This window comes from Acomys russatus, chromosome 28 (assembly GCF_903995435.1).
Source record: "Acomys russatus chromosome 28, mAcoRus1.1, whole genome shotgun sequence".
Classification (NCBI taxonomy): Eukaryota; Metazoa; Chordata; class Mammalia; order Rodentia; family Muridae; genus Acomys; species Acomys russatus.
The window spans coordinates 13,338,417-13,452,238 of NC_067164.1; the positions used below are offsets into that span (position 1 = coordinate 13,338,417).

A 113,822-nucleotide genomic window follows, 5' to 3' on the forward strand; every position below is an offset into this window, starting at 1 on the left:
TAGTGGCTGTAAGATGATCAGATGGAGAAAGAATCCACTTGAATAAGTGTAAAGAATTAAATTTGTTGGAAGGTTTCTCATCTAGGAAGCTACTTGTACTTAACCGAATTTCATATACCACTATCCAGCTTTTGCTAGGGAAAAAAAAAAAAAAAAAAAAAAAAAGACAATGAAGTCCTAATCAGACACCAGAAAAGGCATTTGTAGTTCTTTCATCCTGAGTAACTTGTGCTACTTTACCTCATATCGTAGATGAAGAATTAGTGTTTGATGATGACTAATATGTCAAAATGCAGAACAGATCAGACAAAGGGTAGGAAACAAAATGTTTACCATTGCCAATGGACAGCGCACCCTCCACAGTGTGGGCGCTGCCTCTGACATGAACTCTGGTGCACTCTATTTCACCACTTCCCCTTGGTCAGGAGGCCAGGTGGCATTCAGAGGAAGGATAAGCAGGCTATGCAGATGAGATCTGATAGACTGTGATCATATGGTGGGGGAGGAGGTCCCCTTCTGTCACAGGCCTGGGGGAGGGGAATAGGTGAAGAAGGGGGCGGGGGAACAGGAAGATACAAGTGAGAGGATAGCAATTGGGATGTAATATGATTATTTAAAATTTTAAAATGCCATATTCAAAAAATATTTACCATGTTCTTACTATGAATTCCCATATCTATAATAATACATAAATCCTGTAACCATGCATTGAGTCTCATGTCTCATATATTTATATAAATTGTTCTTATACGGTTTTTTATTTTTCTTATTGCAAAAAGCAAAGCACTTAATTATTTTTTAATGAAACAGCTTTTTGTATTTATTTTTTAACTCCAAAAGCTATTGTTACATAGAATACAACAATCAGTTGATTAATAGGTGAACATTCTTTGAGAATCTAAAAAGAGAGAGATGGGAGGAATAGCAAGTGAGAAAAATAGTAGAAACAGGTGATATGAAAAGGGGAAAGCAGAATAAAGAGGTAGAGATGAAAGCTGGAATGTTGAAATCATTCCTCATATTTTTGAGTTTCAGTTATATTTATCAACTCAGAATGGCCCTAAGATATATGGCTTCCATTTACTTTGAACATTTCCCTTTTCATGAATCAAATTAGTGCATCACTTAGAACAAACACAATAAACATCTTTAAAACTCAGGAGGAGGTGAGAGGCATTTCCTTCCTCATTCCATCCACTCCCTAAGCTTTCCAGTGTACCCTGGGCTCTCTGTCTTCCCTGCAGAAGTCCATTATTATTTCAATTCTCATATTAAGTTTTCTAATTCATATCCAACACTAAATGTAATTCAGTCTAACATGAAAAATGTCAACTCCTAGGTATAAAGTCTTTACCATGGTTTTCTGAAACAGAGAATAGTAACATGGCTATGTGTTCCCACCAACGAAAATAGAGAGAAATTATTAGATTGCCAACTTAGCAGAATTTCTAACTTGTATTTAGAAACATAAATTTGAAGCAAACTCTTCATATGTGAAATAAAGCCCAACTTACTGATACATCGCCGCCGTAGGGAAGGGCAGCTTCTCCACCTCCACACTGCTCTGGTGTGATCCCTGTCAAATGCGTAGCATCCTGGACAATTCTTGCAGATGTGTAAGCTCACTGAAGTTAAGAATACTTAAAGATTTAAAAGAAACTTGTTTGTCAAGTCTGGACGCGTAAGTGTTAACCAAGAGTGTGGTTTGAGGTACAGAAAAGAGTCACTTGATAAAGTCTCTGATACAGGAAATAAGAATTTCCTGGTTCTGGCTAATTGAGAAACAATGCCAAGTCCCGAACATAAGCAACTTCCTTGACTCTCGGAGAAGCTTTCTGTTTGTCTTTCAAGAGGCGGCCCTTCTCTGTCTGAGTCAGTACCCGTCTGGTCTCTGCCTCAGCCATTCATCTCTCAGCGGCACCTGAAACAAGGTTTTCAGGCAACATTTGATGCTCTTGACAAGCTTTTCTTAGGGCAATGGCATATGTTCATTATACCTTGCCCAGTAGTTTCATGTCTACTTTAAAGAAAGATGGTCTTAAGAAGGAAACAAACAAACAAACAAACAAAAACCCCAAGCCGTGAAATTTACTTTGAACTGACAGCCACTCTAAGTGCCTCAGCACCTGACCATGTGTTTTTTTTTTGTTTGTTTGTTTTGTTTTTTGTTTTTTGTTTTCTGGGTGCACTAATTTCTAGCTGTTTCATCCACTTTCTTTGATACTGCTGGGTTTTCATTTCTCTGACCCCAGGCTTTTCTTCCAGTGACTCCCCTTCCTGCATATGGGAATTGTCTCTTTCTTTTTCTTTGCTACGGTTCACTCAAAGTCCATTTGCTGTCTGCATCATCTGTTGAGAGCCTGTCTACATGAGATCTGAGGACTTTGAAAGCCTGAAACTCTCTTCAGGATACCCTTTCCTCCAGCATCCCCGGCTCCCACCTGATCTGGACAACCTTCCTGTCCTCAAGTAAGTGTCTAGAGTTGGTCTTGTGTGTTTTCATATTTCTAGACTCACTTCTGTTCCAGAAGCTCAGAAGGCTAAAACTGTGATACACTTCACACAGCAGCCGCTATGTGAACACCAAGTCATTCAGTATTCATTGACCCCTTTTCAGCGAATGGCATTCAACATCCCTGTTTATTTTCCATTCCTTCTTTTTTTTTTTTTTATTAATTTATTCTTGTTACATCTCAATGTTTGTCCCATCCCTTGTATCCTCCCATTCCTATCCCCCCCCATTTTCCCATTATTCCCCTCCCCTATGACTGTTCCTGAGGGGATTACCTCCCCCTATATATTCTCATAGGGTATCAAGTCTCTTCTTGGCTACTTGCTGTCCTTCCTCTGAGTGCCACCAGGTCTCGCCCTCCAGGGGACATGGTCAAATGTGAGGCACCACAGTACGTGAGAAAGTCATATCACACTCTCCACTCAACTGTGGAGAATATTCTGACCATTGGCTAGATCTGGGTAGGGGTTTAAAGTTTACCTCCTGTATTGTCCTTGGCTGGTGCCTTAGTTTGAGCGGGACCCCTGGGCCCAAATCTGCCTATCATATTGTTCTACTTGTAGGTTTCTAGGACCCTCTGTATCCTTTTATTTTGCTATTCTCCCATGTGTCTCTCATTTAGAGTCCCAATAGGATGCCTTCCCCTCTGTCCCAGTTTCCTGGTAAGTGAAGGCTTTTGTGGGACATGCCCCTTGGGCTAGTATGCAGATATTTACAGCCACTTTGGAAATCTATCTGGTGCTATCTCAGAAAAATGGGAATAGGGCTTCCTCAAGACCCAGCTATTCCTCTCCTTGGAATATACCCAGAAGATGCTCCAGCACACAACAAGAAACTTTGCTCAACCATGTTCATAGCAGCCTTATTCATAATAGCCAGAACATGGAAACAGCCTAAGTGTCCCTCAGTAGAAGAGCGAATAAAGAAACTGTGGTACATATACACTATGGAATACTACTCAGCTATTAAAAACAAGAAATTCCCGAAATTTGTGGATAAATGGATTGAGCTAGAAATGATCATAATGAGTGAGTTAATCCATTTCTTCTTTTATTTGGATAAATCAACTTTTGGTTGTTGAAATAAGAATATCCTCTACAGGTTCATGTATTTCAATACCTGGTCCCAGTTGGTGAAACTATTTGTGGAGGATTAGGAGGTGTGGCACACTGTGTGTCAGGGCATGAGGTTTCCAAGGCCCACACCATTCCAATTAGTTCTTGTTCTCCTCCCCCTCTCTCTCTGCCTTGTTGCCCCAACATGTAAACATGCTCATCAGATACTGCTCCTGCACCATGCCATCTTCCTTTTGTAAGTTTCCTTGGTCATGGTGTCTCTTCACAACAGTAGAAGAATAACTAAGTCACAGACATAAACTGAAATACAAATTAATTACAATTAATACATGAATGTAGAGGCAAATGCTCAAACTGAAACATAAAAAATTTGGCATAGTGTCAATTTTCTATTGCTGTGTAACAAGTTATATAAACTGAACTATTAAAATAATACCTGTTCATTTATGATTTTTTTTTATTCTATAGGTGAGAGGTTCAGATGAACTCAACTTTCCTGTAGAAGTATAGGTCTAAATATGCTTACTTCTAACATATTACACTGTGTCCAAAGTACAATACTTCTTTGGAATATCTCAAAGTCAACTGATTAGTAACAACCACTGCCTGAACGTTTGTGCTCCTCAAAGATCTCTATTTTGAAAAGCTATCCTCCAAAGTGATGGCACCCAGGGATGGATGAATGGAGTAAAACCAGAAGCAGCCCAGAGAAAAGTTTTGCCCCACTCTACTATGTGAAGGTACAGTCAAAGGAACTTCTCAGGCACTACATCTCTCAATATCTTGTTCTGTACAGCCTCTAGAACTGTGAGGGAAAATGTCTATTGCTGATAAATCATAAAACTATATTTGTACAGCAGTCTACACATACCAAAACATTACCCTTACTAACATCTGAAAAAAAATCTTTTGCAATGTAATATAACACAACTGTGAGTGTATATATTACATACTCAGACTCAGAGTAAGATTAAGATAGACGATCTTGGAGGACTATTTTAGAATTCTATTTATCGAAGTGCCAAAACAACTTTTTTTGTTTTTTGAAACAGGGTTTCTCTGGGTAGCCTTGGGTGTTCTGAACTCACTTTGTAGACCAGGTTTGCCTTGAACTCACAGAGATACACCTGCCTCTGCTTTCCCCCTTCCAAGTGCTAGGATTACAGGCATGTGCCACCATGCCTGACTTTATTTTTATTATTTAAGTGATGTTTTAATAGTGTTATCTAGATTAATTTGGTACATACATATTGCACATGTATATAAATTGCTTCAAAATGCATACTTGTTTAAAGTAATAAGGAAGGAAAAGTGGGGTAAGAGATGTGATCATTTGTTTGGCACTGTGGATGATTTTTAAAGAAACCAGAATGAACAAGTGGCAAGAGTGAAGTAGAGATGAAATTTAAAATAGAAAACAATAAGGAAATGATAATACATTTCTTGTATGTCAAGAAAATAAGTCTCTTTTAAAGTTAAGTGTTTAAAAAGTATACTTTGACCACATCTCCAAATTTTTATTGTTTTAAATATATATATATTAGAAATTATCTTCTCTATTCTGATAAATTCTTCTGTGTATAAGAGGAGAGCCCCTGAGTTCTGGGATTTCTGCTTTGAGGCTAGGAGTTTATTGATGCAGGATATTTTATAATACTGTAACCCCTGAGGTTGTGTACTTGAAAACTTGTTTCTTGTTGTGGTCTGGATCAGTCCTAGAACACACCTTTAATGCAAAAACAAGTAATTGTGGTGTGGTTTAGTCCTTGCACACACACTTTTAATCCAAGAACTTTTTGTAAGGAAGAGCTAAAAAAGTTAACCCTAGGTCAAGAAGCTGAGCAAGCAACCAGTTGACAGGGAGTGAGCACAGGAAAAATAACCAAATAGAGTGAGAGGAAGCTTGGAGGGCAGACAGAAAGGCACACAGGAAATAGAAAGAAGGGACATTTAGTTTGAAAGGTTTCTTAGACAGCTTGGAGAAGGAGAGGGGGTGTTTTCCTTCTGTGACATCAGCTAAGGAAGAAGGTCAGCTGGATGTGTTCTCTGCCTCTCTGAGCTAGCAGGTTTTCACCCCTGCTAGCTAACATTTGGGATTTTGTTTTAAAACAGCAGTTTACTAGATTGATTTAGGCAACAAGACTGATTAATTTCCAATGATAATGATGGAAAAACAATTTTACCATTGACAGTGAACTCCAACAGGTTACATGGCTAGAAGTATAGTGTTTGGGGGAGGGGAGGTAAATATACTGTGATAATGTGACAGCACTGAAAGAAGTAATAAGTTAGAAAATTGGATTCCTAGAGTGAGTTAGAGATTAGAAATTAAGCTTAGTTAGATTTATAAGTCCAAAGAATTGAAGCTGGTTGTAGGTAATCCATGTGGATATTGGAATTAGCCACAGTGAGGCAGTTGAGTGATGGAATCTGTTTTGAGTTTGATGACTAGTTATCTCACAAATGTCAGAACTGATTTTAAAAAGGCCAGAGTAATGAGGCAAGGCGATTGTGAATTAGCAGCATGAACACATTTATATATTAGTATGTAGCAAAAATTGTTATAAAACTATATATGGAAGCTTTTAGTTGAAAGTTTGACAGAATTATATTTAGTAAGAAAGAACAACCACTCAAGGCCAGCATGGTCTACAAAGTGAGTCCAGGACAGCCAAGGCTGCACAGAGAAACCCTATCTTGAAATAAAAAAGAAAGGAAGAAAAGAAGAAAGAGGGAAAGAAAGGAAGAAAGAGGAAAAAAAGAGAAAGAAAGAAAGGAGAAAAAAGAAAGAAGATATCATCCGAGAGGGGTCAAATGATGTGTTGGATTAGAAAACAAGACAAAATTGCACATGTACACGAACACACATATGAACATACACCTACACACATGAAAACACACACACCACACATGTGTATACGTAAAAGGCATAGAGAGACATTGTATGAGCACTGTGAATTTAGCTTACCTTACTCTTATTTTTGCAAGGAGAAGAAGAGATTTGCAGTGGTCACTTAAGGCTGCAGTATCTCCAGCTGTCTAACTTGCAGGACTCAGATTATAACAGTGAGGTAATACTGGGCTAGACTCTATTTGTCCACTGACTAGGGTCCATTCTATAAATTTGTAGATATCTATTTAATCTTGATATTGCAGGTTTTAACAGACAAGTGGATCTCTTATGCTCTCCTTAGCTTCAAAAGTTATGATTCTATCAATTTCAATGATTTGTTATAAGCTTATCTTCATTTTCATGACTGCAGAAAGGACTGTGCATACATCTTCTTGATATCAAATAATTTATAATAACTTTTTAAATTCAGTTTAAAGTGTAGATATAGTTTGTTGCTTTTTTGTTGGTGAATTATGAAGACATCAGAACAATGGTTTAATACTACCAAAATTTTTGGCTCAGTCTTTCTGCACCACAAAAATTAGCCCTTTAGTTAGAACCCAAGGTTTCATTAAAATTCTTTTTTCTGGAGATTATTATATTTTCTATATGCAATATTTATTTGTTCTATCTTTTTTATAGTTAGTGAACCATAAGATATATTTTTAGGAGTTTAAAAATCTCTTTCTACTCTGTCCTGATCTTCCTGAAGTTATTAACAATAACAATTTGTCCATGTATTTCCACAATTTCTTTTATGTATAAACAAGCTAGACATACATATTTAGGAGATTTGTTCTGTCTTTTAAGCACATCTGGCTTTTGATAAAGAAATTCTAAAATTACTATAGTGTCAATATAGAGGAAGCAAGATCATTTTCCTGTGAGTTATTAACCATTTTTATGTTTGGCAAATGTACAAAGCAATAAAACCCAAACACTGTAAAGAGCAAATACAACAGCCTTCATAATCATAACACATTTTCCGTATCATCTATATTGGTATCTGTTAACAATAATATACTCTCCATTTTTGAGATTTAAATGTTCTCCAACTTTTCAACTTTATTATTTATCACCAATCCCTCACAGTAATGCCATGAGGTAGAGAGTTTCGTAACCCATATGCCAGATGGAAAACATAAAGTATAAGATTACTTGACTCTTATGAGATTCAATCAAGAAGTCAAGTACCAACATGAAATAAGACATACAAACACTGTTATTAAAAAAATACACTTTTCTATCCTATTTTTTCTAGATTTCATATGGCTTTTTATATTTATTCCTCTTGTTTGTGTTAAATTATTTAATTAAATCTAACTAAACATGGAAATATTTAAATCAGTTTGTATAGTTTCATGGATACTTATACAAAAAGTTATCACAGTCTGATGAAATATAAATAAAATTACACACAAACATGTATGCATTGTTATGGAATTTACAAAGGAAAGAAGGAGGGGCATTTTTGCTAGACAGATTTGCTTTCATGTATCTACCAAAAATAGTTTATTTAAATTAAAAGAAAAATCCAACATCAATCAAGCCCATCTTTAAGTTTTTAGTCTGCATTGTCTGACGCTGACACTAGCCATCAGCTCATAGGTGACCAGGCATGACCTCTGTGTGCCTGTAGCTCATTGTGATGCCAGTTATAGCAACTCAGACACAGAAAGTTGTCATTATTCTGGTCACATATGTCACATATTAAAGCAATTACATGTAAACTAAACCCAAAACACTCATTTTGCTACTAAAGGATAAATAGCTATGCCACAGTTTCTGTCTGCAAAGTCAGTGTAACGCACACAGCCCTCACATCTGAAGGCTGGAGGTGAGTACAGATGGAGGGATGGAGTTCCAAGCCTGGTGGCCATAATCTTAGGAGTCCTTGTGTGCAGCAGAGACAGTTCGAAAATAAATCCAGGAAAGATGAACGTGATTTTGAAAATCTGATACTTCAGCTGTTCTTCAACGATGTAATTTAAGGTCCTTTGAAAGTATTTGCATTTCCTTGAAGAACTAGGCGCATTTAAAATTGCAGTGTGTTTTTAAAAGCCCAAAGAACATTAAAATCGATAGTAGCATATTTGTCCCGAGAACTTGCTGTGTGCAGATGGTATTGCAAATACTTTGCTTGTATTAATATAAGTAATCCTCAAAATAACCCCAATGAGGTAGTATTTTATTCACACTATACAGATGAAAGAGTTAATCAACAGAGAGATATTGGGTAATTTGCATTAAATCATACACTTTATATATGGTAGGGACAAAGTTTATCATCAATTGGCCTAAGTCAGTCTGTGCTCACTAATACTGTGCCCCTCATAGGCTTTGTACTACAGTTCAGCCCCTTTGCTGGGGTATTCACTTACTATTATTCAGTGCTCAATATACAGCAAACACTGTTCTGAGTGCTTTGCATATGGCACTCCCCATGTGCCATTTTGATAGACACGTGTCTTGGCAATAAAAGCTAATGATTTACAAAAGCATTGGTTACCCTGTGCTTATGTTAATATTTCTAAATAAATATTCGCGCGACACCCTCCATCAAAAGTTTAGAGTTCCCTGCTACTATTCTTTTTAAGTCAACTCTGCTTTCCTCTGCTTCCTCTTATCCTTCTTATACTAGTGAAAAAAAAATATACGTATGTTGATTTTATTTTTCTCTTTTCTGGGCTAAATATGACTGATATGTGGATGGCAAGATACTGCTAAAGAGTAATCCAGAAATGCTTCTTTGCAACGCGATATGCTTCCTGGAGCTAGTGCTTGAGAGCATTACGTGGTGCTGTGGAAAGTTCATATGCATTTAAATAATGACAGCTCCTATGGTTAAGAATCATGCTCTGCTCTGTCGGATGCAAACCCTGGTTAGAGTTCAAGTTTTACTGCAGGTTCTGTGCTCCTTCATTTTAGCACTTGAATGTCCAGTCGTGAGTTCTAGCATGCTGGTGTCTTGAATCCCTCGGGAAGATTATGGTAGCTGATGCTTGCAAGATGAGTCCTGGAGCTCTAGGCATTGTAGGAGGTAAGGTTGTAGCAGCCTGGCAGCTCTTTATATCCTGAGGGGAGCCATTTGAAAGTGTTTGTCACATTAAGGAGTCACCCTTGTGAGTGAGGCGTCGATGCTCCCTGTCATTTGGCATGTTTTCTTACTTCTTGGTAGAGAGTTTATGTACACAAAAGCCACCTCACAATATCAAGTTGGTCTGGGTCTTAGGAGTTCCTTGACACCTGGCAGAAGCACTCATTCGACCCCCGGTGACTCTAAGTAATGGTGTATCATCTGCAGGCATCCTGCTCCATGGGCTGTGGCTGTAACTTCCAACAGTCCACTTTAGAGGCCAGTCTTGGAGGTTATCCAGTCTCGATACTTAGTCACTCTTGTGTAGACTCCAGGCTTGTTTGGAAGAGCACATGACTGTCCCCAACTTACTATACCCACAATGTACCAGATGTCCCGATTGTCATAAACCAGAGGTCCACCAGAATCACCCTGGAATAGAAACAAATACTCTGAATTAATAACATAATAATCTCTTTTCTGCAGACCTTGTCCCCCCTAAAAAGAAGAAGAAGAAGAAGAAGAAGAAGAAGAAGAAGAAGAAGAAGAAGAAGAAGAAGAGGAAGAGGAGGAAGTTGTTACATGAATCACAGAACTAGAATGTGTTTCAATTGAATTAAAATGTGTTCTAAACCTCAAAACACATTTTCATTTTTAGTAAAAAAAAAAAGCCAATAATCATTCATATGTAATGCTTACATTATTTCTGGCTTATTGTCCTTGTATTATGTTAAATATGAGACTATTATTTATAGTAGTAAAGCAAAATTTTCAAAGATTGCTTCTGAATGCCGTTGGCTTGACTCTATTTCTCCTTTACCTCTTTCATGTAATGATGGAGATTAAACAGACAGATACACTTATGCAAGGTGAGAATATGTTCTCAGTTCTGTCACTTTTGACCTAGGGCCAGGAGTTACTTTCAAACACTATAGACCTTGTTTAGAAAGCTTTCTTTTGTATTTCTAATAACAAAAAGCAGTCACCAAAACATTTTAATGATGCATTTGACATAACTGGAATAGTGTCCTATAAATATTGCTGACTTTATCTGACAAATGCACTGATGGAGGACAAAAGTAAAACTGAGATGGTTAATGAGGAGCTAGAGCTATGTGCTGAGAGAAAAGAAGAGAGAGCTGTGGGGAAGCGGGAAACCATAGGGAACTGATCAGTGCATTTACCAGATTCAGTCTGTAGCTTGAAATGGGATATGAAGAGAAAATGGGCTCGAAATTATTAAGAATCAAGAGAAGACAATGTTTTAAGAAAAAGAAGTAAAGTATTGTTAAATGCTGTTACTAGGTTTAAAAAAAAAAAAAAAGAGTGTTAAAGATGACTGTTAGACTTTAACCCTGCTGTCACTGATGAGTCATTAGGAAGAACTCTCTGGAGAAAAGGACAGGGAAACCCCAAAGCTGATGGTTGAAAGCACTAGAAGGAAGCAAGGAATGGAGACAGTAGGCATAGACATTCTTTCCAAAATTTGTATAGAAAAACCACAAAGTAGGGCTCTAACCAGAGGCATCTAGGTCAAAGCTTCCCTCCGAGACATCGGAGCAACAATAATAAAACAAAACCAGTTGCAAGGTGAATGTCAACTCTAAGTAAGACACTCAGTTAGAGCTAATGTGAACTTCCCCCAAAAGGCCAGTGAAAGCAGGAACTGGATAGGAGAAAGAGGGGTGGGCCATAGGAAGACGTGATTTACAGAGCCCTCCCTGGAACCAAAGTGGCTGGAAACCACAAGTCAGGAAAATGGAAAAGGCTGTACAAATTCACAAACATGAACAAAATGTACGTCTAGGCCATTAGTGAGCTACAAGAGAAGGAAAAGGAAACTAAGAAAATACTCTGAGACAAACAAAAATGGAAACAGTATCCACAAAACTTATCTGATACAGGGAAACTTACAGAGTTAAATGTCTAGATCAGAAAAGAATAAAGATCTTAATTAAATATAACATTATTCCTTGAAAAGGGAGAAAATGGAAAAACTAAGGTCAAATATGGCAAACAGAAGGAAATAAAGTACAGAGCAGAAATATATAAATATGTACTCAACAAAATGAAAAAATAGTTGTACTTTTCTATTATAATGGCTAGAAGATAGAAGGAAACTAGATGCCTATGTATGCCTACCGATTAATGAATAATAAAAATGTGGCACAACAAAATTCTACTAAGCAATAAATCAGCACAAAATCATTAAATTTTCAAATAAATGGGTGAAACTGAAAAAATACTGAGTGAATTAACCTGGGACTTAGAAAGGTAAAAGCCAAATTCTCTCTCTCTCTCTCTCTCTCTCTCTCTCTCTCTCTCTCTCTCTCTCTCTCTCTCTCTCTCTCTCTTAGAGTTTTCTAAAACTCTATTTCTAATTGATTCACTTTGCATCCCAATTATAGCCCCCCTTCCGCTGTCTCCTCTTGGTCCTCCCTCCCTCCCTCTCCTAGTCCCAGCCCCACAGTCCTCAGAAGTGGGAGCCCTCTGACCCAGCCTATCAAGTCTCATCTGGGCTGCTTTCATCTTCTTCCTCTGTGGACTGGTAAGAGGGAAGTGATCAATGAGTGGACAAGAGACTCCATGTCAAAGGCAGCCCCTACTCCCCATATTACGGGACCCACAAGGAGACTGTGTTGTCTATTGTCTACATCTGAGCGGGGGATCTAGGTCCTCACCATGTATGGTCCTTGGTTAATGCATCAGTCTCTGCAGCCCCCCCCCCATCGATGAGCACATGCATGGTATGTATTCACTTATAAGCAGACATAAGCCATATAGTACAGGATAACCACATTACAATCCACAGACCTAAAGATGCTAAATAACATGAAGGATTCAAGAGAGGATGCTTAATTCTCACTCAGAAGGGCAAATAGAATAGACACGGAGGCAGTTGAAGAGAGAAAACAGGATGGCAGCCTACCATAGATGTCCCCTGAAAGACTCCACATCCTCTCTCTTATAGCTCTGAGTATGTTCTCTGAATAACCACAGAATCCAGGAAAATGCACAGGGATCATGGGGGCAGAGAGCGGTAGTTAGCTTGGAGAGTTAGATGTTATGAAGGAGGAAATGCAGAAATAAGGTGGAGGGACTTAATTGGAGAGGGGGAAAGAAGAGTAATACAGAGGGAAAGAGAGGAAGGAGGAATGAATAACAGTGAAGATGTTTGAAAAGCCACAGGAACATATATTATTTAATAATATATTGTTTCATAAGCTCGCTTAGCCCTCTACACTCCCACGTGCATGCATGTATACACACACAACGGAGTTCACTACATAGGGTGAAAATGTTTCTCCAAGAGGCATATGGTTCCAAGAAAATGAATCATTCAGAGGAGCAGTTCCCAGTCTTTGGGGCTTGACTTTAAGAAAATAACACTCAGAGGAAGGATAGCAGGCTACCAAGAAGAGACTTGATACCCTATGAGCATATACAGGGGGAGGAGGTCCCCTTCAGTCACAGTCATAGGTGAAGAGAGTAAGGGGAAAATGGGAGGGAGGGAGGAATGGGAGGATACAAGGGATGGGATAATAGTTGAGATGTAATATGAATAAATTAATAAAATATATTTTTAAAAAAGAAAATAACAGGGGAGTCAAGGAGGGTGGTTCACTTTTACAACCACAGCACTTAGCAAGCTTAAGACTGACCTGAACTACGATAGGAGACTCTGTCTCAATCTCCCACTCCCATCCCCCACCTAAAAAGAAAGAAGGAAACAGAATAATGAAGTGTAAAGTAACTGAGTGGACCAAGAGTGCAGCTTCTTTTGAGTATAAAATAGAAATAGTATGATTGATGGAAATTACAGTGCTGCACATATCTTACTACATTGAATAAAACGCTGTACCAAAGATGCTTTACTTTGGGTTTGTGCACATTAAACATTCAATAGAGTTTCCTATTAGCATATGCTAAGCTCAGAAATCGCTAATAGGAACTTCCCTTTGGAGGTGTGACTTCCGACTTACCTTACATGCATCTATTTTCCCTTCCATGAATCCAGCACACAGCATCCCTGGAGTTATGAGGCCATCGTACACTTCCTTCCTGTTACATACATCAGTGCTTATGGTTTCCACCCTGGCTTGCCGGAGTTTATTTTGTGTAGGCCCTATTACATACACACGGATAAACAAATAAATAATGTGCTTTTCAAATCTGATTGTGCTTCAGACGTAGATGAGAAATAAACTGTATATTCTTAGGACCCGAAGAACAATGCATTTTATGAATATTGGGCTTTGCTGAATTGTATTTGACCTATCTTAAGTGTCTACATGAAACAATATCCAACATACAGTCATCAGAATTACATCATGTCAGTTATTCCTCCAAGGCATCATTTAAAACTACATAAAGATATTATATGTATGCAACAATTTTAAGGAATACGCGTTCTTCAATTTTTCACTGGATGCTCAGAGATCAACCACACGAATATAGTCCAAACCTCAAATAGGCTCACTGGGTTTTTTTTTTTTCCAGATAACATAAAGTAGAAAGCAGGACACAACACACAGAAGGTTGCCCCTGCTGTCATTTGTAATGTGTTCTTTAAAGGAGTTTCATAACGTGGAAAGTAAAGCGAATAACCAGTTTGTACCGGCCATCTGACAGCAGAAGAGTGATAAGGGTGAGGAGCGAGGATGCTGCGAGGTTGAACACAGATGGGAAGCAGCTTAGGGTCTGAATGAAGCTGTCTGTACATAAACACTAGCTAGTAGAAAAATGGAATTTACAAAAATCTCTTACTAAGCTGAGTTTATATATGGGATGTGTGAGAAAACTACACATAGCAGAAATCTGCTTTTGAAAAGCTAGGCCGAGTGTTTTAGCAAGTGTAGTGGCTTCTATTTCCTTCAGTGTCTTCTTTTTGTGAGGAGATGGGTTTCAAGACAGGAGTTTTCTCTGTGTAGCCCTGGAAATTTGGAACTTTATTTGCAGACCAGGCTGCCCTCGAACTCATAGATCTGCTTGCTGCTGCCTCTCGAGTGCTGAGATTAAAGGCATGCCCCACAATGCCTGGCTTCTGTAGTAGACTCATTGAATATTGAATGGGTCAGTTTTATGTTAACTATTTGATTAATCTCTCTGCGTGTGGCAAATTACTTAGAATTCTTATGGCTTGATTTCTGATTTATAAAATTCTTACACTTGATATCTTTAAATTTTTCTAAAGAGAGGATAAAGGGGAAAAAGATATAGTCAGAATGAGATTTAAAAATTGAAACAACAAAGGTGTCTAGTAAGCAAATGTGATGAAATAATATGTTTTGACTATGGTGGATATGTGATGGCTTTAGTTCTATGTGCTTGTCCATTTGTTTGAAATATCTCATAACTATAATTTAAAATTTGAAAGGACAAATATCTAAATGTCTTCATCTATTTTAAGTAAAGCTTAGAGCTTAGCTCTTCCAGGTTTTCCTGTCTGCCTACCTACCCTACTATTTTCCTTCTTTGAGAACTACTGAAAAGCAAAGAACAAAATCATTACCTGCAATTATAAAAAAATAAAATAAAATAAGATATATGCTGACTAAAAGGATTTACTCCAAGGAAATATACAATTTGCTTTTAACTGTGTCTATATTTCTCCTTTATTATACTCTCTAGCTTATTCTATTCTTTTCTTCCTTATTAATCTCTGTCCTTTCTTACCACTGTCTCCATTGTGAATTCTGAGACAAGACTTTTTTTTTTTCTTTTACTTCTCAATTTACAGCTCCCTGCTACACACAGAACTTTGCCGCCAACAACATTATCATCATCATCATCATCATCATCATCATCATCTATGTGTGTGTGCGTGTGTGTGTGCGCGCGCGCGCAACATATGTAGATGGTTATGTGTATATGTGCCCAAATGAATATGGGTGCTATTGCTGGTCTATGTACATGCATGTGGAAAATAATAGGGGTTGATGGTCAGTGTTTCTTCAATCACTCTCAGATAATTTTTTTTGAGACAATGCTTGAGTTTTAGGTTCTCTTATTGAACACAGAACTAATTGATTACAGGTGTGAGTCGCCACAATTGACTTTTACGTGGCTTCCGGGGACCCTGAGTAGTATTCTTTTGCTTGTTCAACACTTTGCAAACTGAGTCCCAGCCCCTGCAACATCATTTTTTATAAAAATGTTTTCATGTCACAAAATTTAGGGTGAAACTACTCACCATCATCTACAATAGACCCAAACCCTGTGACAAAAACACTTGTTTTCGGTGGCAGTTTCATAGATGACTCTGGGAGGCAAACTCTCTGAACCACATTTGAAAACTCTACTCGTGTAGTGAGCTGGGCTAGTGCAATGTCATTTTCATTGCCTTCTCTGTGATAATCTTCATGGATGATAATCCTCCCAACATTTCGTTTCACCGCAGGTGGGGTTATAGTTGTACCAAACGTAGCAATCCATTTGCTTGGGTCTCTGTTTCTGCAGGAAATTAAAGGATAAGATTTGTGATGGTTTACATGATCTTCTAAAAAAGAAAGAGAAGAAGAAAGAGAGGAGATGAAAAGCCAGGTGCCACACACTGCACGCCTGTAATCCCAGCGTTCTTTAAGGCAGAAGCAAGTGAATCTCTGTAAGTTTGAGGCCAGCCAGTATGGTCAACAAAGCAAGTCCAGGGCAGCTAAGGTTAGGGGTTGGGTCCTCCCCTATTCTGAGGAGTAGGGGAGGAGGAATAGAGGGAAGAGGGAGGGAGGGTGAGACCAAGGAGAGAGGAAGGAGGGGGCTACAATCTGGATGTAAAACAAATTATTTAATTAATCAGTTTGTCACAAACACAACAACAAATACAAAAAGAAGGAGAAGGAGGAGGAGAGAAAGGCGAATAAAAAGAGGAAGTACAAGAAAAAGAAGTACAAGAAGAGGAAGAGGAGAAAGATTAACTTCTGCTCAATATTTAAATTAAACTCTTAGAAGAATTGACAGTAGGTGGCTCTGTGAGATGGAGCTTTCCTATGACTAACCCAAATCATTGTGCATAATTTATTCATTAATTAGCATTATCAATTTCTAAAATTTAAATTTTTGTCCTGTTAGGAATTCTTTGGGTTATCATTCTTTTACTTCGATGAATGGTTCAAAAATTAATTTGCTTATTTTTTTTCAGATAATCAATGTATTTGTAGACAAGTTCCCTCTGCACCAAAACATTCATCCTGATTTGATGACTTACTTGTTTGCTCTTGTTGGCTGCGATCTTTGAGGCTAAGTGGAATGTGCCTACTGTGCAGTTCCTCATATGCACAAAGTTGTTTCTCCACCTATGCCCACACCCCTTCCTGATATTCAAGGGCTAAGCTGCCCTTACTGGAAGCCAGTCTCCCACAACCCTTTGCTACAGACTGCTCAGTCTTCTTCCCACTTACTAACTCTTCGTTCCCACAACTGCCTTTCTTTCCCAGGGTTATGTCACCAGCCCAAATGTCTCTGCTGTAGTTCTTCTCCAACGCCCCTTTCAATCTCTTTAGAATTATTCATGTCATGAATGATTAGACACGTACAGAAGTCAGAAATTCTCTGGGCAATGGGAAACTGGGTTGCAGGAAATCACAGAGGAGCTCTGAAAAGAGGAATGACCTCATTTATGAGAGGTCACCCCATTGGTGATCAACTTTGTTTTTTCTTTTTAAGAAGATTTTTTTTTTTAATTTGCCTGTGTGAGGCCATGTGTTCATGAATATAGGTGTTGGTGGAGGTAAAAGGCATCTGAACTGCAGGGATTGGGGTTACAGGCAGTTGTTCAACACTGAATATGTGTGCTGGGAATGGAACTCAGGTCCTTTTCAAGAGTGGAACCACAGAGCCATCTCTCTAGCCCCTGAGCATTACTTTCTACTTTGCTTTCTCTGAAGTCAGGGCTCTTTTTTCCTTCCTTCCTTTCTTTCATCTAAAAAAAGTAGTCTTTTAGTTTTGAGATTATAATATAATTATATTATCTCTCCCATCGCTGAATCATCAATTTTTAAGAGTAATTAAAAACTATCAGTTTTCAAAGTATACTGGATTGCCCTGGGAGCAGGAAGAGAGGTCCTTCTCACCTGTCTAATCAATCAATTATATTATTGTTATTTATCTTTTTATTCATGAAAATTTTGTTCAATATAGACATGATAGAACTGGAGCCTTTATTTGATACCTAGACATTCAGTACTAGAATTCTAGGAGACATAACGACTATCATGATTCCAGGAGTTAAGGAGATCACAAACCATTTGAGACAACACAATAGAATGTCCATCCCTTTGCTCACCATCAAGGACACATACCAGACCCAAACACCCTGCTATGTGAATAAGGAGTCTAAGAGGCAAATACCCAGGCCTCACTGCATCTTGTCTGCCTACATCTTATCAAAAGCTTTTCCTGACTTACATCATTTCTTTTTTTTTTTCCCTTCTATTTATTTATTTATTTATTTTATTTAAATTTATTCAGATTACAACTCAATCGTTATCTCATCACTTGTATCCTCCCGTTCCTCCCTCCTTCCCGATTTCACGCTATTCCCCTCCTCTAGGTCTATGACCGAGGGGGACCTCCTCCCCCGCTATATGGTCATAGGCTATCAAGTCTCATCTTGGGAGCCTGCTTATTCTTTCTTTGAGTGACAACAGGTCTCCCTACCAAGAGGAGGTGGTCAAATATGGGACACCAGAGTCCATGTCAGAGTTAGTCCCTACTCTCCACATAACTGTGGAGAATGTCCTGTCCATTGGCTAGATCAGAGTAGGAGTTCGATGTTTACTACTTGTATTGTCCTTGGTTAGATTAGTTCTTAAAGACTGGAGAAAACTTTCACGGGTATAAACTATTAGGATTGGACTTAAACACCATTTTTTTAAAAATATACTGTTTCTATAGAAAAATAATTTGTTAAAATACAAAGACTATTTGGTTTACCTTCAAAATATCCCCTTATTCCTTTTCCAAATAGTATTTCTTTTTTTCTAAATAGTATTTCATGCATGCAATTATATTAAATTATGGCACTCACAAAATATAACCCTTTTCTTCATTACCACCACCTTGCTCACCACCTGGATTACTTTTATCAGTATCAAACATGCTATATTTGCAATATTTCTCTTAAAATCTTTCTTTGAAATTGTAACTGTCATTAACTACCAAATTTCTTTGACATCTCTCATTTATACACTCCTTTTTTAAAAAAAGATTTATTTATTATGTAGACAGTAGGCACCAGATCACATTATAGGTGGTTGTGAGCCACCATGTGGTTGCTGGGAATTGAACTCAGGACCTCTGGAAGAGTAGAGTAGTCAGTGTTCTTAACCGCTGAGCCATCTCTCCAGCCCGATTTATACACTCCTTAAAAGTAGTTTTTAATATTACTGCATTTGTTCATTCTATTACGTTTTGGATATAGTCCTGTCTTTATCTCACTATGAAAAATTAAATTACTAAGGTCAATAGTAATATTTATTTATCAGCTTCAATGTTCCATTTCGGCCCATTCCCAGAAATTGCACTAGACTCACTGAAGCAAGTATTTATATTCATTACTAATATTAAAATGGCACTCTTGCTGCCCTTAGAAGAATGATTTTTAATAAGCCTAGTAGAAGTACCCTGAGGGGTAAAGATGCTTTAAGAGAACACATAGACAGTGTCACTGTGCCTGCAAAGAGCAAGTGTTCTCTGCATGCAGATGGTAACCTCGAAGGGAGAAAAGATTATGTGCTTCCACCTCCAGGTGCCCTAGAAAGTCTATGTATGTCTGAGTTTTGAGAGCAATAACTGTAATATCAAGCTGAGAGCGCAGGCTTTGCTATACATCACCAGAATTTCATGCTGTGAAGGCAGAGTGACTAGGTGGCTCTCTGCTAGTCTATACAAGTTCTGAGCTATGCATACCCATGAGGATTACTAGATAATGCAGTAACAGTGCTTCAAAACAGACTTCTACACCCTTTTTCTTTGTAAGCAAATAATATGGGATAGTGACTGTTGTAGAGATTAATTGGTGGGGAAGAAGCACAGAGGTGGCCAGCTTTTCTCCTTGAGTAGGTAGAATACAAGTGTAGTAATCTTCATGATGAATAACACCGTATTGTAGGAAAGATCACACTAGGATCACAATGATACAAATCAAGCCAGTATGTAGAGGGGACAGGAGGACACATCAGAGGACAAGCTGGTGAAATTGAGATATTTCCTTGCATTAAATCAAGGGCCAGAGAGAGCTAGGAAATAAATGCTCCCCACAGCCCAGTGAACATACTTCCAGAAGCAGTGAGCTGCTGTGAGCAGCCACGTATTGCTGATAAGCGTAGCTCCACACTGATGGCCAGCACCTATGAGCTGTAGGCTAGCCTGCCATGGCCACTCTCCTTCCATAGCTGTTTCTCTTCCTTGGACAATTCGTTCAGTAGTAGAGGATGCTGGTAATGGCATATTTGAAGATGACATTCTTATTCCACACCCTGACAAAGAAACACATAGTACTTTGTTCTTATGACAGTGAAGCTAAGTACCATGGCTTGTGTTTAGAGGAGTCACTTAGAAAATTCTCTGCCTCAGCAACTCTTTAACCCATTCTTAGCACTCAGTCTCTGGTTTGTTTTATATATAACAATGTTCAAAAGCAATGTTTGCTTAGTCATTTAGTTCAAAAGCCAATTTCCGTCTCTCTTCATAAATCATAGAGCCTGGCACATTAAACTGTATTTGTAATCCCAGCATTTGAGATTCCTATATAAGAATTTGGTCAGTCTCAATTCTATACAAACTCAGGACAATCCAACTTCTGTTTAGATGCTGATATAAGTTGTCATCCTGCCATGTCCTTATTCAAATAATGCAGTCTATTTTCTTAGTTCCTATGCCAGAAACCACATAAGCATTTTGAAATGTGTTGGAAACATGCATACTTTTGAACTTTAATTGGTCTGAGCCGTGTGTGTGTGTGTGTGTGTGTGTGTGTGTGTGTGTGTGTGTGTCAATTTTTATCCTCTTTGCTCAAAAATAAATAAAAAAAAAAAAAAGAATTTGGTCAGTCTGAGGCCAACAGCCTAAGTTACACAATAAGTCTCTCACAAATAAGCAATGTTTCTATAATTGATAATAACATAGGTGAACTTAGAATAGAAGCAAAGATGGAAACAGATTTAGTTGAGTGCATTAGGCTTGGAAGATGGAAAGTAGAGTCAGGTAGACTGGCCAAGTGTTCTGCCGAGGGAAGTGACCTTGGGCTTTTGTGTCAAATGTGGATGTGGTAATTTAGCATTCTCTGAAGGCAAGAGATGGCATGGGGAGCACATTCACAGATTAGAATCTAATCCAAATTCTGGTAGTCTTAAATGTTCAAGTCTCTTGGAATGTCTACGTTAGAAAACAAATGGACAGATCTGGTATGCCTCATACCTGTTAAGGTACGGATAGGCTGGGGAAAACATTCTCTGTGGAGGATTGAGTTCCTGATTTGAAATATCTTTGTGGTAATCTGCACATGTCAGCATGTAATTAAAGTACAGAAAAGGATTTTTGTTCTCCTGTTGACCATTCTAGAGTCCTTTTGTCATTTATTTTTTATCAATACATAGGTTATTATTAAACACCAAAAAGTCTAAGTATTCTTTTAAATGTTTTATAGTAGATATAGAGGAGCATAGTTTTTAGATTTAAGAAAACTTAACCTTGGAGAGGGTCACAGACTGCTGTATACCACCAAGCTAGTGAGTGGCAGAGTGGTATATAACATTAGGAAATTCCACATGTAAGCCAATAGTACTTTACTCTTGAAGAGAGAGCCCAACTCTGAATATATGTCATGATTTGTCCTTCAGGAGACAAGAAGAATCAATGTATTATCTTTGACATATTTTTCCAATGTAAATAATAATATTTTCTTTTTTCTAAAATACGAGAGTAGCTTAGAGAAATTTTTATTCCTTGATATCAATCTTCAATTGATCGAATGTTAAACCAACCTTTAAAAAGCCTTGCAAGTGTCCTTACAACATTGATAACAGGTATGCATTTACCTACAAAACCTCAAAATATACTCAGGTGTAAAGCAGGAAGAAAATGTTAAGACAAAAACAAAACAAAACAAAAAATTAAAAAGTAACAAGAAAACTTCAACATAGTCTCTTGAATTATAAAATAATATTAAGAGTATTTTGAATAATATGAATATGACATCTAACATGTTATGTAACATATATGTGCTATAAAGAACAAAATCATATTGCTATATACCTAATATGTTAAGTAATAAAAATGAAAAGATTAAGTATTTGATATATGAAAATATAAAAGAAAAGGAACTTATTGGTGATCTGTACTAACTTATTTATTATTCTTATCCTTTTTCTTTACTATGAAATAAACAATTGAGGATTTTGGAACTTACGACTATTCAGAAGGTTTCTCATCTTTTTGCTGTCGATGGCTGTAATAAAGGAATACAAGTTAGTTGACATGACAACACAGTCCCATTTCTGGGCTGTTCACATGTTCATGAACAGCACTGCTAATTATTTGAAGTACTCCATAATTCAGGAAGATATTGAAGTTTTCATAACCAAGTAATATACGACAATCCTCTGACTTGGTCATTGGTTCAAATAATAGAATCTCATTTGAAAATAAACTCACAGCATTTTATTTTATGCCTTTCTAATATAAACAATTAGGAATGAAGGAGGAAGGGTTAATGTCTCAATACCCAAAGTCCAGCAAGTGGCTTCCAATTTCCATCACAACTGGTGTTGCCACTCCGTGCAGTTTGGTCATATTCCCAATGGTCATTGATAAGAGCGGACTCTCCGGATCTACTTTTAAGGTCCTAGTCTAAGAATTGGGGATTACGTCCAGAGACCTTGCTGACATCCCCCTGAGACTCTCTCTCATACTGAAGTGCTGGGAAGTGTGTAACTCGGCACTAAGGGAAGACAGTGAAGCTCCTTTGCTTAAAACCTATGCAAAGACCCAATCCATTCTCAGCTCTTACGCCACAGTTACATACTGGAGAAAGGTGGCTGGAGACAAGGTAGTAAGCAGACCCTATCATATCAATCTTCTTTATCCCTGTGAGCAGCATTTTTTTCTTCCCCAAGCAGGACTTTCTAGAAGGACTTTCTTGTGATCTACTGTTGAGAAGGGCTAGAACATTCCTCTATGACCCACTTTTACGCAGAAAGATAATGAGAGTCAGACCCACTACTTGCATCGGGAATGAGGAATTCTAGTTGCCATGGCTTGCCTTGGAGCAAAAGAGAGAAAATCAGGGTGAAAGAGGTCCAGAGAGCACTGTTTTGGAGGCTCTTCTGGTTTACTTTAGTTTAAAGTACTCTGCCCGCCAAATATCATACTCTTGAGTATTCTGTTCTGCTGTGGAAGCTCAAATAAGAATGTGTACCCCAATCTCTACTAAAGACCCCCAGGGACATCCTTTTAAATGGATGGTGTGTGTATGTGTGTGTGTGTGTGTGTGTATTTTAGAATATACTCATTTTAGTATCAAAATAGCTTGCATGATAAAAATGTCATTGTGTATAACCAAGGCCCAAAAATTACTTTTCAAGATTGTAAGAAATTGTATAGAGTTAACAATGGAGTGAACTTTGACGGATTCTATTTTTTACTTTTAAGTATGTGATCACGATTTAGGAATAGCTATATTATCAATAATCAAGATTTGCTCTCAGAGTTCTGCTTACAGAATGATGTGTGTGTCCTATTTTCTTTTGAACCATAATGTATCAATACTCAAAATAATATATAGTAAATAATGTGATCAGTAACTACCTATGTAATATATGGAAAATTTCAAATTAAAGATATGCGAGAAGGATCTGGAAGCCCCTTCTCTCTTTTACATAAAATAAAAAAAATAACTAGACTTAAAAATTCATGAGATAAAATAATGGAGCTGGGAGCCCTGCTGTCCTGAGATATGGATAACAGACCAAGATATGGAGATAAAGGAAAAAGAGACAAAGCCTGTCCTCGTATCTTAAAATATTATTTAAGACAGTATTTTATTTGAAGCAGTATTTTGCTTCCTAATTACATTTTTGCAAAGAACAAAGGAATCCCTCTTGGCTTGAATTCTAACCAGTTCTAAGGTGCCTTTCATTTTAATTTCATAAACTGTTTGAACTTTATTTTCTTCGACTTTAGTGAAAAATAAGGACATTCCTGATATATTTTTCTCTTGGAAGTAACAGAAAAATAATGGAAAATATTTTGAAGTTGTAAACAAGAGGGCCTAGCCAGGTGGTGGTAGCATACTCCTGTAATCTCAGCACTTAGGAGGACGAGGCTGGGCCCAAGGTGAAAACAATCTTGAGATACTTGACCCCACTGAGACTTTGTCTCTACAAACTGATAAACATCTTAGCATACACTCAGAGGGAGAAGCATTAGCCCAAGACAAGAGACAGGGGTTGGTGATTCTGGCCAGGGTATTGTATTGCAAAAATGACCATCTGATTTGGAGGAGAGAGAGAGAGAGAGAGAGAGAGAGAGAGAGAGAGAGAGAGAGAGAGAGAGAGAGAGAGAGAGAGAGAGAGAGAGGAAGATTGGGGAACCCAAGAGGGAGATCAGAGGTTCCTGCCCACAGTGCCCAAAGTTTGAAGATTGGCGGCAGTGATCTCGGTGGATACCTCCAAGTTCAGTCCACGGACAGTGTGGCTGCTTCTGTTGGATAGATGTTCTGCTATACTCCTGAAAATATGCCAGGGGAATTGCCCCACAGAACTGATACCCAGAAGGTTTCATTCTTGTTCCCCTTAATCTCTTTTCCCTCCTAATTAGGATAGTCTGGTTGTAAGGGAGGCACATGCCTTTAATGAATCCCTAATAAAGTAGAATTGTTAAGGAATTGGAGCCAACAGATCTCTGCAAGTTTGAAGCCAGCCTGGTCTACAGAGTTAGCTCCAGGACAGCCAAAACTACATATAGAGAAACCCTTTCTTGGAAAAAAACCACAAATAAATAAATAAATAATAAATTTACAGTTTATGTCTCTCTTATTTCAAATTTATTTTTATACACGGTTGTTTCTTTGGGATAGAAGTAATTCTTGGGGCTACAGAGATGGTCTTGTAGTCAAGATCACTTACTGTTCTTGCAGAGGACCTGGGGCTGCCTCTCAGCATCCATACCCACCTGTAATTTCATCTCCAAGGAATCAGGTATCTACTTCACGCCTGCATTAGCATCTGCACACATGTGCACATAAGCTCACACAGACATGCACACACTCACATAAATGGGGAAAATCTTATAAAACAAACAAACAACTAAACACCTCTGCAAAATAAACCCATAAAAGATTCTGAGGTTCAAAACATTTCTGTTTAATTCTGGCTCCTATCTCTGTTGATTCGTGTCTGAGGGCTTTGTTTAATATCAACCTCTCCACCTGTAAAGTGTTAAACAAATAATGCTTACCATTTGATACATTTAAAATAACAAATTTCAAATGATAAAAAAATATTAGAAACATCATCATAAGCTCTCAAAAGTATGCAAGAAAGTGTAATTCTAAATTTTACCTGATAGTGGATTTTTATTCTAGTCTGCTTCAATACTGATAGGTTTCTTTTTACTTACTTACTTACTTACTTACTTACTTAGTGGAGGCTGGAAACTGTGCCTGAGTCCTTCGCAAGAACAGTAAGTGTTGTTAACTGCTGAGCCATCTCTCCTGGCCCACTTATAGGTTTATTGGAAGTGAATTTTATAAAATTGGAATATATACATGAACCAGATTCTCATGACGAATGCAGAAGATTGCAGTCAAAGAGAAGTGGGAAAATGGCAAACATCAGCAAAAGACTTACGTGTGAGGCTAAATGATGGTTTGCTTATAGTCAGAGGCAACTGTTTGATCTTCAGACTTTGATAGAAAGCCCTTTCAATTTTTTTCTTGATTCGCTCAACACTGTCAGTAGACGGGTATCGAAACATGAGCACCACAAGAATGTTCACGCCTTTTTCATCTGGACTGGAGCAAACAGACAAATAATCTCATCTCTATCATCTCCGTGAACTTAAAGAAACATTGTGGGTGACGTCTGTGCACAAAAGACATCATTATACCCAGCTAAAGGGAACAAGATGGGGTGCAGAGTGATAATCAATGTTGCAAGAACTTCAGAAGTGAAAGCAATGTGTTAGCAGCACAAAGATTATTCCATACTTTTCCTCAATTCTGAGAGTTCTATGTATTCTTTGTATTTGTTTAAGAATTCTTTTTTTTTTAAGGGATTTTGAGCAAAAATGGAACTTGAGTTATTCCCTAGTGAAGTGTGGCAGAGACAGTGCCGTGTACCACTCCCTTTGCCCTTTGCCTCCTGAGCGCACGTCTATACTGTATTTCTACCCTTTCTTGAAGTTTACTGAAACTCTTTCATCAATTCTGGCCAGAGGGGGTGGATAGAAATCACGTCCTTTATTGCTGAGGTCTTGTGCTTCTATTCTCTCAGGCGGAAGTCGAAGATGATGTGGGAATGCAATTATACAATGTCCACTACTGGCACCTACTCTTTTTGGCCCCACTGTTGACTCTTTGAGTTAAACTATGGCACTTAAAACACTGATGTTTGGGTACTTTTACTCATGTAATAAATATTTAGGTGAAGTAGTTTATAAAGATAAATAATTTTATCAATGATTCAAATATATAAATTTATATTGTGATTTAGGGGTGGAAAGTCTCTAGTAAATTTTTACAGTGAGTTTAGTTAGAAAGACAAAGAAAAAAAGAAAAGAGGAGACAATAAAGAAAAGGCAGAAAAACAATAATGGTCACTAATCACCATATATATTCTGTCATCCCTATCATCTATCTGTCTGTCTGTCTGTCTATCATCTATTTACCTATCTCTATCATCTATCTATATATTATCTATCTACTATCTATTATCTCTCTACTTATTTATAATCTATCTATTATCTATCCATCTATCTATCCATCTATCTCAATGTGGAATCTAGGCCATTTAAAAATCATATCAAAATAAACATAGGAGCTAGTAAGATGACTTAGCTGGTAAAGGTGCTTGCTACCAAGCCTAATGACCTGAGTTTGATCCCTGAAGTCCACATGGTGGAAGTAGAAAATCTGTCCTACAATTTGTCCTCTAAACTCCACGAAGCATGATGACACACAGGATAAATAAATGTAAAAAAAAAAAAAAGATAAAGCTTAGTCTCTTATAATAATTCTCACCAAAGTATTAAAGCAAAATGGCATTTTAAACAACAAAGATGTGTTGGCGTTGAAGGAAAACATTGCACGGGAAATGGCTGTGATAGTTATAGACGCAGGAAGAGGAAAATGAAAGGCTCTACATTCTGTCCCACTTGGCTCCTTCTTTGGGGGTACAGGGTTGGTTTTAGTAGAACCATTTCATTTCTTCTCCTTCCTGTATATTTTTTCTTACCTAATACTGAGACTTTCTTGTAAAGCACTTTCTATCTTCCCATTGTTACTAGGAAATCATTAAAACAGTTAAATACCATAATTCTTGGTGCTTAAGTTTTATGAAATCTCTTTGCTACAACGATTCTCAGGGTGGCTGAGCATTCGTGCCGATGAAATGTGCCATCTTAACAGTATTGGCTTGAAATTACAGATCGGGTTTACATACCTTATCTTGATAACATGGGACTTGATAAATCGACCCATCCCAGAAGAACGTCGAAATATCCTAGACATCTGATATAAAAAAAATTTAAAAAGCTTTAGTGCTAAGAGACATATTATTCTATACATATCAAGTTTTTGCAAAGAGTTTTAGTTGTTTTTCGCATGATGCATATTGGCTTTCCACAGTGAGAAGACTGTTCCAATCCTCGTAGGACTGAATAACTTTTCCAAAATAGCCAAATGTACCGATCCTTTGTAAAATGGGGTGATTGCGATATCTGCCTCAAAGTTTAGTCTGTGAAATAAAATTGGGAGGTGAAAAGATGGATCAATGACTAAGAGTGCTTTCACTGAAATCATAAGGATAAGGATGTAAATCCTCCTGCTGGTGAGGTAACCCAGACTTTCCTGCAGATTCCAGTAATCCCAGCTCTTGGCGGGGGGAGGGGGGGTAGGGGGGGATGCAGAGGCGGGACATGCAGAGACAAGAAGTATGTTTGAGCTTGCTGCTTTTTGTTGCTATTGTTTGTTTTTAATATTTATTTTTTATTTTATTTTCTTAATTTATTCAGACTACAATTCAATTGTTATCTCATCACTTGTATCCTCCTGTTCCTATCTCCATCCCGCTTTCACCCTATTTTCCTCCCTGTAGGTCTAAGAGTGGGGGGGGGACCTCATGCCCCACTATATGGCCATAGGCTATGAAATCTCATCTTGGTGGCCTGATTATCCTTTCTCTGAGTGCCCTGAGGCCTCCCCACCAAGGGGAGGTGGTCAAATATGGAGCACCAGAGTTCCTGTCAGAGTCAGTCCCCGCTCTCCCCCTCACTGGGAGCTTTGCTACTTTAAGCCTAACCCCCAAATCAAGTACCCTGGGTTGAAGGAGAAATTGTGGCTCAAAGGAACATGTGAAAAGAGATATGAAACGTCACTTTACATGATGCCCTCTTATAGCCCTTAATGTTCACAGAAAAGGAGTGGAGATGCACTCACATAGACCCATAAATATACAAAACAATTGTAATCCTAATTGTCAAATGAATTAAAATATGTGTTAAGACATCATTCTCAACTCTAAAAAATAAAAACCCCAGTAGCCTATTGGGAACACTCCCCAAGGATACAGTCCATGACTGATACCACGTTTTGTTGACTTTGTCAGTGACTACTGTATCTCTTGGACATTTGAATGGCCCTAACAGCATGTCTTGGAATTCTGACACCTCACTGCGAGTCACATCTCACTGAGACATTCAGGGCTAAACATCTAATGCTAGGACTGATAATCAGTTTCACCACACTACATGTCATGGCCATGACATTCCTAGTCTTTCCAGGCTCAACCTGTGAAGGATTGGAGATGTTCAGGGAACTTATTTCCTAAAATGTACTGGCCGCCTAAAAGGAGGCATGCTGAAACATCCCATCAATGATGACTGGGCTGACTGCTGAAAGTCAGAAGACATGGGTCTGTCATAAATGAAATAAAGTCTACTTATGAGCTAAGTCTTACCTGCACCACCACCACCCTTTCCAATTACTATACTCTCTGGGAATAAGGAGCTCTGTGTTCCAGTGCCATATGCTTTCTTCCTCTCCTTGACTCCTCAGAATTAATACAACTATCAGAAAATTCTCCCTTCTAAATATTAAACCCATTTTCCTTGTTTCATTCTAGTCATTTCCTAATTAGTGTATTAGTCATGGACTAATGTCGTCTCCTCAGAACCCTGTGTTCTGCGGTTCTTCTTGTTCCTGCAGTGTTCCTTTACAACGAGAGCAAAACTGACATCTATAATATAGAAAGCTGAGTATAGTATGCTCCTGCTTCTAGCCAGTATCTCCCTCAGAGTAAACATTATTATCTTCCTCCTTCGCTGGTCCCATCTTTCCTCTGCCCTCACTTGAAAGCCTCCTCTGCCCATCTCTTGATTTTATGAAAGAGAATATGAACATGCATACTGATTTCACAAATTGACTACCATGAGTATCTATCAGTAAATGAATGGACAAAGAAAATATACTGTGGTATAAATGCATAATGAATTTTTGATCAGTCATATGGGAGAATGAAGTTATATTATTTTCAGGATAATTGAACTAGAAAGAGTAGACAAAGAAATATAAGCTAGACTCAGAAAGATAAATATCACATTCTTTGTCATATTGCATTCTAGATTTTATGTATAAAATTCCTAATTATATAACCATATATGCATATATATGACATAAAGTAATAATTCAAGTATCTGGGAAATGGACGGGAGCAGAAGACTGTGTGGGTGGCAGGAGATAAAGGCGATGGTATTAGAAGTCAATGTGCTCAAAGTACATGATAAATGTGAGTGCAAATTTATTTCTAAAACTAGTCACTGTGTATGCAAATATACACTAACAAAAATTAAAAAGGGACTGGAGAGATGGTTCATCCATTAAAAGACTCAACATCAAACTGCCAAAACATTTTTAAGAGTCTGTATGAAATTACCCCCAAATATATAAGGAACTCAAGAAATTAAACACCACCAAACCAAATAACCCAATCAAGAAATGGGGCTCAGAACTAAACAGTGAATTCTCCACAGAGGAATATCAAATGGTTAAGAAACACTTAAAGAAATGCTCAACATCTTCAGTCATCTGAGAAATGCAAATCAAAACAACTCCAAGATTTCATCTTACACCCATCAGAATGGCTAAGATAAAAAATTCAAGTGACACCATATGCTGGTGAGGATGTGGGGAGAGAGGAACACTCCTTCATTGCTGGTGGGAATGCAAACTAGTACAACCACCTTGGAAATCTATCTGGTGGTTTCTCAGAAATCTGGGAATATGGCTTCCTCAAGACCCAGCTATTCCACTCCTTGGAATATACCCAGAAGGTACAACAAAGACACATGCTCAACCATGTTGATAGCAGCCTTATTCATAATAGCCAAAACATGGAAACAGCCTAAGTGTCCCTCAGTAGAAGAATGGATAAAGAAACTGTGGTACATTTACACTATGGAATACTACTCAGCTATTAAAAGCAAGGAAATCCTGAAATTTGTGGACAAATGGATGGAACAAGAAATGATCATATTGAGTGAGTTAACCTAGAAGCAGAAAGACTCACATGCTATATACTCAATTATAATTGGGCACTAGCCCAAAAGGCATGTCCCATGAAAGTCTTCACTTACCAGGAGATTGGGATAGATGTGAATACATCCTACTGGGACTCTAGGTAAGAGAAATATAAGAGCATGGGAAAATAGAAGGATCCAGAGGGTCCTAGAAACCTACAAGAAGAACATCATGATGGATGGATCTTGGCCCAGGGGAGTCTGCTCAAGCTACTGCATTAACCAAGGACAATACAAGCAGTAAACATCAAACCCCTACTCTGATCTGGCCAATGGGTAGGACATTCTCCACAGTTATGTGGAGAGCAGGGACTGACTTTGACATGAACTCTGGTGCCCCATATTTGAACACTTCCCTTTGGAAGGGTTGCCTGGTGGTACTCACAGAAAGAATAAGCAGGCTACCAAGATGAGACTTGATAGCCTATGACCATATATAGTGGAGAAGGAGGTCCCTCTCTGTCATAGACATAGGGGAGAGGAAGAGAGTGAAAGTGGGAAGAAGGGAGGAATGGGACGATACAAGTGAAGGGATAACAATTGAGATGTAATTTGAATAAATTAATAAAAAAGAAATTACCCAAGATACAATTAAACAGCCAGTTAGTATAAATTCAATGATGGTTACAAACTTATGAACCGAAAAGTTAAAAGGAAACCAGACTAGCCATTTATTTTATAGAAAAATGAGCCATTGCTGTTTTTTAACTGAAGAAATTGAATTCTAATTGATGCTTGCATTGGGAACTCAATAATATGATATATAGTACAAACTACTATACTCTTAAGTTTATATGTTCCAGCCCTAATAATACCTTTTCTAATGATTATTTCACTTAAAAATTCTGTGTCTAATGACATGATAAAATTATTCATTCACCTTAAAATCAAATCATAATTGTCTTCAGTAGTTGTCCCATTCCTTGTATCCTCCCGTTTCCCCCTCCTTCTCTCTTTCTCCCTACTCCTCTCCCCTATGACTGTGACTGAGGGGGACCTCCTCCCTCTGTATATGCTCATAGGGTATCAAGTATTTTCTTGGTAGCCTGATATCCTTTCTCTGACTGCCACCAGGTCTCCCCGTCAAGGGGACGTGGTCAAATATGGGGCACCAGAGTTCGTATGAAAGTCAATCCCCACTCTCCACTCAACTGTAGAGAATGTCCTGTCCATTGGCTAGATCTGGGTAGGGGTTTAATGTTTACTGCATGTATAGTCCTTGGCTGGTGCTTAGGGCTAGTCTTAATCAGCATTGTAAAGACAAAAATAAAAAGAAAAATAGAAGATCTTATAATGCTCTTTTACTCTCATTATAGCTTCCTTCTTCTTCCCTTTCTATCACTTAACTTATTTATTCAGCACAACCATAAGTACCTCTATTCAAGCCACTGTAGTAGATACTAGATAAACAGGATCAATCAAAAACAGTGCTGACCTTAGACTCAAAATAGAGTTAGACAGTAAATAAGACAAACATTGATTATCAAGTGCTATTGGCAAAATAATATAGGATAATAGCTGAGAAATTATAAGAGAGAAGGGTTCTCTAAGTAGGGAATTTTTAAGTGATATTTAAAGATGATGAGGAATCAGCAAGGTGATGAAATAGTCATCTATACAGAAGGGATAGAACGTGCAAAAAATCCAAAGGAAGGCCAATATGGACAAAGCAATGTGAGCAAGGCAGGGACTGCCGAGATGGGAGTAGTGGGAGCCAAAACATGCGAGCATCTGGGAACTTTAGTGGAGAACTTTGATTTTATTTTAAGCATATTTAGAGGCCATTAAGAAATTGTAAGCAAAGAAATACAATTCTGCATCTTCAGAAGGCCATTCTGATTTCTCTGTGAATATGAGAGGGACACTGGGTGGCAATAGTGATATGTGAGCTATTATTCTAGATGGTCTAGAATGGGCATGATGGATTAGCGGTAGAAATGTGACTCATCACTAGAAGAAACATGTGGATAATGGAAATGTAGGCACTCTAGCAAATGAGGTGAACATAGCTGTTCACTGAAAAGTCAGGGTGAGAGAACACTAGAGGGAGCAGTCTTCAAGAAGAGTCATAGGGGAGGGGAATAATGGGAAAATGGGGGGGGAGGAATGGGAGGATACAAGGGATGGGATAAACATTGAGATGTAACAAGAATAAATTAATAAAAAAAAAAAAAAGAAGAGTATTTAAACTAGATTAATTTGAGATGCCGCCAAGAGACCAAAGTAGAAATGTCAGGCCGGCTTTTAAATGAGGGTGAAGTTTTACCTACGTAATTGAAATGGAGCTCAACTTTCCTCCGTGGCTCACAAGACTGACAGTTTCAACATTTTGGCCAGTCTTTAATTCTAAATTTGACCAACCAAGAGTGCTTCTTCAAACATCCATCTACGAATGGCGTGGGGAAGTACCCTGCCACTTCTGTTAGTAACTTAGGAAAGTGGACTCAGCAGGCATTAGTTGTATCTTCCAAGTAGAGAAGAAATATGGAAGGTTGATGCTTAAGGACATGATTTGATCCCCTGCAGTCAGCCATATCTGAAGCTGAGCGGCTCTCTACTGTTACCCACTAATCTTCACTTTACTTATCTACATTTTAACTTACACTACTTGGCCACAAATGTGTGCTATATATTAACAGAGAAGAACATTGCAAATAAACAGAAGAAGGAGAAGCAAATCCAGGGCATCCATTGGATAATCTAGAAACTTTGGACAGTGAGGATTTATTATTACAGATGCTCAGCTCCTCCCCACCCCAAAAGTCTCCTTTCTTTAGAAAGTTCTTAAGACAGTCTGGAAAGATGGCTCATCTGCTAAAAACTAAATTTCATAACAAAAATGACAGGAAATTCCTTGATTTTTTTTTTTACATGATGGTGGATTGTGATGAAAAATTTCAGCCTGTAAATGTTCATTGAACAATAAATTCGTAGTTTTATTAACTAAATAGCACGTTGTAAGTAGCTATTGCACAGGTAACTCTGTAAGAGTTAGCTGATAACACCTCACATCTGTACTTCCCCAGAGCCTTGTCCTTGACTGACCTAGGAAATTATCTACCTTTGTCATGCATCAACTTTTGATGTATGACAAACAACCCAGCCCAACTATGTCTGAACAGAATCATCTCTGTGATGTAACCAAAGTCTCAAATCCTCCAGACAAATCAAGGTGAGCCTAGACTTTGAAACCACATCTTTGCTAAGATTGTTTTAATCTGTCTTAACTCTACCACAAACAACAGAGCATTATACAAGTGGTCAAAAAGAGTATTCCCTGACAAACCATGTCATTTTTTTGTTCTGAGATTTCAGGTAGTCTTTAGGACTAAGAAAGATGTTAAGGACAGTGACTAGCTTTAATATTTCTACTGAGGATCATGACATAAGGCATTGATATAAATGTTCACAAATTATTATATATTCATAACGCTTTATTTATCACATTTCTTGGCCACTAATGATATATAACATACTATGATTAATTGACAGAATCTCAGAGAATATGATTTTATAAATATTCATTAAACAGATACACAAAAATAATTATAAATTCATTGAATGGTAGAAAGAGAAAAAAAAATGAGTCATACTAAACTTTTCCATTAAAATCTCACATATCTTTGGAGTGTAAAGGATCTTTTAAAAATAAAAATATTCCCCTTCCCAGATCTAGCCAATGGTCAGAATATTCTCCACAGTTGAGTGGAGAGTATGATATGACTTTCTCATGTACTATGGTGCTTCACATTTGACCATGTCCCCTGGAGGGCGAGACCTGGTGGCACTCAGAGGAAGGACAGCAGGTAGCCAAGAAGAGACTTGATACCCTATGAGAATATATAGGGGGAGGTAATCCCCCTCAGGAACAGTCATAGGGGAGGGGAATAATGGGAAAATGGGTGGGGGGGAGGAATGGGAGGATACAAGGGATGGGATAAACATTGAGATGTAACAAGAATAAATTAATAAAAAAAGAAAAAATAAATATGAAAGATAAGGAAAAAAAATAAAAAAATAAAAAAATTTCAGCCTGCATAAAAGAAAAGTAAAGGAGAAATCATTAAACTGAAAGACTATGCAATATTTCCACATTTCTAAAAAGACCAATAATTTTTGGTGTTAACAATAAAGACTAGTGAGTTATTGTCATCATAAAGATTCAGAAATCAACTAGGAAACCTTCTTTTGATTGCTGTGTACAAGGGTCTTCTGTACAAATCTTTTAATTCTATTTTTTTTTTCTTTTGAGACAGTGGATGCAGATGAGAAGTTAGTAAGAAAAGATCAAATAGGACATTCAAAGACATAAAAGCAGTATTTAGGGAAGACTGATTTCTAGTGTCTAGGAATTTTGAAAAGATGAATTTAGACATCTTAATAAATGAACTTGGGTTCAAGGTGACAGAGTTTCCTCTAAAGATCCAGTTAAAACCATGTCAGATATAAGAGTGGAGATAAACCTGAACACTGAAAAAATAGAGGTGAGGTTCAACTCATGCCTTGGACTCAGGCAGCAAAAGAAAAGCATCTTGCTGAAATAATGCTTCTCAAACAAAGAGGTTCACAACCTCTGACAAAGCTTTATCTTCAAATATTATTTACATTGCAATTCATAACAGTAGCAAAATTTCTGTTATGAGGTTGCAAGAAAAATAATTTTATGGTTGGGGGTCACCACAACATGAGAAACTGTATTAAGTAGCATTACAAAAGTTGAGAACCACTGTGTTAGAGAGATGGCTTAGCAGTTTAGTAATGTGCACATATCAACATAGACACAGGCACATATGCATAATTTTAAAAATAAACTAAATCTTTGAAAAAGAGTTAAAAGATTTAAGTTAATGATTATGAAATGCAGCTAGGATTACAATTTTTTAAACAAAACCTAGTAATTATTTTTTATTGTTTCTTTAACATATGGATTCTAGTTAGTGTTGCCCATATTGGGCTGGGTGTGGGGTCCTGGAGAAACTTGGAGGTTGGAAATGAAGGATGGATACAAACAAGATACATTGAATACATGTACAAAATTTTCAAAAAAATGAATAAATTTCTAAAGATTAGTAATATCTTTAAAGAAACAATTTAAAGTTCTATTGAAATACATCAATGAAAGACCTAAATGAATTCATTATTTCTGCGCAGGTTACTACATTTGAAGAAAGTTTAATCAAATAATTTGTGTGTGTGTGTGTGTGTGTGTGCCTGTGTGCATGCCTCTGTGTGTGTGTGTGTGTGTGTGTGTTTGATACATAAAAACAAAATTCAAGATAAACATAAAGATCATAATCCTAGATGTATTGGATGTACTGGAAGTACCTTCTGAAAAAATATATCTGAATCTAGAAACCAGTGAATATGATATAATTAAGCTATTGATCTTAAAATAAGAGAAGAGCTGAAGATAGATTGCCTTAGAAAGTGTTGAATCTTCTATTTCAAAATCTCATCAGAATGAAAAATTATAGAGCCACAGAGAGGAGGATCATGTGAAGATGGAAGCACAGATTAGAGAGTTCACTATTTGCAGCAACAGGTTAAGGATGGTTGGAGTAGACAGAACCTAAAATAGGAATAGATGCAACTTTTGTCTTCCATCTTTTTAGCTTTAAAAACAATCAAAGAAAAATTCTATTGCTTTAAACCACCCAATATTGTGGTAATATTCTATGGCAATCCTAACAAACTAATACAGCAAGGACCAACACTCACTGTTGAGTTATATAATGATACAGCAGATGCTATTGGCAGACTGAAAACTAGCTGAGCAATTAAATAGGTCATACAGCTTGGTAAACATGTGGAAACTAGACTGTGGTGGAGCTGGCCTGACAATAAGCATAGAATGACAGTTGTATCTTTGTGGTACTAAGAGCTCTGCTTTTTATATTAGAGAGTCAGTTCCATACAGCATAAATTTTAAATGAGAAAGACAAGGGCAGAGTTTTAAAATAATAGAGAATCAGAAATTATTTCTCATGTAAACACAAAGGGTATTGATGAGAAAATATCAATAACATTTTAAAGTTTAGATAATCTGTCCATCTAAATATAGTATAACAATAATTAAAAAACAAGAAGCAAACTCAGAAAAATCAGTAGCCTTCCTAGATACAAATGACAATCATGTAGAGGAAGGAATTAGGAAAACTGCACCCTTCACGATAGCCACAAGCAATATAAAATATCTAGGAGTAACTCTAACCAAGCAAATGAAGGATTTGTTTGAAAAAAAAAAAACTTTAAATCTCTGAAGAAAGAGACTGAACATGACATCAGAAGATGGAAGGATCTCCCTTGTTCATGGATCGGGAGAATTAACATAGTAAAAATGGCCATCTTACCAAAAACAATTTACAGATTCAATGCAATTCCTATCAAAATACCTACACAATATTTTAAAGACATTGAAAGATCAATCCTCAACTTCGTATGGTAAAACAAAAACCCAGAATAGCAAAAACAATCCTATACAATGAAAGATCCACCAGAGGAATCTCCATACCCGATCTCAAGCTGTACTATAGAGCAACAGTAATTAAAACAGTATGGTTCTGCCACAGCAATAGGCTGGTTGATCAATGGAATCGAATCGAAGACCCAGAGATGAATCCACACACATATGGTCACTTGATTTTTGACAAAGAAGCCAAATCTATTCAATGGGAAAAAGATAGCATATTCAACAAATGGTGCTGGTCTAACTGGATGTCTACATGTAGAAAAATGCAACTGGACCCATATTTGTCACCATGCACAAAACTCAAGCCCAAGTGGATCAAAGACCTCTACATAAAACCAGAGACACTAAGTCACTTAGGAGAAAAAGTGGGGAAGAGTCTGGAACACATTGGTGCAGGAGTCAACTTCCTGAACAGAACACCAACAGCCCAGACATTAAGGTCAACAATTAATAAATGGGACCTCATGAGGCTGAGAAGCTTCTGTAAGGCAGGAGACACTATCAACAGAACAAAGCAACAGCCTACAGACTGGGAAATGATCTTCACCAACCCTACATCTGACAAAGGTCTAATATCCAAAATTTATAAAGAACTCAAGAAATTAAACACCACCAAACCAAATAATCCACTTGAGAAATGGGGCTCAGAATTAAACAGAGAATTCTCCACAGAGGAATATCGAATTGATGAGAAACACTTAAAGAAATGTTCAACATCTTTTTTTTTAATTTTTAAATTTTATTTTATTAATTTATTCTTATTACATCTCAATGGTTATCCCATCCCTTGTATCCTTCCATTTCTCCCTCCTTCCCATTTTCCCCTTACTCCCTTCCCCTATGACTGTGACTGAAGGGGGCTTCCTCCCCCTTTATATGCTTATAGGGTATCAAGTCTCTTCTTGGTAGCCTGGTATCCTTTCTCTGAGTGCCAGATCTAGCCAATGGACAGGACATTCTCCACAGTTGAGTGGAGAATGGGGTATGACTTTCACACGTACTCTGGTGCCTCATTTTGACCATGTCCCCTGGGTGGGAAGACCTGTTGGCACTCAGAGGAAGGATAGCATGCTATCAAGAAGAGACTTGATGCTCAACATCTTTAGTCATCAGAGAAATGCAAATCAAAACAACTCCAAGATTCCATCTTACACCCATCAGAATGGTTAAGATAAAAAATTCAAGTGACATCACATGCTGGCGAGGATGTAGAGAAAGAGGAACACTCCTTCATCGCTGGTGGGAAAGCAAACTAGTACAACCACCTTGGAAATCTATCTGGCACTATCCTAGAAATCTGGGAATATGGCTTCCTCAAGACCCAGCTATTCCACTCCTTGGAATATACCCAGAAGATTCTCCAGCACACAACCAGGACACATGCTCAACCATGTTGATAGCAGCCTTATTCATAATAGCCAAAACATGGAAACAGCCTAAGTGTCCCTCAGTAGAAGAATGGATAAAGAAACTGTGGTACATTTACACTATGGAATACTACTCAGCTATTAAAAGCAAGGAAATCCTGAAATTTGTGGACAAATGGATTGAACTAGAAATGATCATACTGAGTGAGTTAAGCCAGAAGCAGAAAGACTCACATGCTATATACTCACTTATAATTGGGCACTAGCCCAAAAGGCATGTCCCATGAAAGTCTTCATTTACCAGGAGATTGGGATAGATGTGAATACATCCTACTGGGACTCTAGGTAAGAGAAATATAGGAGCATAGGAAAATAGAAGGATCCAGAGGGTCCTAGAAACCTACAAAAAGAATATCATAATGGGTGGATCTTGGCCCAGGGGAGTCTGCTCAAGCTACTGCATTAACCAAGGACAATACAAGCAGTAAACATCAAACCCCTACTCTGATCTGGCCAATGGATAGGACATTCTCCACAGTTATGTGGAGAGCAGGGACTGACTTTGACATGAACTCTGGTGCTCCATATTTGACCATGTCCCCTTCATGGGGAGACCCAGTGGCACTCAGAAGAAGGATGGCAGACTACCAAGAAGAGATTTGAAACCCTAGGATCATATTCAGGGGGAGGCGATCCCCTTCAGTCACAGTCATAGGGGAGGGGAATAGGGTGAAAGTGGGAGGGAGAGAGGAAGAGAAGGATACACAGGATGGGATAGCAATAGAGATGTAATATGAATGAATTAATAAAATATAATGAAACAAACAAGAAGCAAATGGAAAAACATTTTCAATATATACCATCAATATAAGTTTATATATAAATAGGAAAATAATTAACAAACATTAATGGAAAGATATACATAGCAAATGACTATTATAAAAGTCAATAAACAGGGAAGTGAGAATTAAATCCTCAATGAGATACAGACTGCTAGCATGGCAAATTTGAATCATCAAATTGCTACATTTTGAGGAGGCTCTACATCAGCATTTCTTGTCGAACTTACCATTCTCTCAATCTGATGACTTCTTTCTATAAACTCTCTTGATGATCTAATTCCATAATTTTCTCTGTATTTGATGTTTGAGACTTGAAAAGAGGCGAGGTAATAGAATGACTTATCATCTGAAAGGCAAGAATAAAAGTTCCGGGCTCATATGTGCTAGGTTCTTTGTTCCAACCCCTGCTAAGTCCTTTTCTACCTAGAACAAAGGTTAGTGTGTAACTAAAAAAATAATCTATTTTATAATTCCATTATTGCAGTCAGCCAAGACAGAAAATCCAGTTCCCAAAGAATGCTGACGGACACTCCTCTTGCAGACACATATGCATATCAAAACTTGGCTATATTTAGACATGAAGCCTATGGCAAAAGGTCAATATCAAATGAAATCATAAAAGTCATGTGTTTTATTCCCCCAGAGAACTGCTAACATAGGTTTACCACATAGAAGGTTTCGATGACATAGTTGCCCCAAGTTTTTAAAAATCTATGCCTTTCATGAATCCCACTACCACCAGCAATCTAGTTTATGCACACGTAATTGAGAGGAGAACCATAGCCTTCTTATGATTACATTGCCTCTTCTCCCATTGTCTTCAAATACATTCCATACATATCAGTAAGTCCTGTCTAGAGCTGCCTTTCAGACTACAAATTTGGTACAATCACTCGCCCACCTGAAGTTTTTTCATTTTCCCATTACATAGGAAGGAGACACACCACATCCTTACTTGAATGGAATTTGCCTTCTTTTTTCTCTTTTGCTTTGTTTGTTTGTTTAAATGCTTCTCTCATGTATTATACCCCAACCACAGTTTTCTCGCCCTCTTCCCATCCCAGTTGCCCACACCCCAACTTAACAAGGCATATCAAGTTAGAATAAGACTAGGCACCTGCTCCATTTAAGGATGGCTGGCTGGAAGAGGCAACCCAGGAGAAGGGCAGGGCTCCCAAAGACTTGATACCCTATGAGCATATACAGGGGGAGGAGGTCCCCCTCAGTCACAGTCATAGGGGAGGGGAGTAGGGGGAAAGCAAGAGGGAGGGAGGAATGGGAGGATACAAGGGATGGCATAACAATCTAGATATAATATGAATAAATTAATAAAATATATATTTAAAAAAGAGCCAGGGACAGCCTTTACCTTTTTTTCTACATATTTGGAATTTGTGTTGAAACACTGTCAAAACTGTTCGTGTTTTTCTACATTTAGTATCCTCCCTCAATATTTCTCTTATTATTACTTTCTCTGAAAGTCTCTTCATAGGGCGTTCTGTACTCTTCTCACCCTGTCTCTGGCATTGCCTGTTTTCAAGATGATATTTAGAGCATCTATTCTGTGATAACAACCACAACTGCACAGCTCTACTACACTTTGTGGAGTTCCTGCTATGCTATCCTAAATTTTACACTTTTTTGAGACATAATCTCTTTACCTAGGCCTGGCTGACCTGGGACTTGGACAAGGCTGGTCTCAAATTCATAGACATCCATCTACCTCTGCGTTCCATGCATTCCAACTTCTGGGATTAAAGGTATGTGCTACCATGACTGGCTAGAATTTTGTTTCTTAAAAATACAGTTTCTAACACAGACAGAATTCTGCCTAAAAAAGGGCAATCTTTGATGCAGGCAGTGTCGATGGCCAAACTCTGCCAACACAGGGTAAGCAATTCCTTAATAGTTCCTGCCTCACAGATATGTCTGTCAGATATGTTGGGCTGGAAGGCTGAAGATGATGCTCCAACATTATAGAGAATTCTGTGTGACTGTTCAGGCAGCAAACTGTCTCTGTCATCTTCTCACTTGGGAAGCTGCTAACCTGCGCTCCCTATATACAGATAATTAATTTTATTCCTTTTCAAGTATCTGATGGGGTTGAAGACCAGATAGTTTAGTTATACAATTAAGCTTAGTTGTTTAGGGGCTAAGATGTTCTTGGATCTAGATAGATGTTTTAAGTTGATAATGATGAGATATGATAGATATGGATTTACATTCAGAATTTTAGACACATCAAGATAAAAAAGATGTTTTCTTCAAGGCTGCCAAATACAAATATCCAAAACACTATGAATGTAATATTTATATAATTCCTGATTGTGTCATGGTTTTTCTTGCTATAGGTAGTTTATTGTATATATGTGTAATAATATAAATGTATATGTAAAATATTTAAAATGTTCAATTAACAATATAGTTTTGTTAGTCAAAATTAATAGTTGAAAAAAATTCATCAACAATGACTTTTTACCCAAATAGTCTATACTGCATTATGATTGCATTTCTGGTTTTACTTTCAAGATCCCAAAGCAGATGAATTCTAGAGCTTTGTAAACCTAAGTTTTAAAATAGTTTCAATATTTAAATTTATGAATTCTATGAAAGTGAAATTTTACAAACTACATCCTTTAAAGTTTTATGTGACATTATATAGAAGCTCCACTTTTACCCTAATATAAGAGATAAAACAATTAATACGAAATTATCCTAAAAGTTTAACTATATGAATTTTGAAAACATCTATGATCCAAAATAAATAAAGGCAACAATTTAAAAGCCCACCCCGTCCCCCAAAAAGGACAGACAATTTTCAAAATCAGTATTTGATCTTTTAGTTCATTCTATAGATCATATGACATGGTAGTGACTAAATAGGCCATGAGCGTTTTCACTGGCAGAAAGTTTTTCCAATAGGCAACTGGTAATGGACATTCATTTATGAATCATTCAAAAATTGGGAAAGGGGGAAGCAATAAAATAGACAAATCATTTCAACAAGAAAATGAGATAAAAATTTTAAACAGACACTTACAATAGGAAACACAAATGGTCTATTGACTCATGTATAGGTCCTCAAACAGTTCTCAACATCTTTGCTGATCAGACAAATGCAACTGAAATTAGAATTGCAATGCCAGTGCTACCTGAACCAAATTAGCAATCATTAAAAAGGATAGCAATCCTAATGTGGATGATGATGATGTGACAGTGATAACTGACATGCTGCCGCTTGTAAGAAAGGATAAACAGCTCATTTAAAAGAAGGAGGAGGAGGAAGAAGAAGAGGGGGAGAATGAGAAAGAGGAGGAGGAAGAGGAGGAGAAGGAAGCAGTTAGCCCAGGGTTTGTACAGTAGAGAATTTTACATTTTCATGTTTCCCAGGCAAATTCTTGTACATGCTCACATGTGTACCAAGGTATATAAATAAGATATGTAGTGGCTGGAGCGCTACAACTTTCAGAAATCCCTATGTCCCTGAATATATGAAAAGGCAAGAAAATTAGGGTAAGCATTAGGTAATAAAATTTATTTTTATATAATTCTAGAAGTCTGGTGTCTGTTGGTAGGTTTGAATTTTCTGTGGAGTGGAGTTTGGTCCTTCTGGGAAAATTCTGGGTCTTGTCCTATCTTAGAGTGTCCGCATCCTTTGGGTGTTGTCTCCACATCATATGACACATGCTCCCCTTCTATTTCAGTCCTTTCCTCCTTTAGCCACTCCCCCTCTCTTAGAGGGATCCTTGCCATTGTATTTGGGGGCCATGTAGAGAGTCTATACTGTCCCCGTCTCAGCATTAGTAGTGATGATAGGTATGTCTGCTCTGCTGTGTAACATTCACAACTTTGGAAGGTTCACATGTGGACCTCTTTGTAGATTGCCTATCACAACTATTATGACACCTGCAGCATTGGGAGTGAGTTGGTTCTGTTGTATTCACTTGTTGTTTTTTAAGACATAGTCTCATTCTACAGTGTACACTGACATGAAATTTACTGTGTGTTCCAGGCTGGCCTTGTGAGCCTTCTGGTTCAGCCTTCCAGGTTCTGAAACTACAGGCATAAGTAAGGTATTTCAAACATATACATAATTATTAACATTTAGCCCACGATATTAACAAGAAAGATAAAGTTATATGGAAGGTAATTTGATTTGGGTTTGGCCTAGAGTTAATATTATTAATGAACCAATTAAAATAGAAAAGTAAACTGGGAATTTTAGAGGTCTTTCATTTTTTTCTTTATTATTGTACAGTTGTGGTGTTATTGTTATGATGGGTGAGAGTCTTTAAAACTTTTAAACAAACTATCGGTCCTTTTTGCTTATAAGTATGCAAACACAAAAGTGAGTGGATCTTAGCTGTGTGTTATTCGGCTTATGTGTGATAGTCACCATTTTTGCATACAGATAGAAATTAGTTTTGAATTTTCTGTTCTCCTCAGTCATGAAACAATTTGACTTTTCTTCAGATAAAATGCTGACTTTGGGAGCTGGAGAGATGAGATGGCTCAGAGGTTAAGAGCACTTTCTGCTCTTCCAGAGGTCCCTAGTTTAATTCCCAGCAACCACATGGTGGCTCACAACCATCTATAAAGTGATCTAATGCCCTCTTGTGGTGGCATGCTGGTGTACATGCAAATAGAGCAATCATATAAGTAAAATAAATAAATAAAATCTAAACAAAAAACTGCTGACTTTGGCTTTTTAAAGGTGTTTTGGAATTATATATATATATATTCCATTTTCCATTTATATTTCCAATTTGCATTTCCAAATATATATATATATATATATATATATATATATATATATAATAAGGTTTTACTTTTCCCTGTTTTTTTTCTTTTCCTTTCTTCTAATCTCTCTCTCTCTCTCTCTCTCTCTCTCTCTCTCTCTCTCTCTTCTTTCTTTCTTTCTTTGTGGCATTAAAGATTTGAGTCCACATCCTAACACCTGTTAGGTAATTGCTGAACTACACAACATCCTCAGCATCTTTACTTCTTAAATTTTGAGACAGGCTGCTTATTTGACCAGACTGACCTTGAGCTCACTCTGTAATCCAGGCAATTCTTGAACCTGGAATTTTCCTGCTTTAGTCTCCTGAATAGCTGTGATGGGACACTAGCTAGCTCTCCTGAGTTATCTCTACCACAAGCTTCTTGGGGGAGGTTCATTAATATATTGATTAATATATATTGATTCTGAGAAGGGCAAGCAAGCTCATAGCTTGGTGCACTTGTCTTTATTCTGAAGATATGTTTTCCTCTTCTCACCTCATCTTTGTATTTCATTTACATGTGCCTACGAGTGTGGTGTCTATTTAAAAATATTTATGTAGAAATGGATCCTGCAGGCTTTCTGTTCTGAGCATGCTATACTTTTACACCAATAATCTATTGTATTTACCATTTAATGTCATCAAAATATCAAATTTCATGCAACAGAGTGCATTGGTACAATAGGAACACGATCTGGATACTTACCTTCAACAACGAAATGAGTGACAATGCCAATTGTGATTCCTATGATTGCTACAATTGCCAGTGTGAAGAGAGAAAGTCGTACAGAGTCCCAAAATTGTTGTTGCTTCCTTTGGTATTCGATTCGTGGGTAGTCAGCCTCTGAAAATTCAACTGGTCTGTGACAACAGAATGGAAAATAACAGCAACTCAATAGACTTCATGATGGCTCTCTTGTGTGCATTTCCTGTGTTTGTTCCTTTGTCAAGTAACTTGTATTGCTAAGTAGCACTAGGTTACTTGAATATCAGCAAGAACACTGTGTGATGTGCACCTCCCCACCCCCAAACCTCAAGCATAGTATACATTTTAGTTAAGTTCTATTGATATGATGATCTCTTTGCATTGATTTTTGAGTGGCATACTACTGGTACTAGTTTTGTAGTGAAATATGAAGGCTAAGTTTAAAAGTTATGCTTTTTAAATAATATTTTACATCATGTAAACAAGAGAGATTTTTAGACACAAATTTGCACAGTTCTATCAGTTGTAAAAAAAAAAACTTTAAAAAAAATAATCTTAAGAAACTTTCAATGTTTTTTTTTTTTTTTTTTTTTTTTTTTTAAAGTAACCATATGGGCTGGAGAGAAAGCTCTCTGGTTAAGAACATTTGCTGCTCTTCCAGAGGGACTGTATTTGATTTCCAGACTCAACATTGTAACCCACAACCATCTGCAGCTGCTGCAGGTCCTCTTCTGGCCTGTGTAGGTATTGCATGCATGTGGCGTGAAGAGATACATGTAAGCAAAACACCCATGTGCATAAATAAAATTAAATTAAAATAGTTTTTAAAAAGTAACAGCACCACTTATCAGACATCCCGTGGGTTCTTTGTATTTTATCGACATTCCCAGCCAAACCTCAGAGCTTGTGAGTTGTACTTAATTGCGCTTTGGAACTCAGGTGCCTATGACTTTTCACACTGACTTGTCCCAGATTCCCCAGCGCACTGCTTTTGTAAGGAGCAGAACATCATTTAGAGCATTTTTCCAACGCAAAAGTTGTTACTTACCTAATTTATGAATTCCAAAACAGCATTCAGTGCTACGGTTTTTGTATTTTTATAAAAACATTTCATTTTATTTGACGAATAGGAATTGAAAATGTTCACTTAAGTTATTTCCTATGACATTAAAGTGCTTTGCAAACCACTGCATTTTCCTAAAGATTTTTATGTGTGCCCTGCCTTTAGGATGCTCATACTTCACGTAGGGGAGAGAGACATGGAAACACGTTGTTGCGATTTGGTAATAAAATGTTTATATAAGAAGTAATTAAGCGTTTGCAGGGAAATGACAGAGATTTTTATCAAGAAGGCTATATTATTTTTTGTGAATGTTTCTTATTTTTTTTTTTTTATCAGGACAGGCACTCACTACATAGCCTGACTTACTGGGAACTCGCTGTGTAGACAAAGCAGGCTTCCAACCCACAGATCTCCCTTCCACCTACAGGTTGATTGCTGACTGTGCCTTGAGAGTTCTGGGATTTAAGGGGAGTGTCGCTGTGCCAAGCTTAGGCTACACTATTAAAATCTTTGAGGAATGAAAACTTACTAGATATTTTTAAAAGGAAGAAAAAGCACAGAGTAAAAAGAATGTGAAAGAGAGTAATTAAAAGGGTGAGGTGTGAGAAAGTGCTCACTACCAATAATGAGTATCATTATTAAAATTATGAATAAAATTGTAATTTTTCGCCAAAACCACTTGTGTGTGCAGACAGGATGTCTTTCTCAATCCTACAGTCCTAAAAGAAAACACAACAGAATAAATTGGTGCAAACTCATGAGTATGAGAATGTTTATAATCCCAAGGAGAGTTGGAAATTTTCCTGCAGGAGCTGGGTGTTCAAATTTTTAATTAGGTAGTAAATATAGGATAAATCACACAGGTGTAAGTAGGAATAGGGATTAGGCAAGACATGGACAGGTATGTCAGGATGGAGATCCTGTTGAAGATCCGAGACAGACGGCAAATGCCTGGGTTGAGGTTCCAGCGTGGGACGGAAAGGAAAACACAACTCCAACTCTAATCCCTAGCCTTACTGAGCCATTGATTGGGTGTGGGACAATGAAATGATTAGCAGCACTGTGGATGGCAGGGCAAATTATCGTGCCTCCAGGAAAGATGAGGACAATCAAAGGAAAAGAAGAAAGCGCTTCCAAGTAGGTATCAATAGTGCTACTGTAATGCTTAGGGCCGAGCCAGCTGAGTTCACTGCTGCAGGGCAAAAGAAAGTGGAACATCCTTCGAGGCTGCTGTCTCTTACAGCCCTACAAGAGACTTTCACAATCCTCATAGGCCTTGAGGCCAGTTCAGGAAGTTGCCTGAGAGCCATGCAATACACTTCTCCAGAGAAGTGTTGTATCTCCCAGTTTTATAGGACTCAAAGTACTACATAAAGACCACCCTGTTGAAAATGTAGTACATAACAGAGTATAAACTTCCATAAAGGCTAGTAGTAACTATCTCTCAATCTATGTGTCTGCATACTCCCTTCCTTCATACACACAAAATGTAGAAAAATCAAACTCAACTTGACCCAAGAGCAAAACCTTGATACTGACCCCCAACCATGCACAGGCCTCTTGAATCCAAAGAATGAACAGTTCATCACAAGAGGAAGGATGTCCTCAAGATCAAGGAAATTGGCATGCCTACTCTATTGGGAAGACCTGAGGACCAGCCAGCCACCAACACCCCACCCCTAATCCTACCACGCCACCACTAGTGGAGTGCATGACTCCAAGAACTTGAGAGCTGGTCCACTAGGCAGTGCACACCTCCAGCAAAGCCACACCATTGCCTCCACAAAAGCCTGTGGTATATCTCGCCAAGGCCCTTTCAGTCACACTAAATATGATTATATCTTTAAAAATGTCCCATGGCAGGGCATTCCAGTACTCACCAGAACAAGGTGAACGCACCTTGCCCAATCAACACCTATATCACACTGGAAGAAAATATATTCCCCTTTAAAGATCCTCCATGAAATTGAAAGAAGTGGCTATTTCACTTCATAGATGTCGATATACAGACTCAAGAAGGCCTCCAAGGAAACACAACAATGTTCTAGTAATAGTTTCCAATGGTAGATAAATCTATAGAGTGCTGAAAAGAAAATTCAAATCAAATTTGAGGGAAACAACAAGAAATAAGAGACTACAAATTAACAATTAAACAGTAACAGTAAAATAATGATATGAATGAGTTCAATATATGCATGCAAATTATTATAGATAATATAATATGCAAATATATAATATGCTGGTCTTTCAATGTCTGTAAAGAATTGTGTAGGTATTCTGAAAGTGGTTGCATTGCATCTTTTGCTTTGGTAAGATGGACATCTTTACTGTGTTGATCCTCCCAATTCAAGAGCATGGGCGATCTTTCTCCATCTTCTGATACCTTCTTCAATTTCTTTCTTCCAAGACTTGAAAGGTTTTTGTTTCATATACATCTTTCACTTGCTTGGTTAGATTTATACCAAGATACTTTATATTATCTGGGTTATTGTGATAGTTTCACCTGAAGGATATGGAAATAAGCTATTCCATATATATATATATATGCATACATATGTACATATATACATATGAGGGAGATTGTTTCCTTATTATATTTTAATTATACTGGAGAATAAAAATATAAGATATTTCAAGAATTTGGACATATTAATTTCATAAATTTTCTGAAATTTCTTTTTAAGCCTTTAAAGCTGCAAAGATCTGGTACTGCATCCTTGCTAGCTGACTTTTCAATCACCAGGAGCATTTCAGAGGAGGCAGAATCTGCCCCTCTAGTATGACATGCCAGAGGGACAGGTTCAGCTCTTACAGTGGCTCCATTGGCAAATATATTTGATAATTTAATTAACTTTGGATACATAGAAGGAACATTTGCGTGGCTTCCCTATATCCTTCAATATTGGTCAAGCACTTCAAAACTACTTTATATTCTAGATTAGTATTTGGGCTCAATTATAATTGTCATGGTTTTTGGTTTGGTTGGTTGGTTTGGTTTGGTTTGGTTTTGGGGTTTTTGGAGGGGGGGTATTTCCCTCAAGAAGACTCATATGTCTCCTCAAAAAAAAAAAAAAGGTTGAGAAAAGAGTATGTTCAATGTTCCATATAGGATGTAACAGAAAGAAAAAAGAAACTCAGTACCAGACACAAGAAACTCCCCTTTGAGCTCTTGGTCAGCAGAATGCAAGATTCCCAAACGACACATGTGGTTGTTGTTGCCTTTATTTCTCCCCCAAAAGTTGTGGGCAAGTCCCTACGGCTGAAGATCGCATGTGCCTTGAACACAAGACTCACAGGAATCCATCTGAAACCGACCCCAAAACCTTTTCCCTGGAGACTAGCTTCCAGGGGTGCTGTGCTAGCTGCCAAGGAAGGAAAGCAACTGATCATCTTGACCAGCTGTAATGCCCATGAGCTATAGCAACAACCAGCATGGAGTGATATCCCTACAGATGAAACAGTGAGATATATTGGCGGTTAACTAACAGCTGCCTAATTGGACTTAATACTTGCTCAGCAAGAGGGAAAGCATGCCTGCTAATAACTAACTATCCAATTATCCAAGGTTAGTGAGGTCATGGAACTTAAAGAAGCATCTAGCACTGGCACTTGGCTAGACTAATATAATGCCCAATTTTAGTCTTAATACTTACCCTTATTCCTAAAGGTAAGTGTAGCTCTCGCCCTTCATCAAAGAAGCTTTTCTGTACAGAAGATAGAAACCACTATAGAAATCCACAGCTGGTCAAAATGCAGAGAACAACTGACTGTACATTACCAACCCCCAGTTGATATATCTGTAGCACATCTAAGGCTCAGGGAACACCATAAAGGATGAGCGTAAAGGATGTAGCACCCAGCGAACAGGAAGTCTGTAGCAATGCTGTATCTCCTAGCATGACAGGGGAGCCACACCCATGTTATATCTACGAGTATGACCGCCTAAACAAAATCTAAACCATAACAACACCAACTGACATGCCTATGTGAATGAGGGAAATGTCATAAAGTTCAGACCCTAGAGGAAGAGCCACAGGTAATTAATGACTGGTGTGTGTGCAAGGGTGTGTGTGTGTGTGTATGACAATACTAATTAAAGAATAAAGGGCAATGAATCTGAGGAGGAGTTGAGTGGGAGACATGAAAAAAACTAAAGGAAGCAGAGGAAGGGTGAATGTGGGAAGCCAGGAATGTAGGAGGCAGAAGAAATGCTGAGTGAATGTGTGAGTCACGGATTAGACCCCAGTGAATACATGTTGTTGGTCTGCAACAGGCATAGCATGCACCCCAATGCCTCTGGCCCAAGAAAATGGTAAAGTCTTCCCCGAGCGAGGAAAAGAGGCACAGCACTGCCTTCTTCTGGTCCAAGTCTGAGTGTTTTCATAGGAATGTTGACAGTGTGTGCAGAATAATCAACTGCAGCTTCCTTCTCTGAGATCACTGAAGCCTGAGATTGTGCCTCTGCCTCCCTGTTCAGCTGTATACAATAAAACTCCTTTTTCAGTTCAGATGTGTAAAATAAATGTGCTGGGTTTCCAGGTTGCTATTATTGATGGTGTGTATCCATCAAGGCCCTGACACAAATCCCAGCTTTTCTATTCTTATGTTTCTGTCTCTTGTCCTTTCTTCATTCCCCTGTGGATCCAGCGAGATTTTCAGGACCAAGCTATGAAGGATGCAGCAGGAAAAGTAAAGTAATCATTTTAATTTAAAAAAAAAATCAAAATTAAGAAATACACATTGAGAACAGAACATGTCAAAGAGTTAAATTATCTCATTCAGTAAGTATATATTCATTAAATATCTGATGTGTTCCAGACACTATTTTAGGTGCAAGAGATATAGCATTAATACATATAGCAAGTCTTCCCTCACAGTTTTCAGTGGGAAACAAAGACATAGTGGGCAATAGACACATTTATACACCAAGTAAAATACCACGGAAGAAGGCCAAGTTAGCAGAGTGTAAGGGAGGTGGTTGGATCGCATTGAACAGGAGAGGACATTTGAATGAACAAAGGAAGACATAAATAAAGAGAAGACTAGAAACACATAGATATCTAAGGTTCTTTCTTCAGTCAACAAAGAGGAATGATGAGCCTAAGGAGCTTAAAGTAGGAGCAGTGATGCAGTATTTTCAGAAAACAGAAGTTCAGTGTGACAGTATATAGTCCATCCATAGGGAAAAGAAGATAATATGGCCATAGAAATTTACAAAACAGATTATAGTCTGTAGCCCAGAAGGTCACAGTACAGACTCCTTGTAATTCTCTGTAAGAAGGAAACCCATTACGGACTTTCAATATGTGGGCTGTAATCATTCTTTTTTAAAAGGCTCGCCTTCTCCAGAATGCAGTGGGCCAAGGCAGGATGCGGTGAGTGTAAGCAGCAGACTGTCGAGAGAACCATATTAGTAACTCAGGTGAGAGATAATGTTGGCGTGAACTTGGACATAACCTAGTCAGACAAAAATATGTGCTTGGATTCATACTATCTTTTGAAGTCATCACTGATGGAATTGTCAGAAAGAAAGCAGGAGTTGAAGGGGATTCTAAGATCCCAGACAAGTTATGCAATCCCAAGTTGTCAGCTATTAACACATTTAAATCTCAGCAACAGTAAATACACAAAAGCATGTACACACACACACACACACACACACACACACACACACACACACACACACACACACACACACACACACACACAGGCACGATGACCAATTAGGAGGGAGTGCGGGACAGGAGAGGAGCTAGAAGAGGCAAAAGGGAGAGAAAAGGGTGGAAATGAAGTAACTACAGTAGAGATATATGAAATTCTTCTAAAAACTTAATTATGAAAAGGATGTTAACCTGGACAAAGAAATTCGTGGTAATCCAATTGCTTTAACATACTATGAGCAGAATAAAATTTATTTTTAAAAATGTTTATATGGAATGCCCTGCACTGTTGTAGGCAGATTATTCACTAACAAACAAACTAAAGTTCTTAATGTCAAATAGGTTAAAATATTCTGTTTATTTACCTTTCTTCTACCAGTCTGTCAGGAGGTTGCATCTCTCTACTGTCACAAGGAAATGCTAGGGAAATATTGATGAAGTATTTCCCACAAATCTTTTGTAAGTTGATAAATGTAGATAAGAATTACATAGGAGATGATTTTCAATTAAAAAGCCACATCTCTCTGAGAACATAAAACCTTCTGCTATTTCTCCACAGTTGAGTGGAGAGTGGGGTCTGACTTTCACACGAACTCTGGTGCCCCATATTTGACCACGTCCCCTGGATAGAGAGACCTGGTGGCACTCAGAGGAGGGATAGCAGGCTACAGAGAAGAGACTTGATACCCTATGAGCATATACAGGGGGAGGAGGACCCCCTCAGTCACAGTCATAGGGGAGGGGAATGGGGTGAAAGCAGGAGGGAGGGAGGAACAGGAGTATACAAGGGACGGAGTAACCATTGAGATGTAATATGAATAAATTAATAAAATAAATAAATAAATAACTTCTGCTATTGTTCATTGGGAATTGGGTTTGGCTTTGCTTTAAAATGAATCAGGTGGCAGCTATGAGCAGGTGATCTTTTTATAAAAGTGTCAAAAATAGGAGCTGGAAAAGAAATGTCACAGGAAAAATTGCATATATACCTGCAGAAGCACAACATTAAATACCTGTCTTGCATCCTAAACAAAAAAAATCAATTCAAAGTGGGCCAAAGTCTGTCCTTATTTGCCATCTATATATCAAGAAAAGCATCCAGTGTCTAAAATATATGAATAAATACAAAAAAGTTTGAAAAATTAAAAACCTAAAAATTACGATCAGTCAATGGGTCAATGATCTCAACAAGCTAGTTCTAAAAAAAAAAAAGGAAGGAAGGAAGAAAAAAGAAAGGCAAAAAAATTTATGAAAATGTTCAATGTCTCTAGCCATCACAGACACGATAACATTAAAACTATATTGAGATGTCATCTCACCCAACTCAAGATTGCCCACCATCAAAAAAATCAACCCAACACATTCTGATAAGAATGTAATGAAAGAATTGCTTTTAACCACCATAGGTGGAAGGGGCTTTTGTTGTTGTTGATGTTGTTGTTCTGTTTTGTTAATTTATAGAAGACTTTTATACATACATTCACGTAAATACACTAATGTAGAGATACATTAGGCATTAACTATCTGCTAGCTTTTGGATTCTAGTTTTAAGTTTTAACTAGTGTAGCCACTGTGGAAATTTATGTGAAAGCTTCTCAAAAAAGTAAAATTAGTACCACCGTATGACCCATCCACACTCCTGGCCACACACTCAAGGAGTCTACATTCTGCTATAGAGAAACTTGCACAACCATGTGGATAGCTGATTTTTTTTTCTTCCACAGTAGCAAGGAACTAGAGCCAGCCTAAATGTCCATCAACAGATAAATATCTAATGAAAATATGGTGCATATATACAGTGGCATTTCATTCTGCTATAAGGAAAGCTATAATTATCAATTTTGCAGGTAAGTGGACTGAATTAGAAACCATTAAGTAAGCTAACCCAGGTCCCCTCACATGAAATCAGCCTCTAATTGTAAAATATGTATAACCAGATGAGAATAAGCAATGTTAACAGCTAGAAAACTACAAAGGCGACCTTGTGATTAGAAGAAAAGAAAAAAAGCTTTAAAGAGGGAAATAGGAAGAGAATGAGGCCATGTGGAGGGGAATACTGGGTACAGAAGGATAGAGTGGGAAGAAGAAGAGGAGGGGAGGCAAGGAGTTGATGAGGAAACCAAGCAAAATGATGTATGTATGAAAAGCCCAAGGAGACCTATTATGAGACCCACAGCCTAACGAAAGGCCCAGCGGAGGGGTCAAGGACACCACAAGAAGACCTATAGAATAAACTAACCTGCTCCCATGGGAGCTCAACAGAGACTGAACCACCAACCAAAAAGCAAGCATTGGCTGGACCTAGACCCCTACACACAGTGTACAGGTGTGCAGCTTGGACCCCATGTGGGTCCCCTAGCAATGAGAGTAGTGGCTGTCTCTGACTCTGTCACCTGCCACTGGCTCCCTTCTCCCTAGCTGGGCTGCCTTGTCAGGCCCCAGTGGAAGAAAACATGCTTAGTGCTGCTGTGACTTGTGGTGCCAAGGTAGGTTGATACCCCAGGGGGGACTCCCCTTCACTAAAAATATGGAGAGGGGGGAGTGTGGAAAGAGTGAGCAGCCTGAGGGTGAGACTGGGAGGAGAGGAAGGAGGGGACTGCAATCAGGCTGTAAACAGATGAAATAAATAAATAAAAATCAACTAATTTTTTAAGTTAACAAAATGATGTCTCTCAAAATTAGAATCGGAGACAAAGACGTATCTCAAATAGATACGTGTGTTGTTTTGACTCAGCAAAGAGTCAATTACCAAGGATTTAAGAACAGATGAGAAGATACTTCGTTAGGTCTATTTAAACACTTTAATCATCCGTGACAAGGTTACTTAAATCTTTATGATCGTTCTTGCGTGACTTTCTCATTGTGCTTATTTTTGTTTATTTCTAGTGCTAATACATTGTCATAAGAAAATACAGCATGGCTAATTTGAATCTTCCAAACCTAATGATTCAGCTAAAAATCCCATCAAGACGAAGATTTAAATATTCAACTCTCTTTAACACTAAAGAGATGTAAATAACCAAATGTAAATTAAATGCAATATAGTCTTCTCTGCGCAGCATAAATATTCATCAGATGTTCTCACCACAGCAGCCCTGAGGGGGAAAGTCTTCCAGTGTCTTCCACATGTCCTGACATATTTGTATTCAAGCTGGAGCACAGATAAGCGTTAGAGATTCCGCTTGGCCACAATCCTCCCTGCTTCTTGCCAAGAAAGGCTTCATTTCTGGGCATGCGCACAAATAGGTCTCGCTCCTCATTAATTATGTCTCTTGCAGGGGTTAACTGAGGCTAGCAATCCCCCTTAGCACATAGGTGTACATACACGTAGCGACACACATGGAGATTGGCAAGATAACAGCAGCAGAAAAGTATGTGATATTCATTTCAAAGGCAATTTTGAATACTCAACGTGAAAAGTGAACGTCAGCAAAATCTGTAGGCGCTTGCTTACTAAGGCAGTGCAACACTGTAGCTTATTAAATCAGGCTTTTTTTTTTCTTTTTTTTCTTTCTTTTTCCATGAAAGTCCAATTTAAAAACCCCAGCTCCTGCTAATGTTGCTGAGGCTTTCCTTTGGATAAACTAAAGGTGTTTTTTGTTTGCTTTGTTTTTTAAGTTAAGTGGTTAATTGCCCCATATTCCTTCCCCCTCTCTCTCCCTTCCTTCTGGTAAAGCAATTAGTCTCAAATACCAGTGAGAGAAATAACATTCTAAGTACCAAAATTACACTCACAGATATTAGCTTAATGATATGATTCTGAGTGTGTGTATAATTACTTACTTATATGTACAGTCACAGAATAAAATATTTTAGAATTCAAGTTACCTTGTCTCCCAGTTACGCTTGCTTATTTATCAACTATTAAAGTGCTTAGGTCCCGGCCTTTGCATTGCAAATCTCTTCCTTTGTTCTGTTTTTCTGATTCTTTTGCTTTTTGAGACAAGATCCCATTGTGCAGCTCAGGATAACCTAAGACTTGTATATGCATGTATGAAATTGTCAAAGAAACAAATTTAACTAACAAAAGCCAAAAGGTGACCTATTTATCTATCTATTTAATTATATTGAAAATTGGTAGAAGAAGTGGAGGTCACTCATATCTTCCTATAACACAAAAATCTTATTAAGTTTAGGGTCAGGTATGGCTTCTCTAAAGACAAATAAAACAAGACATCCTAAAGAGCATCTCACGGACAAGAGCCAGGAAAAGCAGAAGCAGAGGCGCCAGCATGTGACAAAGGATCAACTCAGAATTTCATAAACTGAACTGCCACTGTGCAGAAAGCCTGCCAGGAAGGAGCTGTGCAAAATAATCCCAAAATATTCGGGTGTGAGCATTGAGCACAACCTCCTCAATCTATGAAATATCACAGCACAGTTAATCAAATACTAATAATGTACACATACTGGCCTATGTCAAATTTCTCCAAATATTTATTAAATCTAATAAATGTGAAAATGTTAGAAGAACTCAGTAATGCTAGAGCAGCTAAACAAAGATTATACAAATGGAGGAGACAGTTCCTGAGGTGGTTATACAAAGGCAGCTTGCATGTCGTTTTACTTCTATTCGGTCCTTCCCATTTGCTTCCTATAGTCCGCTATGCTGTAGCCCAGGATCGTGTGCTGCTTTCCTTTCCACGTATGGATGGCATTTACTTGTGATGCCTGGAGTTTAGACTTCTGCTTTTTAAATGCCTTTGTGTAGCCATCACATAGAAAATATTAGTGACTTGAAACACCCCAGCTCTGAATATGAATCACAGGGGACTCAGGTCCATAGTATTTTAAGGGTCATAGTGGAGAAAGTAAACATTTCACCTCCTTCCTACCTAAAGTAGAACCTCTAATGGGAAGGCCTATTGTTTTCTATCCTGTGCCTGGGGACAGGAGTACTCAAGTGGTACAGCAAAATGTAAGAGCAGCAGCGATCCTGATTTGATTCAGGGATGCTCTCATAGATTATTATTATTGTTGTTGTTGTTATTATTATTACTATCACTGTAGTTCTTAATTACTATGTGTCAGACATGGAGTTAGGCTCACCTTGTTTCTGGGAAATGCTACCAACTATGAAGCTGACTTGATAAAAACTATAACTAAAAATGTGAAACTACAGCAAAGTGCGTCTCAAGTCTCCTGTCTCCATATGATATGCGCAGCTGACTGGATCTGTATCTCTCATATCAACTCTTTCCATGTATTATTTTAAGTTGTGTGAAATAGTTCATTGTTCTCTTAGTAAAATATCTTTTAAAATAAAGTCCACATCTTACAACCAAAATTAATCAGTCTGACCTAAAATACAAGAAAAATTTACTATGAGAAATAAAATACTGTTGCCTACGACTTAGATTGGGAAATTTTCTCCAGAGACAACATAATCAAAATTGTCACTTTTTTTTTTGTTTTGTTTTTTGTTTTTTTTTTAATTGTCACTTATAAAGACTGCCAATCATGTTGTCTCCTGAAGAGTTTTTGTATGCTGTCCCTAAGACCATGAATATCTTGTTTCTACTCAAAGATGGGTACTACTAGTGGCAGTAAGCTCCAAGTTGAAACAAATACTGGCTCAGTTCTATTTTCCTATGTTAATCTATAATAAACTCTAAAGGGACTGGAATACTGCTATTCAGTCTCTGGCAAAATAAGTAAACACACACAAGCATACACATACCAACACATGCACATATGCAGATACACACATTTAAAATGCAATTATTCGGGGACTGACTCTGACATGAACTCTGGTGCCCCATATTTGACCACCTCCTCTGGGTGGGGAGGCCTCAGGGTACTCAAAGAAAGAATAAGCAGGCTACCAAGAGGAGACTTGATAGTCTATGATCATATAGAGAGGGAGGAGGTCTCCCTCAGTCATAGACCAAGGGGAAGGGAATAGGGTGAAAGCGGGAGGGAGGGAGGAACAGGAGGATAAAAGTGATGGGATAACAATTGAGTCGTAATCTGAATAAATTAATAAAAAATACTATGCCTACAAGCCAAGAAATGCAATTATTTTGAATGAGCAGTGGTGTTCTGCACTTAAATTTCTATATGGTCGTCTGCTAAAGAGATTCGTATTTTATTAGTATTTTGCAATCGAGTACAGAGGGAGGAGCTGTAATTAAGATATAAGTGCCCTAGATAAAGGAGATCAGCAGTGTTCTCATTTATAACTCACATAATCTGCATAATAAATAAACAAGATTAACATGTCCCAGAATTTCTCTGTCACATTGCTGAAATGTCATGTGAGAGATAATGAATAGTTTAGAAGGCTACATACAGAGACATCTAAGAGCTTGCCATTCTTGACATTTTTCTTTTAAAAATATGCCTTATTAAGTAACTCAAAAGTCATACAACTCAAACTAAATTTTATATTTAGAATTTCTTAAATTAGTTTTGGATTTCTGAGTATACATTAAGGGATTCATTAATACTTAATTGCCATGATAAAATTACCTAATCTATACAAATTATAGAAAATCATGCCATGTGGATCTGAAATAGCAATAAGGTAGTTGAATTTAGACTTCTGGATTTTTTTTTGAGGGGTGAAGTATTTGAGACATAGTTTCTCTGTGTAGCCTTGGCTGTCGTGGACTCACTTTGTAGACCAGGCTGGCTTTGAACTCACAGACATTAGCCTGCCTCTGCCTCTGCATCTGCCTCCCTGAGCGCTGGAACTAAAAGCATGCACAACCATGCCCAGATATGGAATTTAACTGTAATTTTCAAACTGTGTTTTTGCTGAAGAGTTACAATTAGATTTTATTCCTGTGAGAATGTCTTAAACTGGTTTTATATTCAGATAGGTCTGACATGTATTTCCATAGATAAATCAACTTGTGGTTTCTTCCACATTCTTTTGAAAATCTGTTAATCAACTTTTTATGTTTGGCTACAAATAAAGCTACAGTAAGTACAATAAAATACATTATTTCATAGTTACAGTAATATTAATTAATAGTGGCCTTTCATTAAGAGGATCATGAGATTTTTGGGTGCGGTAGCACATGTATGTAATCCCAGCGCTCAGGTAGGCAAAAGCAGGCTGATCTCTGTGAGTTCTAAGCCAGCCTGGTCTACAAAACGAGTCCAGGGCAGCCAGGGCTACCCTGAGAAACCCTGTCTCAGAAACCAAACCCAAACAAAACAACAACAACAACAAAAAAAAAAAACCCAGAATATCATGAGATTTTAAAACTAGCTTCCCTGTATTTTTTCCAATGCAGTATGCAGTTAAACATTACAAGTGCAGCATTAATTTTCTCAACACTACAATGTGAATCAGTGAAAATGCAGTTCTAATGACTTGATTCCATTCTAACTAATGTTTAAGGCAATTATTCCAGTGCACAAGCAACACACCACTCAAGCAGACAGTCCAGTTCTGGGCACTGAGAACAATGTAACGATGCCTTGTTTGTTGTATGAAATCACTGCCAAGAAGACACTCATGATAGCAGTGTGATTTCTTAGTAATTTAGCTAACTGGACATTTTAGTGATTCCTGAATTCTTCATTAGGTTTTTAAAAACCCTCTTTTTTTCTATGTGTCTGGGATGGAGGATGATGGTTAAGTTTGAACTGAGATGATTCTGCATCCCTAATTTCCTAAACATAGCAAAGAGCCATGTGTTATATGACGCCATATCTATGAATATTGTTTAATGTTTTCTTTTAAAAGGTTTTTTTTTTTTTTTTTTTTTTTTTTTTTTTTTGTCAATAGGAAAAAGATGGAGCAAAATGGGTTGAGGTTAAAACCAATAGATTTTTACGTAGTAGGAAATGCTAACTGAATGCTTGCTGTTATGATTGGGCCAAAGAGTGAAATACACTAGCAGTTCCTGAAATAGTTATCCTCAAAACAGTGACGGATGGAAGACACTGACTTAACTCTGTGTCCCCGCACCCCCCCTCAGGGGACACATTCTTTTGAGTTAACTTTGCAGAAAATGTTTCTGTTCACTCTGTTGAAGATGCTTGCCTCACTTAACCCCCCCGCCCGGCCCCACTCAACTGTAATGACACATTGGTTACTGTATTTTTAGCATGTGATATGGCATATAAGCTATGACAACAACACCTGATTATTCCTTTACCTATAAGGCAAATAAGCTATGGAAATAAAATTAATCGTTCTTTTCCCCCGTCAGAATGGTGGCAAAGAACATGAAAGCAATTGAAGATTAGGGTCAAAAATAAAGGTACAACCCAGACGCAAAGCTACCCGGAAGTAGGTTGATATGGAATGATGAATGACAGCAAAGGGAAGACAGGCAAGAAGGTCATGGACGGTGGGGCCGGAAATGCCACACTGATGTAGGAGAGAGGAGGCTTACAGTAATACTTTTCATGGAGTTTCGAGGCGGTATCTATGCTGACGCATCAGCCCTCAGCCCTCTCTTCAGGTTTGTGTATGTGACTGAAATACGTTCAGTGCAAAAGATGGGAGCCAGATAAACGACTCGACTCTTAATCTATTTTTAAAAAAACATTCATCATCAGGATAAAAGTGTTGCCGCCCCTTCTTCTTCTCCTCTCTTCTTTCCTTTCCTCCGGTCCCCTTTCTCCACCTCCGCTCCTCCTCTTTCCCTTTTCTCTCCACTTCTCATCCTCCTTTTTATTTTTGCCTTCTTTCAGTTTGTATTGCTTTTCTGGTGGCTTGATATTTGTGTTTAATCTACATCCTCTACCTGCTTATTCATCAGAGGGAAGGAGGGAGAAAGGAGAGAGAGGGGGGGGGGGAACACAAGAATCCACCAATGATGTTCTGAGTGAGGAGATATGAGTCAATGCAGTTGTTTGCCACCCAGTAGGTCAGAGTATTTGCTGGTTTTCCTTTTCCTTACAGTTCCTACGTGTATCTTGCACTCTCTTTTACAGTTTCTTTTTCTATTATTGGGCATTATTTCTTGCCAAAACGCTTTATCATATCTCGTTTATTGGCATGTATCTTCAACATTATTTTGCATAGCATTATCTAAGCCAACATTTTAAAAATAGCAGATAGCACTGAAACTACTTTGATGGTTAACTTTTTAAAGTTATGTATTCTGATGTTATATTAGACACTGTAAATATTACATTCCAAATAAAATAAAGCAAGACTAGGAAAACACTTAATAAATTTGAACTATAAGAAATTAGACCCAGCTATTCCACTCCTTGGAATATACCCAAAAGATGCTCCACCACACAACAATGACATATTCTCAATCATAGCTTATTCATAACAGCAAGAACCTGAAACAACCTAGATGTCCCTGAGCCGGAGAATGGATAAAGAAATTGTGGTACGTTTACACTATGGAATACTACTCAGCTATTAAAAACAAGGAAATCCTGAAATTTGCAGGCAAAAGGATGGAAATAGAAATGATCATCCTGAGTAAGTTAACACAGACCCAGGAAGATACACATGGCATATACTCACTTATAATTGGGCATTAGCCCAACAGGGATGTCCCATAAAAGTCTTCACTTAATCAGAGATTGGAATAGATACTGGGAGTTCCTGTTGGGACTCTAGGTGAGAGAGGTAAGGAAGAATGGGAAAATAGAAGAATCCAGAGGGCCCTAGAAACCTACAAGAAGACCATTAAGGCTGGGGATCTGGACCTAGATGGGTCAGCTCAAACTATTGTACCAGCTAAAGATAATGCGTACAGTAAATTTAGAAGCCCTATCCAGATCTAGGCAATGGACACCACATTTTCCACAATTGTGTGGAGAACAGAGACTGTCTCGGACATGAACTCTGGTGCCCCCTATTTGACCACTTTACCTTGGTGGGGAGACCTGCTGATACTCAGAGGAGGAGTAAACCGGCTACCAGGAACAGACCTGGTAGACTGTGATCTTACAGTAGGGGACAAGGTCCCTTCTTTCACAGACCAAGGGGAGGGGAGTAGGATGGAGGAGGTAGGGAGGGGGAATGGGAAGATACAAATGAGATGATAATAATTGAGATGTAATCTGAACAAATTACTTAAATAAAAATTAAAAAAAAAGAAATTGCTGCTATATAGTGATTTCAATCTACAAAGAGAGCAATGATTTTAATTTTCTTACCATCCTTAGTTTCACATTTTCTAATGTATTTTACTTCATTTTCATTTTATAATATAAAAGATATCCAAAATGTGGGCTGTTTTCTTACTTAATTCTTATGTCATATAAATTATTAACTATCTCAAAGTCACCTGTTTTCAAGTTTTAAGCAATAATAAGCATTTAATTATAACATTAAAATTCTGTGAAAAAGTAAAAGGTCTTGAATGTTAAACAGGGTATTTGTGATCAAGAGTCTATCATATACTAATTGAAACAATGTAATGTACAGAATCTGAAACAAGTTCAAATGCCTCTGATATAACCTTGAGTTCATGTTGAACTTGGATTGTGAAACTATTTCAAATGCAAAAAGTTCAGGATGTGTCACAATAAATAATTCAGTCTTAAAAATGACTATGTTTCAAAATTATTAAATTTTTCTACTTATTTTTAAATATCTTTATAGTACCATGACCTTAGGAGAACCTGTCCTGAATTATTCACTGACAAATACTATTCTTAAGAGTTACTGCAAGTGGCTGCCCTAAGCAATAGATTTTGGCTCAAATCCTGTTTCTACATTCTTTGTCTACATTTGTTGAATACCTCTAAAATTGAGTATTGTTTGAGCAAATATACAAACAATATCAATAGTTAAAGTTTTCAAAATACACTTCAAAACTTTGGTCTTGATTAATTTGCAAAATGAAAGTACATCATAGAACAGGGGTTCTCAACCTGTGGGTCACAACCATTTTGGGGGCTTCAAACAACCCTTCATAAAGTTGTATATCAGAAATCCTGCATATCAGGTATTTGTATTATAATTCATAACAGTAGCAAAATTACAATTATGAAGTAGCAACAAAAATAATTTTATGGTTGGGAGTCACCACAACAAGAGAAACTGTTAAAAGGGCTTAGCATTAGGAAGGTTGACAACCACTATCACAAAATATTAACATATAACCCAAAATTTGACCTTAGCAGGCAAATAAACAAAGTGAATTGAAATTATTTTCAAGGGAAAGAGTATACAACCCTCATCTCACATTTATTATGTTTTTGACTCACTTCTGTTTGTCTGGTTTTTTTTTTCATTTTTCCTCTTTAGTTCTGCAATACCAGAATATATATATGCATATATATAGTATGTATCTTCTTATTTTTATATAATCTTGTACTTATATGTATGTACATGTGATAGATATATACAGAATATGTGTGTAGATAATTTAAGTCACTATATAATGTGTGTATACTGTATTACTAGTATATTGTAATCAATATTTGTTGAATTAATGATAAATGAAACCAAAATCTAGTTAATCAACACTTATCTGATTCTTTCTTCTCTTCAATGATAAGTTCAAATGAGCAGAACATCCCAGGATTACTTAGAATAAATTATCTCTATTGTTAAGCCTTTTAACCTTCTGAATTTTTGTGTGTTGAGTATCTCATAAGCATTGTTAATAAGTTATGAGTCATAAACCTGAGAGTTTCATTTAGTCATAACCTTTCCTGTTTTCTCAGTAATTGTTCTTATCTTTAGTAATATGTAGTCATGAATAACTTACAAATTTTGAGGGTCTACAATGAGATAGGAAATACTTTTAGTACTAGAAATACAGAGAACATTTTGTTTACCAGAACAGACATGGTTGAAGTCAAGACTTCATTCGGCAGATAGTCGGTGCTTTATGTGTGCTGGGAGTAGATTGCTGTGCTTCAGGAATGACTATTATATCAGTGTAGAGCAAAACAATTTCCTAGCAAATTTCTTTAGTCTCATGAAGAAAGACTGTGGGATCTCACTAAATGTGAGAAGACACATTCCTTATAGATGAGGAAACAAGCCAGGAGCAAGAGGAACACCACTTCTCCCTTTATCAAGATTTTCTGCTGTAGCAAACTCTCATGATGAATGTAAGGGGTTGTTAATCTGCTGCCAAAAGTCTTCATAAACCAACCATTCACATTTAACTAGATAATTCTTGGAGTCTACTTGGAATTGTATTTAATGTCTCGTGACTTTTAATTAGTGTTCTTAACAGAATATATACTATTTTCCTCCAACTAATTTCTATTAATTGGAAGGGAAATGCTTTTAAAGACTACAATAATTTCTTACATGTTTAGAGATCCTTTAAAGAGATTGGGAGCACACATTCCTTATTGCCTCGTGTGCTTATAATTTTTAGATATGTCCCATTTAGGCATCAAGGGGTGGGTTATTAATCCTCCTCTTGGCACCAAGTTCTACTTTCTGGTGACTGTAATTCCTTTCATTGTCTCATGCATAGAGGGTACCAGTTAAAGTGACTGGTCAAGTGAAACAAAATTAGACAACTAGACTCTGGGATGGTTTATCTAAATCTTTTATACTTCACTGCAATTTCAGCTGGAATCTTTTCTAAAAAGCTGTGGCTTTCTCGCTCATTTATTATCTGAAATGAAACTCGCTGGGCAAATACTTTTACTAACCAATTCAATGAATTTGCTAACTAACCTTATACTCTCTTTATGAACAGTCCACAGTTTCTAGTAGTATATCTGTGTTTAAAAAAAAAAAAAACAAGACAAAACAAACCTCTTGTCTAGACATCAATACTCAGAACTATTCACTCTGAATCAAATCTGAGGAGGCTTCAGCCTAGCAATGTATAGTAAAAATATTCAGGGTAGACAGAAGAGTATAATAAAAGTATAATGAAAACATTCAGAGAAGAAAAGAGACGACAGTAAAAGGTTCAGAGTAGGGAAGTGAGTACAGATGGTGCCATGCTTCCCAGGCTGTTAGGAAGGCATGCCATTGAATTCGCATGTGAAAGTGGATGAGCACTTCAAGTTCTTTGATATGTCTCTTTAAATTGAGGTTATTAAAATATCATATTCATTGCTATATATTTTATTTTGCTAAATAATAAGTGTACATTCTTATATTTAAAAGCATGACTCTTATGGTGGGTTATATTAGTCGAATAGGATCTGTCTGGGCCATCCTTATGCATGAAATAGACATCCTTCCTTGGCCTCATGCTGGTATTGGGAAGTTGGGAAATACAGAAAGGACCTATCATTTAAGACAATGCTTCTTGTTGGCTAAATCACCCCCTATGAATTACTATTAAATGCCATTCTTCATATTGCATGAATGAAGATTTACAGATGTCTTTTTTCTGCTCATACAAAGAGCAAAAATCCAGCCTTAATTGTTCTGTGCATCACGCACATCTTATACACTTATAATTTTAGGACTGTATCATGCTTGTGAGAAATTATATGCTTTCAAAACAAAAGAACTGGGCACTGACATTGGATCAGACCTTACAGGATGCATCCCTCTCAGCGTGCTAGACACTGACATCCTGTATCCTTCATGTTCCAGTACCAAGTGCTTCATCAGAACAAGACAGCTCCCAGGACACTTCCAAAGAAAACTTTCAATCCCAATTGGTCCAGCATTTCAGACTATCCCACACAGGACTCTTGTTAAGCCTGGAATTCCTCAACACTTAGAAACTGGACCACAAATGCTGGCCCACCATTTCCACAATTTTATTTGGGCTCCACAAAGGTACTATTTGTCCCAAATCAGCAGGAAGAAACCTTAAGAGAACAATGCCCCATTTTCTTTAAGGATGCTCTGGTAGGTTTTTGGTTATTATCAATGGGAGTTGGTTACAAGTTATTATTGGCCTTATTTAGAGAGAAAACAAGGTTAGACTAAAAATAAAAAAATAAAAAGAATATGACAATCTGCATGCTTAAAGTATTTGTGGAAGACAAACTAAAAACTAAATAATCAAGGATCACAAAATCAGAATTATGTCTAAAACACTGATCAATGGAAACATGGGAGATTTATACATAAACTAAACATGTCTTTGAAAGATAAGAAAGATAACATTTGGAGTAAATAGAATATTGGAAGAAATCATTGAACACATATCAGTTATTCATTTTAGTCTAAATCAATAGCATGAATACTACTATATACGTTTCCTCTTATTGGGTTAAAAAGTGATCATATATTTTAAAGTTCAAGTTTTTCTTGACTCAATAAGTGCTTACATGAGTATTTTGATTTAACCATTTCATTCATATGATATGTCACATTTAGGCATCAAGGTGCAGTTTATTAATCACCTCTTAATACCAAGTTTGACTTTGTAGTAACTGTAGCTTTTGTCATTGCCTCACTTATAAAGGGTACCAGAAAAAGTGACTGACAAAATGAAACAAAACTAGCCAACAATACTCTGGGATAATTTAAATTAAGCACAAACAATCCAATTGTAGTCACCTTTTTACTTGGGATGAAACAAATAAAAAATTAATGTTTTCTCTTATTCAATTTGTATTTTTGTTTTCCCATAATATCCTTCAATAAAGAATAAATTATAAAAAAAAACATATCATATTGAGCATAATAAGAAATCACAAGATTTATGTTAAATATTTTTCTCTTCAAAGCATAATGCTTTTTTTAAATGTTAAAATATAATACTGTTAAAATATTATTACATATAGTTCACATTTAGAGAGAAAACATCACATTGGGATTTTTTGTAGTTGTTCTCCCATTCAAAAACCAATGAGACAGGATTTCAACACAAATATAACAACACACACAAATCTCATATAGTTAAGATAACTTCTGCCAGTCAAAAAGTGCTTAACCTGTTCCAGATGTAAATATCTGTCCCCATTGTCAACTCACTGAGAAAAGCTGAGTACTTACGCGTACATCATGGACCCAGGACTGGGGAGGCTTCTATCCAGTCACCATCTGATCTCTATCAGCCAGGTCAGGGATGGAAGGCTGGTAAATAATGACAGTCACTGAGGACAAGAAAAGAAACAAGTCTGACAGGTTTCCTGACTGAGGCTTGCTGTCTTCATACAGCCTGATAGGAGCAAGGTCTATCTGGTGCCAGCCATTGCCACACAATGAAGTAATTGCCAATATCTGCATAGAGAAGCTCCGAGCAGTAGAAGGATCAGTGTGCACCACTGGTGATGATTCAGAGGTCACACTTTTCCAGTTGGGGAAGTATGATCAGAATTGGGGTGTGGCCTCAGGATATTTTAAGCAGAACAAAACATTAGACCACACAGATGCCACTTCTTCCTTCATCATCATCAGAAATCTTTCACATTTACCTCAGAGGGAATGGTGACCGGGGTGGGGAACAGAGTGGTCCTGAGTTATAGATGAAAGCACCTGTGCCTGTCTTTTTGGTAGTATGACCATGGACAGTCAGATTAGCTTATTGATACTTTCCCCACAAGCAATATAGTAAAATTAGTTTTATCTAGCAGTAGTCATTTTGGCTCTAAAAATAAATTTCACTGAAAAAAATGTTTAGACTTCCAATGCAGAAACAGAAAAGTAAAATAAACAAGCAAAAAATGTCATTTCTCTTTTTGCATTGTCAAAAATGTCTTAGTAGATTGTGGTGTCATAAATAACTTATATTTAGAAATAGTACTCTTATATAATTACATACCTGAAGAGTCTAGTTGAATATATGAATTTTTCATATAATTATACAAAGTTCAGGGTGGATATTACAATTATAATGTCTACCTTTAAAAATTCGAAATGAAGCCAGGCCTACCAGCCTTGATTTGGAACCACAATTATTCACAAGGCATATACAGAAGGATCATAAGTTCAAAGCCTAGAGGGTCACAGAGTGAATTCATGGGGCAGCTAGGTAACTTAGGAAAAAACCCTGTTCAGGATAGAAGATGAAAATATCACTGAGGGTATAACTCAGTAATAGAGTGCTTGCCCATCAAATGAAAAGACCTAGGTTCAAGCCCTAGTACCACAAAGACAGGTAGACAAGATAGATGGACAGACAGACAGACAAGTAATGAGGCTAATAGCCTAGAGACATTAAAGAGAAAAACTTATGTGTGACCTCCCTCATGGACACTCAAATGAAAAATGGAGAAAGGTAAAAAAGAAAACAGTTGTAACTGCTTTTCTTCATTGTTCATAAAGAACAAGGCCTTCATCTAACATACCACAAACACACATGTTGAGATATTTTCACCATAATATTCTGCTAAGGTATTTAACTAATGGGAAAATTGAAACATATTTTGTTTGTATAATTATTAGTAATATGAAGGAAGACAATATAATTTTAAAAAGAAATAGTTTCTGAGTAGCTTATGCTTAAAGAAATGCTCAACATCTTTAGTCATCAAAGAAATGCAAATCAAAATGACTCTGAGTTCCATCTTACACCTGTTTGAATCACTAAGATAAAAAATTCAAGTGATAGCACATGCTGGCGAGGATGTGGAAAAAGGGAACACTCTTTCATTGATGGTGGGAGTGCAAACTTGTACAGCCACTTTGGAAATCAATCTAGCACTTTCTCAGAAAATTAGCAGTAGTGCTACCTCAAGACCCAGTTATACCACTCCTGGGCATGTGCCCAAAAGATGCTACACCATACAACAAGAACATTTGCTCAACTATGTTCATAGCAGTCTTATTTGTAATAGCCAGAACATGGAAACAACCTAGATGTTCCTCAACTGAAGAATGGATAAAGAAACTGTGGTACATTTACACAGTGGAATACTACTCTGAGGGGGGAAAAAAAAAGGAAATCTTGAAATTTGAAAGTAAATGAATAGAACTGGAAATGATCATCCTGAGTGAGGTACCTCAGACCCAGAAAGACACACATGGTATATACAAACTTATAAACGGATATTAGCCCAACATAGATGTCCTTTGAGAGACTCCACACAGTTGGAGAGCAGGACAGATGCTGGGATTCACTGCTGGACACTGGGTGGAATGCTGAGATTGGTATGGAAGGACCCAGAGGGTTCCAGAGCCACACAAGGAAACCAAGAAAGCTTGCAGATCTAGACCCAGGGGGGCCTGCACAAATTGATGCACTAGTCATGCATGCAGTGGACCTAGAAGCCCTGTTCAGATCTAGCCAATGGACAGCTCATTCTACATGGTTGTGAGGAAAGTGGGGACTGCTTCTGACATGAACTCTGGTACCCCCATTTAACCACTTCCTCTTGATGAGGAGGACGGGCAGGCACACAGAGGAAGGGGAAGCAGGCTATCTGGATGAGACCTGATAGGCTGTGGTCATATGGTGGTGGAAGAGATCTTCTTCTGTCAGTGATCTAGGGGGAAAGGAATAGGGCAGGAGACTGAAAACGGGAAGATACAAGTGAGGGGATATCAATTGGCATGCAATCTGAATAAATTATAATAAATTTTTAAATCTTTATGATTGCTTTAACTATAGCGAACACTGTAAAGTCAAATATGAAGGTGCTGGAAAAATTATGCTAACTTGACACAACCTTTTCATTTGCCAATGGTATAGATAGTGTTTGTGGTAACTTAAAATTTATACTATGAACATATTCTTCTAAAGTAGTTTTAGCAAGAGTAAGCCAGCTCACTGGTTAAAAGCACTGCATGCCAATCCTGACTACTTGAGTTTGCTTCCTGAAACCCACACCGAAGGAGAGAACTGAATCTTGCAAATTTCCCTTTGATATTCACTTGTTTGTCATGACATACATACCCCTTATTGCTTTTTACACACACACACACACACACACACACACACACACACACACACACACACACACACACACACACAGAAAGAGAGAGAGAGAGGAGAGAGAGAGGAAGATAGGGAGGGAGGGAGGGCAAAAGAGAGGGAGAGGAGATAAGTAAAATAAGGTGGTTTTAATATATTAAAATATTTCTCATTAGTAAATTAATATTTTAATGATCATAATCTTTTAAAAGTCAAGCAAACCTTCTCAGACTATTATATTACTAAAATCATAGTGGAACAGAAAATAAACTGTTGGCTTAGAGGGATGAACTCAGGCTCCATGTTGTAGAAGAGGAATCTTGTAAAAGATTCAAACCTTGCTTTGAGAATTTGTGTAGAACACTGCGATATATGCAAGCTGTCTCTCTTAATTCACAAAACAAGAATCTTTGTACTGAGTCAGAGGCAGGGGTGGGGGACTGTGGAATCAGATACTGTGGAGGCCAGAGGACAATATCTGGCTGTCATTTCTTATACATCATATACTTTGTTTTTTAAAGATGAGGTCTTTCATCTGCCTGCAAGCCAAAAAGTAGGTGAGGTTAGGTGGCCAGTAAGCCTTACAAATCAGCCAGCTTTGCCTCTGAAGATTAAGAGGACATGTGTGTCACCATGCCAGGCTTTGTTTGTTTGTTGTGGATTTGGGGGATCAAATTCAGTCTTTGACTTTGGCAGCCAAGCACTTTACTGGTTGGAGCACGTCCTGAAGTCAAAAGTATAATTTAAATTGGTTTTATTTATGTGTATGAATGTTTTTGTGTACGTGTGTGTTTCTGCATTACATGTATGCCTGGTAACAGTGGAGGTCAGAAATGGGTATGAATTCCCTGGATATAGAGTTACAGATAGTTGAAAGTGACCATGTGTGTGCTGGGAACTAAACTTGTTTCCTCTGCAAGAGTGGCAAGCAATCCTGATCTGTCTCTCCATCTACTAGGAATCAAATTTTTAAATGCTTATAAACTGAAATTTGAGTGTCACTTGCAACAAACTTTCCTGTTTGCCCATTCTTTCAAATTACCTAAACTTTGATTTTACAAGGTCCTATTCATTCACACATGTACATACACATACTGCTTTCAATAAATATAGTAAACGATTTCACTTCCATTTTCTGACGTAAACTTTTCACCGTGGTGGAGCAGCACTGTGCCAGAATCTTACATGGGAATCCTTGGTTCAGCTCCTGGCAAAGTCGTGAACTACTTGTGTGGATTTAGAAATGTTCCTTCTATTTTCATTTTTTCCTTTTGTGCAAAGGGATATGATGCTTATTTCTTTTTCTTGTCTTATTGCTTTGGCCAAAATTTGAAGTGCTATAATAAATCAGAGTAAAGAAAGAAGACTATTTCCTTACTCTTGAAAGTAATGGAAACTGAAATTCTATTAGTTGTTCTCCATTTAGCATGATGTTGGCTCTATCTTTGCTGTATATAGCCATTATTACATCAGCTGTGCTCCCTGAATTTCTTGTCTCTTCTGAAGGGCTTTTGGATTTGTCAAAGACTTCTTTCCTGCATCTGTTCAGGCAGTTGTATATATTTTCTGTCCATGAGTATTTTCACATATATGTTCTTCAGGGAGATGGGTCTGTAAGTGTGTGTGTGTGTGTGTGTGTGTGTGTGTCTGGTTTTGGTATCTAGGTAAAAGAGAATGTAGAATCATTCCTTCATTTCCTATTTAAAATAATGGTCTGAGGTCTGGAAGAATGTAGCTGTGATTTTATATGGAATTAGGTATTTTTTTATTTTGGAGTTTGGGGGAAGTTTGTTGTTGTTCCTTTGTTTTGTTTTGTTTTTTGCTCTAATTTCACTGCTTGTTACAAGGCTGTTTAAATTTTTTAGCATATCTTGATTTGCCTTGATCAGATCATACACATAAAAATTCATCTATTTCTTTTAGATTCCCAACATAGAGGGACATAAGTTTTTAAGACAGGTTCTTATGCATTTTAGAATTTCATCAGTATTTATACCAATGTCTCCATTTCTCCTGTAATTTTATTAGTTTCTGGCCTCTCTCTCTTTCTCCTTTTTTTTTTTTTAATTAATCTGGCTAAGGGCTTGTCAATATTATTTATCTTTTCAATGAACTACTTTTCATTTCCTTGGTTTTATTGGATAATTTGTTTCTCTTTCATTAAATTTGACCATGATCATGATTCACTAGTCTCAATTAATTAATATTAATTTATTTTTATCCCTTGTGATCCAGCACATGCTAGGTGTGAAAAAAATAGTAATTATTCAAAAGGGCATAGAATACATTCAGTAGCACTGAAAATCTGTTTCCATTTATTGAAACACATTTATTTTCGTTTTTTTAATTATACTATTGGAGAAAAAAAAATCCACGTACAGGTAGATAAACTCTGAAAAAGCTACTGTAATATAATAGAGTGCGAACTGCAAGTACAATTTCTAAAACTCTCTTTATTGTACTCTCAGGATCTGTTTATGAATGGATTGTCTTTTCTCATAATGCCCTCGCTGTGGTTACCAAAAAAGGGAATGAATGACCTGATAGATTAAAAAAAAAAAAAAAGAGCTTAGTAACATCTGTTTTGTTTTATTTATATGGCTGTTGAAGTGTAAAAATGTGTGTTTTGTGGGTTGCCAAGGGATAGTCTGTGTCTACAGGTCTCATTTACAATTGTCATCTTCAAAAAGGAAAAGGACTTGAATCTAGTATTCAGCTTATTAGCCGTCAGAATGTTGCCAGGCAGGACATGAAAACAAAACTAAGAAAATTCTCAATGCCAAGAATCCTTTCAAAATATAGGTTTATATATTCTCTCAGAATAAAGTCATAGCATCAAAATCAAATGCTGTAATTTAAGATGCCAAAAATCTAGCAATACATAGTGAGGGATGGTGATGGCTTTTCCATCATCAGAAAGAGCAAATGCCCTGGTTCTTTAGAATTGTCAGTGAACAAGGAAGTATACATATGCACATATGTATGTAAGAAGAATTATTTTAAAATAGAGTGAGTCCATGCATTTGTTGACCATGTCCCCTGGACGGGGAGACCTGGTGGCACTCAGAGGAAGGACAGCAGGTTGCCAAGAAGAGACTTGATACCCTATGAGCATATACAGGGGAAGGTAATCCCCCTCAGGAACAGTCATAGGGGAGGGGCATAAGGGGAAAATGGGGGGGGGTGAATGGGAGGATACAAGGGATGGGATAAACATTGAGATGTAACAAGAATAAATAAATTGAAAAAAAATTTAAAAACCCACATAGACATAAAAAAAGAAAAGAAAAAAAGCATAGGGGGTTATATATAAGGGCTTGGAGGAAAAAAAAAGGTAACATATTTTTTAAAAATCAAAAAGTGAAATGGCTAAACATCATAACATAACTCTGTGTAACCAATTGATGAAACTCTTTGAAATGATGAAAAACATAATGTGATCCTGGGATGTGATGCTCTTCCATACTGATTTCCTCCCTGAAATGAGAGCTCTATACATGAGCTTTCTTTGTTTCCCAAGTAAATACACATATTCTTCCTCAAGATCTAATCAGTTTCCTGGTCTACAGGAAATGTTGCTTTTTTTTCTTACTTTTAAAAATATTCATTATTTGTATGAGTTGTGTGTAGAGGGGAAGATTTGTAGGAGAATGGAGGGCACGTTCACACCTAGGTGCATGTGTGCAAGTCCAAGGACAAATTCAAGAAGCTGTCTCTCCCCTTCTACTATGGGTTCTGGGAATAGATGCCACATGTTCTCTCTCGTGTAGAGACTCTGTAGAAATATTTGCTTGCATTGGAGTACACATAGAAGCCACAAAACTAGGAGAGGACAATGAAGTAATGTTTCAAGAGAATGGAACTTGGGTGGCATGAAGGAGGAACGAGGAATGGGGAGGGTTAAATGGGAAGAAAGTAGAGTAGCAGAGTATGTGGAAGAATAACTAATACTAAAGACATAACCTGTCATATGGAAACTTACCACTGTAGAAGTTTCCTAAAATACATACGTGTGTAAAGTGAGTTTAAATGCAGTTACCTTATAATGAGAGGACGGTGCCTCTCCCAGGTACTGTAAACTATCAAACAAAAAGGCCCAGTGCCACGTAAGAGTTATGTGTTTTCTGTTTGATTGCTGGGATTCCACAGACCCCACAAACATTTAAAGCAACTGCTGTTTTTAGTTACCCACTAGAGCTTGATAGTAGGGCATTGTTGTCTCTAGGACTGCGTACTTGAGTTGTAGAGCATGGAGAAATTAAACTCTTACTCTTGCAAAAGCTTCATCCCTACTCGCTAACATTTGCGGCACTAAAAGACTCTATACACCCAAAGTAGTAGACACGTACAGTGAAACAGAATTTCCTAGACACGGGAAGCCCACTGCACACATGAACTCACAGGGTCCGTGTCTGTATATACACAAGCTCTACTCAAGATCAAGCTAAACAAAACCCCAACCTAGGTGACAGAGGGAATCATAAGATATCACCGCTACCTGAGGCGCCATTGGCAAGTAATGGCTGCTGGGGGAAGAAAGAGTCAGGTTTTTTTTTTCAAGGATGTATCTTTAAGAGGTTACCCATACTCCAGATGGTTTCAGGCTCATGCATACACAGGCAACATTAAGTGGTCTCACTGGATTTCAAAAAGAAAAAGCATATGAAATTGTGAGGGAAGAGTCATGGGAAGACAGGAGAGCAGCTAGAAGGCAGTGGATTCGATCAAAACATATGTATATATGAATGTTTCAAAGCTAAGAAGAATAAAAAGAGGTAACTATTTTAAAAGAAAATATGTAATAATAGAGAAATGTGCTAATTAATGTCAGGAGCCATAGGACCTTGCCTGACCTGCCCCAGTGGCTGAGAGGCCCTGCTGGCTGAAAGCCACAGCTGTCTGCATACTTGAGATAATTATTCTGCCTGGCAACCACAAAAGATCCAGCCTGACCTTGAGAAAGAGAACATTCGGTGTATCGCAACTTCTGAATAATCGCCCCACTCCACACCTGCTGCCCTTGGGCCTGGCCCAGAAGATTTTGTGACTTTCCACTGCATTCCTTCCTACCCCTGCCCTCCCAGAAGCTTACTTTAAATTTGGATACCCCCTTACAATAAACGGCCCTTGACAAGCAATGTTTCCCTGGGCCCCTGTCTCTCTCTCGCCCAATTCTTTATTGACAGGTCACGACCCTCCTCGCCACTCCACAAATAACTGAACCCGCGGGTTGGGGACAAATTAACAATCCTTTCTACTCCCCTTTCTGAAAAAAAAAAAAAAAAAGAATAAAAAGAAACACAATCAGGAAATTAGCATTGAAGGAAGCATCTGTAAGTCTTTTTTTTTTTTTAATTCATCAAATCTCTTTTATTTCCAATCTCAAGAAACATTAGTTGCATTCACTTAGCTTTCCCTTTGCAGAGCAGGAGCCCTTTGTAGCACTACTTTCTCCGTCTATATAATAACTTGGCAGTTATCTTCCTGAGATGTATACCTCATATCTCATCACTTCTGTCTTATCTTCAAGGCCACATTTCTAAGCCATCAATAGTGATCTATCGCTGGTGACATCATTATGCCAGTTGTCCAGAACTGGTCTGTTTTTGGAATGATATTGAAGATGCTTTTTAAATTTTTTACATACACATTTATATTATATGTGTGCATGTGTGCATGTGTGTGTGTGTGTGTGTGTGTGTGTGTGTGTGTGTGTGTGTACAATGAACTGCCTACAGCAAGAAGAACCATGAAACATTATATAAATGCTACATTCTTAGTGTTTTGGTGATTTGTATTTGGCATCTGTAAGTCTTAATTCTTCTATAGTGAGGACTGGACCTTGGGATTCTAAGTTGTTACACAAGCACTATACCACTGAGCTACATCCTCAACCTGGATCTTTCTTACATTGAGACAAAGTCTTCCAAAGTTGCTCATGCTGGCCTGTGATTCACTCTCCAGCTTAGGTAGACTTGAACTTTTGAATCTCCCATCTCAGCCTTCTGAATAACTGAAATTACAGGCCAACACTATGAGGCTTACTTTTATAAATCTTATTTTCTAGGAAGAGAGACTTGGATGATTGACCAGGTAATTCATAAATAGGTAGCTAGATGAATGATATATAGATAGATGGTATAGATAGACAATAGATAGATAGATAGATAGATGATATAGATACTACATACATACATACATGTAGACAAATGATAGAGATAGATAGATGTTGATAGATAGATAGGTAGGTAGATAGATAGATAGATAGATAGATGATAGATAGATAAATAGATGATAGACAGGCAAAGATAAATGGATGGATGATATAGTGTCCCCAATGATTTGATTTTGTTTTGTTTTATCAACTTGACATAAACCAAAGGCATTTGGGAAGAGGGAACCTCAATTAAGAATTGACATGTAAGCAAATTTGTATGGCATTTTATTGATTATTGATTGATGTAAGAGGGTCCATCTCACTGAAAGTGGTGCTAATCCTTGGCAGTTGGTCCTAAATGAGATAAGAAAGCAGTCTTAGTGAGCTGTGGGGTGCAAGCTTGTAACCAGTGTTCCATCATGGTGTCTGCTCCAGTTCCCACCTTCAGGCTCTTGTGCTGAGTTTCTTCCCTGACTTTCGTTCATGATTGACTACTGATATTACAATTTCTATATATGCACATACAAATTTTTAAAGAAAAGCTCATTTTCATCAGTCTTATAATGGATTCTATGAAGTCAAGTCAATCAAGATCTATTGACACAGAAATGTTGATTAGATCCTATTGCCTCACCCATGGGTCCATCCTATCAATAGTGTAAAGTTTTTTGTTCCTTATTCACCAAATGGCCTGTTTTTCCCTTAAATCTCAGAGGCAAAGCTCGTAGGCAAGGCTATTCCAAGGCAGATGGAAATATCATTTCTAAATTTCCATAAGTCTGGATAGCACATGCCCATTGCATTATATTTTTATGCTTTATTTTATCTTTCTATTCTATCCATTTTGATTTTATTCTGTACACACAACTGTATGACTATGTAAGTGAACAGTAAAATGAGCCAAACATTACAAAAAAATTTGAGAGAAGTAGAAGTAGGATGAAGAAAAATGAGAGCAATGCAAGGAGTAGCAAGAAGAGAAATAGAAAGCAAAGAGTGAGGAGAAAGGCAAAACCAGGGGAAAGTTAGACAAAAATGATGAGGCAGAAAATATGTGAAGAAAATAGAGGAAGGAGAGAGATTCAGATTACAGCAAAAATATTCTCTGGACTATATGGCTAAGGTTTACATGATTCTTAATGAAAACATATAACCTACATTTTAGATAGATAGATAGATAGATAGATAGATAGATAGATAGATAGATAGATAGAGCCGAATGTTCTTTTTTTTTTTTTTTTTTTTTTTTTTGGTTTTTTCGAGACAGGGTTTCTCTGTGTAGCCTTGGCCATCCTGGACTCACTTTGTAGACCAGGCTGGCCTCGAACTCACAGCGATCCGCCTGCCTCTGCCTCCCGAGTGCTGGGATTAAAGGCGTGCGCCACCACGCCCGGCTCCGAATGTTCTTATATGGCTGTGTATTTTTCTTTTTAAATTATTGAACAGTTATATTAATAGAGTTCTTATTCCAAAATATATTCTCACTCAAAATAATCAACTAACTTGGTTGTCTTTAGACTTTCTTAAATCAGGACTATTTCCAAGCATCGTACCCAAACTTTCACTTGTTAATGCACATGGTCATTAAGCATCATGTTTTGGGCCATTGCTGCTTTCCAAGTAGCAAGCTGATAGCAGAGCAAAATATAACAAGCAACATTCATGTCTAAAACATCCTTACGGTTACTAGAAGAGCAGTGTCAAGCAGGCAACCCCAGCGGGTCTGTAATGGCAGCGGAAATACAAGGTGCTGTAGGGGAGCACACTTGGCTCTTACAGTCAAGGCTCTGGAACTCACAGAAGCCAAATGAGCCATTTTTCTGACAGTAAATAGTCATATATGTTTTTTTTTTGTTTGTTTTGTTTTTTGTTGTTGTTGTTGTTGTTTGCTGAAACTAGCTTAAGTATTGTTAACCTTACATCTTGGTATGCCAAAGAAAAGTTTTCTATCTGAAAAAGCCACATGACACAGATGCACGTACAAATCTATAGAATGTTTTATAGAATGTCTAATTTATATATATATGTATATATATTCACTTTTAGCCTTTATTTTTGAGGAAGTATCACTTTCTTTTTTTTCACTTTCTTTTTTAATATATTTTATTAATTTATTCATATTATATCTCAATTGTTATCCCTTGTATCCTCCCATTCCTCCCTCCCTCCCCTTTTTCCCTTACTCCCTTCCCCTATGGCTGTGACTGAGGGGTACCTCCTCCCCCTGTATATGCTCATAGGGTATCAAGTCTTTTCTTGATATTCTGCTATTCTTCCTCTGAGTGCCACCAAGCCTCCCCATCCAGGGGACATGGTCAAATATGGGGTGCCAAAGTTCGTGTGCAAGTCAGACCCCACTCTCCACTCAACTGTGGAAAAAGTCCTGTCCATTGGCTAGATTGATATAATTCATCAAACACAATCCCAGAAAGAGGGTGGAAGAAAATATAAGGAGATTTTTAGCCCAATGCTTTGTTCTATATGTTACACAGAGACACGTGAACTTGTGCCAGCTTCTGAAAGCACAATTTTACTTTTCTGTTTTCAATTCATATTTATTTACAGTCAAAAATCACTCCTCCCCATTCATTCTCTCAGTTCATGGTTATTTAGTGTCCATTTGAACAGTATAGTACTTTAGGTTCAAGAGTTCTAGTAACTAATAAAAAGTATGATAAAGTTTCTTTTAACTCAAAGTTTAACCATTCCTGAAAAAAAAAAAAAATCTTGACATTGCTTTTACCCCTCAAATTCCACAGGAAAATTTTGTGTCATTATGAAAGATTAATGTTTACATTAGACAGTTTCAGGGTGCACAGAGAAGACATTTGAAAGGTATCTTTTATAAGATTTACAGGTGAAGAAATGCTTTTATCCTCTTAAAATTTTCTCTGATTTACATTATTTCTTTCATGCCTTTCCTTCTTCCAAACCCTCCCATGCACACACAAGGTTCAACCAGAGATTCTGTCTCATAAATTAAGGTGTGAGAAATAAGCAGGATAACCAATATCATTCTCTGGACCCCTTCTATATTCACACATATGCATATGCAGAGCATGTGCGTGCACACCCAAATAAAAATTTTAGCGCTACAAGTACTTTACTTCAAAGATGTGATAACAATTATTTTACACATACAATGAATTGCTCTATAGATGCAAAGCACAGTTAGATGTGATGGCCTGGCCCACTCTTTCATCTTTATATCACCTGTGTTCTACTATCCCTCCTCCCTTAAGATCTTTATCCCCCCCCCCACCAGTATCAAAGCTCCATTTTTAGTTTCCTGAATTCTAAAGCACTTTAAATTAAACACAGCCCTAGCTGGGCTGTCTTGTGTGGCTTTAGTAGAATAGGAGGTGCTTAGTCCTGACGTGACTTGATGTGTAGGGGTGGGTTCTTATGAAGGGGAGGCTCCCCTTTTCTGAGGAGAAGGGGAGGGAGGAATGAGGAAGAGTGTGGGACTTGGAAGAAAGGAGGGAGAGAGCTGTGATCAGAATGTAAAGTGAATAAATAAGTTAGTTATTTTTTTTAAGAAAAAGCTAACACTAAGATCTACATGGGATGCCATCCTGGGTTACCTCACCTGTGTAATGTTTTCTAGCACCATCCATCCACTTATAAATTTTTCTTTACCCCTGAGCAGCATTTTATACTAAGGAGTTTTAAGTTGAAAAAAGCATGGGAAGGCAGAGCAAAAGGGACAACAAACACTGATAATTTTTAAAGAATGTATGAAAACCTATCATCTATATAAGTGATATGTGTAATTTTATATATTAATATAAAATTGTTTAATTGTAATTACCTTACACAGAGGATTATGCTCATCTCAAAAGCCATAGTTTGCCCAAAAAGGAGTCCAATGCCAGGTATAGGAAACCTCCCCCAAGTTGTTGCTCAGAGATATCCCAAAGACCTCCTCCTACAACTAAAACTATTGTCAATGCCCCTGGTTGTCCATCAAAACTTCATGATAGCATTCTATTGCTGAAGACTAGACACACTTTGGAGACAAGACAGGAGAAATCAAGCTGGTACTAACCAGGAAGCTTCCTCCATGCTATCTTTCATAGCACTACGGTGTGTTGTCTAGGCTTCTGGGTAGGTTTGAGAGCTAGCATCAGTCTTGCACAGCTTTGAACTACAATAATGGCTGGTAAGGTATGTAAAACGTAACCACGGGTAAAATAGTGGCGCAGATGTTATGGGGTAACCAAGAATTTGCTGAATGGATTTAAGACCAACTCCATAGGAGAAAACACAAGCATGGCACTGCAAATATGGCCAGGATTCGAAGTTTACTGCATGTATTGTCCTTGGCTGGTGCCATAGTTTGAGCTGGACCCCTGGACCCAGATCTGCCCATCATAATGTTCTTCTTGTAGGTTTCTAGGACCCTCTGGATCCTTCTATTTCCCCATTCTCCCATACTTCTCTCGCCTAGAGTCTCAATAGGATGTCCTTCCCTCTGTCCCGCTTTCCTGGTAAGTGAAGACTTTCATGGGACATGCCCCTTGGGCTAGTGTCCTGATATAAGTGAGTATTTACCATTTGAGTCTTTCTGCTTCTGGGTTATCTCACTCATTAATAAAATATATTAATATATATATGGCCAGGAACTCATGGCTGGGGAATTCTTGGGCCCCAGGGTAGAACCTATTACAATTATTCCGCCAAATGGACATAGTATCAAGTTGCTCTTTAAATTCGTATCTTTCCACTCTTAGATTAGTGCAACTCTCAGACCTCAACAGTGAAGCATCTTTGTGTGCTATATGGTAGTCAATGTAAAAGCACAACTTATCGAGCACAGAGAATTGGTTATGAAGATCCTCACTAATAATATTTACGTGAAATGTGCTCTATAAAGTTTTTCTAAGAAGCAAATACAGACTGGTGACAGTGGAGCATGCTTGCTTTTCGTATATTAGTTAATTGATAGATATTTTAGAAAAATGAAGGTATAAACAAATAAACAAATGCACATTATGGTATATATATTTTATATTATATATTCAAGATGTTGTACCATTTGCTTACTCCTTCTGAAGTAGGTATGACACATGCCCTAATGTTTATGACGCATCCCCTAATGATATAGCTTTTTCCCTGCTTTGAACTTACTGCTTTATTTCTGTCTTGACCCCTTCGTATCTAAGCAAGAGAGTTTTAGAAATTAGAATCAGTTTCAATATGGAGCCATCAGCACCGATCAGAACAAAATGAATTCTCTCCACGACCAAGACAGCCTTCATACTTTCTGGTAATGTTCAGATAGAATATGGATGAAAAGCTTTCTGCAACTATTTGTAAAAGAAAATGTCTAAGACATATGAAATTGTTTTTTCATTTCAGGTAATACTCATGTTACCCCACATGGTTCTTTGCTGACTTTGAAATAAAGGAATTTATGCTCTGCTCTCCATTTTACCTTTAGATATTTCTTTGGTTTTCTGTTTACATACCACTGCAATGTGATTAGTGGGACATTTCTTTCAGACAAACATGTACATTTTTAGAGTAAGATCTTGTTCGTACCTGCTTTTTAAGAACAGGAAAATCATGCCAAACTCTGAAACTTTCACTTTCCTCAGCAGTAAAAGCAGAAGCTCCTATCTACTTTGACAGATACTGACAATCAGTTGAAACAATGAATGTGACAGTCACTGCTGGAATCTTCTTGTTCCTTGTTTTTGGAAATTTTCTTTCAAAAACCATTAACCTTAATAGCTGCTTTCAGCCTAGAATTCTTCCTAGTTCTTCATCCCAGATACATTTATGTGCTCTACTTTAAAAAGACAGAAACACTCATGTTCACAACTGATACTGTGTATCTCTTAAAATTTGTAGTTGTCAAATAGCTTTAATGCATTTTGATGCAGTTCTCTAATTTCTCAAAAACTGGCCGTTCACTAATTCTCCTGGCATCCTTGGTTATTTTGTCACTTATTTCTTCAAACCCTCGAGGTAGAAGTTCCTTCACTAGGTGCTCTGGATATTTCTTTTCCTAGCAATTTTTCTTTAATGACTGAATCATTCTCAGTACTTTGTAGAATATTTTTCTATACAGGCACTTCCAATTTTTTATCTCCCTCACCTGTGGTTGTAGTTTTATAGATATATACTAATGGTCTTTCTTTCATTATCTTGCCACAGTCTTGTTCACCTGTATTTTATATGAATTTTAGTCATCTGTTATATACCTGGTATTGTACAAAGGTCAACATATTAAATATGCTGTCATGCAGTTATTGGAGAAAGTAGGTTTTGCCCCTTAATGATTTTCTGTCCTAGTCAGTGATGCTACACTTAGTTTCAATTACTTGCTTTCAAATTTTATACAGCATGTTTGATTTGCAGTTCAATTTCATTCTTTGCACCCAGCCAAAATGTTACTAATCATTCCTTCATATTATTGTTTTGTTCATGTAGTCTCCTTCTTTCCAAACCAATTGATAGTTTTAGAAATGTATTATAGCACAGCTTCATGACCATTTTTTTCTTTCCTCCATGCTAATCCAAAATTAATTACCCATGAGCTCATATATGTGCTAATGTGAGAGTGTGAAAAATAGCTTTCTTTAATGATATGACCTTGGTAGGTCAACTACAGTCTAGTAAGGCCCCATCCTCAAGAACAGTTGGGCAAAACAAACTGAGAGGTGTAAAAAGTCAAAATTGGGCAAGTGGGGATATAAAGTAGATAAGGTAGCTGTGAAAGGAGTTGGGGGGGGGGTGGACAATGAATGTGACCAAAATACATCATATGAAATTCTCTAAAAAAAATTTTAACCTCAAAAAACGGTAATATAAACATTTTAAAAATATTTTCATGGATCCCTATTTTGCTTGTTTTGGTTTGAATTTAAAATGTTCAGCATGGGCTCACATATTAGAAGTTGGTCTCCAATCAATGGCAGTATTTTGGAATTTCCTAAAACTGTGGTGGGGTGGATCACTACAGGCATGAGTGTAAAGGGCATCTTGCTGGGGCCCTTGATCTTTCTCTGTGCTTTCTGGCTTCCACGCAGTAAACACTCCCTTCTCCCACCTGTTTCTCCCACCATGATGTTCTGCCAAAACATATGGGACCATGAACTCTAAATCATGACCTCCAAAACCATGGCCTTACGTAAATCTTTTTTTCCCTTATGGTTTTTTTTGTTGTTGTTGTTGTTGTTCAAGGATTTTGCCATAGCAACAATAATCCAACCAATACATGTCTGAATGAAATGTAAAGTCCTCTAAGAAGCAAGTTCTTCCCAACTCATTTTCCAAGATACATCTGTCATGAACTTTCAAGTCTTACTACGCTTTGTCATGCATAGGAGGTCTCCTTCTGTCACAGACCTATGGGAGGGGAACAGGATGAAAGAGGGAGGGTGGGGAGAACTGGAAGATACAATGAAGGGATAATAATTTAGATGTAATCTGAATAAATTACTTAAAAAAAAATAAACCGTGTAATACACATTTTAACATTGTAATTTGGTTTCTGCTATCAGTCTCCATCTTATTGTGGTTTCTTCTCTATTATTTTGTCTCATTTAAATATGTCTCTGTAAAAAACCAACTTAATAATCACTGCTTATTTAAACCTTCAACAGCTTAGGTGGCAGTTTAAGTGAAGTTGCTATTTGTGTGTGTGTGTGTGTGTGTGTGTGTGTGTGTGTGTGTGTGTGTGTGTGTGTGTGTGTGTGCACGCGTGCGCTCGAGCACATGCCACACACATACACACTTAGCTTCAAATCCTTGTTCTGCCAATAATTTTGTGACCTCTGTTTAAACGCTTGATCTTCCTTTGCCTTAGTTTCTTCACCCCTATAAGAAAGATGAAAATATCATCTGCTTTAGAATACTTTGAGTAAGAAATTAAATAATGCATGTAGACTATTTGGAATATAAAAAGCAATTGTTCAGTAGCATCACTGGGGCAGCAGTAATTTAGCAATGGTAAGATACTCTTCCACATCTGTCAATGGTAGGATACTCTTCCACATCTGTCAATGGTAGGATACTCTTCCACATCTGTCAATGGTAGGATACTCTTCCACATCTGTCAATGGTAGGATACTCTTCCACATCTGTCAATGGTAAGATACTCTTCCACATCTGTCAATGGTAGGATACTCTTCCACATCTGTCAATGGTAGGATACTCTTCCACATCTGTCAATGGTAGGATACTCTTCCACATCTGTCAATGGTAAGATACTCTTCCACATCTGTCAATGGTAAGATACTCTTCCACATCTGTCAATGGTAAGATACTCTTCCACATCTGTCAATGGTAGGATACTCTTCCACATCTGTCAATGGTAGGATACTCTTCCACATCTGTCAATGGTAAGATACTCTTCCACATCTGTCAATGGTAAGATACTCTTCCACATCTGTCAATGGTAAGATACTCTTCCACATCTGTCAATGGTAAGATAATCTTCCACATCTGTCAATGGTAAGATACTCTTCCACATCTGTCAATGGTAAGATACTCTTCCACATCTGTCAATGGTAAGATACTCCTCCACATCTGTAATCTTCTCTTCTCATAAACTTTTCTATTATTTATAAAAATGACACAGAATTTGAACCTTAATAAGATTTAGATTTCTGTCACTGGTGTTCTAGATCTGTCTCTTCCATGGCATTTTTTAACGAGGAACAGAAACTGAATATTTGACTTTTTATTTTTCATCTATTATGACCTTTAGGCCCAGAGTAAGAAGTCTTTAAATACTAAGTGGCTGACTTATTCCTCTTCTGAAACTGCAGTTTATATTTACTCTGTCTGTGTGGTCTAGACATGGGGGAAGGATTTTTACCTTTATGTATGAGGTAAAAACAACTTTCTACAAACTAAATTAAATTGCTACTTGTCCAGAATTCTTTCAGTATTTATTATTCTTTCTTTACTGCATAACCCAGGAATTGGATCATGAATTAGACTTAAATCAGGATGGTCTTTCTTCTAAACACTCTCCTTGATTTATTACTAATCTCACTAATCTCTTGAGGTATTAGTAGTGGCTTATCTACATATTCAGAATTGATCAAATACATCAACTCTGGTATGAAATAACATGGGATATCTATTACTATTATAAAGCACTGGCATGCCAAGATTGGGACCAGGTGTGATAGGAGCAGACTGTTCTACATACAGGAAATGAGGGTATATACAACCTTTAAGGAATTGAAAATATAAGGAAACAAATTAAAGTTGGTGTGGTAATTATCACTATGCACCAGCAACGCTAAGCAACATCACTGACAAAATGCTCCTCCCTGCGGGAGGTGGAGCAGTCCCACTGACACCCATAAGCATGCTACCTCCCACATCACTGTTTGAAAACTACCTTTATAGAAACTGGACATTTTCTGGTCCCTGTGAGGATTCTAAAATACCTTAAAGCAACTTTGAAAACAAAACACAAAGAAATGAAAAATCTTGTCACCTTATTTGTGTGTGTGTATGTGCATACACATGTGTGTGGAGGCCAGAGGACAACTTGTAGGAGCCAGTTCTCTCTTCCCACTATGTGGGTTCCAGGAATTAAACACAAGTCATCAGGCTTGGTGGCAGGCAAGTGACTTTACCTGTGGCGCCATCTTGCCAGGCCAGCTTTTTCTGCTATGTTCCACCATGAAAATACACTTCACATCACAGAACACTATCAAAGATACAAACATATTCTTTATAAAACAGTCTTTTTTTTTTTTTTTTTTGAGACAGGGTCTCTCTGTGTAGCCTTGGCTGTCCTGGACTCACTTCGTAACCAGGTTGGCCTTGAACTCGCAGTGATTCGCCTGCTGGGATTAAAGGAGTGCACCACCACCGCCCGGCTAGTCTTTTTTTTTTTTTTTTTTTTTTTCTTATACTAATAGTTTGTGACATTGTTTTTTGAAAATATTGCTCTGATGTGGTGTCTAATCATGCAAATGAGACTCATACAGAAAGATTTGTATGATGACCTAGGTAGTTGCCGTGGGCTGTTGTCAACTAGTTTTAATTCAAAGCAGACATCAACTAGGCTCTTGGGTGAGGGCAGGAACTGAGGCTTTGATTTATGTCCTTTGATGCAGGAGGCATAGGCGACAGGGACAAAAGAATGCAGGAGCTAATAGGCAGGTTGAGGAGTAGACATCACCCAATGATATTCCATCTCCGTCCTTCTGGATTTCTTTCGCCAAGCTGGCACTGCCCTCAATACCTTCTCTCAGTTTCTACTTGACTCCTACTCTATCTGCCTCATGTTTTCTTCTCTCACTGAGCCCTTGGCCCTTTAGTTGTCCATTCCAAACACACAGAACATCGAAGCTAATTCATCTCTAGCCTGTTTCAGCCCTTGGGTTTTGTTTCTCTTGTCTCCAGTGAGTGTACTCATTCTTTGGTTATCTCTCTCACTGTCTATGCATAATTCAGGTAACCTGTCACTGGAGGTGTCTCTCTGTGCCCGTAATTCATAAATGGAACCAGAAATGATGCAACATCTGGTTGGGATTTCCTCTTGAAAGCTATAGTTACATGCCTAATTAGCAGCAAGATGAGAGGTTTAAACTTCATGACACATCTGCAGTATTACAAATTATTCTCTGTTATCTACACTTTGTCTTAAGATAGATACCAGTTGTAGACATGGGCAGTCATTATCATTTCCAGAATGTTATTATAAGCAGCTAAAAGTTTGTCATCTAACCTTAGGTGACGGTTTGAAGATGCTGAGTTGTCTTGATACTGCATAGTCATACAAATATTAAACATCAAGTGAAATGAACTTAAACATTTCCATAGGGACTGTATGGAATAATCATAGATAAATGTATGTACTTATTTTTAATAGGCAGTATTAACATAGACTTATTTTTAGCAGTCAGTGTGCCTTAATGAAGTTACAATGCTGCACCAAGGCAACATAAAAAGACATTCCGTGACTGAAGAACTTCTGGGGAAAAATGCTTTTTGCAGGAGATGTGATTTTCTACATGGATATTTGATTATGAGAAAACTGACATCCTAATTAAACATTTCAAAGTGACTTGGTATAACATATAAACATACCAAATTTAATCATTTATAGGTAGTTGCCTTTTCATAAGAAATACAACAAAGGTGACATATTAATGCAAGCTGAAATATTATTTTATATGTGAAAGTGGTGATATATATAGTACAATATGTAAATGTAAAAGTTCATATTAGCTGTAAGATTGGAAAGAAAGTGGATACTGTGAAAGTAATAAAAAGAAAAAAGTGGATGGAAAATAATGTAAGAAAAGACAAAGAAATCTAAAAATTGTGGAGTTCCTTTTGGTATAAATTTCTGTATGTTCTCAAATCAAAGTATCTTACTATTTTTTGTTTGTTAATCCCTCAGAATCACCAGGTGAAATATCCATATAACTGACTTTCTCACGTACTCTGGTGCCTCACATTTGACCATGTCCCCTGGAGGGGGAGACCTGGTAGCACTCAGAGGAAGGACAGCAGGTAGCCAAGAAGAGACTTGATACCCTATGAGAATATATAGGGGGAGGTGATCCCCCTCAGGAACAGTCATAGGGGAGGGGAATAATGGGAAAATGGGGGGGGAGGAATGGGAGGATACAAGGGATGGGATAAACATTGAGATGTAACAGGAATAAATTAATAAAAAAAAATAAATATCCATATAACATAAATAAACATCACAAATATATAAATATATGCATTATAAAGTATATGCTGTGAGGCACATAGAAAGAAACATGTATAGTGTTTATATACACACACACACACACATATATACACACACACATATATACATATATGAAGATACAAACACACACATACACATGCACACACACCCTTATCACTGACAGCAGTAAAATAATGGAGACCTACACTAAGCTTCCAAATTTGATTTTCAACATTGTACTTGCCAATTTCAAGTTTACAGCCTAAAAACGCTGATTTAATGAAATCAAACCACCCTGGCGTGCCGAAAAAGTAAAGCAGAAGTTTCAAAGACTGCTGTTTAGGCTTGAGTAGTTGCTGTACAGACTCTTTCAGTATTCGTCCTCAAGGTTAAAGACTATACACAGCTGTGTGTGTACATCAACAGCGAATGCGGGACAGTACAGTTGAGAGAGGCTTTGCTGAGGAAACTCAGCTCGGTCACTGAATGAGCAGCAGGAAACATGAGGGAATTCGGACTACGTCTTTTCTGCTCTTCTTCTATTCTAAAATACTTACACTTCCATAATAAACCAATCCATGAGAAGCACAGCACTTCTCTCAATAGGGTCAAAATAAATCTGCTCTTTAGCAAGGATACATTGTTACAGGTTCTCAGCACAGCTATGGAAGTGACTGAGATGTAAAGTGTCTCTGGTTGGTACGTCAGCATTCATTACAGTTAAAATGCACCCCTGGCATGCAGCACTGCAGCCCTTGAAGCCTCTGGTCCCCATAGTCATCAGGTGCCTCATCAGAATGCTGAATACCAGACGGGCTAGTCACCGGGTGAAAAAGAACAGTAGCACTTTTGTGGGTTGACACATATTTTTTATCTAGCTGTAAGAGCAATATATCAACACTCTATCATTACACAGTTCTCTTATGGTTGCCTTTTCTTTTGTAAGTAATTAACTCCAACTTTTTCACACACTTGGGTGTTAAGAGCTGTTTACATGGCTGAAATTCATTGAGAAATCATGGCTTATGTGAACCATCAGCATTTACTATGTTGGGAATTTAAACAAGAAAGTTAAAGTACCAATTAATTTTATTAAGATTACACTAATAAACAGTTTATAAATATCTCTTATTTTTTTTTAATTAAGTCTTTCCAAAACTAATAGATCAGCACCAAATTCATTATATAAAATTCTAAGTCTTAAGAAACAGTCAAATTCACAAGTGTTAAATTTTCTTTTTACTTCAGAGTCTGAGTTTTATCACTAAACTAAGTGAAAGGATTGTTTCACTGACTTTTAGTTAATGATCTTATATAATGGTAAGTCTAAATACCCACATCACATCAATTTTTTTCTTTGCATATTCCTTATACTTCAGTATATACAAGTATTGCCATATGCTTTCATGTTGTCACCGAGGACATTCATATGTATCTGAACCTATGATCATATTAATAAATTAACAATCTGTCCTGCTTTGTGACTAACAATCAGTCAAGCTGGTTTTGGTTTTTGCTTGTTTGTTTACTTAATGTCCCTGTCCTGGTTCTGACACAGTCTCGGTGTTTTTATTCATTGTAGCTTTTGCTAATACAATAAAAATAGAAACTGGTATTTTTGTTACAGTGACATAGTTTTGACTTCAGCAACTCATGAGAGTCTCAGGGCTCCTCAGCAGCATGTGGTACAAGCGTGAGAAATATCAGACTAAAATTTTTCAAGTAATGTATCACTATAAATTTTCCAAGATATTTCTTAATTTGCTGAAAGTAAATTTCTTGACAATAAATTAAGCACACACATGCTCATTAACGTTTGAGTACAAAAATTTGAACAGAAAAACATTTTAAAGTAATCCTAAGAATTTCTAAAATCACAGCCATACAAAGGTAACATAAAAGCATGAGAGAGAAAACACAAGCACATTTTATAGTGTGATTTAATCCTTGTTTTTCATACCTTTTGACTTATTACCTTGAAATTGGTCCTTCCTTACATGGCATGTGCCTCTTTGGTTTGCAGTCCTTGAGAACGATGCTGGAATGAGAACGCCAGAACCCTCCCTTGAGATCCAAACTAGGTGAAGGCACACACACCCTCCTGTTCTTAAACTTAACCCTTTGCCTCTGACTCAGCCTTGGGATACAGAGTCAGCCAAAAGGGTTCTTGCATGGAAGCTAGTCACGTGTCACCTTTCCTTAGCCAATCGTGAGGCCATGCTGCAAACCACAACAGCTCAATTGAGACATTCATCTTGCACCCTGTAAGTACCCCTGTGGTTATTTGTGGCTCTTTGCCAGATGGCTTCAGAATAGAAAATAACTCATTATGTCTTACAACTTTCAAAACATAGAAAGGAAACATTGTACTCCTTTTACATATGGATTATATAATTCATCCAGTCCAATGATGGAGAAAATATCTTTATTTCAGGAAATATTTTTGTTTTCATTTATATGTCTTTATGCTCCTAAAGGAATCAGCAAGAAGTCTTCATCAGATATAGCACTTTGACATTGGCTAAAATTTATTTTCTACAATTTTATTTGCGCTGGAGAATTTAATACATGTATACAGTGAAACATGCTCTAATATATCCCTTTCTTCCCTATCTTCCCTCCTATCATCCCATGATGGCCCCTCCTTAACTTCATTTCTTATATTGTTTTAGTAATACACTAAATTCAATTAATGCTGTCCATACATGCATGGGAGTGGAGCTATCCAGTGGAGCATAGAAAATTTACCAACAGTCGTACTTTGCTTTTGGACATATATCTACAACAATGAGCAATCAATTTCTTTCCCTTACAAATAATTCAGTCTCTGGCAGAAAACAGACCACTAAGGGCATGAACAATCTGAAGGCATGAGCAGATATTTGCTTGACAAAAGTAACCATTAAGTGTACCTTTAGTATATGATCCCAAGAGAAACATTATAACCTTGACTTTAAATTGTTGATAAATATCCATGAGGATAATCTTCAACCATGATCTACTATGTTATCAATGTATCTTTTGTGGTGATGACTTACCCAATACTTAACAGATGACAGAAATGAGGCATAAGACACCTTACAGTTTTCATTATGGCACAGTACCTGAAGATTTTTTTCCTATCCTCCACATCTGACCACCTAGGAAATCTTTCACATTCTCTGGCTTTGGCTTTCACGTATCTTTTTTGTCACATCTATTCTGACACACTTTCTGAATGTTCATGATTGTCAGACAACCACGTTCAGCCCTGAACATCTTCCTGAGCTCTAGGCTTATAAATCTAAATCTCAATTGACATTTTCACTGGTGTTTCAAAGTGCACCTTATATTTCATGTCAGTAATCTAATAATTAATTATCTTCTCAGCCAACTTCACAAGTGCTTCTCCCTCATCCTTCCTAGACTGAGGAAATTGCAATTTCCTTACCCATTGGCCATGACAAGAGTGTGGAGAGTCTTTAGCCATTCCGTAACAATTGATCTTGCAGATGGGAGAAGACAGCTTCACATGCTGCCAAAAGAAGAAGAGGCTCAAAGTAAACAAAAAAAAATTAATTAAAAAAAAAAAAAAAAAGAACAAACTCTCTTCTCAAACTTCTGAGTTTAAAAAAATGTGATAAATGTTTATCAAGGCTGGCCTTTCTCCTTGTGACATTGTTTCCCTCTTCCTATCTCACACAATTGTCTCTAAAATGCATTAGTTACTGGGCACTGATAACAGTTGCTATCTGTATGAGGCAGTCTAGACTCTGTGCAGGCAGCATAAGGAAGACATCTATCTACATGGAAGAAAGATGGAAATAAGCATGTGCGTGCACACATGTGTTACACACATGTCCATATGGTTATTGTTTAGTTCTGTTCACTAAGAGGGCTTAGAGCCACAGAAACTCAGCATGCACCACTCAGGTTTGGCTTTTTTTGAACATTGCTTTCCACCAGAGCTCTTTGGAGATAAAGCCTGTTCTAAGGCTTAGTCAGCAATTGCAAATGGAACCTGGAATGTCTTCTTCTTCTAGACAACTGATCTGGATAGTTTCTTGAATTCAGAGATCAGTTTCTCCCCCAGGGTTTCTCTAGACTCTAGATGTTTCTGTTCAGGGCCAGGCCCACTTTATTATAACACTTTACCCATTTCTTAATCCCTCTCTTCTCTAAGACAACACATTATACACAGTTATATATTGTTGGAAATCAAGGTAAGTTTATTAGTAGAGGTCTTAGAGTCATAGGATATATACTTAATCTTTCCACATCTCTGGTCTGGTCATTGGACTTGTCAACACTGAAGTGTTATGTGCCCTTTCTGGGTTAGAGTTACTAGGCTGGCACGCACCACCAAGGTCCAGTCTGGGCCATTTGTTTCTTGTCAGAGTCTCTTCTTTCTTTACCCAGTTTAAGCCTATGTTTCTACCACTTCACAAACCCTCTAAGAACCCTAAGTTTCTTGGCTGACTTTACATAGGAGCAGTTTTCCCACCTGTATCTACACTATGGGAGATCAGGGTTACCGATCTTGCCATCTTTCCCCATTGGCTGTGCTACACCGTCCCCATAGCACACCTGGCAAAGCTGTACCTAGATACCACAGATATCATAGCTCCCTCAGCTGTCACATCTCCAGTGTTCTTGGGCTCATCCCTGGTTAACTTCTGATTTCCTCTTTCTCCCCACACTTCATTGGGATGGAAAGAATGTCTGTATCTTCCTTTTTCCGACACACATTTACTTTACTTCATAAGCATGTGTGCTTTCTTTTTGTTTTTTAATTGTCTTACCCTGTCTGTGACCTAAGATGGACACCTCCATCTGAACAAATATTCAATTATAGTTCATCATTTTTCATCATTATAATTTAGGGATTCCCAAGAAAGAGAATTAAAGGAAGTAGAGAATATCGAATGTTAGACCTTAGTCTACCATTCAATGAATTTCTTCCTTCCCCAATTAACTACCCTTTATCATTCACTATTAAAAGCAATTGCCTATTACCAAGTTTACAAAGTCATATACATAGGAAATGTATTTTTAAAAATAATGAGATGAAGCACAATACTCTAAGTGGGTTCTGATAAGTCCGCAAGAAAGAATAAATCAAGAAAACTAAAATGCAAGGCTGACTTAGATTTTTTTCCAAAGTTCTTTGAATTTTTCCAAAATTATGGCCTTAGGTAATGTAGAACTTCCCAACAGTGCTCTTGTGATGAAATTCTCTATGACACAGTCTTATCAGAATAGCTGAAAGACAGCTCATTGCTTTCCTCATGTTCAAATTGAGAAATTAGGTTGAGTATATTCAAATTATTGAAAGAGCTGAAATTCACAGATTCATTTAAATAAGAAAATACTTTATTAGCAGCTTAGATCTTACCTTTTCAATTAAGAGAGTATTGCACCAAGATGAAAATTGGTTTGTGTCATATATTACATTATGTCAAAATTAATTCCTACCAGAGCACTCAAGTATTATTATGATTCGCCCTTTAAAATATGAAAAAAAAAACATTTTTCATAGGCCTTAATGAGAAAATTCAACACTATATGGTTGATAAACAATAGAAACCAAGATTTTAAGCTAAAATGATTTTTCATTTTATTGTTTTATATATTTGGGGAGAGATGTTCTCCCTTGTAGTAGTTTTCTGCTCCCTAGTAGTCCCTTCTCCCTAATTTGAGCCAGGGCTGTGGTGTAGAATCAAGAACTATCATTTTTTTCTAACTTCCCCAAACCTAAAAGCATAAAGGATGATTAGATCTGAGCTGGAAAGCCAACTTTTTTCTAGATATGTGGCTTCTACAAAGAATATTAAATCACTCTTGGCCTCACCACCATTTTCTGAAAGCTAGCTTTTTCACATTTTAAATTACTCTCTTTTCTAAAAAAAAGAGAGGCAATTGAGAAATAGAGTAAACCTCCAAATGACAGCTCTCTCGTCATCTTAAGAGTCAGAATCAAATAGCATGGACAAAAACAACTAAATTACAAGGCACAGTTCCTCATGCTCAAATAGCCTGAGCTTCGAGCTGTAAAGAAGCTAATCAAAATTCTAAATGGAGAAGAAAAAAAGTTTAAAAGAAAGAAAGAAAGAAATAGAGGAACTATTGCAAGGTAAATTGCACTCTGGGGAAAGCAGTCTTCATTGATGTCATCTGTCCGAGTAACAGACCATACCCTAGAATTTGCCCAAACACTGTCATCTGTGTTTTAGTGAAGTTGAGGACGACTTGTGACTCCTGACTCATATAGTGACTGGGGAGGCAGCCCAGCCCCAGGGGACAAGAAGAACAGGATTTGTCACTCTGATTCAGACATATTTACTTTACCTCCATAGGGTAGTGTTTCAATTATGTTTTCTTACTCTCTTTAAAAAAAAAAAATTACAGACTACAAGAAAGGAACTGACGTATCATTATGATGTTAGAAAAAAAGTATGTAAGAAGAGAAGGGACTGTTCCTGGCTTTGTGTGTATTTGACAAAAATCTGGGAAAGCCACACCAAAATTATGCTTGATCCTTTGTGGAGGGTTGTTGAGCTGATAATGTCAATATTTATGGGTTTATGGGGACAGATTTATAGGTGTAACTTCTCTTCAAGCTGACGAAGAGACACATGTGACATAAATATAGCTCTGTGTTTGCTTGTGTGTGAGAGAGAGAGAGGGAGAAGTGAAAACACAGAATTTATATGCAGCTAAGATGTCCTGAAATTTACCACATATATCCCAAGCTGGCCTGAAACTCACAATCATCACACAGAGAACGGGTTCAAAACAGGGGAAGAAATTTGGGGTAAATAATCCATTAATAGAGAGAAGAAGATTTATTATACAAAATATGAGTCCTGATTGTATTTGAATTTTCCAATTGGGTTTCAGATAAACAAATGTTAGTACTGGCTCCATGCAGTGTTTACCATACTCCATCTCACTAACTGTGCTGTTTAAACTTGAAGCCAGCTACTTATTTTCCAAAATATTTAGAACAGCATTAGGTGAATATTTTTCATTTAGTGAAATTCAGGTTTACCTGAATGTTCCGTAATTTTTATTTGAAAAAGCTTGAGATTTTACTTCAGAGTGTGTGGTTTTCTAAGTGAATATTTCTTCCATGTTTGTATTAATGTTACTATGTTTGTCTTCATGTGTTTGTGCCTGCTCATATGTCCAGAAGGGAAGATAAATGAGATTGGATGATTTGAAGACTACACAGTAACAATAAGAAAAGTTGTGTTCCTCATGTTTCAAACACTAAACACATTTTCTCATATTAAAGTAATGATAATATTATACATATTATGTATATTTTAAAGCCTAGATACTGTAACTTGGGCCTGTAATCCCAGCAATTAGGAGGTTGAGGCAAGAAGATCTTGAGACAAGTTCAGCTTGGGCAACATAACAAGAAGTTGTCTCAGTAAAAAGAAAAAAATATATAAAAAGGAAAAAAATTGAAACCCACACTCTCGCATGAGAGCTAGACACTGTGAAGTCTGCATGCTTAACTGACTTTTTTTCACTACTCATATCCCTCAAATACAAAATAAATAGAAAACCTTAAAAACCATATTAATGTTTTGAGGTATTCACCAGAGATGACCACTTGGACATGGGTTTAAGTCAAAAGAAAGTCTTTCTTACCTGGCCAGGGACTACACTGGGTGTTGGGTATCCAAGCTCAGTCCTGAGGCTTTCTTACAGTAGGCATTTAAGCACAAAGCCATATCCTCACTTGACATACTTCAGATATCAAGAACAGTCAGCCAGAAGCAGAAGTACAAAAGCCAAAAAAGCTTACAGAGACTTTTCCAGAACTATGGATTTGGAGTGATTAGGTCTTCACTTTCATTTTGGCAAGCGGCACTTCCTGTGAGCCAGGTTCCAAGTCCTGAATGATACTTCCATCATGGCATCAGTTGTGAGAGGGTCTAGGAGCATATTACATTTAAGCTGTCATTTTTTGAAGACTTAATATAGCCAGACAATAAAAATGCTTTATGCAAATGAACTCATGAGATCTTTGGTGAGAAATGTCACCCAGCAGTCAGTGGTCCAGCCACGGTTCTGGTTCTGATTTGGGAGTGGCTCTGATGCTGTCAGAGATGACTCATCTGTTTCAGCCTCCTCTCATCCAAGACATGGGGAACGTCATGGAAGGGAGGGCATAAAGAATGTAAGAGCTTTGGGGGTGGAAGGTTTGATGAGTGGGTTGTTGTCACCCTCCCTTTATTGGAAGTCCCATCTGGCTATAGGGGGTGGTGACTTCAGGATCCATATTCCCCATTCTAGGAGTCTCAGCTAGGGTCACTCCTATAGACTCCCAGGAGCCTCTCCTGTCCCAGAGATTTCCTCTCTCTCTCTCTCTCTCTCTCTCTCTCTCTCTCTCTCTCTCCTCCTCTCTCTCTCTCTCTCTCTCTCTCTCTCTCTCTCTCTCTCCCTCTCTGTCTCTCTCTGTCTGTCTCTCTCTCTCTCTCTGTCTCTCTCTCTGTCTCTCTCTGTCTCTCTCTCTCTCTCTGTCTCTCTCTCAATCTTTCTGTCTCTGTTTCTCTGTCTCGCTCTCTGGTCCCCATCCTTTCTACCCCAGTTCTTTGTCTCTATCTACTTCAGATGTCTGTTTTACTTCCTCTTCTGAATGAGATTCAAGCATCCTCCCTTGGGCCTTCCTTGGCTTCTTTGGGTCTGTGGAGCATAGCATGATTATCCTGTACTTTGTGGCTAATATCCACTTATAAGTGAGTACAATAAGTGCAGGGATTAAGATGGAGCGGAGATTGAGAGGATGGAAAACCAATTACTGGCCCAATTTGAGGCGCATCCCATCAGTGAGAGCCAACCCCAGACACTATTAATGATACTCTGCTATGCTTGCAGACAGAAGCTGAGCACAACTGTCTTCTGAAAGGCTTCATGAGTAGCTGATGGAAACAAATGCAGAGACCCACAGGCAAACAATAGGCTAAGCTCAGGGAGTTTTGTGGAAGAGTAGGAGGAAGGATTGAGGGAGCGGAGAAGTGAAAGACACAAGTAGACCTACAGAGTAAACTAACCTGTGCCCATGGGGGCTCACAGAGACTGAACCACCAACCAAAGGGCATGCATGGGCTGGACCTAGATCTCTTACACATATGTAGCAGTGAGCAGCTTGGTCATCATGTGGCATCACGGGCTGGCTCTGACTCTGCTACCTGCCTTTGGATCCCTTTCCTCTAACGAGGCTGCCCTGTTTGGCCTAAGTAGGAGAGAATGTGCTTAGTCCTACTGTGTCCTGAGTTGCCAGGGTGAGTTGGTACCCATGTAGAGGGTGGGGGATCCCCTTCTCTGAGAAGAAGGCAAAAGAGGAATGGGGGGAGTGAGAGTGGACTAGCACGAGAGGAGGGAGATGTCTGCGATCAGGCTGTAAAGTGATTAAATAAATAAATGAAAAATTAAACAAAAAACAAAACAAACAAAAATCAAGCTATATGTTTCTGGTACTCCCAGTTGCCATGCTCCCTATAGCTGATTAAAAAGCACTTTTTGTCCATCTACAATATAGACCACTTTTCTATAAGGAAAAAAGGAGGAGGAGGAGGAGGTAAGAGCTGCAGAATGGGGAGGAGACCTATGAAATGCTGTCTTCTTGGCATGGCACATGCTCAACACTAACTGTGCTCAGTGGGTTATTTAAAATGATGTTTTTTTAAATGTGAAGAATTTGGGAAGGAGACAGCATGGTGGGTACTGATGAGTTGGAGGGAAGTAGTAGGGGCATAATATAATCAAAATAATTTGTACTCATGGAATTTGCAATAAATAAATGATTTCATTTATTTCATCACTTTTAAGATTTATTTTTACATTTTGTTTTGCTTTGTTTTTGACACAGGCTTTCTATATTTTAGTCTTCGCTGTCCTCGAACTCACTCTATTGACCAGGCTGGCCTCAAACTCACAGAGATCCACCTGCCTCTGCGTTCTGAGTGTTAAGATTAAAAGTGTGCATGCACCACCTCTGGCCAGCTTAAGATTCATGTTAGTACTTTAAAGACAATTGTTTATTATTTAAGTTTTCATGCAATATAGTTTGATCATCTTTCCCTTCCCCCAATTCCTCCCAGGTCTTCCCTCTCTCCCTACCCACACCACCATGTACACAAATCCCCCCACCCTCACTCTCTTGTTCTCTCTCCTTGTTCTCATGCTGAGGAGTAATTGCACAATGCAAAACAGACTCTACGTTTTCTTGTATGCTTTTTGTTTTGTCTTGTCTTATTTGGTTTTCTTGTTCCTTGTTTGGTTTCATTAGAGAGAATTATATTTTTTAAACTGAGGTAATAAAGTCTGGATGTTAATTTTCATCTATGTGTCAATTCACTTGTTGTAACCAATATACCCAGTGTCTTCTTTCTGTGCAAGGATTCCATTTAGGATGCGTTATAAACCCCAGTCAGCACGTTTCCTTAGCATCTTGTTGGCTGGAACAGTTCCTCAGGTTTTGTTTTTTAATAGCTTTTACATTTTTGAGAAGTACTGGGCATTGTGGACTGTCTCTCAGGATTCTCTCGTGTCTTTTCCTTGGTGTTGGACTAGACTATGAAGCTCTGCTGAGTCACTGGAGAAAGCCAGTTTTTGTATATTCTTTAGATTTTTTTCAGTGTGGTTTTCCTTTCTATAGAGTGCTCGTGATGAAACTGCAGAGGATTGCCTGGTACCCTCCACATTAGGATAAACCATTAAGCCTGAGTTGGTCCTCCACCACCTGGCTCTCTATTGAGTTGCTGCTCCTGGACCATCATGGCATTCTCAAGCAAGACCTGAGCATGCTGCCTCACTTGTTCTGCTGCCTCCCTCACATCCCACCGGAAGTCTTCCTGTTGCCTTTGAGACAGAGTACTGGCCTGCCTAGCTGGGCCTGGGAAACTGCAGACGCTGTATGGATAGGTGTCAAGCCTCACTGACCTTCTTCCTCTCAAGAGCTTGCTCCGCCCGTGCAGGGTGCCTGATGCTGTGGTGGCTTTCTCTGCTGTTTCTGAGATCTGGCTTCATTGCCGCTGCTATAAAAACCCAGTAACAAAAGCTAAACCGTGTCATACTTGATGTGCCATAAGAGGAAATCTTTCTAATTGAAGCTGGAAGAAGATAGATGTGTCTGCTTCTCCCTGCTCAGACTTTTCATAAACACAGAATCCCCTAGAGACTCTCCAAAGAAACCCCAGTATCTGGATGTGAAGCTCCAGGGAAGTTGGTAATATACCCTTGGCACACATTTTCCATCCTTTTTTTTTTTCTCTTTTCCTGCTCTTCCTGTATCAGTCTTTCCAAGGAATTGCATATCTAATAAAATGAGAGCATTTTTAAATTTAAATTTAATTTAATTTCCTTTTCCTCCTATGACATCTAGAAGACAGCTGTGGTCTGATGATCGCTAGCCTCAGCATCCATTTCTAGAGCGAAAAACTATTGGCAACAACTCTGTTTTGGTATGTAAATCTTTTTAGACTGATAGCCTGGTAGTTGTCGAAAGGCAAGAGAAGACCATAAAAAGGAAGCAGTATTCTGACTACAAGAGATGCGAGCATGACTCATCAGTGACAAATATCTGCTTGACTCTAACTTTTATGGATTGTACACAAGAGGAGAAATAGTGGGTGGAAGAGATTGCACATGCAACATTCAAGTGCTGAAAATATCTCATTTGATTTGTAAGAGGCAGATGTAGCAATAGGACAGTATATTGACAAACAGGTTGTCTCGTGCACATTATTGTACAGGTACTCACTGCCAGGTATCTATAATATGTTTGATAACATGCTGTGCTTGAAGAACAGCAGTCATATTTAGAGAGGGAAGAAAAGAGAACATAGCACTGCTTCCACTTGTTTCACAGGAAGAAAATGGAGTTGAATCATTGCTGTCAAGTTATTGGGAAATGGAAATTCAGACCCAGAAGGAAATTCCAACTTTTGTTTTACAATTAGGATAATGTAATTGATTTGGGCCTGTAGTTTTTAAAAATAAAAGGCAGGGGAACTAACACAGAAAGGGTTCAAATAATATGACATACATAGCAAAAATACAGACATTTGACTACTTAAAACTATAATGTTTCGGGGCACTGTCAAACATATCGTCAAATGTCCAGCATACCCTTAGATGACTAATTGATTGACACAGAAGAATAGATCTTGATTCTATTATACATTTAAATATTCTCATGTCATGGATTTGTTTTTGTTTTTGTTTTCTGTCTTGTGGGTTAGGTTATACAATTTCAAAGTATTGATAGTGGATGAATAGACATCCATACAACAACACACATTGCCTAATAATGATAATGAATATGCCATTGGCTTAACTTACTTAAGGCTACAGGAAGTCCTGATTGATGTCTTTATAATTTGAGAGCTGATATGAGCAGCCATGTCATGTAGATGTATATCAAAAGCAATACCCCCTCACCTGTTTGCCTGCAGCCCTTCAGACTAAGGCCTTTTATTCCCTCTTATGGGTCTCCCTGAAATTGGAACAATTCTTCTGCACCATCCCATTTGCAAAGAATCTCTCTCTTTAGACACATCAAGTGACCACTCTAAAGTCACTAGATGCTATTTGGACTTGTATTAGTCAGAGAAGATGAAAATGCCTTCACTTAACAAACAAAGCTCATTTGCCGTATTTTATTCTTTTTGAAACTAGTATTTCAGCAAATATTTATTAAACTCCTCCATAGCTGGGTATTCTGGGTGCTGGAATGATGGCAATAGATTGGGAAACTCCTGGCCCTCATGACAACTTATGTTCAGAGACACAGTCAGAGAATGATTAAAGAAACATATAGCATGTCATCGGGTTGCTTCGGGTGCTATGAAGCACCTGCTTGAGGATTATATTGGGAAGAAGCATAGAAATCCTCTAAGGCTATGGGAATGAGACCTAAAGAGTAGCAGTCACTAATAAAGTTAAAATATCTGTTAATTGATTTACTTCTTTAAATGAATGCCTTCTAAAGAATTTTAATCTCTATTTACATTCAGAAGTGGTACGAAATACATATTGAGTTTTGAGCATCCTGTAGCACATTAGTGGATTTGAAGATTTCCATTGATAATCCCATACCCTTCTCTTTCCTCCAAAGGGCTTCAAAGCTGAAGCTATACCTTCAGATCAGCCCCCCTGCCCAGTTATCCCTTTGGTCTTTGCTATCTCACTTTTTTGTTCACAATTGTTATTCCTCTTGTCTGAAATAACAGCTTTGTCTAATTCTATACATATTTAAAATATTTTCCCATCAATGCCTAAATTCTGTAACATCAGACCAGCAGATTTTCTTTTTAATTTATTATATGCTAGTCACTGAGCTCACATTTATTGTGTTTTAATATAGGATAACCACACTACAATACACAGACCTAAAAAAAAAAAAAAAACCTAAATAACAAGGAGGACCCTAGAGAGAATGCTTGATTCGCCTTCAGAAGGACAAATAGAATAGACACAGGAAGCAGTTGAAGAGAAGGAACAGGAAGGGAGCCTACCATAGAGGTCCTCTGAAAGACTCCACACAGCAGGGTATCCAAGCAGATGCTGAGACACACAGCCAAACTTCAGGGTGGAGCACAGAGGCACTAATGGAAGAGTTGGGAAATAGAAGGACCTGGAGGGGTCAGGAGCTCCATAAGGAGACCAATAGAGCCAAAAATCCAGGCTGCGGAGGGAGGTGTTGTTCCAGAGACTGATGCACCAACCAAGAACCATGCATTATGAGGACCTAGACCCTCTGCTCAGATGTAGTAGATAGGCAGCACATTCTCCCTGTCAGCCTTGCCAGGCCACAGACCAAAAATGATACAGGCAGTCCATATGAGATTTGATAGGTTGAGGTCAGATGTTAGGGGAGGAGGGCTCCCCTTTCTGAGGACTAGGGGAGGGAAGAAGGATGGGACTGTGAGTCTACAAGGGAGGGTGTTACAATCGGGATATAAAGCGAAAAAAATTAAAAATAAAAATAAAACAAAGGAAAAACAAAATGCATAACTATTATTATTCCATTTTCAAAAGATCATCTGAGACAGTGGGGGAAGTTTAAGACACTTGTTTCGGTTTATAAAATATGCCACTTTCAGGAACAGAATGTAAGCATGCTTCTGGGAACTCTGATGCCCACTTTTTAAGTCATTATTCTAAGATATCTCACTAGATCACCAGGGAAAACTCCTAATCTTAATTACCAAATGTTTCTTATTTTGTATTTATTGAAACTAAAACTTAAATCACACATCAAGCCCCAAACTTAGTAGCCCTCCTGTATACAAACAATAAATGGACTAATAGTAGGAGACATCATTGCCCCACTCTCACCAATAGATTGGCAATCCAGACAAAAACTAAGCAGAGAAATAATGAAACTAACACATATTATTATTCAAATGGACCTAAGAGATACCTACAGAACATTTCACCCAAACACAGAAGAAAATACCTTCTTCTCAGTGCCTCATGGAATTGTCTCCAAATTGACCATATATTCAGTCACACAGAAAGTCTCAATAGATACAAGAAAATTGAATTAACCCCTTGTATCTTATCAAACCACCATGGGTTAAATTAGACTTCAACAAAAGAAAAAAAACAGAAAGCCTACAAACTGGTGGAAGCTAAACAACTCTCTACTAAACGACGATGGGGTCAATACAGAAATATAGAAATAATTTAAAGGCTTTCTAGAATTTAATGAAAATGAATTTAAAACATATTCAAACTTATGGGACACAATGAAAACAATGTTAAAAGGAAAGTTCATAGCACTAAGTACCTTCACAAAGAAATCAGTGAGATCTCATACTAGTGACTTGACAGCACACCAGAAAGCTCTAGAACAACAAAAAAAGCAAACATGTTCAATAAAAGTAGATCACAGCAAATAATCAAACTAGGGGCTGAAATCAATAAATTAGAAACAAAGAGAACAATACAAAGAATCAGTAAAACCAAGAGTTGGTTCTTTGAGAAAATCAACAGTATAGAGAAACCCTTAGCCAAACTAACCAAAAAGCAGAAAGACAGTATCCAAATTGACAAAATCATAAATGAAAATGCAGACAAAACAAACACTCAGGAAATCCAAAGAGTCATTAGGTCATATTTCAAAAATCTATACTCCACCAAATTGGAAAAACTAAATAAAATGGAGAATTACCATGATAGATACTGCTTAGCAAAGTTAAATCAAGATCAGATAAGCAATCTAAATAAACCTAAAACACCTAAGGAAATAGAAACAATCATTAAAGTCTCTCAACAGCAACAACAAAATAACCCTAGGTTTTTAGCACAGATATCTAAAGTACACAAAGACACACACACACACACACACACACACACACAGAGAGAGAGAGAGAGAGAGAGAGAGAAGAGAGAGAGAGAGAGAGTAATTTCCCTTATGAACATTAGATGCTGAAAAAGCCTTTGACAAAATCCAATAAGTCTTTATGTTAAAAATCTTGGAGAGATCAGAGAGACAAGGTGCATACCTAAACACAATAAAGGCAATATACAACAAGCCAATAGCCAACATCAAATTAAGTGGAGAAAAAATTAAAGCAATTCTGCTAAAATCAGGGACAAGACAAGTCAGTCCATTCTCTCCGCATCTATTCAATATAGTACTTGAAGTTTTATATAGGGCAATGTACTCTACAAGGGGATAAAAGGAAAGGAAGAAGTCAAAGTATTACTATTTGCAAATGATATGATAGTATCCATAAGTAACCCCAAAAATTCTACCAGAGAATTCCTACAACTAACAAATACCTTCAGCAAAATGACTGAAAACAAAATTAACTCAGAAAACTTAGTAGCCCTCCTGTATACAAACAATAAATGGGCTAAGAGATAAATTTGGGAAATAATAGCCTTCACAATAGCCATGAATAATACAGAATATTTTGGTATAAACTGTAACCAAACAAGTGAAAGACCTGTATGACAAGAACTTCAAGTCTTTGAGGAAAGAAACTGAAGAAAATAGAAAGTTGTTCAATGCTCATGAATCGGTAGGATTAACATAGTAAAAATGGCCATCTTACCAAAAGCAATCCACAGAATCAATACAGTTCCCATCAAAATTCCAATACAATGTTTACAAATTTTGAAAGAACGTTATTCAACTTCATATGGACAAACAAAAAACACAGGATAGCTAAGACAATCTTGTACAATAATAATTTTTTAAACCCTCTGGAGTTATCACTATCCCTGAATTCAAGCTGTACTAGCGAGCAATAGTAATAAAAAAAAAAAACTCATGCTACTGGAATAAAACAGACAAACTGATCAATGGAATGAAAACAAAGACCCAGAAGTAAACCCATAGATACCTGATTTTTTACACACTGGGGGCAAAAGGCATCTTCAACAAATGGTGCTGGTCTAACTGGACATCTGCATGCAGAAAAATGCAATGGACCCATATTTATCACTCTGCACAAAATTCAAGTCCAGGAGGATAAAAGACCTCAAAACTGAGGTCAGATGTTAGGGAAAGAGGGCTCTCCTTTCTGAGGACTAGGGGAAGGAGGGAGAGGAAATGAAGGAGGGAGGGTGGGATTGGGAGGTGAAGAGGGAGGGGCTACAATCAGGATGTAAAGTGAATATATTTTTAAAAAATTTTAAACTAGATACACTAAATCAAATAGTAGAGAAAGTAGGCAATAGCCATGAATACAATGGCACAGGAGACAACTTCTTGAACAGAACACCAACAGCTCAGGTTCTAAGATCAACAATTAATATATGGAACTTCTGAAACCAAAAAGCTTCTGTAAGGCAAAGGACACCATCAAAAGGACAAAAGGGCAGCCTACAGAATGGGAAAAAGATTATTACCAACTCCACATCTGAGAGAGGAATGATACCCAAAATATAAAAATAACTCAAGAAACTAGAAATCAGCAAACCAAATAACCCAGTTAAAAAATGGGGTGCAGAGCTAAAAGAGAGTTCTCAACAGAGGAGTCCCTAGTGGCCAAGAAGCACTTACAGAAATGCTCAACGCCCTTAGTCAACAGGGAAAATACAAATTAAAACAATTCTGAGGTTCCATTTTACACCTGCCAGAAGGGCTAAGATCAAAAAAAAAAAAAAAAAAAAAAAAACCTCAAGTGACAGCACATGCTTGTGAGCAAGAGGAACACTACTCCATTGCTGGTGGGAGTGCAAATTTGTACAACCACTCTGCAAATCAATGTGGCACTTTCTCAGAAAATTGGGAATAGTTCTTCCTCATGACCAAGCTATGCCACTCCTGGGCATATACCCAAAAGATGCTCTACCATACCACAAGGACACTTTCTAAACTATGTTCATATTGGTTTATATTCTGAGTTTTAGTTAGGAAAGATGTTTTCTTCAAGGCTGACAAATACAAACAGCCAAAAACTATGAATGTAACATTAGTATAATTCCTGATTTTTTTTTCATGGTTCCTCTTGTTGTATGCAGTTTATTTTATATGTATGTAATAATATTAATGTATATGTAAAAAAATAAAAGTTTAAAAAATTTTAAAAATTTAAAAAATTAAAAAAAGAATGGTGAGAAATTGCAAACAACCTAGATGTGGTACGTTTATGCAATAAACTATTATTCCGCCATTAAAAACATTGACATCATGAAATTTGTAGGTAAACGGATGAAACTAGAAAAGATCGTCCTGAGTGAGGTAGCCCAGACCCAGAAAGACACACATGGTATGCCTTCACTTAGAGATGGATTTTAGCTATAAAGCACAGGATAGCCATGCTACAATCCCCTGACCCAGAGAAGTTAAGCGATAAGGAGAGCCCAAGGTGGAACTCTTGAATGTCACTGAGAAGAGGAAATTGAATATGCATTGGTGGTGAAGGAGGAAGGGGACTGGGTGGGATATGGGGTGGGGATCACATCAGGAGGGACCAAGTTGAAGGAGGATGGAGATAGTGAGTAAGGACGATGGAGAGAGTGAGTACCTCGAGAGAGAACTGGAATCAGTGGGGACTTGGGGGCATCTCTGGGAAAAGGTAGATCCCCTGGGAGAATGGAAACTCCCAGGAATCTATGAGGGTGACCCTAGCTAAGGCTCCTAGCAACTGGGGTTATGGAACCTGAAACAGCCATCTCCTGTAACCAGAAAAGACTCCCAATGGAGGAATTTGGACACCACCCCGGCCACAAAACCTTTGACCCACAATTTTTCCTGCCTACAAGACATGTGTGGGTAAATGCAGAAATTGAGGAGAGGGCCAATGACTGGCCCAGCTTGAAACGCATGACATGAGAGAGAGCCTACTCCTGGCATTATTAATGATATTCTGCTATACTTGCAGACAGGAGCTTAGAATAACTGTCATCAGAGAGGCTTCACCCAGCAACTGATGGAAAAAAACGCAGAGACCCACAGCCAAGCATTATTAAGTGGAGCTTGGAGAGTCCTACAGAAGAGGAGGAGGAAGAATTAAAGGAACCAGAGAGGTCAAGGACAACACCTGAAAACCTACAGAATCAACTAACCTGGGCCCGTAGGGGGCTCACAGAGTCTGAACCTCCAAACATAGAGCATGCATGAGACATACCTAGGCCCTCTGCACATTTGTAACAGTGGTACAGCTTCGTCTTCATGTGGGACTCAGAGCAGCAGGATCAGGGGCTGCCTCTGACTACATTTCCTGCATTTAGAGCCCTTTCTCCTAACTAGGCTGCCGTGTCTATCCTTAATAGGAGAAGATACGCCTAGTCCTACTGCAATTTGATATGCCAAAGTGGGTTGAAGTGCATGGGAGGCCTCCCTTCTTTTGAGGAGAAAGGAAGGAAGGCTACAGGGCTAGAAGGTGAGAGGGAGGAACTGGGAGGAAAGAAGGTAGAAGTTACAATCAAGGTGTAAAGTAAATAAAGAAATACATTTTTGAAATGGGAAAGCTCCATATTCAGCTCAGGTCCTTTCTTTTCTAATTTTACTTTTGTTTTGTTTTCTTTTTGGCTTTGGGTGGGATTTTGTTTGTTTGTTTTAGGAGCTTTTGTTTGTTTTGTTTTGTTTGAGACAGGGTTTCTCTGTGTAGTCCTGCCTGTTCTGGACTCACTTTGTAGACCAGGTTGGCCTAGAACTCACAGAGATCCTCCTGCCTCTGTTTCCTGAGTGCTAGGATTACTAATTTTACTTTTATACATGACATAATCTGCAAGTCCTATTTTTAAGACATCAGAAACATTCTTTGTGGTGGCTGACAAATGGTGGAGTTCTCAAGGCTTTCGTGTTACAGAGTTTCAGAAGGACTGCACTCCTCATGGGTTTTAGTGTTCGTTAGCTGAATTAGCATGGAAAACACTGAATGAGTGGAGCATCTCTATAGATACCCATTACACAAAACTCTCCTGTGTGCAGAAACCTTTGAAAATGCTTAAAATCTAAACCTGTGGCCTTCCAGGGAAGTTAACACAAAAAATAAGATATTAAATTACAATTACAAAGGCTAGAGAGATGGCCCAGCAATTAGAGCACTGCCTGCTCTTCCAGAGGACCTGGGTTCAATTCCCAAGAGCTCATACCACCTGTAACTCCAGGCCCAGGGGATCTGATGCTGTCTTCCGACCTCCATCGTCACTGGCACACATGAGGCATGCATGATGAATTCAGCAAAGCATTGTGCACATGAAATAAAAGTGAATAAATAAATAATAAATTCTTAAAAGAATACAAGCTCAAAGTACTGACTTTTACTCTGATCACTACCTGACATGCTATTTAGCACAGAACATGATACAATGGGGGGAAAAAGGATAGAAATATCTTTAGTAAAAGATAGATCTTGATTAAAAGTGATAAGAATGTGCATAAAACATACTGTTCACCGTCACTATCAATGGAAATGAAGACCAGAAAGAAAGTTTTACTTTGCATATTCAGCTTCTTGATGTGACTTCTCTTTTTTTTTAATGAAAACTTTGAGTTTTAGGGGGGGAGGGCTGGAATTTTTTATTAATTAAACATTTGTATTTTTATATATTCATTTATATAGACTACTTATAGCAAGAAGAACCAGAGGTTTGACATCATAGGAGAACCCTAAATCTTTTTTTTTTCTTTCTTTTTAAAAATTTTTTCACATATACATTTATATTATTCTACATATATACAATAAACTACCTATAGGAAGAATAACCATGACACAATCAGGAATTATATAAATGTTACAGTCTTAGTGTTTTGGCTATTTGTATTTGACAGTCTTGAAGAAAACATCTTTCCTATCTTGGTATGGCTAAAACTCTGAATGTAAATCAATCTCCATCACATCTTGTCATTATCAACTTAAATCTTGATACTTGTGTTTCAGCGCCCTCTGCTGTAAGAAATGATAAGACTGGGTATGTTCTGCTTATAGAAGAAAAATACAGAAGCCTGAAGTCTGAAGTCAGAGTAATGATTAAAGGCTTAATGTTTAAACAAATGTGAGAATTTATATGTAGGAAGAGAAGTCAAACTAATATATTTATTTATATTCCACTTAGTTTTAGGACTTGAAATATAATCTAGTCTATAAAAAATTCAATATCAATTTCACAAGCATATTTGTGGAAAGCAAGAATAAGTAACAAATCTATCATGCATTAAAATTCAAAGAGGCACTATCACAGCCTTTCAGGTTTTTTTTTGTTTTGTTTTGTTTTGTTTGTTTGTTTTTTTGCTATGGAATCAAAGAGGTTTTTCAAGAATGCTTCATATAAAAAATATTCAAAGCTGTTTCGGATTTGATTCCATCTACATGACCCAGTTAGTGTGGAAGAAATATGTTCATTATCTTCAGGAATAGCTCTTACTACCTAATGATCTGGGGCTTATGAAAGTGTGCCCTTTCTGCTTATATCATTGTATAACAAAAATTCTTGTTATAAAGTAACTATTCTCATTATGGAAAATAGGACAGGCTAGAGAAAATAAAAATCATTAACAATATCATTAGAATGAACTTCAAAATAAACATAAAAAATAAACTCTGTTTTCTTACCTTTCCTTCTAGTCTAATTCACATTTTTATAAAGAAGAGGCACACTACAAATCCAAGTTTTGGACTTTTTTTTTCTCTTGAAATAATGACATATATGTAGTTGTGAATGCTTCTCTTTTCAATATATAACTTCTTACCTTTTTATACTCACTTTAGTAACATACTAAGCTTTCCAGCAATAGACACTGATCTCTGAAGCACAGTGAAATTTATTTCAGACTTCTGTTCTTTGTTCTGGAAATGTACTGGGACTCTTCTGACTTATCATCCTGGTTGGATGTCAGAGCTCTCTCTCTCTCTCTCTCTCCCTCTCTCTTTCCCCCCTCTCTCCCTCTCTCTCTCTCTCTCCCTCTCTCTCTCTCTCCCCCTCTCTTTCTCCCTCTCTCTCTCTCCCTCCCTCTCTCCCTCCGTCTCTCCCTCCCTCTCTCCCTCCCTCTCTCTCTCCCTCTCTCTCTCCCTTTCTCTCCCTACCCCCTCTCTCTCCCTCCCTCCCCCGCTCTCTCTCCTGTTTTCTATATGGATACATTTTTTTCTTCCCACACTTCAAATTAGAATGAGGGGTTATTCTAAGGAACTGGGAAGTAGCCTGAGAAATGTGGCTTTTCAAATATCCATAATCCCTGTGGCACTTTCCAATCCTGTTATACTTTTAAATGTTTTCAGTTTTAATATTCAATTTACTGTCAATGGAGTGTTGGTGTCATTTTCTAGTATCGGATTCTTGATATTATTATGTATTACCCAAAGCTATAAGGATTTTTCACTCTTTCATAAGCAAACTGGTAAGCCAGGTAAGAAAACAAATAAACAAAAATAAAAATTATACTAAAACATACACACAAAAACTATGAAATGCTCAAATATCTTGTAAGAACTGCTTCCTTATCAGGACTTCTGTGACTGGTGGGTATGTGTAGAATAATTTTAATTCGATAACATGGCTGCTTCTATCATATCCAGAGACCTTCCAGGTCTGTGTGATCTGGCCGGAAAGCAGAGATGTCTGTCCTTAGAATACACATTTAATCCTTAACAATGAAGGTAAGGTTAGTTTGTAGAAGGAAGCAAAGATGTTTTGAAAGTGATGTCTAATTGAGAGGCAGACAAAGTGATGAATCAGGGAAAGATTTGACAGAATAGGATATGCTCAGCTTTCACGACAACAGAGAGGAAAGAAAGAAAGACTACTTAAGAGATAGCAGGGGAGCAAGAGAGCGAGAGAGAGAGAGAGAGAGAGAGCGAGAGAGAGAGAGAGAGAGAGAGAGAGAGCGCGCAACTTTACTGGAACAGTTATACATAGAAATGTTAGAGAGAGAACAAGCTAGACACAGGTGAAGACAGAATGAGCCAAAGAATGAGAAGGAGCCAGAAGATTAGACTAGGTTGTTAGTTTCAGGTCAAGCATAGCATTTTAGATAGAAGCTGAGAGAAGCCAATTTGAATCAGTCAACTTGGAGAGGAGTTGAGCCAAAACAGCTGAGTTGAACCAGGCAGCCAGAGGTCCAAAAGAACTAGAAAGGGTGATCTTATTCAGCAGTCAGTCTCAAAGGTTTAAAAATAGTCTAGGTCCAGATAAGATTGTACAGAGGTTAGAACTTCCAGGATTAGCCCTTAATTGGTAGGTAGAGGCAGTAAGCCTCCGAGACAACAATTGTATCAGACAAATAAAAGATTCTTTACATCTGGCACCCACCAGATGAACATTGCTTTATACTTTGGGAAAGGTTGGTAACCCATTTGTGTCTCAGATTCCTTATCTGTAAAGTTAGGTTAATAGTTTTCTTCGTAGAATAGACAGAGCATTAATTGAGATAGGGTCTTTAGCGTCATTTCTTGACACCTAGCAAGAACTCGTAGTTGTTAAACATTATTCTTTAATTTGATATTATGATGAAAATTAATAATATGATGTGATAATAATTTTGATGAAGTAGAGCCAATATCAAGATAATTAATTAAAGTTTAATATGCCAAAGCTACATTAAGAGAATTTCTCTTTGAACAATTTAAGAATGTGTAACATAAGAGAACTAAAAATACCACTTAAAAGTAAACTAATAACCTAGTGACATATGCCCATAATTCCTGAACCCCCCAAAATAGTTTTAAATGTTTAATTTATTAAGCTTTATGATAACTGCATTGTGTGACTAGACATGATATATACGCATTCAAGATTTTTGATGTAGAAAATTTTTAGTACCAGGTAACACACAACCATTATTTATTAGAGAAAAAAAGATTGGTGAAATATTTTTCTCCTATAGGGCCAGGAATATATAAGCACAGTGGGAAAGAACTTACTTAACCAGAATTTAAAAAAAGAAACAGAAAACAAAAAGATGTTTGTCATTTAAACCCAGTCTAAGTCATTAAGCCTTAAATAAAATTTTAAAGGCTTATAAGAACTTATGGAGTCAATAAATAAAGATTTCATAAAATGCTGACTAAGAATTTTATTTTTATTTTTTATATTTTATTAATTTATTCATATTACATCTCAATGGTTATCCCATCCCTTGTATCCTCCCATTCCTCCCTCCCTCCCATTTTCCCCTTACTCCCTTCCTCTATTACTGTGACTGAGGGAGACTTCCTCTCCCTGTATAAGCTCATAGGGTATCAAGTCTCTTCTTGGTAGCCTGCTATCCTTCCTCTGAGTGCCACCAGGCCTCCCGATCCAAGGGACGTGATCAAATATGGGGCACCAGAGTTTCTGTGAAAGTCAGTCCCCACTCTCCACTCAACAAGATTTTTATTTTTCAAGAGAAATTATTAAATTGAAGTCACTTGACTGTAGACACTTGTGCCTCATAAACAATATACTATGCTTACATCTGGGAATTGTGGGACCACATCGCCAGCTAGTAATATTTTCCCTTTTAAAGTTACTTTTTATAGACACAGCATCCCTCTCAATCCTCCTTTCAGTCTCTGATGCTGGCAACTTCCTCTCTGCCCCCAATGCTGCTTCCATAAGCATCTTAGGCTTCCCCCTCCTCCCTCTTCAAAGACCCACAGATGCCATTGTATATGGTTGGCCCTTTGTTGCTGTCAAGTCGTAGGCTCTCGGGTCACCACATTATTTCATCAACATCATCTGCAGGTCTTTGTTACTAATTCCTTCTAGGTCCTATTTATACCAAGATGGTGGGCACTGAAAACCATGGGCACTTTCTTGAATCTGCAAAGACATACCAGAATGCCTGGAATGTATTGAAGCTGAAAAGTCAGAGGAATCCCAAGGAGAACAGTAGCCCTCCAAACATCAATGGCTCTGGAAATGAGCCTAAAGAAGGCTTTGTTATCTGTATGTCCTGAGATCTAAGGCTCTTATTACCTCTGTAGCTTTTTTATTATTATTTACTTCTTTTTTCACATATACATTTAAATTATTACATATATATAAAATAAACTACATACAGCAAGGAAAACCACACAGTACAATCAGGAATTGTATTCATGTTACATTCATGGTGTTTTGGCTGTTTGTGTTTGGCAACCTTGAAGAAAACATTTTCTTATCTTTGTGAGTCTAAAATTCTGAATGTAACTCAATATCTCTCATATCTCATCATTATCCATGTAAAACATATATCTAGACTTAAAAACATCTTAACCCCTGAGCAACTAAGCTTAATTGTGAAACTAAACTATTTGGTCTTTAACCCCATCAGAGACTTGAGAAGGAGTAAAATTAATTACTTGAGTAAACAGGAAGTGTAGACTAGTAGCTTCCAATTTTGAAAAAATAAAAAAAATTGCAGAGACAATTTGCTGCCTGGAGAGTCACCCATAACTCCTTAAGACATTGAGACATCATCTTTGGCCTTCTAGCCCAGTATATCTGACAGACATATTTGTGAGGCAGGAACTATTAAAGACTTGCTTTGCCTGTCTTGGCAGAGTTTAACTGTCAACTCTGCCTGCAAGTTTTAGGCAGAATTCTGTCAGTGGTCGAAATGAGGCCATTTTTCCCAATCACTGTTTTGCCATATTTGAAGCCATCTCCATAAGGAGGTTCATTGATGCTCATCATCATCTTTGAGGTAGGCTGGGTGCTTCCAGGAGTTAATCTGTCTTGTTGTCAAAGAATCATTAAAACAATATAAACATTTTTAAATGCTATATTCTGTAGGACTCTCAGGTTTTTGAAGACTTTGTCTAAGTTTTTACCTTATCTATGGATAAAATCATACCTATCCATTCCATCTAGGGTATATATTATTGTGATATAAATAGACTAATAATTGAAATGACCACAATTTGATCAGTTGACAATTAACTTGTCTAACTTACTTACCCTAAACAACCTGCAGTAGGATTTTCACTCTGTAGCTTAAAAGTCACTTCTTAGTTATCTGCCTGGTCTCGTTGGAGTCCCAGCATTTGTCCTAATCCCCTGCTAGATGAATTCTCTCAGGGGTAGCACTGAGGGTAGTATGGAAGAGTGAGAGAAATGGAGGGACACAAAGGGTTAAGGAACCCCATAGGGAGATCACCAGCACCTTTGGATCTGGACCCAGGGGTGGGGGACCTGCTCAAACTGATGCACCAACCAAGGACAATGCATATAGAGAACCCAAACTCCCTGCTCAGATGTAGCCAATGGACAGCTCATCCCCCAAGGCTGTGTGGGGAGTGGGGACTGCCTCTGACATGAACTCTGGTGCCCCTCCCCATTTGATCACTTCCCTTTGGTGGGGAGGCCCTACTGGCACACAGAGGAAGGAGATGCAGGCTATCCAGATGAGACTTGATAGGCTGTGGTCAGATGGTGGGGAGAGGAGAGTGCCCCTGTCATAGGTCTAGGGGAGGGGAATAAGGCAGAAAAGGGAGGGAAGCTGGGAATGGGAAGATACAAGTGAGGGCATAACAATTGGAATGTAAGATGAATAAATTATAATAAATAAGTCATGAGTCACTTCTTAGATGAGTCAGGAGCTGAACTCATCAGGAAAATAAGTGACCAACGACTCTACCAAGCTCCTCAGTCTAGAGGCGTCCCACCTGGGCTAGTGTGCCCTCCTTCAAGTGGGAATAGAATCATTTGACTTCAACACACACACACACACACACACACACACACACACACACACACACACACGGAAAGAAAAACTAGTCTGCTTAATATTAAAACTATTAAGTAAGCACACAATCAAACTGCTACTGAATAAAACGATCCTCCTTCACAGTGTTTTTAATTAGGATAGGCCACACATTTTTATTGATTTCAGGTAGTTTTTTTTTAAAATATTGCACATAGAGAATTTCGATAGAAATTTGTACCTATGATGGGAAATTATTGTACTTATTTCTCTGTAACTTAAAATGTGCTTTCCTGTCTGATTTTTATTGGTACTAAGAAAGTCACAATAGTTGCAGATGGGGTGACTGCCTCAGTAAAGAGAGTTTATAATTCAATACTTCTTTTCAGCTAGGCCGTGTTGTGGCCACAGCCTTCCACAAAGCTCAGGCATGAAAGTATATACAGCACAGTCCAACTCAATCTTTGGAAGACACAATCTGATGGAGCACCATGGTCAAGGACTTGCTTCCACCATCCTACAAAGACTATATTGTAAAACCCAAGAACCTTGAGCCGTAGTGAAATAGCAATAATGTAGGCTGATAAAATAGGACACAAATAATCTTTTAACAGTATTTTGTTGGGAGTTCTTTTTTGGTTAAGGCCTCCTGAACCAAGAAACTCAAGATTTCTAATTTTGTTCTTGTTTAGTTTGTTTAAAAGTTTACAGATATTCCCTTATGGGAGTAATTCTTTCAATATAATGATTATACACATTTAAAAGGCATGTAAAATATTGATAGGGGTGGCTGCATGGTTAAGAGCCCTGACTGCTCTTCCAGATGACCTAGGTTCAGTTCCTAGCACCCACAGGGTGGCTCACACCATCTGTCACTCCAGTTCCAGAGGATACCACACCCTCTTCTGACCTCTGGCCATGTATGTGGTGCAGGCATCACTTTCAATAAATTGCAGCCCCCTCTCTTCTCTCCTCCCAGTCCCACCCTCACATCCCCCTTCGCACTTCCC

At 37.7% G+C, this 113,822-nt stretch overlaps 1 protein-coding gene across 1 annotated transcript; it reads right to left on the reverse strand.

Moving 5' to 3' along the window:
- Positions 1 to 9,584: 9,584 nt before the first annotated feature.
- Positions 9,585 to 88,873, reverse strand: LOC127210655 (transmembrane protease serine 11F). Its single transcript, XM_051170364.1, has 10 exons — positions 88,723 to 88,873; positions 44,510 to 44,664; positions 39,250 to 39,368; positions 27,212 to 27,279; positions 25,400 to 25,563; positions 21,961 to 21,999; positions 19,828 to 20,029; positions 15,751 to 16,010; positions 13,541 to 13,683; positions 9,585 to 9,989 (listed from the first exon to the last, which is right to left on the reverse strand). Exons 1-10 carry the CDS (start codon positions 88,749 to 88,751, stop codon positions 9,831 to 9,833), a joined length of 1,338 nt encoding a protein of 445 aa, XP_051026321.1. The 5' UTR covers positions 88,752 to 88,873; the 3' UTR covers positions 9,585 to 9,830.
- Between the last annotated feature and the right edge of the window lie 24,949 nt (positions 88,874 to 113,822).

Excerpts from the sequence above, each read along its gene's own strand:
- LOC127210655 (XM_051170364.1), bottom strand. The coding sequence starts at position 88,751 with ATGCCATGTAAGGAAGGACCAATTTCAAG. Across the intron at positions 22,000-25,399 it reads ACCATCATTTAGCCTCACAC|CCATCGACAGCAAAAAGATG; the intron begins GTAAGTCTTTTG and ends CCTTTATTACAG. Across the intron at positions 9,990-13,540 it reads GGAAAATAGATGCATGTAAG|GGTGATTCTGGTGGACCTCT; the intron begins GTAAGTCGGAAG and ends TTTCTATTCCAG.